Source organism: Mobula birostris, chromosome 2 (genome assembly GCF_030028105.1).
Source record: "Mobula birostris isolate sMobBir1 chromosome 2, sMobBir1.hap1, whole genome shotgun sequence".
Taxonomy (NCBI): Eukaryota; Metazoa; Chordata; class Chondrichthyes; order Myliobatiformes; family Myliobatidae; genus Mobula; species Mobula birostris.
In genome coordinates, this window is record NC_092371.1 from 199,263,481 (window position 1) to 199,407,605 (window position 144,125).

Below are 144,125 nucleotides of genomic sequence, written 5' to 3' on the forward strand. Positions count from 1 at the left end.
AATCTCCTCCCGTCTCCCTGTGACCTTTCATGCCCTGACTAATCAAGAACTTGCATTTTACTTCTCCTCATTGCACAATCTGTTCTGGTTTTGAGGCTGTTGATCACGTCAACAATGACATTTCGTCACAACCCTACACTTGTGAGAACTGAGGAAAAGCATCGAGGCCAGATTAATGGTGGGAGGACAACAGATAGAAGAGATAATGAAGAATTATTTCAAATTGCATCTACTACTTGGACACACTCTACATATGAATTAAAGGAGAGCTTCAAAGTGGGATCTGGACAAAATGAAGCACTTGTCATGTGTGGGCTGTATTCAAGGTAGGGTGCAATGGTAGCTTTGGGACTAGTTCCCCAGAGGCTGAGTTAGCTACTAAACGTAGAGGGAATGCAGTGTTTTGCTCTGTAGAGCCAGGGCCACTCTCCTGGGCAGCAGCGTTCCCAATGATCTATTAGAAGAAAAAAATGTTGGCCTGGTATCTGAACAATGTCATAATGACAACAGGGATTACAAGGGGCAAACTGAGTTTGTATGTTCTAACTGTGAGCTTCCACTGTACTATTCAGAAATTGGTTAGTAGTTGAGATGTCACGGATGAGTCCCTGAGTATGATAATATAAGCGTGCAATATTTTCAGGCAAGAAAGAATGAGCTGTACGCCCTTTGAGAATCCAACCACCCAAAGGCCTGCTCGGCAGGGGAACCTACCAGGTACAAAGAAGTGGTCAGTGCCCACAGAGGGAATACGCCAAACTCTAAACTATACCTTGTTTATGATTCAGTCCTCGATGCACTTGTCCTTGACTTCACTCCATAGCACACCTTTAGGACCAGCCTCACCAATGACCTGAGCAAGAAGGATTCTAAAAAAAGCCATATGCCAACCGAGAAACAACTCGACCTTGAACACAGACACTTCATTGTAATCCTAAAACATGACTGAGAACTTCAGTATCAAATTCATAACCTTATCTCACACATCTGGAAAGAGAAGCCCATCCCTGATAATGTGAGTTGCTCTTAACTGTGACCATCAAAATAAGAGAAACTCTGACTGGGCAGAAGTATTTAGCTGGTGTCTAACACAGGGAAAATACAGTTGAAATCCACAGTCACAGCCATGGGTAACTCAGTAAGCAACATCATTTTAGGACATTTAAAAAATGTTTTGATCCTCAAAATTGGTGGCGCTGGACTGCAGACTCAGGTCACAAGTGCAGTTTCCCTTTAAGAAAAAGGAAACGCAGAAAGTGTGCTGGGCTGCATGTAAGATTGATATAAAGATTCATGAGACCACTGCTCCCTTCTGTCGTCTTGGAAAATGTACAGTCTCTGGAAAATAAAATTGAAGACATCAAAGCAAGGTTGCAGTATCAGAGGGACATCAGGGACTGTTGTGTGCTTTGCTTTACGGAAACATGGCTCACTCATTTCAGATGCAGTGCTGTAGCTGAGGGCTTCATCATCCACCACAAAGACTGAACTGCTGAGTTTTGTAAAGATAGCAGAGGTGGAGTGTGTTTCATGATAAATCCATTGTGGTGCATAGATGTGTTTCATGTGGTGCATAGTGTGTTTCATGATAAACCCATTGTAGTGCATAAATGTGGGGGTTCTGTCTCAGTTCTGCACACCCAGTTGGGAATATCTAACGCTCAAATGTTGTCCATTTTATCTGCTGAGAGAGTTTTCTGCCATGATCCTGGTTGCAGTATACATTCTACTATCAGGCAAGCACTGGAGGAGCTGAACACCTTGATCAACAGTCAAGAAACAGCACACCCTGATGACTTCCTGATCATTGTGGGGGATTTCAACCAGGGCAGCTTGAGGAAGTCTCAGACCATTTGCTACCAATATGTCACATTTGGAACTAGAGGAGCTAACACACTTGACTACTGTTACACCACCAACAAGAACACTTACTGTGTGATCCCATGCCCACCCTTTGGTAAGTTCAATCAACTAGCTGTACTTCCACTTCCAGTGTAATGGCAGTGACTGAGGGCCCCAGTACCAATGATGAGGACCCCGAAGGTATGGTGAAGGGAGTTGGTGGACTGAACAATATTCAGGGATTCATCTTTGTATCTGAAGATGAATCCCTGAAGTTGTCACTGACTTCATCAAGACCTGTGTGGATGGGTGTGTGCCTTCAAGAACATACCAAGAGCCGTAGGTGAACCAGGAGATTCATAGTCTGCTGAGATCTAGATCTGTGGCATTCAAGATTGGTGGTCCAGAACTGTATAAGAAGTCTAGGTACAACCAATAGAAGATTATTTTAAGAGTGAAAAAGCAATTCTGATTAAAGTTGGAGATGGAATCAGATGCACATCAGCTCTGGTAGCGCTTGCTGACCATCACAAGGCAAAATGTAACATCATGAATGGCTGTGATGCTTCACTCCCAGATAATCTCAATGCCTTTTATGCGCACTTTGAAAGGGAGAGTAAAACTACACCTGCGAGAATCCCTGCTGCATCTGAGCACTCTGTGATCTCTGTCTCAGAGACGGACATCTGAACATCTTTCAAGAGGGTGAACCCTCGTAAAGCATCAGGCTCAGGTGGTGTACCTGGTCGGGCACTGAAACCCTGTGCCAACCAGCTGGTGGGAGTGCTCAGGGATACCTCTTACTGCTACAGTTGGAGGTTCCTGCCAGCTTCCGAAGGACGACAATCATACCAGTGCCCAATTAGAGCAGAGTGAGCTGCCTCCACAATATTGCCCGGTTGCACTCACATCTATTGTGATGAAGTGCTTTGAAAAATTGGTCATGGCCTATGGAGGCGGGGTGAAGTCAAGATGGCACTAAACGGTGACTATTTTGCTTGCATCTTCGGAAACAGCTCTATTTCTATCGTTGAGATTTCCTTTTTTTCCCTTTTCCGGGTATGGGGGGCAGGGGGGGGCGGGGTTCTTTTGAAGACTCTGACCTGGAGTTACACTCTGACTTTGGCTCTTTGCAGGAATGGGACCCGCTCTCAGGGCCTCACGACCGGCAGCTTTTCAATATCCCAAGGATGTGGCCCGGAAAGTGAGCGTGTCTTCAGAGTTCTGGGGTGTCATGGCTCTGGGGACATGTTGATTCTAGGCCAGTGCCCCTGATTGAAATGTCGCGGGAGAACACGGAACATCGGGAGCAGCGGGGTAGCTGCCGGGGATCGTGAGCCCGGAGAGCTGCGCCTTTTGGGAGCTCAGAAAAAGCGACACAACAGACTTTTAACATCGTAAATCAGTGAGTTGTTTGTTATGTCTCCCCTCTCGCTATGAAACGAGGACACCTCTTTTTCACTTATTAGGGAGAGAGAGAGAGAAAGCCTGTGGTATGTCAAAATATGAGGTGAATGAGTAGATTTTGGGGTACTGCGAGTCTGTGTCTTTATCGATGCTGTGCTGCATGCTTGAGTGCTCGGTGGAGGGTGCTGATTTTTTTTGCAGGTGGGAGTGGGGTCATTGCCTTGCTGCTGCTTGTGTGTGGCAGGGGGCTTTGGGGTTCTAACATCTTAACTGTCATTCATTCTTTGGGCACTCCTCTGTTTTCATGGATGTCTGCAAAGAAAAAGAATTTCAGAATGTATATTGTGTATATTTCTCTGACATTAAATGTACCTATTGAAATCTATTGAATCAACTCCTGTCTAAGCAAGGACATGGACCTACTGCAGTTTAGCTATCACCACAATGGGTCTACAACAGATTCACTCTCACTGGTTCTCTGCTCAGCTTTGGATCACCAGAACAATAGCAATACCTATGCCAGGCTTCTGCTTATTGATTACAGCTCAGCTTATGACACCATAATACCATCAGTGCAAATCAACAAGCTACAAAACCTGGGCCTCTGTACCTCCCTCTGCTACTGAATCCTTGACTTCCTCATTGGGAGGCCATAGTCAGTACGGATTGGAAATAATATCTCCTCCTCACAGACAATCACCTCAAGGATTTGTGCTTAGCCCACTGCTCAAATCTCTGAACTCATGACTATGTGGCTAGCACGGCTCAAATGCCATCTATAAGTTTCCTGATGACAGAACTATTGTTTGCAGAATTTCAGATGGTGATGAGAAAGAATACAGGAGTGAGGTAGATCAGCTGGGTGAGTGGTGTCACTGAAGTCAGTCAGACAAAGGAAATGGTCATCACAAAGGGAAGTAGAGTGAACACGTACCAATCCTCATTAAGAGATCAGCAGTGGAAAGGGTAAGCAGTTTTAAGTTCTCTGAAGATTTAGCTCGGGCCCAACACATTGATGCAATTACAAAGAAAGCATGATCGAGGCTATTTTTTTTTGAGCAGATTTGGTTTGTCACCAAAGACTCCAGCAAATTTCTACAGATGTACCCTGGAATGCATTCGAACTGGTTGCATCACCATCTGGTATGGAGGGACCATGGCATAGGATCGTAAAAAAGATGCAAACTCAGCCCAGCTCCATCATGCACACTAGATTTCCCAACATTGACAACATCTGCTAAAGATGATGCCTCAAAAAGATGGCATCCATCATTAAGGACCCATTCACTCAGTTCTCAGGACATACCCTCTTCTCATTTCTACCATCAGGGAGGAAATACAGGAGTGTGGTGACACACATTAAGCAATTTAGGAACAGTTTCTTCCTGTCACTAATTTTTTGTGTCACTTTTTGCACTATTTAAAGTATTAATTTATATATATCTTACTGAATTTATGTTTTAAAATTATGAATTGCAATGTACTGTTGCTGCAGAACAACAAATTTCACAGCATATGGCAGTGATATTAAACCAGGTACTGATTCTGAGTGTAAGTTATTGCTTATTGCTGGGCTTCCCCTCAAACATCTGCGCCAGTGGCCAAAGATCTGTTCCTCACTTTGGGACGTGGGTTCTGTCTATTCAGAAGCACAATGTGAATGATCCCCTTCCTTTCAATCCCAAAGGAAATGCAGGCTGCAGTATCAACTGCTATACATGGTTATTATAGGGGAATTTGATTTCATTATTCATGAGGACCTTAGTGAATTTAATTGCTAACAGTAATTGATCGCCATCTTATTTCTGCCTTGTGATCACATCGAAGTAGTGATCTTAATCAAAAGTTCCACCTCCACACATGGTGATGTCAAGCAAGGCAACATCATCTCTCCCACATTTTAAAATCTGTCTTAGCAGAATCCTGTACCGCAATAAATTCCTGCTAGAAAGGCATTAACACCTGTTCAACTTTCAGCAACTCCATTTCAGAATCAAAGTCATTCCAACCTTAGTATTGCTGATGATATTTGCGTATATACACATTCAAATGTCAAGCTCTAAGTCATTATTGACTCATTTACCAAAAGATACAAGCAAATGGATCTTAACTTCCACCAAAGAAAAATCCTCTGTCCCAGCTGTGAAAAGCTACCCTGTGAGAATTAAATCCTAAATAAATATATGGTGATGAAATATATCATCTCTTGCACGAGAAGAGACTTGGATCTGCTCCAATTTACCTACCAGCGCAGCAGGTCCACAGCAGATGAAATTTCGTGGCTCTTCACTCAACCCTGGAACAACTGGACAGTAAAGATGTATACATCAAGATGGTCTTTATCAACTACAGTTTGGCATTCAGTACTTTCAGCTCCTCAAAGCTAATCAATGAACTTTAAGATCTGGGTCTCAATACCTCCTTGTGCAATTGGAACTTCAATTTCCTCACTTGCAGACCCTGGTCATTTCGGATTCAGCACAAGTGTGCCACAGGGCAGTGTGTTTAGCCTCCTGCTCTACTTACTTTACATTTATGTGTGACTATGCACAGCTCCAATGGCGTACTTAAGTCTGCTGACGAAACCGTTGTCATAGGCTGAACCAAAGGTTAGATTAGATTAGATTATGAGGACAGGCATTCCTCTTTTATTGTCATTTAGTAATGGATGCATTAAGAAATGATACAATGTTCCTCCAGAATGATATCACAGAAACACAAGACAAACCAAGACTAAAATAAACTGACAAAAACCACATAATTATGGCATATAGTTACAACAGTGCAAAGCAATACCGTAATTTGATAAAAAACAGACCATGGACGCGGTAAAAAAAAGTCTCAAAGTCTCTCAAAAGTCCCATCATCTCACGCAGACGGTAGAAGGAAGAGAAACTCTCTTCCAGCCATGAACCTCCAGCGCCGCAAACTTGCCAATGCAGCACCCTGAAAGCACCCGACCACAGCCGACTCTTGAGTCCGTCCAAAAACTTCGAGCCTCCGACCAGTCCTCTGACACCGAGCACCAAGCACCATCTCTGCCGAGCACTTCAACCCCGGCCCCAGCAACAGACAATAGGCAAAGCCGAGGATTTGGGGTCTTCTCCTCCAGAGATTCTCAATTGCACAGTAGCAACGGCAGTGAAGCAGGCATTTCAGAAGATTCTCCAGGTATTCCTCTTTGCTTCTCACGTCTGTCTCCATCAAATCAGGATTGTGCATGGTACCTACTTAACAAATACGACATCATTTTGGATTGGCCATGCGCACTGCGTTGCGCTGCCATCTTCTCCTCCCCTCCCATGGTGAGGAATCAGCATTTAGGAAGGCGACTGAAAATCTGGATGAGTGGTGCCACCACAACAACCTCTTACTCAATAGCAGCAAGACAAAGGAGTGGATTATTGACTTCAGGAGGAGACCAGAGTTCCATGAGTCAGTTACAAACCAGAGAAAATCTGTAGGCCAGGCAGCAACTATGGAAAAGAGTAGAGTCAATGTTTCAGGCCGAGACCCTTTAGTGGGACTGGAGGAAACAAAGATGAGGAGTCAGAGGGAGAAACAAACGTGATAGTGAAACCAGGTGGGGGGGGGCCATTATTGAAAGTTTGAGAAATCGATGTTCACGTCATCAGGTTGGAGCTACTCAGATGGAACATAAGGTGTTGCTGCTGCAAGCTGAGTGTGGCCTCATCGCGACACAAGAGGAGGCCGTATCACCGGTATTTTTCATTATTCACAAAGTCTCACTGTACGCTGATGATCTGCTATTTATTTCTAATGTTGAGACTTCATTACCCCATGCGCTTTCTTTACTCTCCTGTTTTAGCCAGTTCTCAGGTTATAAATTAAACCTACATAAAAGTGAACTTTTCCCTTTGAATAATTTGATACCAACAAATTTTAATCCTCTTAAAATTGAAAGAAACCAATTTACCTACTTAGGTGTAACAATTACTAAAAACTATAAGCGTCTATTTAAAGAAAATTTTCTTACCCTATTGAATCACGTAAAAAGGATACTATCAAATTGGTCGCCTCTTTCGTTATCGCTGATTGGCCAAATTAACTCTATTAAAATGAATATATTACCTAAATTTATATATCTTTTTCAGGCATTGCCTGTTTTTATTCCTAAATCTTCCTTTGATTCTCTTGACTATTATATCTTCTTATGTATGGAAGAATAAGCAGATGGGGAGCAGAAGATGGCGGCGCGACGCAGCGCGTACGGCTGCTCCAAAATGATATCGTATTTGTTAAGTAGAGGCCGTGCACAATCCTGATTTGATAGAGACAGATGTGAGAAGCAAAGAGGAACATCTGGAGAAACTAATGAAATGCCCGCTTCGCTGCTGCTGCTACTGTGCGATCGAGAATCTCCGGAGGGGAAGGCCCCAAATCATTGGCTTTGCCTATTGCCTTTTGCTGGGGACCAGGGTCAAAGTGTTTGGCAGAGATGGTGCTCGGTCCTTGGTGTCAGAGGGCTGGTCAGAGGCTCGAAGTTTTCGGACGGATTCGAGAGTCAGCTGCGGTCGGGTGCTTCCAGGGTGCTGCATCAGCAAGTTTGCGGCGCTGGAGGTTCATGGCAGGGAGAGTTCTTTTTCTTCCTTCTACCGTCTGCGTGAGATGATGGGACTTTTGAGAGATTTTGAGACATTTTTTTACCGTGCCCATGGTCTGTTCTTTATCAAATTATGGTATTGCTTTGCACTGTTGTAACTATATGTTATAATTATGTGGTTTTTGTCAGTTTTTCAGTCTTGATTTGTCTTGTGTTTCTGTGATATCATTCTGAAGGAGCATTGTATCATTTCTTAATGCATGCATTAATAAATGACAGTAAAAGAGTACTGCGTGTCCTCATAATCTAATTTAATATAGATTAAATAAAATTCATCTTCAGAAAGATAAAAAGAATGGAGGATTAGCCTTACCAAAGTTTAGATTTTAATATTGGGCAGTTAATATAAGAAATCTTGCATTTTGGTTATATTACGTTAATCGTGAGGATTGCCTGATGTGGGTTTTTTTTAGAAGCTAACTCTGTTAATAAATTTTCTATTATTTCTCTTCTTGGATCCTCACTCCCTTTGTCTCTGAGTAAGTTAACTGATAATCTGGTAGTTAAGCATACTATGAGAATTTGGATACAATTCCGAAAATACTTCAGCTTATTGAGATTTTCTCTTTTGGGTCTCATTTTTTCTAATTTTTTTTTAAACCCCCTATGATTGATGTGGCTTTTAAAGAATGGGATAGATTAGGTACTAACTCCTTTCAGGACTTGTTTGTAGAGGGAAGTCTCTTTTCGTTTGAACAACTGTCCACTAAATATAGTTTACCCAAAACTCATTTTTTTCGATACCTAAAAATAAGAGATTTTTTACGGTCTCGAATAAGTACATTTCTCTAAAAGTCCTGATAAGAATCGACTAGATGTAATTTTAAATTTGAAACCTTTTTATAATGGATCTATATTTAATACTTATAATATGCTTTTGGGAATGAGAAGTGTTCCTTTAGATAAAATTAAAAATCTTTGAGAACTAGATTTACAGACTTCAATTTCTGAGGAAACTTGGAATCAAATTTTTAAATTGGTTAACACTTCATCATTATGTGCCGGCCACTCCCTCCTACAATTTAAAGTGGTCCATAGGGCCCATATGACCAAGGATAAGTTGTTTCATTTTTATATAGATATATCTCCGTATTGTGATAAATGTAATAATGGAGAAGCTTCACTCATTCATATGCTCTGGACATGCCTGAGTCTTGGAAAATATTGGAATGCAGTATTTCAAACTTTCTCGATACTTTTCAAAGTAAACTTTAAGCCTTGACCGCTTTATTTGTTATTGTTTGAGGAAAGGATATTATGTTGGAGCCATCTGATTTGCACATTTTGGCTTTTATGTCTCTTATGGTCAGAAGGACGCTCTTGCTTAAATGGAAAGATGTGGCCCCTCCTATTCACGCTCAATGGTTACGTGATGTGATGTCATGTTTAAATTTAGAGAAGATTTGATGTGCAATCTCTGAATCTAGCCAAGACTTTCAATCATTGTGGGGACCTTTTTTGAATTACTTTCAAAACCTCTGATTTTCTGTTAAAGCACAGATGATGACTCAATTTTTTTTGCCTTTTTTCTTTACTAATCAGCTTTGGTCTTGGTAGTGGGTTAGATTTTTTTTACATAATAAAATTACTGTATTTCAATGTTATGAATTAATTAATCTGTATGGATATAGAGTAAGGAGTCTTTATATGCGATTTCATATAATGTATTGATATTTTTTTTCTTGGACTCTGTATTCTTATATGTAAAACTAATAATAAAAATATTGGAAAGGAAGAGGAGGCTGTAGATTGACATTTCGGAATGGGAATGGGAAGTGGAATTAAAATGGTTGGCTGCTGGGAGATCCCGCTTTTTCTGGCAGACGAAGTGTAGATGCTCTGTGAGAAACAGCCATGAACCAAATCTCACTGGGGAATCAGAGATGGAGAGGGCCAGCAACTTTATATTCCTCAGGGTTACCATTTCAAAGAACCTGACCTGGGGCCAGAAAGTAAGTACAATTACAAAGAAAGCAAGACAGTCCCTCTAGTTCCTTACTTCTGCATGACATGTAAAACTTTGACAAACTTCTATAGGTATGTGATGGAGAGTATATTGACTGGTTGCATCACAGCCTAGTATGGAAACAACAATGCCTTTGAGTGGAAAATCCGACAAAAAGTAGCGGGAAATGGCCCAGTCCATCGCGGGTATAGCCCTCCCCAACCGTGAGCACATCTACATGGAGCGTTGGTGCATCATCAGGGACTCTCACCACCCACGACATGCTCTGTTCTCACTGCTGCCATCAGGAAAAAGGTACAGGAGCCTCAGGACCAACAATGCCAGATTCAGGAACAGCAGTCAGGCTCTTGAATGAAAGGGGATAACTTCACTCAACTTCACTTGTCCCATCACTACTCATGGACTCACTTTCAAGGACTCTTCATCTCATGTTCTCGATAATTTTCTGCTTATTTATTTATTATTATTATTATTTATTTTTACAATTGCACAGTTTATTGACTTTTGCACACTGGTTGTCCACCCTGTTGGAGCGGTCTTTCATTGATTCTATTTTGGTGATTGTATATATTGAGTATGTCTGAAAAAAAATTAATCTCAGGGTTGGATGTGGTGACATATGTATTTGGATAATAAATTTACTTTGAACTTTCAACCTCCTTTATTTCACTAGCACAGTCAAGAGCTAATTGAGAAAAAGAGTGTTTGGACATCAAGTCCTTAAATCAGGCATGTAGCTGATGGTCTACAGAACAACAGTGGTCCCTGTCCTCCTGTAAGCCTCTGAGTCATGCACTACCTGCAGCAAGAAGCTTAAAGCTTTGGTGGAGTAGGTAGGTGGGTGGGGACACCAATGCTGTTCTCCACAAAGTCCTCCAAATTCATTGAAAGGATAAATAAACCAATGTCAAATTCCACTGCCATGCCAAAATCCTCAGCACTGAAGGCTCAGTTAGTTCTGATAGACAGGACATCAGATTTAAGTGTCCAACATCAAACTGCTCATACAGGCAATTCTTACAAACCCTATTAAGACAAAATATAAGGTGGACAAAAATGTCCTCAGAGCCTTCTTGAACAAAAAGTAAAAATTTCCTTAATCCTCATCCACCTGCTCAAAACGGAGAAAGAATATTCCTAGAGACCACCCAGAAGACCAGAATAAGTGTGCATCACCTCACATACAAAACAATCCAATCAAATATCTCAGCAGATCCTCTAAATACCACACCGACCTCATCAGGCACCGTTAAGAGCCATAAAAAGTACTTTATAAAAGGTAAATAATTTTTTTTTGAATCTGGGTCAATAGCACAGATCCTCTAATGTCTCAGGAGACTCACTGCAAACTTCATAGTTAGATATTGACATTAATCATGTAGACTTTTAAAATGCAGGTTGCAAGAGAGTTCACACTGCAATTTTCAGAGACAGAAAACTACTGTTTTACATCTTACAGATCATTGTATGCATTATCACAATAGTTGCAACTGTTCTGCTGCGACTTTTCTGCTTCACCCAGATACATTTCCATGATGCACACTGTTTTTAGTAAGGGCATGTAATATACAAAAATACAACTAATAATTTGGCCTATGCTGGCCAAAATACCAGTTCTTAAGGGTTTAGCTGCTGAGGCTCAGCTTTCTGTGGAAACACTGTTCAATGAAGTCCAGGGAGGTGCATCCAGGGTTGTTTTTAAATGTATGTCTCCAAATGTAAGCTTGCTCTATATCTGACCCTCTCTTTCCCCAACACCCTACACAATATCCAGCTGTCTCTTTCACATCCACAGAATCTTTTGTCTGCACCCCTAACTTTTAAATTCCTGATTACCGCTATGCTTTTCTTCTCTCCATTTCCCTTCTGACTCAGTGCTGGATCTGATCCCTGTGATGCCTTTCCTCAATATTATCCAAGTTGAAGGGAATGGCCACTCTGAACTATCTCTCTGTTCCTTTTTTCCTCTCCTGATAGTTACGCAGCTACCTGCCTCTTGCAATATTGGGGTAACTTCCTCCCTGTAGCTCTTACCTATCACCTCCTCATGTCCTGTATTAATACAACTGTGAAGTCCGCAATATAGCTTAACCCAAAGCTCCAGTTTATCTCTGATTGATTGTGCATGATAAGTCACCTTGAATTCAAAAATGCACTGGCACAAGAATTTTGTGCATGGTAAGTTTAATTGCATTTCTCAATTAACAATTACATTTATTTAGTTGAACAGTGATACTATACAATTGTAAACAATGGGAACTGGTAGGTCAGGTAGGCCCATTGTCTTTGCATGTTGCTGCCCCACTGAACTTGTGTCCTCATACCTCGATTCCATTCCATCCCCTGTGTTTCAATCCTTTCCCACCCACATCTGAGACATTTCTCATGCTCTTGATCTCCTCACTAACTTTCAATTTCCTGGCCCTTACGCCTTATTTTCACCATGGATGTCCAGTTCCAATACAATTCTACCCCCCATTAAGAAGGCCTTATGGTTCTTCACTTCTTTCTCAATAGAAGATCCAACCAGTTCCACTCTACTGCCACTCTCCACCATCTGACAGTACGGATCCTCACGTTCAACAATTTTTCTGACGCCTCCTTTCACTTTCTCCAGACTCAAGGGGTAGCCATGGGTACCTGCATGGGCCCCAGTTATGTCTGTCTTTTCTTTGGCTATGTAGAACAGTCCATGTTCCAACCCTTCCCTCATAAAGTTCCTCAACTCTTCATGCACCTATGCTAAGCTCATCAATTTCATAAACTTTGCCTCCAATTTCCACCCTGCCCTTAATTTCACTTGGTCTATTTCTGACACATCCCTCCACTTTCACAATCTCTTTATCCCCATTTCCTGCAACAAACTGTTGACCGACATCTTTTATAAACCTACCGATTCCCATGGCTATATTGACTATACCTTTTCCCAACTCCTTCCATCCTGTCTCCTGTAAAAGTGCTATTCCCTTTTCTCAGTTCCTTTGTCTCTGCTGTATTTGTTTCCAGGATGAGGCTTTCCCTTCTAAGACATCAGAGATGACCTCCTTCTTTAAAGAACAGGGTTACCTCCCTCCATTGTTGATGCTGCCCTCATCTGCATCTCCATTTCCTATACATCTGTGTTAACCCCATCCTTCCTGCCACCTTAACCGGATAGAGTTCCTCTTATCCCTACCTACCACCCATGAGCCTCTGCACCCATCACATTATTCTCTGCAACTTCAGCTACATCTAAAGGGCTCCTAACGCCAAACACATCTTTACCCATCCCCACCCCATTCTGCTTTCCACAGGGATGGCTCCCTCCATGATTCCCTTGGCCATTAGTCCTCCTCACGAATCTCCCTCCTGGCACTTATCCCTGAAAGTGGCCAAGGTGCTACACCCACCTTTCATCTCCTCCCTCACCTCCATTCAGGGGCCCAAACAGGCCTTCCAGATGAGGCAACACGTCACCTGTGGATCTTCTGGGGTTGTCTAATACGTCTGGTGCTCCTAATGTGGCCTCCTCTACATTGGTGAGACCCATTGTAAGTTGGGGGACCGCTGTGTTGAGCACCTCCACTCCATCTGCCAAAAGCGTAACTAACCGGTGAGCAAACATTTAAATTCCCATTCCCATTCCCATTCTGACATGTCAGTCCATGGCCTCCTCTTGTGTAAGGTGAGGCCACCCTCAGGGTGGAGAAGTAGCACCTTGTGTTCCTTCTTGGTAACCTCCAACATGATGGCATGAGTATTGATTTCTCCTTCCAGTAACAAATATTTTCTCTCCCCCTCCCCTCCTCTTCTATTCTCCACTCTGGCCTTTTGTCTCTTCTCACCTGCCTATCACCCCCACTCCCCACCCCCCGGGTCCTCTCCTCCTTCCCTTTCTCCAATGGTCCTCTCTTCTCTCCTATCAGATTCCTTCTTTTCCAGCCCTTTACCTTTTCCACCCACCTGGCTTCACCTAACACCTTCTGTCTAGCCTCCTTCCCCTCCCCACACCTTTTTATTCTGGTGTCTTCCCCCTTCTTTTCCAGTCATGAGGAAGTATCTCAGCCTAAAACGTCCATTGTTTGTTCATTTCCAAAGGTGCTGCCTGACCTGCTGAGTTCCTCCAGCATTTTGTGTGTGTTGCTTTGGATTTCCAGCATCTGCAGAATTTCTCATGTTAATGCAGACTGATGATGGTTACACTACAACTTCTTTCTTTTTCACTCTTATTTTGCTCACAGGATAACATTAGCCAACAGAAGAATTTCTTGATGATTTTATACCCAGTTATCTGCCAACTCCAGTATCTGCATTATGCAAATTTAATTGCATCCTTCTCTTCCAACTTTCACCCATTCCCTGAAAATATATTCAAAATGTGTGTATTCAGAACAGCTGCCACCACTCCAAATGCTTTCTACAGCTTCCAGCATGTCATATCCTCCTCCTCTTTCTCCAGAACTGAAGTACATTATATTTAATCATCTGCCAAAAAGTAAAGGAAAAATCTTGCCCATACATAATCTTCCAGATTCCCAGTGGTACCAATTAGGATAGTTGCCAGCTTTTAGTTTTGTATTTTTACGGCATTCTAAAGGAAGTTGACTACCATATATGCTGGTGTATAAAATGATATTTAAGGCTGAATATGGGAAAATGGGATTGTCAGATGCTGAAGATTATGTCCTCTATGCCTTAGGATTGATGAAATTCACACTACAATTCTGTGAACAACACATTGAACCTGGAGGAGGCAATTAAGGAGGTCCTTTGTGAATACTTTGCTTGTTGCCGATTAAAGGGAGACTCTTATTCAGGTATGGCAACTGAATGTCTCTTTTTCTTGAAGGTGATCATGATTACACTGGTGCTTATGTCTCCTGGCATGTGAATTTGTCTGAAGTTGTTCTTTACTGCCCAGCTATACAATTGCAGCAGGTAAAGTGTTCTGTGTGTTTTTGTTGTTCTTCAGTTTCTTATCATAATACCAGAAGACATCCAAGCAGAATTAGGCTCTCTGCCCATCAAATCTGCTGTACCATTCTATCACGGCTGATTTATTGTCCTTCTCAACCCCCTTCTCCCTGCAGCCTTTGAAGCCCTTACTAATCCAGAATCTATCAAACCTGCTTTAACTATACCCAATGACTTGGCCTCCACAGCCATCAGACCCTTTGGCTAAAGAAATTCCTCCTCATCTCTGTTCTAAAGGGACATCTTTGTCTTCTGAGGCTGTGCCCTCTGGTCAAAGACTCCCCCACTGTAGAAAACATCCTCTCCATATCCACCCTATCTAGGCCTTCCAATATTTGATAGGGTTCAGTAAAATTCTCCTCATTCTTCCAAACTCCAGCGAGTACAGGTCCAGAGCCATCAAACCCTTTCATTCCTTGGATCATTCTCATGAACGTCCTCTGGACCATCTCCAATGCCTGCACGTCATTACTTAGATAAGGGGCCCAAAACTGCTCACAATACTCCAAGTGCAGCCTGACTAATACATGAAAAAGCCTCAGAATTACTAATTTTGGAGTGCAAGTAAGACCTGCTGAGCTCTTTGAACATTTTGTATGTGTTCACATAGTAGGTGAAGGAGAATCCTATGTACTTCAGATATATTAAGAGCAAAAGGATAACATGGAACAAAATTGGTCCTCTGGAAGTCAGACTGTTAACCTCTGCGTGGAGCCGAAAGAGTTGGGGAAATCCTAAACAGATTTTTACATCTATATTTACTTGAGAGGTGGACACGGAGTCTATAGAAGTGAGGCAATGCAGCAGTGGGGTCATGGACCTTATACATGTTACAGAGGAGGAGGTGTGGTGACAAGAGACCTAGGCAAGGATGGTTAGGACCCAAGTCCTGGAGTATCCAAGACTAGAATAGAGACATACTATGAGACTGAAACTAGATGTTAGACAAGAATCCAAAGTTGAACTGATGATTAAGCACCCAACTTTTAATATTAAAATCCTGGTGCAAAAATTTAGCCGCCAATTCGTGGAGTGTGCCTGAATTGTTGAAGGAGCTGTGCCAGCTATCCATATTCTGGAGAGTTTGAGCATCTAAACCCTAGAGTCTGTTGCAGTTGGGTGCATGTTGTAACAGGACCCCCTCCCCTATGGTCGATTCCTGACGCCCCCGGATGTTTGGAGAGACGATGATAGTAGCCATGGATGAGTGCTGGATCCAAGATGCCCCCTTCCGGAACCCAGCATAGCTGCTTGGGTCTGAACCCTCCCCATCCCACGAGGAACTGCCAAACACCCTGAGCAGTTTGTGAATCCAGAATTCTTTTTACGGTGAAGACTTGCTCCCCATCAACACACTGGGTGGCAGCAAGACTGATGGTGGTGGGGCTAGAGGGCTGGTATTTACAGGTTTTAATACGGGAAGGTGGAATTGATCTGGGGGGTCTTGGGGAGCTGTAAGATGTAGGCCACTGGGTTTTCTTCCTTAAGAACTTTGAAGGATCCAATGAACTTGGGCAGCACCTTCCCAGACTCTACCTGCAGAAGCAATTCCTAAGTAGACAGCCAGATCTGTTTCCCAGGCTGCAAAGCTGGTCCCCGTCTTCTCTTGTAGTTAGCTTTTATTTCAACCTTTGGGGTAGAGGCCAGCAAAATCTCCCTTGCTCTCGTCCATTTTTCCCTGTAGCATCAGATGAGATTTTTGGCCACAGGAACCCCAATCTCAGCCACCTGCTCAGGAAAGAGTGACAGAGAATACCCAAAATGGCATTTGAACAGGGAAATCCCATGTGCAGAATGCTACAAGGTGTTGTGGGTGACTTCTTCTCAAATCAAATGGTTGCACCACTCTTCTGGTTTTTATGAGGCCAGGCATCTTAATTCCATCTGTTCACCCGCTCCACCTGGTTGTTGGACTGCAGGTGCAGTGCAGAGGAAAGCTTCTCTGTTGCCCCATCAGTTTACACAATGCTCTCCAAAAATGTGACATGATTGAGGACCATGACCTGACACAATGCCCACCAGAAATCCATAGACCTTGAAGACCTGATGTAGGACAATTACAGCTGTTTCCACCACAGATAGTAGTTTGTTCAAGGCAATGAATTTGCAGGCCTTTGAAAAATGAACTACAATTACCATAATGATGGTCTTCTAGTTGGAAGGTGGAAGATCTGTGAAAAAGTCTACGCAGATGTGTTCCCCTGTCAGGAACAGGTAGAGGGTGAAGGAGCCTTTGAGGTTAGTCTCAATTGTACTGTGACGTATTAGACCTAGGGGAGAATGCTTAGGGCTCAAGGGCTGGAGTATCCGAGACTAGAAATGAAACACGATGCAAGACTGAAACGAAGGCAGGGTTCTAATCTAGACACCAGACAAGAATCCAAAGTTGAGCTGACAATTGAGCACCGAACCTCAGTTCAGGTGCTCATTAAATGATAAAATCCAGGTGCCAAAACATGGCTGCCAGTTAGCAGGGCGGGCCCGAGTCTTTAAAGGAGCCACACCAGCTGTCCATATTCCAGAGAATTAGAGTGTCTAAACCCCGGAGATTGGCGTGGTTGCGTGTGTGTCATAACAGGTGTTTGCTGTCTTGTATTATTAAATCCCTGGGCAGCGAGGACCAAGAAGGTATGGAAAAGGGAAGCACAGGAGCACCTACAGGACTGCTTTGAATTGGTGGACTGGACTGTATTCAGGGATTCATCTTCGAACCTGGATGAGTATGCTGCAGTTGTTACCAACTTCATTAAAACCTGTGTGGATGAGCGTGTGCCCACAAAGACTTACTGTACATTCCCAAATCAAAATCCGTGGATGAAGCAGGAGCTACGTCGTCTGCTGAAGGCTAGATCTGTGGCATTCAAGTCTGGCAACCCAGGCCTGTAACAGAAAACCAGGTATGATTTGCAGAAGGGTATTTCAAGGGTGAAGAGACAATTTTGAACGAGGTTGGAGGCAACATCGGATGCACAGCAACTCTGGTAGGGTCTGCAAGATATTACTTCCCACAAAGCGAAACCCAATAGCATGAATGGCAGCGATGCTTCACTACCAGATGAACTCAACGCCTTCTATGCACGCTTTGAAAGGGAGAACACAACTACAGTTGTGAAGATCCTTGCTGCACCTGATGACCCTGTGATTTCCATCTCAGAGGCCGATGTTAGACTGTCTTTAAAGAGACTGTCTTTAAAGGTGAAGTTCCCACTTGCTTCAAAAAGGCAACAATTATACCAGTGCCTAAGACTTAATGACTGCCTTAATGACTATCGCTCAGTAACACTCACATCGACAGTGATGAAATACTTTGAGAGATTGGTCATGACTAGACTGAACTCCTGCCTTAGCAAAGACATGGACCCATTGCAATTTGCCTATCGCCACAACAGGTCAATGGCAGACACAATCTCAATGGCTCTCCACATGATCTTAGACCACCTGGACAATACAAACACCTATGTCAGGATGCTGTTCATCGATTATAGCTCAGCACTTAATACCATCATTCCCACAATCCTGATTCAGAAGTTGCAGAAACTGGGTCCCTGTACCTCCCTTTGCAATTGGATCCTCGACTTCCTAACTGGAAGACCACCGTCTGTGCAGATTGGTGATAACATATCCTCCTTGCTGACGATAAACACTGGCGCACTTCAGGAGTGTGTGCTTAGCCCACTGCTCTACTCTCTATATACACATGACTGTGTGGCTAGGCATAGCTCAAATACTATCTATAAATTTGCTGACGATACAACCATTGTTGATAAAATCTCAGGTGGTGATGAGAGGGCGTACAGGAGAGAGATATGCCAACTAGTGGAATGGTACCACAGCAACAACCTGGCACTCAATGTCAGTAAAACGAAAGAGCTGATTGTGGACTTCAGGAAGGGTAAGATGAAGGAACACATACCAATCCTCATAGAGGGATCAGAGAGTGAGCAGTTTCAAGTTCCTGGGTGTCAAGATGTCTGAGGATTTAACCTGGTCCCAACATATCGATATAGTTATAAAGAAGGCAAGACAGCAGCTATACTTTATTAGAAGTTTGAAGAGATTTGGCATGTCAACAAATACATTCAAATACAGGGGGTGATTGATAAGTTCATGGCCTAAGGTAGGAAGAGTCAATTTTCGAAAACCTAGCACATTTATTTTTCAACATAGTCCCCTCCTATATTTATACAATTAATCCAACGGTCGTGGAGCATACAGATCCTTTCTTTGTAGAAGTCGGTGTCTTGGACCTCCAGAAAGTGGTCCACAGCAGGGGTAATTGATAAGATTGTGGCCTAAGGTAGAAGGAGATGAGTTATACAGCTTACATTACATGCACGTGCCATTCAACTCTTTAAATGATTATGCAGAAAGTTTGAGATTAATAACTTATCTCCTTCTACCTTAGGCTACGAACATCAATCACCCCTGCTGTGGACCACTTTCTGGAGGTCCAAGACGCCAACTTGTACAAAGAAAGGATCCATATGCTCCACGACCGTTGGATTAAGTGTGTAAATGTAGGAGGGGTCTATGCTGAAAAATAAATGTGCTCGGTTTTCTAAAATTGACTCTTTCTACCTTAGGCCACAAACTTATCAATCACCCCTTGTACTTCTAATATTGTACCATGGAGAGCATTCTGACAGGTTGCATCACTGTCTAGTATGGAGAGGCTACTGCACAGAACCAAAAGAAGCTGCAGAAGGTTGTAAATCTAGTCGGCTCCATCTTGGGTATTAGCCTAAAAAGTCGACGTCGTCAAGGCTATCCCTTGAGGTCGAGGATGATGGTTTTCATTCTGTTGATCTACTTATAGGCTCTCAAATGGCTTATGAGTCCAATCTTGGCTTTGAAAGTTCTTCTACATTCAGGACAGGTAGTTCCAGATGGCAGATCGGGCTTTGGTTGTTGCTGCCTCTCTTTCCATTTTCTTTTGTTTTCTTCTAATTTTGCACATCTGTTGGCTTCGAAAGTTGCTGTTCCTTCTCGGATGATGGCTTGCCAGAGTTTCCTGTCCTTGGCATTGGTTTCCCAATTGTTGATGTCAATGTTACATTTCTTCATGTTGGCTTTTAAGATGTCTTTGAATCTCTTCTGTTGTCTGTCTCTTTTACGTTTGCCTTCTTTAAGCTGGGAGTAGAAGATTTGTTTCAGCAGACGTTTGTCTTTCATCCGAACAACATGACCGCTCCATCTTAGTCATAGTCATAGTCATAGTCATACTTTATTGATCCTGGGGGAAATTGGTTTTCGTTACAGTTGCACCATAAATAATTAAATAATAATAAAACCATAAATAGTTAAATAGTAATATGTAAATTATGCCAGTAAATTATGAAATAAGTCCAGGACCAGCCTATTGGCTCAGGGTGTCTGACCCTTCAAGGAAGGAGTTGTAAAGTTTGATGGCCACAGGCAGGAATGACTTCCTATGACGCTCTGTGTTGCATCTCGGTGGAATGAGTCTCTGGCTGAATGTACTCCTGTGCCCAACCAGTACATTATGTAGTGGATGGGAGACATTGTCCAAGATGGCATGCAACTTGGACAGCATCCTCTTTTCAGACACCACCGTCAGAGAGTCCAGTTCCATCCCCACAACATCACTGGCCTTACGAATGAGTTTGTTGGTTCTGTTGGTGTCTGCTACCCTCAGCTTGCTGCCCCAGCACACAACAGCAAACATGATCGCACTGGCCACCACAGACTCGTAGAACATCCTCAGCATCGTCCAGCAGATGTTAAAGGACCTCAGTCTCCTCAGGAAATAGAGACGGCTCTGACCCTTCTTGTAGACAGCCTCAGTGTGCTTTGACCAGTCCAGTTTATTGTCAATTCGTATCCCCAGTTATTTGTAATCCTCCACCATGTCCACACTGACCCCCTGGATGGAAACAGGGGTCACTGGTACCTTAGCTCTCCTCAGGTCTACCAGCAGCTCCTTAGTCTTTTTCACATTAAGCGGCAGATAATTCTGCTCACACCATGTGACAAAGTTTCCTACTGTAGCCCTGTACTCAGCCTCATCTCCCTTGCTGATGCATCCAACTATGGCAGAGTCATCCAAAAACTTCTGAAGATGACAAGACTCTGTGCAGTAGTTGAAGTCCGAAGTGTAAATGGTGAAGAGAAAGGGAGACAAGACAGTCCCCTGTGGAGCCCCAGTGCTGCTGATCACTCTGTTGGACACACAGTGTTGCAAGCACACGTTGGTTCTTGATGACGTAGGCTTCAATGCTTGTTGTTTTTGCTTCATTTAGCACACTGACATTGATTCTTCTATCTTCCCAGCTTGATATTTAAGATGTTTCGAAGACAGCATTGATGGAACTTTTCAAGTGCCTTCAGATGTCATCGGTATGTTGTCCATGTTTCTGATGCATTCAAGAGCGTTGGGATTACCACTGCTTTGTACACTAACATTTTGGTGTCTGTTCAGATGTCAGGATCATGAAAGACTCTTGTTCAGAGACGTCCAAAAGCTGTTCCAGCGCATTTAAGATGATGTTGGATCTCGTCATTAAGGTCGACATTGGAGGAGAGGTGACTGCCAAGATACGGAAAGTGGTACACGTGAAGTACGGAAAGTAGTGATCCTACAAAGTACCCAGGACATCTTTAGGGAGCGGTGTCTCAGAAAGGCAGTGTCCATTATTAAGGACCCCCAGCACCCAGGGCATTCCCTTTTCTTACTGTTACCATCAAGCAGGAGGTACAGAAGCCTGAAGGCACGCACTCAGCGATTCAGGAACAGCTTCTTCCCTTCTGCCATCCGATTTGTTAATGGCCATTGAGTCTTTGGACACTACCTCACTTTTTTTTAATATACAGTATTTCTGTTTTGCATGTTTTTTAAAACCTATTCAATATACGTAGTTTATTTACTTGATTGTTCTTTATTATTTTTAAATTTTTTTTATGATTACTATTATTGCATTGAACTACTGCTGCTAAGTTAACAAATTTCACGTCACATAATAAACCTGATTCTGGCAATGTGTTCCCTCAGACCCTATGGGAGGCTAGAGTAGAAATTGCAGGGGCCCTAGCACAGAGATTTAAAACATCCTTAGCCATGGGTGAATAAAGCAGGAAATTATTGGCCAGGTGCCCGACACCGGCCCCCGAGGCCTGAGTCGACGTAGTAGTAGTAGTAACCAGGGTAGGTCTTATGTGGTGAGTGGTAAGGCACTGAGGAGTGCAGTAGAGCAGAGTGATCTGGGAATACAGATCTATAATTCCTTGAATGTGGCACCACAGGTAAGTAGGGTTGTAAAGAAAGCTTTTGGCACATTGGCCTTCATTGATCCAAGGATTGAGTACAAGAGATGGGATGTTATGTCGAAATTGTATAAGATGTTGGTGAGGCCTAATTTCATAGTCATAGTCATAGTCATACTCATAGTCATACTTTATTGATCCCGGGGGAAACTGGTTTTCGTTACATTTGCACCATAAATAATTAAATAGTAATAAAACCATAAACAATTAAATAGTAATATGTAAATTATGCCAGGAAATAAGTTCAGGACCAGCCTATTGGCTCAGGGTGTCTGACCCTCCAAGGAAGGAGTTGTAAAGTTTGATGGCCACAGGCAGGAATGACTTCCTATGATGCTCTGTGTTGTATCTCAGTGGAATGAGTCTCTGGCTGAATGTACTCCTGTGCCCAACCAGTACATTATGTAGTGGATGGGAGACATTGTCCAAAATGGCATGCAACTTGGACAGCATCCTCTTTTCAGACACCACCGTCAGAGTAAATTTGTGGTATTGTGTCCAGTTTCAGTCACCTACCTACAGGAAAGATGTAAACAAAATTGAAAGAGTGAAGAGAAAATTTACTAGGATGTTACTTGGACTTGAGGACCTAAGTTATAGGGAAAGGCTGAATGGGTTCGTACTTCATTCCCTGGAATATAGAGGATTGAGGGGAGATTTGATGGAGGTATGCAAAATTATGAGTTGTAAATGCAAGCAGGTTTTTCCCACCGAGGTTGGGTGAGGCTACAACTAGAGGTCATGGGTTAAGGATGAAAGGTGAAATGTTTAAGGAAAATAAGAGAGGGAACATCTTAACTTAGAGGGTTTTGAGATTGTGAAACTAATTGCCAGTGCAAGTGGTAGATGCAAGGTCAATTAAAACATTTAAGAGAATCTAAATAGCTACAGTATGGGAGGAGTGGGTATGGAATGTTATGGTCCAGGTGCAGGTTGATGGAACTAGATAGATTAATGGTTTGGCACAGACTTGATTGGTTGAAGTGCCTGTTTCTGTGCTGTAGTGTTGTATGACCCTAGTAGGTTTACAGCAGCTGCAAATGGCATGAGGGGAATCATCACTGGCATTTGGCTTATGAAGAATGGAAAGACTGGTAGGAACTAAAACTATTAAACTCTGTGTTGGGTCAGGAATGTTGCAAAGTGCCTAAAAATGATGTATTTCCAACATTTGGAGTATTTTGCTTCTTGATATTCTTGAATTTCTTTTGAATTTCATTTTCAATGCCAGGCAGTTCACGTAGAAGTGGGGTAAATAATTGAAATGACAACTATCATACCTACTGAATGAAGCTAGTTGTTAGGAAAGTATTCACCCAATCCATGTTGCATTTTCTCAATGTCAAGGATGCTGGTGTTTCTGTTAAATTTGTATTAAACAAGGTTGAACAGAAAGATAACGGGTTATAATAAGAAGTTAACCAATTTATTCTTTTAGATAATAAAAATAAATTTGTCTATTATCTGACTGAAATTGACTAAAATTCCTGTACTGTATTTAAATTTGACACAGCAAAACATATTGCTAGGAGCTAACTGTTCAAAGCTTTTATAATTCTGTCTTGTCCGCTCTCAATCTTTTGAAAAAAGAGAATAATCTGTGAGCCCATTATTCCTAATTCTCTCAAGTTCTGACATTTCTCCAATAGTTAAGTAGTTTTTTTGAAAAAAAACACAAATGCTTAAGGATATGGATAATGAACAACCTAGTAAAATTAGACTGGATAACTTCATTGGAAAAAATTCTCACTGTGTCAAAACATTTGGATATGGCCCAAGTGCAGAGGGAAAGAAACAGAAATGGTTCAATAGTTCACTGACTTTAATGAGAACAGTTGCAGAGTTTAAAGGAAAAGAAAAACAATAAGCACTAGACCAGCAGTGCTGTTAACTAAAACTCTAAAGCTGAAAGTCAACACCAACTCTGCGGCTGGAAGCAATGACTAATACTAAATGAATACCGCTCCTTGACAGCGTCACGCGAAACGGTAATCTTCTTTCCCAGACAAGGATGAAGACAAACAGGGAGTGTAAACATTTCTATGCTTTTGATCAAGTCTCGACAAGACTAGAACAAAAATAAGGGAATTAAATACCACCATAATGGAGCACTAATTAATTTAGACACTGCAGCAGAGTCTGCAATTGCAACACACTGCCCCTTCCTTTTTACAAATGTGTTATCTCAAATTAGTTATTCATAATTTCATGGTTAAATCCAAAGTTCTCAGAAGATCTAACACATGTAGAATAGTTTCTTGACGTGTTTCCAAGTTTCTTTCAAAAATGTGTCTTAATTTTGTTGAAATCTGGGGTTTGGGAACAGCAGGAAAACAACCTTTCAAATGCACTATGAGAATGAAATTATTTTTAGTCCTTACAAGCAATCAAGATAAACCTGGTGGAAGTAGCTGAGAGAAAAGGGATTTGCTGCATGAAGTACTAAAGTGTTTCTCCTGTGCATTGCTAAAATTGACAGTTTGGTTGTCCAAATAGAATTTCCTTTTTGGCAAAATTCATACTTAATTGGGAAATCTTGTTTTATATGGATATCTTGGTACAGAATAGGAAAACTAAGAAAATTACTCTCGTTTAACATCATTTTATTAACCTTATTATTCCACATTGTCAATTCATGCTTTTTAACAATTTGCAGTATTTCTTTCCAAAATATTTGCCATCGCAAATTTGGCCTCCAGTATGAAAAGATTTTTCCACTCCTGTTTCGTATTTAACACTTGTGAAGTGAGATTTCTGCTGAGACAGGGCAGGATAAGTCAAAAGAGTAGGTCTGGAGTTTTTGGAAAGCTGAGGCTTACACAGAATTTGAAATTCGATGGCTTAAGTATCCCCTGTGCACCAATTCTTCACCTCATTAATGCCAGGTTTCCCAACGACTGTGCAGTGTCAGGTATCTCAGCACTGGTTTTATTCATTCCCCCCTCTGTCTCAACTTACCTCCTTATACTTACATATTCAGACAGATCAATGGCCCTTAGCCTCAATCACTTCTCTGAACCTAAAACACCATCTTTTGTTGTAACCCAATCTCTCTTTGACTCCACTCAATTATGAACATTCCTACTGTTCTCTCCTCCATTCCCCTTTCCTTGCACCTTAAAACATGTTTGATTTCTAACTTTTCCTAATTTTCAATAGACAATAGACATTAGGTGCAGGAGTAGGCCATTCGGCCCTTCGAGCCAGCACCGCCATTCACTGTGATCATGGCTGATCATCCACTATCAGTATCCAGTTCCTGCCTTAGCCCCATAACCTTTGATTCCACTATCATTTTAACATTTCCTGAAATGTTAAGTCTTTTTTCCTCTATACCACTGTACATCTAGGTGTTGGACTTCCTAAACAACAGACCTCAGATAGTCAGAATGTACAACTGCTCCTCCCTCCCCATCGTCCTCAGCACGGGTGCCTCCCAGGGCTGTGTGCTGAGCCCATTGCTGTACACCCTATTCACACGTGACTGCGAGGCCAATAACCCAAAACATCATGTTGTCCTCAACCTTTTCATCAATGTCACCGAGACAAAGGAGATGGTTATCGACTTCGGGAGAACTCACACCACTCATACCCATCTTTACATCAGCAGCACAGCAGAAGAAACTACTAGTGGTTTCAAACTCTAGGGAGTGCACTTCACCTACACTGCTGACGGTGTCAAACCTCACTCTAACATTCAAGAAGCTCGCCAGTGCCTCTATTTTCTGTGGAGGCTGAAGAAATTTGGACTATGCACATCTGTCTTCAAGTCAATCTACTGAAGACCCACATCCATCTTGTTAGGATACTCTCTGCAGTACTTGCTTTTTACTTCGACCACTTTGTCATGACCACAATTTGGTACATGAATAAACCAGTCTTGCCTTTCACTTCTCCTTTTGTCAGCTCACTGCTCTCTCCCCTACCCACTCTGCCTCTCTGCTATGCCTGGTCCAACTTTCTTTGCCTTTATTCTTGCTCAAACTTTTTACATCGCAAACAATTTCAATTTCTAACAAGGACCATTGGCATGAAACATTTAATTGGTTTCTCTCTCTCCAGAGATACTGCATTTGCTGAATATTTCTAGAACTTCACTTCATATCTCATATTTTACATACTGATCTTAGAGGAGTGATGAGATAAATTGAGACTGGTAAAATTCCGGACCTTTTTACAAATAGGTTGTGGATGCTGGGTCAATTGAGATTTTCAAAGCTGAGACTAATCGATTATTGTTTGGTAAAACTATTAAGAGATTTAGAAAGGTGATAAGAAAGGAAAGTGTGGTAAACCATATATATAGGTTGTAACTGGGTTACCTGTCTGGACATGCCTGGACACGCCCCTCTGCTGACTGCTCCTGTGGCTCCTCCCACAGACCCCTGAATAAAGGCGATTGTGCCACTGCTCCTCCCTCAGTCCAGGACAGATATTCAGCAGGGACGTTGGTCCATTTACTGTTAATAAAAGCCTTTCAGTATTTACTCTACTTCCAGTCTTTTGGAGTAATTGATAGTGCATCAGAAAGAGGTTACAAAGGGATTTAGATAAGCAAGTAAGCAACAATTTGTTCGATACAGAACAATGTGAAAAATATGAAAATATCCATTTCAGGAGGGAAAACAGAAATACTGTATTTTTTAAAGTGGGAGATTGAGAAATTATCTTCAAAGGGACATAGTTAGCCTTGTATGCATCTTGTTGAAATCTAATCAGGAAATTAGGAAAATGATATGTTAACCATTATTGCAAAGTGATTTGAGTACACATGTAAACATATATTACTATCTTGGTAATACCATAACTGGAGCACTGTGTACAATTCTCATTTTCTAGTCTACAAAAATAAATGTCCTTGTTATTGAGGGAGCACAGCAAAATTTCACCAGCCTATTTCCTGGGAGTCAGTTTGTGATATGAGGAGAGATTGAGTTGACTGGACCTCTACTTTTTAGAATTTAAAAGATGCAAGGTGACCTCATTGAAACATATATAGTTCTTAAGAGGGCTTGACAGGGTAGATAGAAAGGTTGTTTACCCTGGGTAAAAGGTCTATAGCTGGAGGTCACAGTCTTAAAATAAGGGGTGGGTTGCTTAGAATTGAAATCTTTTTAGTTATGAGGAAACTTTGAATTTTTTATCCTGGACAGCTGTGGAGGCTCAGTCAGTGATTTCATTCAAAACAGAATGGTAAATTTCCTGACAATATAGAATCAGGGAAATAGTAACAGGGCAGGATATTAGATTGGGATTTTAAAAAATCAGTCACAACTTTGTTCCATGGCAGAGAAAGCTCATTGGGCCTACTCGTGAAGATTTTTATATATTTTTATTCTTATTTTTTGAATCAAGAGACTCATTTTGGAAAAAATAATATACAACACGAGAGGCATGTTAAATTAAAAAATAACTACCACTCTAATCCCAGCTTCCTGTACTTGATCAACAGCCCCTGTAGGTCATATCTTTGTGAATACACATACAGGGCTTTCTTAAAATTTCCTCTACCACCCATAGACAATGTGTTCCAGATCTTAACACCCACTTGGTTAAAAGAAAGAAATTCCCATTACCCCGCTATTAATTACTCTATTACGAAACCCTCTGGTTTTTGACATCTCAGCTATTGAAAACAGGTCCTTCCTAGTTTGTCTGTATAGAGTACTCATAATTGTGTACACCTCAAATAAGGTTCTCTTTGGTTTGCCTGGTTCCAAAGAAAATAATCATATTTTAACTGATCTTTTCTCACAGCTAATAATTTTCTATTTCTGTCAACAGCCTGGCAAATTTTCTCTGCATCTTCTCTACCTTCCCTGAATGGATTGCTGGTCAATTTCAAAACTCAGCCAGGTCTGAACCTGGGTACTTTGGTTCTAGAGTTGAAAATTGACCAGACCAGATAACGATGGTGGGCTCCATTCTCATAAAAGACTTGTGTCTTATCACAAATGGTAGCTTCACAGTCACTATCCTGAATAGTCACTTTTATTCCAATTTTTAATTAACTGTTTTTACATTTCCCTAGAGTCTTGATAGGATTTTTACTTGTATCTCTAGATTATTATTGCATATTGCTGGATTACTTGTCCTGTAAAATATCACTATAAGTTTTGTTTATCATGGCTAAGTTCTATTTACGTATGATAATTTTCTAAGGGCAGGTATAATCTGAGTTCTGAATGGAAAATATTAATCAATTATGTAAAATGTGCAAACTATTTCTCAGCTAAAATCCATAAACATATTATAGCTGGAAATACCCTTTCACCCAGGTGACCCACCAAAGTTAATACCTCAGCAAAATTGACAGATTTATATCATAAGATCCTGTTCAATGCAACCGATAAAATATAACAATTTTCTAAAAATTGGTATTCGTTGGAATTTAATGCATCCTTATTAAAAAGAGGTGAGCTGAGTTTGGCATAATATGCTTAGAATGAGTCATTTGCAACCTTTATCTGCAACATAAGATGTCAGGCAGTACCCACTCACTGAGAAACATGCATTGTAACTCCTACATAAACCATGAATTCATGATTCAGCTGAAGAGATAACAATCGCAGAATTATAACTTCATCCCATACATGAATATACCAGAACACGGCCACCATTGCCTAATCACACAACTATTGAACTGAAAGAACAAGGATAATAACCAAAATGACTTTGATTTAAATATTCAAAACCCCATTAAAAGCAAGGACATAATTTTCAACGTGCACCCTCAGCCAGAGGCATGAAATCACTTCTGATGTCCTCCCAGGTCTAACCTTATCCCACTCCTACTTCTCATCTATATGCCGCCTCTTTGCAATTTCACCTGAAGACAAACCATCAGCTTTACAGCTCCATGAGCTGTTAATTATCAGACACTTCACGTTATCAAGTATTAGATGAACAGAGATCTCTGTAGCAACATGTTACATCGTTATTTTCATCAGCACCATGCTCTCATAGCCATCCATGCTATTCCTCTCCTGGTAAACAAAGAAAACTGAGTAGAACGGCAGACCTCACAATTTAAATCTACTTCTAATATTATAACATTACCCAAATCCATCTGTCTTAGTTCCTCTGCTGCTGAAATCCTTATCAAGGCATTTGTTCCCATTAAGACATATATACAGACTGCTATTTTCAGCTTCATTTATTCATCCCCCCCAAACGATTTATTTGAAATTCTGTTGCTTGGGTCCTAATTTGGACTATTTCTCATTCACCCAACACCAACCCATGCTCTTTGATTTATCATCTTCTGTTTAAACAATATATCCATTTTAAAATTCTCTTGTTTGTTTTCATATACCTCTCTGGCCTTACCCCTTCCAGTATCTGTAAACATCTCTACACTGGAAGCCTTACAAGATATGTGCATTCCTCCAATTTTAGTTATAGGTGTCAGATTTCTAATTCTAAATGCTCTATTTGTGATTGTTGTTCCTTCAACCACAAAAAGTATATAGGACATAGAACAGTACAGCACAGTACAGGTTCTTTGGGCCATGATGCTGTGACAACCTTTTATCTTATTCCAAGACTAATCTAACCTTTCCTTCCCACTTAGTCCTGCATTTTTCTTTCATTCATCTGCCTATCTAAGAGTTTCTTAAATGTCCCGAACATATTTGCCTCTACCACCCCCTGCCCCCCCATGCACTCATGCACTTACCTTTCTCTCTGTATGAAAAAGCTAACTCTGACATTACCTCTATACTGTCCTCCAATCAGCTTAAAAGTATGTGTTCTCAGTTGAGCCACTGCCACCCTGGGAAAAAAAGCACTGTCTATCCACTGTATTTATGTCTCTTATCATCTTATACACCTCTACCAAGTTTCCTCTCATCCATCTTCATTCCAAAGAGAAAAAAAACACAGCTCACTCAACCTTTTCTTATGAAAAATGTTCTCTAATTCAGGCAACTTCCTGGTAAATCTCCTCTGCACTCACCAAAACTTCCATATCCTTCCTATAATGAGACAAACAGAATTGAACACAGTATTCCAAGTGTGGTCTAATCAGGGTTTTATAGAGCTGCAACATTACCTCATAGCTCTTGAACTCCATGTCCCGATTAATGAAGGTCAGCACACCATACAACTTCTTAACCACTCTATCAACTTGAGCGTCAACTTTGAGGGACTTGGACCTCAATATGCTTCTGTTCCTCCACATTGTTAAGAATCTTGCCATTAACTTTGTTCTCTGCCATCAAGTTCAGCCTTCCAAAATGTATCACTTCACACCTTTCTGGATCAAACTCTATTTGCCACTTCTTAGCCCAACTTGGCATCTAATCAATACTCCATTGTAACCCCCAACAACCTTCGGCACTATCGACAGCATCACCAACCTTGTGTCATCTGCAAACTTACTAGCCCACCCTTCTATTTGCTCATCCAAGTAATTTATAAAAATCACAAAGATCCGACACTGTTCCCACGAACCCTCTGTATCTTTATCTTACTCTTTTTTAGTAACGTCCTTTAAATCTACTACTTCAACTATAATTTTGGTTGTCTACCTCAATTTTCCCTTATCTCATTTAGTATTGAACTTTTTAAAATAATTCTCCTGTAAGCTACCTTAAAATTTCTTAATATATCAGGACACCATACAAAATTACCTTGTTATAAAATGTCTTAAGAAGCTGCTGTTGATTTAATAGATAACTTGTGGGGCAATTCTACAGTTTGCTGCTTCTGTCTTCTGGGTGTATTTCCATCTTGGAAATACTCAAGTCCTAAATCTGTTCTTATATTATACAACTCTATAGGTTAGATTCTGGAAGGTATTAACCGTTTTCTAATGTGAAAGCTAATAACTTGTCATCATTCATGTCTTCTATTTATAATTATAGATTAAATTTATGAAATTCATCTGCATACATTACCGTTTAAAGTTTGGATAACTTTTCAAATGTTCTCATTGCAGTAGCTGACACTAGATACTCAAAGATTGCTTCAGTTCCAGTACTGATGCCAGGAACATGATGAGTGCCAAGAACAAATTTAAAACCACAAATTGCAACAATAATTAGAGAAAATAATTTTAATGAAGAAACATTGCACATCATGCACAGGATCTGAAATTCAATTTAATCAAAATAAAAAAAAACTACACTACAAACACTCACCAGGTCAGATATGATCCATGTTCAATTCTGCTGAAAGCTCTGTATAATGATGCTGCCCAGACAATTAATCATTTCTGGCAATTCTAGTTTGAATTTGAAATTTGTCAATTTTCTGTTTTAACTACAAATTTTCAGCACCCACAATACTGTATTTTGCATTTGGTTTCATCAAGATTTAGCTGCTACCATATTTATAATTCCCCATCTATCCCAGTTATTTTTCACAGACTCGTGAGAGGCAGAGTGTAATTTTAATGCCTGTAATTATATCCAGCACCAAACCATTTCTAATAGTTACAAGGTACAAAGAATAAGGTCTCTGGACATAAAACTAGACCTTCTCTTTTAACATTTCAACACCTCTGTACATTAACTACTGCTTTGGTACCGCTTCCTGAATCAGCTGAATTCATCGATTTCATATCCTTCACCACTAACTTTCACCCTACTTTTAAATTCAAACAGCCCGTTTTTAACACTTCTTTTCCTTTTCTAGGTCTCCCTGTATCCATATTAGGAGTCAAACTATCCACTGACTTTTATTATAAACCCATTGACTTCCACAGCTATCTAGACTACATCACTTAGATCTCATCTCTTCTATGAATGAATTCCCTTTCTCCATTTTTGGTACAATTGTCTCAAGGTAAGGGCTTCAATTTTAGGACATCTGAATTGCCCACATGTTTCAATCAGCGTGGTCTCACTTCTGCTGTGACTTAAGGAGACTTCTCTTAAATTTTCTCTGTGTCTTGTAATTCTGCTGACACTCCATCTTCTTCCAGACAAAACAGAGATACAGTTCCCCCAGTCCTCACCTTTCATCCTGTCAACCTCTAAATGCAACACATTATCCTTTGTAATTTTTGAGATCTTCCCCACTCCTTTCTGCGTTCCAGCAGCATCACTCCTGCATGCCTCATTGGTCTCTTCTTCCCACCCCCTCCAACACCTCCCTGATGCTTGATACTTTCGCCTGCAACTGCAGGATGTGCAACGTTTGTCCCTACACTTTCCTTCTCACTTCCATCCAGGAAACTAAACAGCCTTTCCAGGTGAGATAAGGTTCACATGCATGTCCTCCAATATTGTCATTTTGAGTTCCTAATATTGTCCTACTCTGAATCGACAGGACGAAGTGCAGACTGATTCTCTGAACCTGTGTTCTGTCAGGGAGTGGCCATCCCAAGTTCCAAGTCGCATGCTATTTTAATTCCCTTTTCAGTTCCTACGGTATCCTGCCCATCCTTAGCCTTTAACACTTCTAGGGTTAGGTCCAATGCAAACTAAAGAATACCTCATATTCTGCCAGGGTAGTCTACAATACAGAACTTCTCAATTTTAGATAGTTTACACATCTGGTTTCATCTACCCATCTACTCTCTTTTGCTCCTTCCATTACTCCTACAATTCCCCCTATACTTGTCTTCTTTTCCATATCCATCCCACCAAATCTCCCTGCAACTATCTCCACTCCTTCCCAGTTCCATCCATCTCCTCTCTCCACATCCCCACACCCCACTCTAGGCTTGGTCTGCATCCACCTACCTTTCACCTCTTTTCTAATGGTTTCCATTTTCATCTTAATGACTAATCAGATTCCAGCAGTAATTAGTTTCTTCTTATAATCTTCAGCAGTGGTCTCAGCTTTCATCCTCCCCACTTCAACCTACCTCCTTTTTTGTCTGCCTCCTTCCATCAAGTTTGTAAACTCCAACTTCACTTCAGTTTGAGGATAAAGGGGAAGCCTTTTAGGACCGAGATTAGGAAAAACTTCTTCACACAGAGAGTGGTGAATCTGTGGAATTCTCTGCCACAGGAAACAGTTAAGGCCAGTTCATTGGCTGTATTTAAGAGGGAGTTAGATACGGCCCTTGTGGCTAAAGGGATCAGGGGGTATGGAGGGAAGGCTGGTGCAGGGTTCTGAGTTGGATGATCAGCCATGATCATACTGAATGGCGGTGCAGGCTCGAAGGGCCGAATGGCCTACTCCTGCACCTATTTTCTATGTTTTTTTTTTCTATGTTAACATCTCCTACCTCCCTCTCTCCCTCTGTCTCTCTCTCAGTGTACCAAGCACTGCTAGCCTCTGTATCATCACTTTGTTTTTCTTTATACTGTCTCTCTCCCCTCTCAGTCCTGATGCAAGAATTGGACCCAAAGCATCAATAGTTCCTTTTCCTTTCATTAAGAGTATAAGGTAAGACCATAAGGTACAGAAGCAGAGTTAGGTCATGCCCATTGAATCTGCTCCACCATTTCATCATGACTGATCCAATTTTCCTCTCAGCCCCAATCTTCTAACTTCTTCCATATCAATTCATGCCTTGACCAATCAAGAATCCGTCAATCTCTGCCTTAAATATACATAAAGGCTTGGCCTCCATGGCTGCCTGTGGCAAAGAATTTCACAGACTCTCTGGCTAAAGAAATTCCTCCTAATCTCTGTTCTAAAAGGACACCCCTCTATTCTGAGGCTGTGTACTCTGGTCTTAGACTCTCCCACCATTGGAAACATCCTCTCTGCATCCACTCCATCAAGGCCTTTCACCATTCGATAGGTTTCGATGAGGTTACCCTTCATTCTTTTGAATTCGAGTGAATCCAGGCCCAGAGTCATCAAATGCTCTTCATATGAGAAGCCACTTCAATCCTGGATTCATTTTCGTGAACCTTCTTTGAACCCACTCCAGTTCCAACACATCCTTTCTAAGATAAGGGCCCAAACCTGCTCACAATATTCCAAGTGAGACCTCACCAGTGCTTTATAAAGTTTCAACATTAAGGCATCCGTTAGTCTTGTGAGACCATGGATCTGCACCTGGAAAGTCTTCACTCTCCAGGGTGCAGGCCTGGGCAAGGTTATATGGAAGACCAGGAGTTGCCCATGCTGCAAGTCTCCCCTCTCCACGACACCAATGTTGTCCAAGGGAAGGGCATTAGGACCCATATAGCTTGCACCAGTGTCGTCGCAGAGCACTGTGTGATTAAGTGTCTTGCTCAAGGACACAACACATTGCCTTGGCTGGGGCTCGAACTCACGACCTTCAGATTGCTAGTCGAATGCCTTAACCACTTGGCCACTTGGCCACGTGCCCACATTACATCCTTGCTTTATATTCTTGTCCTCTTGAAATGAACACTAACATTGCATTTGCCTTCCTCACCACAGACTCAATCTGGAAATTAACCTTTAGGGAATCCTGCACAAGGACTCACAAGTCCCCTTGAGTCTCAGGTTTTTATATTTTCTCTCCAATTAGAAAATAGACAACCCTTTTATTTCTTCTACTGAAGTACATCACCATACACTTCCTGACATTGTATTTCATCTGCCATTTCTTTGCCCATTCTCCTAATCTATCTAAGTCCTCTAGTAGCCTCTCTACTTCCTCAAAACTAGCTGTCCCTCCAGCTAGCTTTATATCGTCTGCAAACTTTGCAACACAGCCAACAATTCCATCATCCAAATCATTGACATATAATGTAAAAAGAATCAGTTCCAATATAGACCCCTGTGGAAAACCACTCGTCACCGGTGGCCAGCCAGAAAAGGCTTCCTTTAGTCCCACTCTTTGCCTCCTGCCAATCAGCCACTGCTTTATCCATGCTAGAATCTTTCCTGGGCTTGTAGCTTGTTAAGCTGCCTCATGTGTGGCACCTTGTCAAGGGCCTTCTGAAAATCCAAGTACACAACATCAATTCATTCTCCTTTGTCTATCCTGCTTGTTAATTATTAACTTATGCTCAACTGTATAATTATTTACTAAGATTCTTAATATTACATCTTTTACTATGGATTTTAGCATTTTCTCTACTACCAATATCAGGCCTGCTGGTTAAATATTCCCTCCCTCACTAAAACAGTGGGGTCGTAATACCTTTAATTTGCAGACAGCATTCCAAAATATGTAGAATTGTGGAGCATCTGCTATCTCAGTAGGGTGCTCACCCTTCCATTGCAACTATGCTCAGCTTCTAACTTCTCCAGGTTTTGATGAAAAGTCATGAACCTGATACATTAATTCCACTTGTATCTCAACAGATGATGATTCACTTGCTGAGTATTATGAGCATTGTATATTTCGTACATTGGCAGTTTTTTTTACTCACAAGCAATTACAGAGGATGAGGGGTGACTTGATGGAGAGGTACAGAATGTTAAGAGGCACAGATAGCAAGGACAGCCAGAGACTTTTTCAGAGAGTGGAAATGGTTAATACAAGGGGCATAAATTTAAGGTGACTGGATGTCAGAGGTAATTTTTTTTAACACAGGTAGGTGAGTGGAAAACTCTGCCAGGGCGGTATTACAGGCAGATACAGTAACGGCACTTAAGAGACTCTTAGAGAAGCAGACAGGTGAAAGAAAAATGGAGGACTATATGGGAAGGAAAAGTTAGATTGATCTTAGGATAGGTTGAAAGGTTGGGGGAACATCCTGGGCCCAGGTGTAGCCCATCTAGTTGAAGATCCTTCCTCTCCAAGGGATGAGGTCTTTAGAGCTTCTATTGGTGTTCTGTTGCTCTGGGTTTTTACGGGATAGGGTTGCTTGCCCAATGTGCAACCCTCCTCCTTTTGCATCCAGGCTTGGAACTGTCCATGGAAAAGAGTACTGTCAATGATTCAGAGCCAAAACCTTTGGTGAGACTGTACTCTTTTCCATAGATGCTGCCTGGCCTGCTGAGTTCCTTTAGCATTTTGTGTGTGTTGCTTGGATTTCCAGCATCTGCAGATTTTCTTTTGTTTGTAATCGGGACCATCCGTAGTAGAGTTAAGGGGCAATGTGCAATGGCTAAATAACCTACCAGCCACACATCTCTGGGATGCAGGAGTAGAATGGAGGGCAACTGAAGGAAAGCCATGTAGTCAATTTAATTGAGCTGAAGTTGTTCAATGTGAGAATGGGTTTGTCCAGACAAATATGTATGTTATGAGAGGGTAACTGTTTGAGCTTCTTTTCAAGGAAAAAGCAGAGGGTTTTCAGACCATCCTGCCTGCCTTGAATACAAAGGTGTTCAAGCAGTACATAGAACATTACAGCTCTCTTCTCACTGCTGCCATCAGAAAGAAGATACATAAGGCCCAAACTGTTGTGTATTTAATATTTGAGCAATACTTGAGTAAAATTATAAACAGTGTTTGATTAAGCATTCTTGTTTATTTCAATAATTCACTACGGGTTATATGTAAAATACGTGAATTACATACATCATGACACTGTCATGTGATAGGCAGTGCCTTGCTTAAAGTAAACAAGAAGTTAGACTCACATTTCAGACTCCCATGTCTTTCTTTGAATTAGTTTAATATTTTGAAGTTACAGCACAGCAGTATCGAGGATTGGCATATCAAGGGTAAAATCAGGATGTCCAGCATCGTGGGGACGTGAGTGGTTGAGGCAACCGCAACTGACCATTTGCATGCCAGGTCTTTGCAATAGCCTCAACTGAAAGTGAATTAAGAATGGTACTGGATGATGCCGCAGCTGTCTCCATGCTGTACATCATGAACCATGTGCCAACAGAGGCCAAACAGGTGCTCAGTATTTTGGACCAGGGACGGACCATGCTGCTCAGAGGAAGTGTGAAAGTGACAAAAGCAGTGGTCTGACTACAACAATTTTTCTAGGCAACATATCTGAGAAAGCTTCTGATATGTTAATCATGCAGTTACTTGCAAAATGTGGCTTCATTTTAAGCTAGAAGAGAGTTCAAGGAACTTCATGAAGTTGCAAGCATTAGGCTTTTGTGAGCTTAAAGAACTAGAATCTACTCTGTGTGCATTAAGATTATCACATGAATTTCAAGTGGGAGACAAAAAGCTGCTTGCAGAAGTAGATGCAAAGACCAAAGCCCAGCTGGATGAATGGAAGGCCAAAATGAAGGGATGCAATGGAGATACGAAAACAGAGGATTTGTCAGATGATGTTGTGGATGCGGAAACCAAGAGGAGAGTGCAGGTTGTAGAGCTAGCAATAGGAAGATTAATAAGAGAGTACTCCAGTGAACTAAATACACCTTTCCAAGATCAAGATGCACAAACTAGAAGAAGAAAAAGGAAAAAGAAAGGTGTCCAGAGCTGTCAGAACAACTTTCTGCAGTCTGAGAGACAACTTCTACAACCACCATGGAGGAGGCCCCAGAACCTGAGATTGTTTCACAGCCACAAGTCTCATCTGCCAAGGGTTTGTCAGGAAAGACATTATCCACAAGAGTAAGAAATCTTCCACGGCGATTAAATCCTTAGGCCTGACTGGGTCAAATTAATATATACTGTTCTGTGGATGTCTGAATATAGTAGTTTTATTCTGTAGTATACTCTGTGTATAGTTGAGATGCATCCTATATTGAGATGGTGTTTATAGCTAAGCAGGGAGGAGTGGTGTATATTTAATATTTAAGTAATATTTGAGTAATATTGTAAATAATGTTTGATTAAATGTTCTTGTTTATTTAAATAATTCACTATGGGTTATATGTAAAAACACATGAATTCCATATGTAATGAGGCTACCAAGTAATACACGACACCTTGCTTCAAGAAAACATGATGTTAGACTCACATTTTGGACTCCTGTGTCTTCCTTTGAATTAGTTTAATATTCTGAAGTTACAAAACATAATACACAACACCAGGTTCAGGAACGGTTATGACCCCTCAACCAGCGTGCTCCTGAGCCAGAGGGGATAACTTCATCAGCTTTATTGCCCCCACCACTGAGATGTTCCCACAACCTGTGAACTCACTTTCAAGGACTCTTCATCTCTTGTTCTCGACATTTATTGTTTATTTATTATTTTTTTCTTTCGTATTTGCACAGTTTGTTGTCTTTTGCACATTAGTTGTTTGTCCAATCTGTTGGGTGCAGTCTTTCACTGATTCTATTGCGTTTCTTGACTATAATGTGTATGCCTGCAAGAAAATGAATCTCAGGGCTGTATGTGGTGACATATAGGGACTTAGTTAATTGATTTACTTTGAGCTTGCATGGATCCAAGCAATGTTTATCTTTTTGTGGGTTACATGGCACATTTGTAGTTTCAGTCCTGTTCATGATGCCCCCTCAACTTGTAAATATAAGACAGTTTCTGTGCGAATCCCCCAAACTCAAATTTTTTTATTATTTTTGCTGCTCAAACCTGCTCTCCTCACCTTCACATGATTCTTCTTTCTAATCCCTTCTCTTTCCAGATGTTTCTGTTTTACTCTCTGGAGAAAAGTTAGTGACAAACATATATGATAAGTCTACAGATTCCTCTTGTCAGGACTCCATTTAATTCTCCTTGTTTCTCCATCTCTGCAATATCTGTTCTGATGACAAGAATTGCCAAAGGTGCCTCGGTATTGACATTTTTCCTCCATCATGGCTTCCATGCCATGAAGCCCTCAACTCGGGTTCAAATATCTCCTGTGCCATTGCTCTTACCAAACCCCTCTGACCAGAATAAGGATAAAACATCCCTAGTCCTCACTTTCTCCTCCACCAGACTCCACATACAACTGTTCATCCTTTACATTTTGCAAAATTCCCCCATCAGTTATGTCATCCCCCTCTTCTCTTCTCTTGGTATTCTGAAGGGACCATTCCCTTTGTGATTCTGTGGTCTTTACTCGCATATAATTTTGTACTCCCCTTCTTGCTGCAATTCCCAATGCAACTGCTGTTAGTAAAACATCCGTTCTTTTACATCAACTCTTCCCATAGTTCAGGGACCCAACAGTTCCTCCAGCTGTTGGCTTTTACTTCTTCTTTATTGTATTGTATTAGATGCTTATGATCCAGCTCCTTTACTTTGGAAAAAAACAAATATAAATTGGGTGATGAATTACAACTGTTGCTATAATTCTCTATCCAATCTATTTCTAATTTGTCTTAAGTCTCTGCACACTTCTAACAAGACGAATCTAAATTTGAGGAACAGAACTTCATCTTAAAATTCTACTGAAAAGTTATCTACTTTGTATGTTCATTCAGTTTTACCCTCTCCATGGACAAAGCCAAATCTTCTGTAACTTTTTAAATTCTCTTTGCACTCAGTTCTTTTGAATAACTCTAACCTAGATTTTACTTTTTATATGTCCCTTTGTTTTTCTCTCCTCACAGCCCTCATTAATCAATGCATATTTCGCTTTGTAAACGGCCTATCACCGTGGCTAACCTGGCTTTAGCCTATTAAAGGTGTTCACTTTGTCCTAACCATCTGACCCTCACCCTCTGCAACTTACAGCTAAATTGTCTTCTCTCCTTTACAGTTATGACAAAGGGTCTTTAAATTTAAATACTCTTTAAAAAAGATAGTTATACAGGTGCTACTGGCCAACTGAAACACGGCAATTTTTGTTTTTTTTCTGAAAAAATACTTGGGTACAGACCATTGCTTTATCCAATTCAAAATGATTCGTATACTACGAGCGCATAGTCTTTGTTCTCGATCAATAAAAATACATGGCTTTTCATTTTCCGGCACATTGCTTGATATGCTTTTGGTGGACGGTCATTCGGGGATATGATCCCGGGTGGTTTTAGTTTGGCTGATTTTTGGGTCATTTTTAAAAAAAATTTAAAACGCTCAGACCTCCATCGAACAAGGAAATAGAAAGTATTTGACCAAAACAACGTAGGTTGATTTATTGTGAAAGTGGTGGCAATGTGTATGCTCTCCTGCCGTTTTAGCAGCAAGTATGTGTTAAATTGCTCACGTTGCAATTTCTACAGTTAACCGCATTCACTTTCCCAGACGGCCCACGACTCACGGGCAGGTTCTCAGGAATACTGCCGCCTCTCCCCAGTTCCGGCTCCGCTTGACCGGAAGTGCAGCGGTTGCCATGACGGTGTTTCCGTCGATGCTGCTTTTGTTGAGGCGAATCGACAAAAAAAAGTGAGAGGGCGAAGAGAAGGAAGAGTCAGGGCTGCCCGGATTCTTTACTATCGGACGGATCGCATTCAAATCCCGGCCACTGCTGGGGAGTAGTGAAGCTATGCCAAAGGTGAAGGAGCCTTTATCACCCCCCCCATCCCTTTCCCAAACGTTCGGCTTCCGTTCAGTGATAGTGGAAAGGAAGAAATGCTTAAGAAACTCAAGACTACTCACACCCAACACTAACAGTTCCCCAATCCACATTTCTTTCATCTACTGCTGAAAGTCTGGTTCATTCATGGGTTCCAGTCTATTCTCTTAAGAAAATGTTAGATTGATCATTTTGGGAGGCGGATGAAGATAGAGAAAATTGCAAACATCTGCAGCATAAAAGAATGTGGGACATTTTGTATACAAAATACTGAAAGCTAGGACAAGTCTAGCAAAGGGGCATTGGGAGATTGGTATTAACTTCAAAGAGTTGCAGTGTAAAAGAAAGGCATCCCGAGTGCAATTGTATGAGGCACGAAAAAGACTGAAGTAAACAGCTACAACAACAGGAATTCTGCAGATGCTGGAAATTCAAGCAACACACATCAAAGTTGCTGGTGAACGCTGCAGATGCTGGAAATCGGGTCTCGGCCTGAGACGTCGACTGTACCTCTTCCTAGAGATGCTGCCTGGCCTGCTGCCTTCACCAGCAACTTTGATGAAGTAAACAGCTTTTGTTCTTGTTTCTAAGGTTCATTTGAATGATTCTAGTTATGGGAGGGGGGGCGGATTGACCCTTAAGGAAAAGTTAAGACTGTTAGGAATGTTTCTTTTCACAAGGAAGTTCCAAAACCAGAGGGCATAGTCTCAGAATGCGGGGGTTCCCATTTAGTACTGATGTGAGGAAGGATTTCTTTGGAACTCTTTGCCTCAGAGAATTGTGGGAGTAAAATCGTTGTGTACATGTAAACGTAAGATAGATTTGCAATTATAGCGATATTGGGAAAAGGGGAAGAAAGTGGTGGATGAATCAGACTTGCCAAGGTCTTTTTCAATGATCTACTGTTCCTACACCTTGTGGTCCTGTGAGTGCAGCATTGAGGGAGTGGTGCACTGTCTGAACTAAACATTAAATAATGACTATAATTCCTCTGGGTCACGTAACTGATCCAAGTTTACCACTTAAATACTGTAATGTAGCAGAGCAGTTAAATTACTAGACCTTTAGAGATACTGTATTCTGAACCCTCACATTAGTTAACAACAGGAGAATTAAAACTGAAGTAATTAAATAAATACTGATTTAAATATCTAATGTCCATAATGGTGACTGTTTGAAATGACTGGATTGGATTGTTGTAAAAACCCATCTAGTTCACTAATACCATTCAGGCAAGGAAATCTGGCCACAAAATAATCTGCAGATGCTGGGATCAAAGCAAAACTCACAACAGGCTGGAGGAACTCAGCAGGTCGGGCAGCATCCGTTGAAACGATGAGTCGACGTTGCCCGACCTGCTGAGTTCCTCCAGCGTGTTGTGAGGAAATCTGGCCATTATGTGACTTCAGGCTTGTAAATGCGCGTTAAAATTGTCCAGCATACAGCTTAGTTCAGCGGACTTTTAGCAATGACCTGTAAATGCTGCTGATCACTAATAACATTTAATCTTGTGAATGAGAACATTAAAATGATCTCACCACTGTGTGAAGAATTGTGAGTACAAATTACTAGCTTGTAATTCCTGAAAGGAAAAGTAATATCTTCACTTTGGAATTATTGAAGCAATTAAAAATCTATAGGCTCTCAGTTTGTAAAGTATACTGGGTTAGAGCCACTAATTTTTTTAGACCAGGCATCTCAAAGGTTGGAACTGGGATTGTCTCAGTGAATTACCTTCACTTAAACTTGTCCAGTGGTGTTAATTATTGGAGTAAACAATGATTGCAACAGCTTTTTATTTAGTCTTGTTTATTTGACAAACATGTATCTGCATAATATCATCAATGCAGTAAAATATTTCAAGCACTTCAACCAGTATATAAAGTATAAAAGAGAGGTGAGAATTGATATGGGACCACTGGAAAATGATGCTGGAACTAGTAATGGAGGACATGGAAATGGCAGATGAACCAAATAAGTATTTTGCATATGTCTTCACTGTGGAAGACTTTAGCAGTAAGCTGGAAGTTTGAGAGTGTCATGGGAGCAGACGTGTGTGATGTTGCAAAGGTTCCTGGAAAACTGGAAGATCTGAAGATAGATAAGTCACCTAGACCAGATGATGTACACTCCAGGGTTCTGAAAGAGGTGGTTGAAGAGATTGTGGAGGCATTAGCAATGATCTTTCAAGTTCTGGAATGGTTCCAGAAGTCTGTAAAAATTGCAATTGTCACTCTACTCTTCAAGAAGGAAGAGAGGCAGAAGAAAGGAAATTACGGTACAGTGGTGGGGAAGATGTTGGGGTTGATTATTAACGTTGTGGTTTCGGGATACTTGGTAGCACATGATAAAATAGGCCTGAGTCAGATTGGATTCCACAAGGGAAAATCAAGCATGGATAGAGCAGTAGCTGATTGGCAGGAGGCAAAAGAGTGTGAACAAAGGGAGCCTTTTTTGTTTGGCTGCTGGTGACTAGTGGTGTTCCACAGGGACCACTGGTGTTGGGACCACTCCTTTTTATGTTATACCTCAATGACTTGGATGATGGAATTGATGGCTGTGTTGCAAAGTTTGTGGATGATATGAAGTTAGAGAGGGGGCAGGTAGTTTTGAGGAAGTAGAGAGGCTACTGAAGAACTTAGACAGATTAGGAGAATAGGCAAAGAAGTGGCTGATGGAATGCAGTGTCAGGAAGTGTATGGTCAGTGGCGAGGAAGGCATTCATGTGATGTTAGCATTCATTTCAAGAAAACTAGTCAAGTCAAGTCACTTTTTATTGTCATTTTGACCATAACTGCTGGTACAGTACACAGTAAAAACAAGACAATGTTTTTCAGGACCATGGTGCTACATGAACAATACAAAAACTACACTGAACTACATAAAACAACACAAAACTACACTAGACTACAGACCTACCCAGGACTGCATAAAGGGCACAGAACAGTGCAGGCATCACAATAAATAATAAACAAGACAATATGCACAGTAGAGGGCAGTAGTTTGGTGTCAGTCCAGTCTCTGGGTATTGAGGAGTCTGATGGCTTGGGGGAAGAAACTGTTATATAGTCTGGTCGTGCGAGCCCGAACACTTCAGTGCCTTTTGCCAGGTGGCAGGAGGGAGAAGAGTTTGTATGAGGGGTGCCTGGGGTCCTTCATAATGCTGTTTGCTTTACGGATGCAGCGTGTGGTGTAAATGTCCGTAATGGCAGGAAGAGAGACCCCGATGATCTTCTTAGCTGACCTCACTATCCGCTGCAGGGTCTTGCAATCCGAGATGGTGCAATTTCTGAACCAGGCAATGATGCAGCTGCTCAGGATGCTCTCAATACGACCTCTGTAGAATGTGGTGAGGGGAGTCTTTGGTGCTTTTAATGATCTCTACGGAGGAGTCGTCGATATTCAGCGGAGAGTGGTCATCCCATGTCTTCCTGAAGTCAACAACCATCTCTTTTGTTTTGTTCACATTCAGAGACAGGTTGTTGGCTCTACACCAGTCCGTTAGCCGCTGCACCTCCTCTCTGTGTGCTGACTCATTGTTCTTACTGATGAGACCCACCACGGTCGTGTCATCGGTGAACTTGATGATGTGGTTCGAGCTGTGTGTTGCAGCACAGTCGTGGGTCAGCAGAGTGAACAGCAGTGGACTGAGCACACAGCCCTGGGGGGCCCCATGCTCAGTGTGATGGTGTTGGAGATGCTGCTTCCAATCCGGACTGACTGGGGTCTCCAGTTGCAGAGGGAGGTGTTCAGGCCCAGTAGGCTCAGCTTTCCAATCAGTTTCTGAGGAATGATTGTGTTGAATGCTGAACTGAAGTCTATGAACAGCATTCGAATGTACGTGTCTTTTTTGGCCAGGTGGGTTAGGGCCAGGTGGAGGGTGTCGTCTGTTGAACGATTGGGACGGTACATGAACTGCAGGGAGTCCGGTGAGGGGGGCAGCAGGGCCTTGATGTGCCTCATGAAGAGCCTCTTGAAACACTTCATGATGGTGGATGTGAGTGCAACGGGACGGTAGTCCTGGGGGCAGGACACCGAAGAATATAAAACTAGAATATAAAAGCAAGAATATAATGTTGAGAGGCCTTATATAGCACTGGTGAGGCCTCACTTGGAGTATTGTGAGCAGTTTTGGGCCCCTTATAAAGGATGTGCTGACGTTGGAGGGGGTTCAAAGGAGGTTCACGAAAATGATTCTGAGATTGAAAGGCTTCTCATATGAAGAGTGTTTGATAGCACCGGGCCTGTACTCAATGGAATTCAGAAGAAAGGGGTGACATCATTGAATCTTATCAAATGTTGAAAGGCCTCGATAGAGTGGATGTGGAGAGAATGTTTCCTATGGTGTGAAAGTCTAAGACCAGAGGACACAGCCTTAGAATAGAGGGCATCCTTTCAGAACAGAGATGAGGACGAATTTCTTTAGCCAATGAGTGGTGAATCTGTAAAATTTGTTGCCACAGCCACTTCCCGGTTGGTGGCAGCTGGAAAAGTTTGTGGTTGGGGTGACTTGGGTCCCCAATGATCCTTCAGGCCCTTTTTACACACCTGAGTATAATTAGGGACTTGGTGCTAGGATTGTCAATTTGGGAGAGGCTGCTGGATTGTTTCACTTATTTGGCAGTGGATTTGGAGGATTTTATAGAGTCAGCATCAATGTGCTTTAATATCCCTGCTATAGATAGTTACAGATGCGTGCAGGAGAGCAGAGATTACTGCTGCCTGGTAGGCTGTAAGCTTTTACCTTCAAACACTCTTTTTCCTTGGACAGCCAAAAGCTGTGGTGATGCACTGAGTACACTGCTCCTTCCTCATCTCTATCAGCTTTTGTTACAAAGTGGCTTTAGTCAAGTCAAGTCAAGTCAAGTCACTTTTTATTGTCATTTCGACCATAACTGCTGGCACAATACACAGTAAAAATGAGACAATGTTTTTCAGGACTATGGTGCTACAGGAACAATACAAAAACTACACTGAACTACATAAAACAACACAAAACTACACTAGACTACAGACCTACCCAGGACTGCATAAAGTGCACAAAACAGTGCAGGCATCACAATAAATAATAAACAAGACAATATGCACAGTAGAGGGCAGTAGTTTGGTGTCAGTCCAGGCTCTGGGTATTGAGGAGTCTGATGACTTGGGGGAAGAATCTGTTACATAGTCTGGTCGTGAGAGCCTGAACACTTCAGTGCCTTTTGCCAGATGGCAGGAGGGAGAAGAGTTTGTATGAGGGGTGCGTGGGGTCCTTCATAATGCCGTCTGCTTTACAGATGCAGTGTATGGTGTAAATTTCTCTAATAGCAGGAAGAGAGACCCCGATGATCTCAGCTGACCTCATTATCCGCTGCAGGGTCTTGCAGGGTTTAGAGATATGGGAAGTAATCCATTTAGTTCAGGCTCCTGTTTGGACATTAGTTATTGAAAGATGATGTATATAATCAGGGCAGGTTTGTAGAGAACTTTTCTTTTGTGAATGTTAGCATAAGGATCCTTTTTCTCACATGTTTTAGTGAATCAATGGACGATGATTTAAAGCTTAGCCCTCGTACAATTGCATACGTACATCAGCTATGCATTGCCGCTCAAAGGTTGTTATTGGAGTGAACTTGGTTCTGGATTGGAGGCTAAATAAGATGAACAGTTTTGAAAGATACATTTTTAAAATATTCTGACATTGAGAAAGAAAGGAGAGATCTAATCACAGATCACTATGCATTAGACTTTAACAATTTGTGTTGCAACTGATGCTTAAAGCATAAAGGAATACTTAAGATTTACAGAAGCCATATAGTGGTATAGCACCTATATATGACTTAAATATAAACCATATTTCTGGTAGTACATTAAAACTTTACACTTTGTCATTAGTGAGTATCCTTTACACTGCTTAGTTGTAACTATGTTTTCACCATCTTGCCCTCTTTTAGTTTTGTTGCCAGCAGCTATGAGCCAGTTTCAGTATCATTTCATTCTTGGGATAATTTGGTTTTATCTAATTCGAGACCTGCTTTATATCTACATATGACTTCTACTACTATGAGCAAGAAAAACTATCACCACTGTAAGTTATTGATAAAGATGAGATTAAAAATGAAGAAGAAGAAGAAGAAGAAAGCCCTTAACTCTGAGTGGAGTCATTGGGATGCCATCGTGACAGCGTTCTTTTAGCAGGCTTTCTTATTTTTACGTGGCCGAGTTGCTAGCTTGATGCTCAACCCAACACAGACAGAAAGTATGCAAGGGAGCCGGCTGGATGCGAATTCAGGAGCCTTCGCTCCGAAGTCCGGCGCTGATGCCACTATGCCACCAGCCGGCTGAGATTAAAAATACATTATGGTAAATTTTCATCCTGGACTTTCATTGTAAGAAGTTGTGTCATAGAAGAGCTTATATAAAATTTAACAAAAAGTTGGGTTTAGTTTGATTTTTTTTTGCTCTTCAAAAAGCAGCTGAAAAAATACATTTCCTGTTATACTTAATGCAGCAGAAAGACCGAGCCTTTCCATTTGATTGACTTACATGGTAATTATTTGTGAGAATTTAGAATATCCATTATTTTTAACTTGGGGAAAACAATAATTTCTGAACTTCTATTGAGCTCAAGTCTCATTCTGGAATAAATGAGATACAGCAGCTTTCCTTTTTAGAATAGCTGTAGGTAAGCAACAGACTGCTGCTTAGTGAAGGTTATACCCTTCTAACTTTCACCTCTGTAAGACAAACATTTATCTGCTGTAATGCAGACATTAGCAATTTAATTTCCTTTGATTTAATCATACATATGCTGTGCTAAGGCCTTGGAGAGTAAGATTCATTGAAGAAAAACACTGGTTGGTAGTGATTTTCATTTGCTATCTTATTACCTCCAGGATTCTGAAGGTGGTCAGCATGGAGCTCAGAAAAGCAAAATTGCTGCAAACTAGAATTAATGTATTCCAACCAGATGTTCATCCAATTCATGGGATTGCCTGGACAGATGGAAAGTAAGTTGCCCTCACTGCTGTTTACCTTGTCAATGGTGAGGTAAAGTTTGGAGACAGCAATGTTATTGGATGTTTTGAACATGTGAATGGGCTTCATTGGGGTCCTGTTTGTTATACACAAACTCTAACATAACTGTATAAAAAAGCACATTAGAGTAAATTAAATTATTGGTTTCCCAAACTTGTAAACTTGGAGAGATTTTTTCAATAAACACGAGAAAATCTGCAGAAGCTAGAAATCCAAAGTAGCACACTCAAAATGCTGGTGGAACACATAGCAGGTTAGGCAGCATCTATGGAAATGAATAAACAGTTAATGTTTTGGGCCTATACCCTTATTCAGGACTGGAAAGTAAGGGGGAAGACGCCAAAATAAAAAGATGGGGAGAGGGGAAGGAAGCTAGTTATTAGGTGATAGATGAAGTCATTTGGGTGAGAAAGGCAAAGGGTTGGAGAAGAAGGAATCTGATAGGAGAGGAAAGTGGACTGTTGGAGAAAGGGAAGGAGGAAGGGATCTTGGGGGAAGTGATAGAGCAGGAAAGAAGAGGTAAAAGGCTAGAGTGGGGAATAAAGGAAACATACAGCACAATACAGGCCCTTTGGCCCACAAAGCTGTGCCGAACATGTCCCTACCTTAGAACTACCTAGGCTTTACCCGTAGCCCTCTACTTTTCTAAGCTCCATGTAGCCATCCAGGAGTCTCTGAAAGGACCCCATCGTTTCCACCGCCACCGGCAGCCCATTCCATGCACTCGCCACTCTGCGTAAAAAACTTACCTCTGTATCTACTTCCAAGCACCTTAAAACTATGCCTTCTCGTGCTAGCCAGTTCAGCCCTGGGGAAAAGCCTCTGACTATCCAAACGATCAATGCCTCTCATTATCTTGTACATCTCTATCAAGTCACCTCTCATCCTCCGTCACTCCAAGGAGAAAAGGCCGAGTTCACTCAACCTATTCTCATAAGGCATGCTCCCCAGTCCAGGCAACAGCCTTGTAAATCTCCTCTGCACCCTTTCTATGGCTTCCACATCCTTCCTGTCGTGAGGCGACCAGAGGGGTGGGAGAGGGAAAAGAATTTCTGGAATGAGAAATCAATAGTCATGATATCAGGTTTTAGGCTACCCAGAAGGAATATAAAATGTTGCTCCATTTTGAAGGTGGCCTCATCTTGGCACAAGAGGAGGCCATGGACTGGCATGTCGCAACAGGAATGGGAGTCAGGATTAAGGTGGTTGCCCACCAGGAAGTTCCGCTTTTGATGCAGAGGCATCCAAAACATGATACCTTGGAGGTGCTAACAAAAAGAGATGCCTCAGTATCGTTTGCAGTTTAAAGTTGATAATCGTAAGTAGACAGCAAAGGTGGTGGCTTGATACTTTGTGCTTCGGATAGAAATCAATTAGTGATTTCCATAGGCAGCAACCTTCATTCTTATATTTGGAGTAAAATTCAGGAGACTCTTCATGCATACAATTTTTGCCCCATTTTTGATGTTGGAGGACATATCTGTGCAGTGGAGGCATGTTTGGATTTACAAGTGGGTTGTGAAAACTGAACTGCACCTTGATAAAATCTGCAGTCTTAATGTTACACCCACATCAGAAGCTGAATCTTTAATTTGACAGCCTACGATGCTAGCTGGGGCTGAAACCCATTCCATGGATTCAAGGAGGAAATCAGTAGATTCCTCAAGATCATTAATAGGAGAACCAGTAGATCTGGTCCAGTACATTTGAAACATATTCTAGCAAATCATCAAAAGTTTGATCCTTGCCCCCTTATTCACCTATGGTGAAGGGATTGCCTTTCTGGAATTTTAATGTATAGATCTATTTCTTTTAGAGCAATGACTACCCTTAGCACTATGTATGGACTATCGTCTACGCATGATTTCGCTCTCTCTCTCTCTGCGATGTGAGTACACCAGTTAAAACCATCTCCAACATGCGTAATTTTATTTAATTGATAAGTAGTTGCAAAGACACAACAAATTGGTGATGAGTATGAACCTGCATATCAGAAAATATCACAAACTGCACTGACAGTTGCGGGACGATTATAGGATGAGACAGTGAGAAGAAGGAGTTAGACAGTATGGAGAAAGCCTTCACGGATGCTAACAAAGGAAGCATGAGTAACTGCATAGTACTCATTGAAAGACGCACAACCAGTGAAGTAAAATTGAAAATAACGTGGCAATGGCTTTAGTCAGGAAAGTTAATGAATTCGATAGTGCTAATGAAGTTGTATATTGAGCTTAACGGGTGCTAGAATGTACAGCCTCTTCCACAACCTAGTAACTCCTGAAAAGACCATAAGACCATAAGATATAGGAGCAGAAGTAGGCCATCTGGCCTATCGAGTCTGCTCCGCCATTCAATCATGGGCTGATCCAATTCTGCCAGTCATCCCCACTCCCCTGCCTTCTCCCCATACCCTTTGATGCCCGGACTAATCAAGAACCTATCTCTGCCTTAAGTGTATCCAATGACTTGGCCTGCACAGCTGTTCGTGCCAACAAATTCCACAGATTTATCACCCTCTGACTAAAGTAATTTCTATACATCTCTGTTCTAAATGGATGTCCTTCAATCCTGAAGTCGTACCCTCTTGTCCTAGACTCCCCTACCATGGGAAATAACTTTACCATATCTAATCTGTTCGGGCCTTTTAACATTCTGAATGTTTCTTTGAGATCCCCCCTCATTCTCCTGAACTCCAGGGAATACAACCCAAGAGCTGCCAGATGTTCCTCATATGGTAACCCATTCATACCTGGAATCATTCTCGTGAAGCTTCTCTGAACCCTCTCCAATGTCAGTATATCCTTTATAAAATAAGGACACCAAAACTGCACACAATACTCCAAGTATGGTCTTAAGAGTGCCTTATTGAGCCTCAACATCACATCCCTGCTCTTATATTCTATGCCTCTAGAAATGAATGCTAACATTGCATTCACCTTCTTCACCATCGACTCAAGTTGGAGGTTAACCTTTAGGGTATCCTGCACAAGGACTCCCAAGTCCCTTTGCATCTCTGCATTTTGAATTCTCTCCCAATCTAAATAGTAGTCTGCCCATTTATTTCTTCCACCAAAGTGCATGACCATACGCTTTCCAATATTGTATTTCATTTGCCACTTCTTTGCCCATTCCCCTAAACTATCTAAGTTTCTCTGCAGGCTCTCTGTTTCCTCAACACTACCCGCTCCTCCACCTATCTTTGTATCATCAGCAAATTTAGCCACAAATCCCTTAATACCATAGTCCAAATCATTGACATACATCATAAAAAGCAGTGGTCCCAACACCGGCCCCTGTGGAACTCCACTGGTAACCAACAACCAGCCAAAATAGGATCCCTCTATTCCCACTCTCTGTTTTCTGCCAATCAGCCAGTTCTTCACCCATGCTAGTAACTTCCCCGTAATTCCATGGGCTCTTATCTTGCTAAGCAGTCTCATATGTGGCACCTTGTCAAAGGCCTTCTGAAAATCCAAGTACACTACATCTACTGCATCTTCTTTGTCTACCCTGCTTGTAATTTCCTCAAAAAATTGCAGTGGGTTAGTTAGGCAGGATTTTTCTTTCAGGAAACCATGCTGGCTTTGGCCTATCTTGTCATGTGCCTTCAGGTATTCCGTAATCTCAACCCTGACAATCAATTCCAACAATTTCCCAACCACTGATATCAGATTAACAGGTCTATAGTTTCCTTTCTGCTGTCTTCCACCTTTCTTAAATAGCAGAGTAACATTTGCAATTTTCTGGTCGATCGATTCTAGGAAGATAATTGTTAATGCCTCCACAATCTCTCCAGCTACTTTCTTCAAACAAGGGTGTATTCCATCAGGCCCAGGAGATTTATCCACCCTCAGACTATTAAGCTTCCTGAGCAGTCATAATTTTCACTGCACATACTTCACTTCCCTGACACTCTTGAATGTCCAGTTTACTGCAGATGTCTTCCACTGTGAAGACTGATGCAAAATACACATTCAGTTCATCTACCATTTCTGCGTCATTTATTACAATATCTCCAGAGTCATTTTCTATTGGTCCAATATCTACTCTCAACTCTCTTTTACCCTTTATTACTTAAAAAAGCTTTTAGTATCTTCTTTGATAATAGTCACCGGCTTCCTTTCATAATTCATCTTTTCCTTCCTAATGACCTTCTTAGTTTCCTTGTTCAAGTTTTTAAAAAGTTTCCCAATCCTCTATCTTCCCACTAGCTGTGGCTTCCTTGTATGCCCTCTCTTTTGCTTTTACTTTGGCCCTGACTTCACTTGTCATCCATGATAGTGTCCCTCTTCCATCGAAAATTTCTTATTGGGAATATATCTGTCTTGCACTTCCCTCATTTTTCACAGAAACTCCAGCCATTGTTGCTCTGCTGTCCTTCCTGCTAGTGTCCCTTTCCAGTCAACCTTGGCCAGTTCCCCTCTTACGCAATGTAATTTCATTTATTCCACTGAAATACCGACACATTGGAATTTAGTTTCTCCTCAAATTTCAAAGTGAACTCGATCATATTGTGATCTCTGTTCCCTAAGGGTTCTTTAACCGTAAGCTCTCTCATCATCTCCGGATCATTGCACAACACTCAATCCAGCACAACCGATCCCGTAGTGGGTTCAACAACAAGCTGTTCTAAAAAGCTATCCCTTAGATATTCTACAAATTCTCTCTCTTGAGGTCCAGTACTGGCCTGGTTTTCCCAATCCACTTTCATGTTAAAATCCCCAACAATTATCATGACATTGCCCTTCTGACACACCCTTTTTTATCTCCTGCTGTAATTTGTAATCCACATTCCGGCTGCTGTTTGGAGGCCTGTATACAACTGCCATTAGGGTTCTTTTACCCTAATGGGTAAAAGCCAGCAAGCAAGATTACAATTACAATTTTACAATTTTTTACAATTGTTTGGTTACAATTTTACAAAATCACTCGAGCCCTGAACTGCTAGTAATAGCTGAGATACAGTATTTAGATTTTTACAAAAGGAACCAGTCAAAGGATTTTGAATACTTTGTAGAACTGCACAAATTTCCCAGTACTGTGACTTTAGAGATGGATTTTCTGATGCATTAATGGACAGGCTTGTATGCCGCATTCACAGTCAAAACACTCAAAAGAAGCTACTGTCAGAAAGAGACCTAACCTTAGAACAGGCATTCACCATTACAATATTGTTGGAGAACGCAACAAAGAATGCAGCAAAACTACAGAAAAAGAGGTTAGAATGTGAAATGCACAAAATGTCCCTGAATGGTGCAAAAAGCCAAAAATATTATCGATGTGGCTAATCCTCCCATAGTGCAAATGACTGTAGGTTCAAAGAAAAAGTTTGCAGAAAGTGTCACAGGCAATATCGCATAGAGAGATAAGACAGCCAGAAGCACAACCAAAGAGAAAAACATATCAAGTGACAAGTTACAAACACAAAACTAAGCATGAAGTAACCGAATGTGAAGTAGAATCAGACAACACAGCGTCTGACAAAGGTGAACTGTCATGCCTAGAACTGCATAGTATTACTGAAGCAGATCACAAAATCATATGGGGCACAATACATGTGTCTGGTCTAACTGAAAGTGGAGCTGGATACAGGGTCATCTTTATTGTAGTCAGCCTCTGAAATTATAGACAGACTGTTTTCTAAGCATTGAAAAGACCTCAATGATGGTAAAGACCTACACAGGTGAAAAAGTATCTCCCAAAGGCAAACTAAAAAGTGAATGTGACATATGGAGACCAAACACAGTAGTCAGAGTGTCCATAATCACTTTACTGGACAATAGTTTAACACAGGCTGAAACACACAACCCAATGGATCAATGCTCAGGGCAATCAAAAAAGTATCCAACAAAATCAATCTGGGACAATACCCCCACAATGAAACCCTGGATTACTTGGGCTACATGAGCCTAGGGAATACACAATCTGGTCCCGCCAAACCTGTGAGATTGGGACTGCTCTCTCATCCCAAACCCCGGTTTGTGTGAATGCTGTGTAATTTGCTACCCTGTACAACTCCGTGCCAAGAAATAACAGACAGCACACTGCATACAATTAAAGGAATTATGTTTATGAATGTTAACTAAAGGGTTAGTAAAGAAAAGAAAGAGAAAAACAAAAAGGGTCCATTATGATTAAACAGTCCAATATGCACAAGTTGGGGCTCAACTCTTCCAAAAGTCATATTCACCGCTCCTCAATAGATCTCCGCACATTGCTCCATCAAATCACGGTTCCCTACCGGGTTGAATCCTATGATTGGTTCTCACCAGTGTCTTCTCTCTCCATCTCCCACCAAACAAAGGCCCCAGCTCACACAAAAAAAGCCCTCTCCCCTGATTCAATGGCGCACATTCCAAAGCATCCCATTATTTCTAACCATGACCCAAATACTGCTTCTACAGAAAGACCATAACATTTACTGAAATCTTTTCCAAGGTGTTACACGTGGACTTCCAGCATCTGCATATTTTCTCATTTTTTATTTGAATATAATTTGTAAAAGGGAAATTAAATGTTTTGTACATATACAATTTTATGTTACATTAATCTAAAGGGGGAGGAAGTGTAATGTATCGATCTATTTCTTTTAGAGCAATGACGCCCCTTAGCACTACACATGGACTATTGTCTATGCATGCGTATTGATCTCTCTCTCGTTGCAATGTGAATACACCAGTTAAAGCCATCTCCCATGTGTGTGCTTTTAATTGATATGTAGTTGTAAAGACAACAGGAAGTGGTCATGATTCTTCACATCTGATTCTTGTAACTATTGAGAGAAAAGTGACAACAACTAGAAAAGTAAGCATACCTGGGATTCTGGTTCCTGATTTATTATGTTTTGACCCTCATCGATGCACTATTGCTGTATCATCCAATACGTGTAACATGATATTGCTCTACTCAGTAACACCTTCGAGTGTGCCTAATATTCAGCAAATCCATTTGCAAAAGAATGAACGGCCAAAAGATTTGTGATTTCTGACTGAAACACTACTGTTTCTTTTACAAAGTGTAGTTGGGAAGCAGAAATTGAATGATCTCGCTTTTCTCCCATCTTCTAATGCAGATACTTAATCAGACTTATGACTAAAAAGCTCTTGTTACATGATTCTTCAGACAATATTAAGACTGGGCAACTGGGTATTATATTTCTGGAAAGAACATTACAATATACTTGGTTGATGATATTTTAGAAAAATGTAGGGTTGCTCAAACCTAAACCTAAAGTCAAATTATCACATTCTCTGTATGAACCAAACATGAACTGGAGAAAATATCTGGGATATGAAGTAGCACTAACTTTGAGACAGTTAAAGATCTGCATTTATTTCCAAGCCATTGTGATACCTTTTGGCTTCAGTAGATACTCAGTTCAGTTAAAATCCAGAAGTAGTTGTGATTCTTTGCTCCTCTGCTAATATGTCACAACCTTCAGCATTCTCACTGCAAAATCCAATGAAATTACTACCTTTATTCCAGTACCAATTGAGTTTTTAAACTCTAATAATTCTACCAACGATACTGACTGCTTACATCTAGTGCCCTGCTATTGAGATTAGGTGAAATTAATGTATTGGGGAAAACAGAAAAATCCAGGTAAGAGTGATGACAGAGTATTTACATAATCATATGGAACCCATACAGGTTTTCATTTTAACTTAACAAGACAAAAAAAATCATACAGACTCCATTCTGAGCTTGTAATTGGCTTTAAAGTTTCCTCTACGCAGTATATACTACTTCAGTTCAATTCAAGTTTAATTGTCATTTAACCATACCTGAGTACAGCCAAAGGAGACACCGTTACTATGGGTTAAGGTGAAAAGACATTTTACCAACAGTCACACACAGTAAGCACGCACAAAATCACAATCATGTAATAAGAGTCCCAAAGCCCACCTCCACCACCCCTCCCACCCCGCTATGCTGCAGCTTGATGCATACAAGTCAATAAACCCATATAGGATATCAGTAAAAATACATATATACAAACCCCATTTCCAGAAAAGTTGGGATATTTTCCAAAATGCAATAAAAACAAAAATCTGTGATATGTTAATTCACGTGAACCTTTATTTAACTGACAAAAGTACAAAGAAAAGATTTTCAATAGTTTTACTGACCAACTTAATTGTATTTTGTAAACATACACAAATTTAGAATTTGATGGCTGCAACACACTCAACAAACGTTGGGACAGAGGCATGTTTACCATTGTGTTACATCACCTTTCCTTTTAATAACACTTTTTAATCGTTTTGGAACTGAGGATACTAATTGTAGTAGATTTGCAATTGGAAATTTTGTCCATTCTTGCTTGATATAAGACTTCAGCTGCTCAACAGTCCGTGGTCTCCATTGTCTGATTCTCCTCTTCATGATGTGCCATACATTTTCAATAGGAGATAGATCTGGACTGGCAGCAGGCCAGTCAAGCACACGCACTCTGTGTCTAGAAAGCCACGCTGTTGTAGCCCGTGCAGAATGTGGTCTGGCGTTGTCCTGCTGAAATAAGCATGGACGTCCCGGGAAGAGATGTTGCCTTGATGGCAACATATGTCTCTCTAAGGTCCTAATATACGCCTCAGAGTCAATGGTACCTTCACATACATGCAACTCACCAATGCCGTGGGCACTGATGCACCCCCATACCATCACAGATGCTGGCTTTTGCACCTTTCACTGATAACAATCTGGATGGTCATTTTCATCTTTGGCATGGAGAACTCGACGCCTGTTTTTTCCAAAAACTAGCTGAAATGTGGACTCATCTGACCACAGCACACGGTTCCACAGTCTTTCGGTCCATCTGAGGTGAGCTCGGGCCCAGAGAACTCACCAGCGTTTCTGAATAGAGTTGATGTATGGCTTCCTCCTTGCGTAATACAGTTTCAAGTTGCATTTCTGGATGCAGCGACGGACTGTGTTGAGTGACAATGGTTTTCCGAAGTACTCCCAAGCCCAGGTGGCTATAATTGTCACAGTAGCATGATGGTTTCTTAGGCAGTGCCGCCTGAGGGCTCGAAGATCACGCGCATTCAACAGTGGTTTCCGACCTTGCCCTTTACGCACTGAGATGTCTCTGAATTCTCTGAATCTTTTCACAATATTATGTACTGTAGATGTTGAAAGACCTAAATTCTCTGCAATCTTGCGTTGAGAAATGTTCCTTTTGAACAGACTAACAACTCTCTCACGAATCTTGGCACAAAGGGGTGAGCCACAACCCATCCTTGCTTGCAAAGACTGAGCCTTTGATGGACGCTACTTTTATACCCAGTCATGATTCCTCACCTGTTACCAATTAGCCTGCTTAATGTGGAGTCTTCCAAACCTGTGTTACTTGAATATTCTGTGCACTTTTCAATCTTATTTTAACTCTGTCCCAACTTTTGTTGAGTGTGTTGCAGCCATCAAATTCTAAATTTGTGTATATTTACAAAATACAATTAAGTTGGTCAGTTAAACTATTGAAAATCTTTTCTTTGTACTTTTGTCAGTTAAATAAAGGTTCACGTGAATTAACATATCACAGATTTTTGTTTTTATTGTATTTTGGAAAATATCCTAACTTTTCTGGAAATGTGGTTCGTATATACACACACACACACACACACACACACACTCACTCTAGACCCCCTCAGCAGCCCACCGATATCATCTGTTGACTGGCCTCCGACACCCGCTAAGTGAGACTGTAGCTTTGAGGCCCAGTCCTCACCCAGACGCTCGATTAGCGCTAGGTGAATCCATGGCTTTGAGACCCAGTCCTTGCCTTTACAAGCACATATAGATTAGTAAAAAACACAACCAGACAAATATGTATGTATATAGTTCAGATCCCTCAGTCCATTATAAACCTTCAGTCACCACAACGGCGCTCTGCCACCTCCAGTAGAGCACGATGGCTCGGACACCCATCCTCCTGTGGCTGAAAGGCAAGTGACTCCGCAGCTTGAGGCCCAAGTCCACTAAGTACTGCTAATAAATCTGCAGTTGACTACAACAGAGCTCATCTTCTGTCGAGCAAAACTCTGGGAGGGCAGTTCCGACTCCATTCTGGATACTACGCTATACCGCACCCCCCTACCCCCCGGTGAAGCACAGTAGCTTCATCCCCTCACTCAGAGTGGCTCTGAGCACTGTGGCTTCAGGCCTAGTCCTTGCTACGGCTAAGGACTAGGCCCCCTCTATCTGCCCTTGCTCACATCCAATAAATCTGCAAATCAAACATGCAGCATACGCGTACCAGATTAACAATGTCCAAAGGGATCTTGCAATCACAAGAAAAGCGACCGTGACAGCCACTTGCTATTTGTCCATAAGCCTCCATCGACTCAGGCAGCAGCACATCGTGCAGTTTTTTGTAGCTAACTATTACACACAGACATAATAATTTTCATATAGTCTTAAAACATATTCCCATAATAATTAATTTCCTGATGGGCAATACAAAAACACTTAAAATATGCTATTTATGGAATCGTGAATGTGGAGCTAGGTTGCTCTGTTTGTCTACAACCAAAAGCATACATCAAGAGCATTTAATAGTTGAAGATGATGTGATCCTGCATTTGGCCGGTGAAGAGTATTCTTCCTGGTAGCATCACCATCTGGTATGGAGACACCAATGGATCATGAGAGGCATTAGAAGGTTGTAGACTCATCCAGTTCCATCACAGACACAAGTCTCCTCACCATTGAGGCCATCTTCTAAAGGCAGTGCCTCAAGAAAGTGGCATCCATAATTAAGCACCCTCACCAGGTACATGCTCATTATTACCATCAGTAAGGAGGTGAAGGAGCCTGAAGACCATCACTAAACACCTTTAGAACAGCTTCTTCCCCCTGCTATCAGTTTTCAGAATGGTCCATAAACCTATGAACATGACCTTGCTATTCTACTTTTGCACTACTAATTTATTGTACTTTATAATGACTTGTTAGGCCTGCTCAGTACTGCTGCCACAAAACAAATTTCATGACTAATGTTAGTGGCAATAAATCTGATTTTTATGCCCTCAGGTAGTTGATAAATTGGTTAAAAAAATGAAAATTCTTAACTGGGAATTCCCTTCAAATTGTTTCTTAACATTCAAAAGCAGTAATTGAAACTCCCCCCCCCCCCTTTAAAAGACACATTTGATTACACTGTACAGTCCCAAATGATTAATACATAATGATTTAAAAATGAAGTTTTATTATTATATATTTCAAAGTGTGTTGCAAACTGGTTGAAATAGTACACAAGCAAAATATTGTAGATGCCGCAAATTCAAAATTAAATTTCAGGAAACTTTCAGCAGAAAAGAACAAACTGAAGATCCATGGCACAGTGAAGGGAAAAAGAAACTAAATAACAAAAAGTGTGATGGCATTTTGCATCCCATCACTTTTTGCTTTCTTTCCCACCTCCTTTCGTTGCAATTTCCAAGTTGTTTTATCTCTAGCTTTTGCAGTCCTGAGGAAAGATGTTGATCTGAAATGGTAAATCAGATTCTCTCTTCATGGATGCTGCCTGGCCTGCTGAGTGTTTCTAGCTTTTAAAAAAAGCATTTTAAATTTATAGTTCTTGCAATCTTTTCCTCTTCATTTTGATGTGGTCTTTGTTTCCATGCTAGTTCCTTAGGTCCGGAAGGTTGAAGCTAGATATTGCTATGGTGTCTGGAAGTATGTTTAAGCAGATTAGATCAGAGCATTTGTTGATGCAAGTCATTTTCTGCATTGCATGAAATGTCATTATCACTTGGCTTTCCATTCAACAGCCTAAATGAGAACAGACAAAACTGATTTCAACAAAAGCACAATTATGAAAATTAAATGCTAGAAAATAATATGTTGGAAATCTGAAATATAAGCAGAAAAAGAAAATGCCTGACTTTTTGACTGTGTCTGGCATTTCTGTTGTTATTATAAACATTAATGTCCAGCCCTCTCATTTAAAGTGGCCAAGTTCTTATAAACACATACGATTACTTAACCTTACAAATATTTTGTAAGATCTCTTTGCAATATGACATTTTTGTTTTGCTCTAGATGTGCCGGCATGTTTCATTTCTAAGCTTATAGCCCGAGGGGTTTTGCCAAAATTTATGACCACAAACATTAACGATAATCATTTCCCAATATAAAAAAGAAACACACAATTACCTAGACTATATTTTTAAAAGGTGAACATCACTTTTTTTTTATTTAAACAAGCAATTGAGTTTTACACAAGTTCTTACTTCAGAGTAAGACTGGTAATACAGGTCCTGTAGTTATGAATGCCTACTTACTTTAATTCCATAAAATCTTAGCAGGCCCGCTTTTAAAGTCTTTGCTATTCAAAAATTAGGTTAGACCCCAGTCAAGTTTGTCAAATAATTTGGAATTATTCAAAGTTATCTTATATTTCATGCAATTAAACATTACAGAAATCAATAAAAATTGAAAGAAGAATCTCATAAACACAGGATCTACAAATGAACAACACTGGCAGTCAAAACTAACAATTCCAAATATTGAGAGCAAAACAAACAGGATGTAAGTAGGTTGATAGGATGGGATCTTTTTAATCAATATCATAAAATTCTTCTAATAGGCTTCTTGAGCCACCGAAGATCTATTCCACAGTACTGAAACCCAGAATCCCCATGTCATCCCTTCAAAAAGAGAAAAATAAAATTACTATTTAAATTCAAGTCAATTTTTACTTATATAGCTATAAGTATATTAATGTAGTTACAAGTAATCTACCATCATAATAGCAATATTTTACTCCAATCAGAAAGCAATTTTATTAACTTTTAACAATTTTGGTAATGACCAATCATGCAGGAGGATGGAGTAGGCCATATCTTGTGTTGTGCCTGTACTGGTGAAAATGTAACACATGTACCCATTTTTTCAAAACCTGCAACTCCTAAAGCTTTCTTGGAATATGCTGACTGTTCTCTAATAAAGCCCACACTCACTTGATTTTATAGGAAAGCTGAATAGTAATCAGTTTAATCTTGCAATGATGCACAATGAAAAGTACACCAAGGAAAGAATATATTCAAGTGGAACACCAGATGAACTGCAGATGAATTTTAACTTTAGTTTTGAGTCCCACATGTACATTTTTAGCTTCACCAAATATGCTCACTATGGTTAAATGAATAAGTATATGAGGAAACTAATATGAAAGAATACTATTCATATTGGTCAACCAAAGCACAAGTACAAATTTGTTTTAATGTACTATTACCAAACTAGTTGTCATGTACCATTACAAATGTGCCAAAAAATAACATTTTTGTAATTAGAGTGGAGAGCAGCTGTGCATTTTAGTGGTGTACATTGGTGCTAGAATGTTTGTGAACCCTGTAGAATATTTTCTATTTCTACATAAATGTGACCTAAAATACGATCAAATCTTCATGCAAGTCCTAAAACTAGGTAAAAGAATCCAAGTAAATAACAAACACAAAGAACATTATACTTGTTCATTTATTTAGTGAGAAAAATGATCCAATATTACACATATTTATTGGAACATGTATGTGAACCTTTGCTTTCAGTAATGGGTATGAGCCTCTTCTACAGCAATTACAGCAACCAAACATTTCCAGTAACTGATCAGTCGTGCGCATTGGAGGAATTTTAGGCCATTTCTCTATAAAAAACTGCTTCAACTATGGGATATTGGTGGGTTTCCTTACGTGAACTGCTTGCTTTGTCCTTCCACAACATTTCAACAGGATTAAGGTCTGGATTCTGACTTGGCCATTCCAAAACACAAGCTTTCTTTTTAAATCATTCTGTTGTTGATTTACTGTTGTCTTTCGGATCATTGTCTTGTTACATTATCCAACTTCTACTAAGCTTCAGGTGACGGACTGCAACCTTGACATTCTCCTGTAAAATATCTTGATACAATTTTGAATTTATTGTGCTCAACTGACCAGGCCACGAGCAAGCAAAGCAATTCCGAATCATGATGCTCCTTCCACCATGCTTCACAGATGGGATGACGTTTTGGTGTTGGTGTGTTGGTGTGTGGTGCCCTTTTTCCTCCAAGCATCGCAATGTGCATTTCTGGCAAAAAGTTCAACTTTTGTCTCACCTGTCTACAGAACATTGTCTCAGAAAAGTTGTGGAACAACCAGGTGGTCTTTTGCAAACTTGAGACATGCAGCAATTTTTTCTGGAGAGCGGCAGTTTCCTCCGTGGTGTCATTTTGTGTTGTGTTTTTTTTTATATAGTGGACACATAAACAGATTTTAGTAAGTTCTAGAGATTTTTGCAGGTCTTTTACTGTTACCCCTGGGTATTTTTTTCACCTTCTTCAGCATCGCACATTGTGCTCTTGTGATCTTTGCAGGATGCCCCCTCCTAGGGAGCATCCAACAGTACTGAGATTCGCAAACACGAGGAAATCTGCAGATGCTGGAATTCCAAGCAACACACATAAAAATTGCTGGTGAACGCAGCAGGCCAGGCAGCATCTATAGGAAGAGGTACAGTCGACGTTTCGGGCCGAGACCCTTCGTCAGGACTCAGTACTGAGATTCCTCCATTTGTAGACAATTTATCTTACTGTGGACTGATGAACACTCAGATCGTTAGAAATGCTTTTGTAGCATTTTCCAGCTTCAGGCATCTCTACAATTCTACTTCTAAAGTCCTCTGAAAGTTGTTTTGATCGAGGCATGATGCACATAAACAGATCGTTCTTATGTAAAACAGGCTCTGTTAATAATCTGACTTTGTGTGTCTCTTTTATAGGGAAGGCACTTCCAAAACACACCTCCAATCTCATCTCATTGATTAGAACACGCGACTGCAAATAGCTTTTATAGAAGGCATTATCCCAGAGATTCACATACTTTTTCCAACAAATACAGAAGACCATAAGACATAGGCCACTGAGCCCATCAAGTCCGCTCCACTATTTCATCATGTCTGATCCCAGAACCCATTCAACCCCATACACTTGCCCTCTTACCATATCCCTTGATGCCCCGAATAATCAGGAATCTATCAACTTCCACTTTGAGTATGCCCATGGACTTGGCATCCACGGAAGCCCATGGCAGAGCATTCCACAGATTCACCACTCTGGCTTAAAATTAAAACCTTGATTACTTCTGTTCTAAAAGGTCACCTCCTTAATATTAAGGCTGTGTCCTCTAGTCCTGGATACCCCCACCAGAGGAAACATCCTCCCCAGATCCACCTTATTTAGTCCTTTCAACATTCGATAGGTTTCAATGAGATCCCCAAGTATTCTTCTAAATTCCAGTGAGTACAGGTCTAAAGCTGCCAAATGCTCATATGTTAACCCCTTTGTTCCCGGAATCATTGTCGTTAACCTCCTCTGGACTCTCTCCAATGACAATAAATCCTTTCTGAGATAAGGGGCCCAAAACTGTTGACAATAATCCAAGTGTGGCCTGACAAGTGTCCTATAAAGCTTCAGCATTGTCTCCTTATTTTTATATTCTTGTTGAAATAAATTCCAACATTGCATTTGCCTTCTTTAACACTGACTCAACCTATGAATTAACCTTCTGGGAGTCTTACATGAGGACTCCTAAGTCCCTTTTCACCTCTGATGTTTTGAATTTTTGCCCCATTTAGATAATAGCTTGGACTATTGTTCCCTTTACCAAAATACATTATCATATATTTCCCAACACTGTATTCCATCTGTCACTTTTTTGCCCATTCTTCCAATCTGTCTTAAGTTCTACAGCAATCAAATTGCTTCCTCAGTACTACCTACCCCTCCACCTATCTTTGTGTCATCTGCAAACTTTGCCACAAAGCCATCAATTCCACTATCTAACTCATTGACAAACAATGTGAAAAGTAGTGGTCCCAATATTGACCTATGAGGAACACCACTAGTCACTGGCAGACAGCCAGAAAAGGAGCAAGGAAATCATGCTGAGTCTTTACAAGACACTAGTCAGTATTGTCAACAAGCTTGGGCCCCATATCTCAGAAAAGATGTGAGAGAGTCCTGAGGGGGTTCATGAGGATGATCCTGGGAATGAAAGGGTTAACATATGAGGAGCGTTTAGCAGCTTTGGCCCTGTACTCACTGGAATTTAGAAGAACATGTAGAGATCTCATTGAAACCTACTGAATGTTGAAGGGACTAGATAGGATGGATGTGGAGAGGATGTTTCCTATGATGGGGGCATTCAGAACTATAGGCCACTGCCTCAAAATTGTGGGGCGACCTTTAGAACCGAGGCAAGGAAGAATATATAGATATATATAGATATATATTTTTTTAAAAGAGTAGTGAATCTGTGAAATGCTCTGCCACAGACTGCGTTGGAGGCCAAGTCTATGGGTATATTTAAGGCAGCAGTTGATAGTTTCCTTATCAGTCAGGGCATCAAAGGATATGGCGAGAAGCAGGTGTATGGGGTTGAGGAGAATCCAGGATCAGCCATGATGGAATGGTGTACAAGACACAATGGGCTGAATGGCCGAATTCTGCTCCTATGTCTTACGGTTTAAAAGGTCCCCTTTATTTTCACTCGGTGCTTCCTGCCTGCCAGCCATTCCTCATTCCTCATTCCATGCCAGTATATTTCCTGTAACACCATAGGATTTTATTATCTTGTTAAGCAGCCTCATGTGAGGCACCTTAACAAATGCCTTCTGGAAATCTAAGTAAATGACATCCACTGACTCTACTTTGTCCATCCTCGAAGAATTCTAATAGATTTATCAGGCAAAATTTCCCTTTACAGAAACCACAATGACTTCAACTTATTTTATCATTAGTCTCCAAGTACCCCAAAACTTCAATAATGGACTCCAACACTTTCCCAACCACTGAGGCTAGGTTAACTGGCTTATAATTTCCTCTCTTTGCTTTTTCTTTTCTTAAAGACTGGAGTCCCATTTGCAATTTTCCAGTCCTCCTTGACCATGCCAAAATCAAGTGATTCTTGAAAGATCATGAACAATGCATCTGTTATCTCTTCAGCATCCTCTTTCAGGACTCTGGGATGTAGTCCATCTGGTCCAGGTGACCATTTTTCAGTGGTCCATTATGAAGTCTCACCTCCCTTTTATTCTTTATACAACTGAAAAAAAAAGTATCCTGCTATTATCAACCAGTTTGGCCTCACATCTCATCTTTTCCTTTTTTGTAGCTTTTTTAGTTGCCTTTGTTGGATTTTAAAAGCTTTACAATCATTCAACTTTCCACTCACTTTTGCCTCCTTATATGCCATTTCCTTGGTTTTTATGCAGTCCTCAACTTCCCTTGTTAACCACGGTTACATTGCCCTGCCATTTGAGAACTACTTCTTCTGTGGGACATATCTATCCTGCGCCTTGTGAACTATTCCCAAAAACTTCAGCCATCTCTGTTCTATCTCATTCCATGCCAGTATATTTGCCGTAATACCATAGGATCTTATCTGCCGTCATCCCCGCCAGTATCTTCCTCCAACCCATCTGTGCAAGCTCCTCTCTCATGCCTCTGTAATTTCCTTTACTGTATTCCTTTGCAATACTGATACACGTGACTTATGCTTCTCCCTCTCAAATTGCAGTATGAATTCAATCATATTACGATCACTGCCTTCTAAGGGTTCCTTTACATTAAGCTGACTAATAAAATACATGTAATACTGGATCATTTTTCTTATTAAACAATGAACAAGTATATATTTTGTGTTATTTATTCAACTGGGTTCTCTTTATCTAGTTTGAGGACATACACGAAGATCTGATCATATTTTAGTTCATATTTATACAGAAATAGAGAAAGTTCTACAGGGTTCACAAACTTTCTCGCATCACTATATTATTCACATAAGAACATTATAGGGGAGATGTGGTTAAACTGGAAAGAGTGCATAGATTTACAAGGTGTTGTCAGGGCTAGTATGTCAAGTTATAGGGAGATTAGGTCTTTATTCTTGGAGTACAGGAGAATGAAGGGCGAACTTACAGAAGAGTTTAAAATTATGAGAGGCATAGATAGTATGGATGGTAACAGCCCTTTCCCCTGGGTACAGGAGTCCAAAACGAGGGAGTATAAATTTATGGCGAGAGGAACAGATTAAAAACTGAACTGAGGGCAACTTCTTCATGCAGAGGGTGGTGAGTATATGGTGTATGTTGGCAGGGCAAGTGGTTGAGCCAGGTATCATAGTATCATCTAAGCAGTACACGGAGGGGCAGGACTTAGAGGGATATGGCTAAACACAGGAAATTAGGACGACCTGGATTGGGAGTATGATCGGTCGGGACCACGTTTGGCATGGACTGATTGGGCTGTATCCATGCTCTATGACTCTAGTATGCATAAGTATAATCACTAAATTTCATATATGAAATGGAATATCGAGCCATGGAATCTTCATCCTAAATTAACCAAGCACACTAATGGTGGTGTTGATCATCATCTTGCTCTCAAAATTATCTTGGTTTGATTGAAGGTTCAGATGAAATTGTATCTCTTGGCCCCCTCATCATTCCACAGTGTCATGCCCATTATATTACCATTACAGAATCTAGACTGTCTTCCATTAATCCATTGCCCAAGCAGTTATCGATCAGCCTCTGTAAATAATTTCCAGCTCTTCATGTAAAGCTGTACTTTGAAAACAATGATCCTATTGTTTCTCAGACAAATGTTTGGACAAATGTTTAAAGTGACTTGGACATGCAGTAAGGAAGCTCTTTGAAAGTTTTAGATCAAACTCAACACCCAATTTTACATGAAAAAATCTAATACCATTAAGGTATTAACATACCTTGCAATTAAATATCAATTAAGGATTTTGTCACTCCAACTTCAGCAGTTCTACATCAAAGATAAGTGTGGCATTGGCTGGGATGACTCCAGGATGTCCTGTTTCACCATACGCCATGTCAGGGGTACAGGTCAGTTTTGCCCTTTGCCCCAAGCTCATCTGTTATTGAAACAATTTTGATTATTAGTGGAATTCTTCAGCTAACACCCTATTTTCTATGTGGTAAAATATGCATCTTCCATAGTAGAATAATGTTACTGTTTGTTGTTATCTGATGCTCTTATTTTGCCATTGGCAAACTATCTCTTCCATTTCATCATGCCTTCAGCATCCTCTTTTGAAAAGACTGAATCAAGTTCAATTTCTTTTATACTGTACTGGCCTCACAGCTCAACTCTTTGATGAGTGATTTTTCAGCCCACATAGTTAGACCAAAATACATTTGGTGTTGATGCAACTTTAGAATTACATTTGTAAATATACATATTTAAATGTTTTAATGAATAAGTAAGAGACATGTCGAGTATTTAATACCATCTTCAAAATATTTACTGCACAGGCTTTATAGTAAGATAATTCTGAAATTATGATCATCCAAAAGTACCTGTGCCATGCCTTCTTCCCAGCCTTTAATCACTTCCTGTTTGCCAATTTTGAACTTGAAAGGCTTGTTTCTGTCTCGAGAAGAGTCAAACTTCTTGCCGTTCTGGAGCATTCCTGTAAATAACACATAACCTTTTCATGACATAATCATGACAGTCATAAGTAAGTGTAAAAATCATTAAAGCCTAAATGTATTAAAATGATCAGAAAACACTGTACCATTGCTGTTGGCAAAATACTGGAAAAGTGGCATTTCTTTATCAGCATGGTGTACACGAAAGGCTTATATACCCAGGTTAATAGTACTGTTTAAGGCTATTTCATTTCATAGCCTCCTATAACTTAAGTTCTGCCGGGATTTCAAGACTTCCTTGCCCCTCTCCCCCCGCCATAAATCTAGTTTAATATCATCCTATATTCTTCCATGAAATAGGATGAGAGTTTAATCAGAAGCAAGGATATACATCACATGTACAGGGTGAGATGAAACCTCATGTCGTTCATTGGTCTTTCACTTGTGAAAATGTGTAGGGAAGGCAGGCCCACATGCTATGGTACACTAAGCTGAATGGGACAAGATGACAAATTTACTGAAAAGTAAACCAATCCACAAAATAAAATATTCAAAATATGTTAAATATTTACAACCAAAGAGACTGAATAGAGGCTGGGAGTTTTCACGTTTGAATTGATTTTTCTTTCTTTACAGAAAAGTCTCAGAAGTCAGGACAAAATAAAACTTTTGTTCTCAATGATCCAGACATTACGGCATGAGTCAAGAATATTTGAAATCTCGTTCATGATCCATGCTAGTAAGCTGCATCAAATTTTCAAATTATTTAATTAAAAATAATTCCTTCCCTCTCCCTCCTTTTTTCCAAAGTGAAAACAATTAGTTTTATGTATGCACGAATTCAAAGATCAAAGTAAATTCCAAAATTCACAGTAAATTTATTATCAAAGTACATGTCACCACATGTAACTTTGAAATTCATTTTCTTGTGGGCATACTCAATAAATCCATAATAGAATAATAACCATACAGCAATAGAAACAATGAAAGATTGCATCAGCTTGGCAGTTCAATCATGTGAAAACGACAACAAACTGTGCAAATACAAAAGGAAAGAAATAATAATAATAAATAAATAAACAATAAATATCAAGAACTCGAGATTAAGAGTCCCTGAAAGTAACTCCATAGTTTTTGTGAACATCACAATATGGGGCAAGTGGAGGTATCAAGAGCCTGATGGTTGAGGGATAATAACTCTTCCTGAACCTGATGGAGTGAGTCCTGAGGCTCTTGTACCTTCTTCCTGATGGCAGTAGCAAGAAGAGAGCATGACCTGGGTGGAGGGTCACTGATGGTGGATGTTGCTTTCCTGCTACAGTGCTTTGTGTAGGTGTGCTCAATGGTGGGGAGGGCTTTAACCATGATAGATGGGGCCACATCCACTACTTTCTGTAGGACTTTCTATTCAAGAGCATTGGTACAGTATTTCCGTACCAGGCTGTGATGCAGCCAGTCAATATACTCTCCAGTACACATCTATAGAAGTTTGTCAAAGTTTTAGATGTCACGCTGAAACTTTGCAAACTCCTAAGTAGTAGAGGCGCCTCCATCCTTCTTCATAATTGCACTTACAAACCGGGCTGAGGACAGGACCTCTGAAATTACAATACTGAGGAATTTAAAACTGCCGACCCTCTCCATCTCTGTTCAGCCAATGATGACTGGCTCAGGGATCTTTGATTTCCTCCTTCTGCAGTTAATAATCAGCTCCTTGGTCTTGCTGACGTTAAGTACGAGGTTGTTGTCATGACACCACTCAGCCAAATTTTCAATGTCCCTGCTATATGCTGATTCACCATCCTACAACAGTGGTGTTGTCAGCAAACTTAAATATGGCATTGGAGCTGTGCTTAGCCACACAGTCATAAGTGTAAAGTGAGTAGAGCAGGGGACTAAGCACTCAGCCTTGCGGTGAGCCTGTGCTGATTGAGATTGTGGGGGAGATGTTGTTGCCAATCTGAACTGACTGGGGTCTGCAAGTGAGGGAATCGAGGATCCAATTGCACAAGGAGGTGTTGAGGCCAAGGTCTTGAAGCTAATTGATTAGTTACAAGGCTGTGTACTCAGCCCCCTGCTGTACTCACTGTACACCCATGATTGTGTAGCCAAGTTTCCATCAAGCTCAATATATAAGTTTGCTGATGACACAACAATTGTAGGCCGTATCTCAGTAATGATGAGTTTGAGTACAGAGAGGAAATTAAGAACCTGGTGGCATGGTGCGAAGACAATAACCTATCCCTCAACATCAGCAAGACGAAGGAATTGGTTGTTGACTTCAGAAGGAGTTACGGACCGCACAACCCAATTTACATCGGTAGTGCGCAAGTGGAACAGGACAAAAGCTTTAAGTTCCTCGGGGCCAATATCACAAATGACCTGACTTGGTCCAACCAAGCAGAGTTCACTGCCAAGAAGGCCCACCAGTGCCTTTACTTCCTGAGAAAACTAAAGAAATTTGGTCCGTCCCCTAAAACCCTCACTAATTTTTATAGATGCACTGTAGAAAGCCTTCTTCTAGGGTGCATCACAACCTGGTATGGAAATTGTCCTGTCCAAGACCGAAAGAAGCTGCAGAAGATCGTGAACTCGGCGCAGCACATCACACAAACCAACCTTCCGTCCTTGGACTCACTGTACACTGCACGTTGTCGGAGCAGTGCTGCCAGGATAATCAAGGACATGACCCACCCAGCCAACAGACTTTTCGTCCCTCTTCCCTCCGGGAGAAGGCTCAGGAGCTTGAAGGCTCGTACGGCCAGATTTGGGAACAGCTTCTTTCCAATTGTGATAAGACTGCTGAACGGAACCTGACCCGGATCTGGGCCGTACCCTCCAAATATCTGGACCTGCCTCTCGGTTTTTTTTTGCACTACCTTACTTTCTATTTTTCTATTTTCTATTTATGATTTATAATTTAAATTTTTAATATTTAATAATTTTAACTATTTTTAATATTTGTAATCCAGGGAGCAGGAAGTGCAGAATCAAATATTGCTGTGATGATTTTGCATTCTAGTATGAATTGTTTGGCGACAGTAAAGTATAAAGTAGTTTTGAGGGGATGATAGTATTGATTGCCAAGCTGTAGTCGATAAAGAGCATCCTGATGTATGCACCTTTGCTGTCCAGATGTGCTAGGGTTGAGTGAAGGGCTAATGAAATGGTAACAGCTGTGGAACTGCTGCCCCGGGAGGCAAATTGGAGCATTTCCAAGTTACTTCTCAGGCAGGAGCTGCTATGTTTCATCTTCAACCTCTCAAAATACTATCACTGTGGATGTAAGCGCTACTGGACGATAGTCATTGAGGCAGGTTTCGACATTCTTCTTTGGCACTAATATAATTGAAACCTACTTGAAGCAGGTGGGTACATCAGCATACCGAAGTCAGGGGTTAAAGATCTCAGTGAACACTTAAGCCAGTTGATCAGCACAGGTCTTTAGTACTTAGGCATGTATCCCATCTGGGCCGGATACTTTCCTTGGGTTTACCCTCCTGAAGGCTGCTTGTACATCAGCCTCAAGGACTGAAATCACAGGACTGTTGGAGGTTGTGGGAGTTCCTGATGGTTCCTCCACATTTTGCCGGTCAAAGCGAGCACGGAAGGCATGGAGCTCATCCGGAAGCAAAGCCCTGTTGTCACCTATGTTGCTTGATTTAAAATAATTATAGATGACATTGTGAAGAGGATACACAATTTTACCAATGAAGGTAAATTCATTATTAATAACCTTGTATAGACTAAATCGTTTGGTAATAACGTTGAAAAGTTTATTTAACACATCACTGAAATGGTGACATCGAAAAAAATGACACATCTTCCACAATACAAAATATTTATGGCCCGAAATCAGTTAGTTTTACAAATTACTTTAGAAGCAGGTAACTAGTGAGTTCAATGTATGTAACCTGAGAAGGGCTGATAAAAAACCAGGGAGTACATGCTCCACCCTACTGCCCAGATAGACATAGAGGCACAGAAGGTAAGGGTAGGATTAGATCATTCAACCAACCCATCCTGCTGCTCCACTATTCAACACAACCATAGCCAATTATCAGTATAAAACTGATATTGCCAAATGTTCTGAAAAATCCTGGTGAAGATTTGTTTATTTTTGGGGAAAAAGAACCTTTATTGAAAAAAATAAAAGTAATCAAATATACACAAATTTTGCAAGGTAATTTTCAAACTGGCCCTCACCCAACCACATTCACCTGTTTCCAACACAAATGCCAAACAAATTGATGCTCCCCATCCAAATGACTCCTTATTCCAAGACAGCAGGCAAGCATTAAAGGCAGTATGCCAGAGGCTTCTAGCCTATGAATGAAGATTCTGATTATGAGCCTGAATAATGCTTGGTTAACCCAGAATCAAATCAATGTCAAAGTTGAGTTTGTTGTCATATACACAAGGACGTGTACGCACAGTGGAAATGGAAAAACTTGCAGCCACAGTGCATGTACATAGCATTAGATACACAGCATCCAGAGGGAAAAAAACAAATTAAACATCAATTATTCAAAAGTTATACAACAAAGGTGAAGATCACCACTATCTGGGCCATACCATATTATCGTAGCTAGTTTCCAGCAGGAGAACAGAAATCTGAAGCTACACAACACCAAGAATAGCTGCATCCCTTTAACCATTCAGCTCTTGCACAAACCTGCATATTCACTATGTCAGTACAGCAAAATTACGATGACTTTGCCTGTATTTGTTCTAATTGTGTGCGTTCCTGTACGATTTATTATGACTGCCAATACAAGATTTGAAGCACCATTAAAAATTTCACATTATATTAGTATTACAGTGACAATGATTTACATTTGTCTTCCACAAGATTTTATCATAAAATACATCCAAAAGTGAGAAAGTAGACTGTGTTCACTTTTGAAATGACTTCCCTTCCCTTCCCAGACCACCTTATCTGTCCTCAGCCTTCTCTGCTCCATGGTGAGGCAAAACACTAGAAGAATACAACTTATATTCCAACTCAGTAACCCACAACCCATTGGCATGATCATTTTTTTCAATTTTAAGTTATCCTATCCTAGTATTCCTTTCCTAGTGCCATTATTGCTCACAGATTCTCTCCATTTCCCACTCCCATTACCACCCCTGCCCCCACCAAGACTCATTAACACCCTCGTAACCCATGTGGTTCTCAGTGTCCATCACCCACATACCCATCTACCTTGATTTCTTTTCCCAAGGTTCATCTTCCCTTTCCCCTACCCTACATCCCTCCACTTGTCATTCTGTCTTACCCCTGTTTATATTCCAGCTGACTTCCTTTACCCTCTCATTTCTGATGCAAGGTCGTGTCTGCGAACACTGGCTGCACTTTTGCCTTCATAGATGCTGCCCAACTTGCTGAGTTAGCAGACAAAAATTAACACATTATGAATAACAGTGTACCAACCATCTTTTCAGTAGAACAAATAAACAGGACAAAAATTCCCCCAAAAATCCTTAACCAAGGATTATCAATATCCAACAACAATGGCCAGAGATAGTAGTACATACATAAACCAAATTGTTATGGAATTTCTTTCACATAAAATCCCATACTGGAGTTCTTTTACATAATATTAATATAGTAAAATTATTGAGGTCATACATAAGCTATAGAATTGAGTTTTCATGCACTCTCTAGTGTGTTATATTTTTGAAAAAGGGCACTGCAAGACACGGTAAATGTAACAAGGACTGACAGTTTTGACATCTTTCAAATTTGGCTTTTGTGGTTGCCAGAAGCAAAAAAAAACTGAGTACACATAGATAATCCAGCTTTCGTATAAACTAAAAAATGAAGAATAACAATGGGTCTGGGTCAAAGATGCATCAAACTAAATAATTCCTCAGAGGAACCTGACCATTATATAAACTCCCCAAATTACTACATAATCACACATTTAAGGTGTGCCAAATCAAACACAGAAGCATTTCATTCTCCAGGTTCTATGTGCAACTGGAGACCAATCTGTGGAGATCTGCTTATTTCTATCCATCCGCTCATGAATTTGCCTAGGAGACTTAGCAATGTCCTGTTCCAAATCATTTTCATTTCTATGGGACATTGAACTCATTTATACTATCAATTTTGTAATATTGCAAATATGCCACTCACTGCTTAATCAAGTGATGATGCAATAAAATGTAAATTAGAAATAAATTACTTACTGTATTTTAATGCATTTAGTAATGGAGAAAAAAAGCAGAAACTTCAATTCCTAATCAGGTGCTTACCTGGTTAGAAGACTTCTGAAGCTTCTACCTTCTATAAGGCAGTCATAGATGAGAGCTACAGGGAGGTAGTCACACCTAGGCTGTCAGAAGCAGGTCGGTGGGTGACAGTCAGAAGGGAGAAAGCGAAGGTGAGCAGACAGGTACTGCAGAGCACCCCTGCGGCCATTCCCCTGAATAATAAGTTTACCGTCCTGGATACTGTTGGTGGGGATGACCGACCTGGTGTGAGCCACGGTGGCAGGGCCTCCGGCACTGAGTCTGACCCAGTGGTGCAGAAGGGTGGGACGGAGAAGAAGAGAGCTGTCGTCATTGGAGACTCTATAGTCAGGGGAGCAGACAGGAGATTTTGTGGACGTGAGAAGGACACCCACATGGTTTGTTGCCTCCCGGGTGCGAGGCATCCTGGTACGAGAGGGAAAGCAGCCAGAAGCCGTGATACATATTGGTACCAATCACATAGGCAGGAAGAAGGATGAGGTCCTTTAGCGTGAGTTTGGGGAACTAGGCAGAAGGCTGAAGAACAGGACCTCAAGGGTGGCGTTCTCCGGATTGCTGCCAGTGCTACGTGACAATGATGGTAAGGATTGGAGGAGATGGCAGTTGAATGCGTGGCTGAGGAGTTGGTGCAGGGGGCAGGATTTTAGATTTTTGAATCATTGGGATCTCTTCTGGGAAAGGTGGGACCTGTACAGATTGGATGGGTTGCACCTGAACCCGAGGGGGAGCAATATCCTTGCAGATAGGTTTGCTAGCATGGTTCCGGAGGGTTTAAACTAATTTGCAAGGAGGATGGGACCCAGAGCGATAGAGCAGTGAAAGAAGTGCATGGAGTAAAGTCAGATCTAACATATAGAAAGGCCTTGAGGAAAGAGAAGCAGAATAAACAGTGAAAGGTAGTAAGGCAGAAGGGCTGAAGTGTGTGTACCTCAATGCAAGAAGCATCAGGAACAAAGGTGATGAACTGAGAGCTTGGATACATAACATGGAATTATGATGTAGTGGCCATTACAGAAACTTGGCTGGCACCAGGGCAGGAATGGATTCTCAATATTCCTGGATTTCAGTGCTTTAAAAGGGATAGAGGGGGGGAAAAGGGGAGGAGGGGTGGCATTACTGGTCAGGGATACCATTACAGCTACAGAAAGGGTGGGTAATGTAGCAGGATCCTCTCTTGAGTCAGTATGGGTGGAAGCCAGGAACAGGAATGGAGCTGTTACTCAACTGGGGATATTCTGTAGGCCTCCTGGTAGCAGCAGAGATACAGAGGAGCAGATTGGGAGGCAGAATCTGTCACATGGTGTGAGCAGAATTATCTGCAGCTTAATGTGAAAAAGACTAAGGAGCTGGTGGTAGACTTGAGGAGAGCTAAGGTACCGGTGACCCCTGTTTCCATCCAAGGGGTCAGTGTGGACATGGTGGAGGATTACAAATACCTGGGGATACGAATTGACAATAAACTGGACTGGTCTGAGAACACTGAGGCTGTCTACAAGAAGGGTCAGAGCCGTCTCTATTTCCTGAGGAGACTGAGGTCCTTTAACATCTGCTGGACGATGCTGAGGATGTTCTTCGAGCCTGTGGTGGCCAGTGCTATCATGTTTGCTGTTGTGTGCTGGGGCAGCAGGCTGAGGGTAGCAGACACCAACAGAATCAACAAACTCATTCGTAAGGCCAGTGATGTTGTAGGGATGGAACTGGACTCTCTCACAGTGGTGTCTGAAAACAGGATGCTGTCTAAGTTGCATGCCAACTTGGTCAATGTCTCCCATCCACTACATAATGTACTGGGTGGGCACAGGAGTACATTCAGCCAGAGACTCATTCCTCCGAGATGCAGCACAGAGCGTGATAGGAAGTCGTTCCTGCCTGTGGCCATCAGACTTTACAACTCCTCCCTTGGAGGGTCAGACACCCTGAGCCAATAGGCTGGTCCTGGACTTATTTCATAATTTGCTGGCATAATTTACATATTACTATTTAACTATTTATGGTTCTATTACTATTTATTATTTATGGTGCAACTGTAATGAAAACCAATTTCACCCGGGATCAATAAAGTATGACTATGAGATCTTGGAAAGGTGCAAAAATAACAGGAAAAGATTCTTAGAGATAGGATCTATGGGCATTTAGAGAATCATGGTCTGATCAGGGACAGTCAGCATGGCTTTGTGAAGGGCAGATCGTGTCTAACAAGCCTGATAGAGTTCTTTGAGGAGGTGACCAGGCATATAGATGAGGGCAGTGCAGAGGATGTGATCGACATGGATTTTAGTAAGGCATTTGACAAGGTTCCACACAGTAGGCTTATTCAGAAAGTCAGAAGGGATGGGATCCAGGGAAGTTTGGCCAGGTGGATTCAGAATTGGCTTGCCTGCAGAAGGCAGAGGGTCGTGGTGGAGGGAGTACATTCAGATTGGAGGGTTGTGACTAGTGGTGTCCCACAAGGATCGGTTCTGGACCTCTACTTTTCATGATTTTTATTAACGACCTGGATGTGAGGGTAGAGGGGTGGGTTGGCAAGTTTGCAGGTGACACAAAGGTTGGTGATGTTGTAGATAGTGTAGAGGATTGTCAAAGATTGCAGAGAGACATTGATAGGATGCAGAAGTGGGCTGAGAATTGGCAGATGGAGTTCAACCCGGAGAAGTTGAACTTGAGGTGGTACACTTTGGAAGGACAAACTTCAAGGCAGAGTACAAAGTAAATGGCAGGATACTTGGTAGTGTGGAGGAGCAGAGGGATCTGGGGGTACATGTCCACAGATCCCTGAAAGTTGCCTCACAGGTAGATAGGGTAGTTAAGAAAGCTTATGGGGTGTTAGCTTTCATAAGTCGAGGGATAGAATTTAAGAGTCATGATGTAATGATGCAGCTGTATAAAACTCTGGTTAGGCCACAATTGGAGTACTGTGTCCAGTTCTGGTCGCCTCACTATGTGGAAGCATTGGAAAGGGTACAGAGGAGATTTACCAGAATGCTGCCTGGTTTAGAGAGTATGCATTATGATCAGAGATTAAGGGAGCTAGGGGCTTTACTCTTTGGAGAGAAAGAGGATGAGAGGAGATATGATAGAGGTGTACAAGATAATAAGAGGAATAGATAGAGTGGATAGCCAGCGCCTCTTCCCCAGGGCACCATTGCTCAGTACAAGAGGACATGGCTTTAAGGTAAGGGGTGGGAAGTTCAAGGGGGATATTAGAGAAAGGTTTTTTACTCAGAGAGTGGTTGGTGCGTGGAATGCACTGCCTGAGTCAGTGGTGGAGGCAGATACACTCGTGAAGTTTAAGAGACTACTAGACAGGTATATGGAGGAATTTAAGGTGGGGGGTTATATGGGAGGCAGGGTTTGAGGGTCGGCACAACATTGTGGGCCCAAGGGCCTGTAATGTGCTGTATTGTTCTATGTTCTCAGCCCATTGGGGTAATTAACTGACTAACAAATGAAAATAAATAAGCAACAGAAAACAACCAATTAAAAGAAACATTGAATTTTGAAAATTCAAATGTTGATTGCTTGGAAAGTTTTAGTCTTCACTACAAGGATATCAGAGAAGTTTAATATAAGCAAAGATAACACAAAAAGAACTAAGGGACTTTCAGTGCCTAGAGGGAGGAATACTGGAGAGTCATATGTCATCCATCAAGCTAGCTAATATTTTGAAAGACAATGCATTTATGATTTTCCCTAGTTTAGCTCTTCTCTAGTGTGCCTGATGGGTAAACATGAAATAGAATAAGGTATACCTTTACACTTTAACTTGATTGATTTTATATTCTTTTCCTGCACAGAGCCAATGTTATTAAAATAAGTTTATTTCTTTATAAGCTGGTTCTTATAAGCTCATGAGTAAATAATATTCACTTGAAGTTGCACATTTCTACCTCAAACCTGTTAATGAATGATATCTTAAGAATTCAGATGATTGAAACCTTGTGATCTATTTTCCTTGTCTGTCAAAATATACTTACAAACCAATACTGCTCTAATTAAATTGCTTTACATTTATATCATCTGCAATACAAATCCATATGCACTGTGTGATATCTGGAAAATCTACTTCTGTGAACTTAGCCAGAATTAAATAGTTGGATAATAATAATAATAATAATTTAAAGCAGCTCTGTGGAATGGTTAACCTTATGTGGAAGATGTTTCTGATTGAAGAATGAAGAAATAGAGCTTACAAAATTGGTATCAATAATAACACTATTGTGCAGCTGGACATTGGTAGGAACACAAATTCAATCCTGAGAGGAGTTCCTGGTATCTTTTAGTTGATGTAAATATTATGCAAGTTTTGTTTTGCACTGCATGTGGTCATTGGCACATCAATGTTTATTTAAAATAAACTACTTATTACCTTCATTATATGAAAAAATCTAATATGCAAGACTTAAATTAACCTTAACTATTTAGGAAAGTGGTAGATACAGTATTTATTGGTACATTGATACAGCTAGTAGAGCTGCCTCCTCACAGCTAGTGAACTGGGCTCAATCCTGATGACCAGTGCAGTCTGCAAGTTTGTTTGCATGTCATCCTTGTTCCATTGTAAATTGTCTGTCGTATGTATATGAATCCTACCATTTTGAGATTGGGGAAAAGCAGGTGTTCATGAGATTATGGGGAAAATGGTTTAGAGTTTGATAAGTTTCAAAATGGTCGCTATTGTAAAAGCACTGAAGAGCCCATTTCCATTCTGTACCTCTCCATAACTATAATACAAAATAAAATATTTTAACTAAAAAACTGCAACAGGGCCTTCTAATATCGAAAGGAAAAAGGTTCCAGAAGAGCAAATAATGTTCATACATGTTACAGTCAGCCCTAAAGAATGGAGTAGCAAATTCAAAAATAACTTCCAAAGATAAATTGGTTAAGTACACTTATAGGACTATGAAGAAAAGGAAGGGGGACTGAGACCAATAGACAAGTTCTTGTTTGAATTGACACAGACAAATCATTTCTCTGCTATGTCATCCTATGACTTTATCCTTCAGTATGTGCATATATCAACAGTGATACGAGCAGATAACATTTTAGCCTATTGCTTCAAACTTTGGGTTCCATAATTCTGAAATTCTTAATCTCTTTCTCAGCAGGAAACCACCAGTACTTTTTTTTACTTAAACATTTTCTGCAATTTTATTCCATCGATTGTGCTGGTAATCTATTCCAGCAATTTCATGATGCTCTTCAGAAAATAGCTTTTCATCCCCTTAACTTCTTACTCATCCTTGAATTCTGACTCAAAAAAAATCAATTCAGAACAAAAACAAATTCTGATTCTTTCAAAAATGTAATTCCTTCAAGGTTGCTGAAGGGGAACTTTAATTTGAAACTGACATATATCTGGCTTTAGAATTTATCTCAGAAACACACATAATTGATCCTTGTTATTACCTTTTTAAACAATTAATAAGCTTTTAGCTATCAGAATTTTGAACAGACCATTTAAGAAAAAAGATTGTACTTTGCTCATATAACAGCAATCTGTTCTTCTGTAGCTGGTTGCTCATTCACTTAACACAGTATGTTCTTTTGCATAGAACAAGAAGCGGAAGTATTCTCAGTGAGTACTCAGTTGCCAACCTTCACTTTTCTTTCAAAAAAGACCTCTTCAGTCATTTCTCAGTTTTCTCTGTTCAAGACAGAAAGAGATCCAGTTTGCTGATGCTTTCCCAATGGTCGTAACATTGCGGTTCGCCTAAAAAGAGGAAGCCTACTATCTGCAGTCATCATCTGTTCTCCACTTCATTATGATCCTCAATTGATCCTTCCTCTGGAGAATACATGCAGGATGCAGAAATTCTAGATTATGATGTACAAAATCGTCATCCACTACAGTATATTACTCATTAAGCAACAAAAATTTGCTCTCCAACTTAATGGTGGTCTCTTAGCCAGATGTGACAGCAACAATATTTTGTAAAATATGAAGGTAGGAAGGCATCACAGGTATCAGCCTTTATTGATTTACTGCCTCCTTCTGGTTTAAGTAACAAATAAATATTTCTCAACAAATCAACATTCCTACTGTCCAGCTAAAAATCTGAAATGGGGTACAAAGAAGCAGCAGAGTGTGATTACAGGATATTGCTTGTTAAAATACCAGTATATCCTTTACACGCAAACAACAGGAATTCTGCAGATGCTGGAAATTCAAGCTACACACATCAAAGTTGCCGAGACCAAACGTCGACTGTACCTCTTCCTAGAGATGCTGCCTGGCCTGCTGCGTTCACCAGCAACTTTGATGTGTGTTGCATATCCTTTACACATCTTATTGTGCAAGAAATCAATGACGATTTATTTATTGTGTGGCACAAGGTACAGTTAAATAACTTTGTCAAATAATGACAATTTAAATAGCATTAATAGTTATTTACATGCAAGTGCTACAGAAAAATCCGATTATATATAGGAGGTAGACACGAAAAATTCTGTCCAGGTGATGACTTGCTATTAGCTAATTGTGCTGAACACTACAGTTTTTAAAGATGGGAAGTTTACATTTACGCACAGTAAATTCAACTAAAATTGAAAAAGACATCAACGAAAGTGGAATTTTAAATAATGATGAATTTTAATGGCTAACAATCAATCTTTCAAGTTCTAGAGTAAACTATTAAGAATGGAACATTTTAAAATGTCTATGTTTGAAAAAATACATAACTCAAAATTAATTTCATTTTTCTCATAGTTTGGGAGAATACTTTGCATAATTGAACTTCTTAAAGTATCTATTGGGTTTGACAATTCCTGAATTTGATGGAAGTACTAATGATTCCCAAGCAAAAACATACAAGATAAATGACACCAAAGCTCATTTGTTTTGGTTCCTATTAATTATGTGCATTTACTAAATAGGGCAAAATGACTTTCCAAAAGAATCATAAGACCATAAGATATAGTTGCAGAATTAGGCCATTTGGCCCATCGAATCTGCTCCATTTTATCATGTCTGATCCATTTTCCCTCTCAGCCCCAATCTCCTGCTTTCACCCCTGCATTCCTTCATGCCCTGACCAATTAAGAATCTATCAACCACTGCCTTAAATATGCACAAAGACTTGGACTCCACAAGTGCTTGTGGCAAAGAATTCCACAGATTCACCACTCTCTGGCTAAAGAAATTTCTCTTCATCTCTGTTCTAAAAGGTTACCCTTCTAAGTCCTCTGGTCTTAGACTCTCCCACCATCATCTCCACATCCACCCTATCAAGGCCTTTCACCAGTCGATAGGTATCAATGAGGTTACCCCTCATTCTTCTGAATTCCAGTGAATACAGGCCCAGAGCCATCAGACACTCTTCAAATGACAGCTGTTACATCCTGGAATAATTTTTGTGTACCTCCTTTGAACCCTTTCTAGTTTCAACACATCCTTTCTAAGAGAAGGGACCCAAAACTGCTCACAATACTGCAAGTGAGGCCTCACCAGTGCTTTGTAAAATCTCAACATTTCATCCTTGCTTTTATATACTAGGCCTCTTGAAATGAATGCTAACATCACATTTGCCTTCCTCACCGTAGACTCAACATGGAAATTAACCTTTAGGGAATCCTGCATAAGGACTTCCAAGTCTCTTTGCGCCTTAGATTTTTGTATTTTTACTCCATTTAGAAAATAGTCAACCTTTTTACTTCTTCAACCAAAGTGCATGACCATATACTTCCTGACACAGTATTCATCTGCCACTTCTTTGACCATTCTCCTAACTCAAGTCCTTCTGTAGCCTCTCTACTTCCTCAAAATTATCTGCCCCTCCACTTATCTTCATATTGACATAGAGTCATAGAGCAGTACAGAAACAGGCCCTTTGGCCCATCTAGTCCATGCTAAAACCATTTAAACTGCCTACTCCTGTCGACCTGCACCTGGATCACAGCCCTCCATATCCCTATTATCCATGTACCCACCTAATCTTCTCCAAAACGTTGAAATCGAGCTCACATACACCAATTGTGCTAGCAGCTCAATCCATACTCTCACAACCCTCTGAGTGAAGAGGGTTCTTCTCATGTTCCCCTTAAACTTCTCACCTTTCACCCTTAACCCATGACCTCTGATTGTAGCCCCAAACAATCTCAGTGGGAAAAGCCTACCTATATTTACCCTGTCTCTACCCCTCATAATTTTGTATACCTCTATCAAATCTCCTCTCAGCCTTCAACGTTCTAAACAATACAGTCCTAACCTATTCAATCTTTCGTTATAATGCAGGTCCTCCAGACCCGGCAACAGCCTTGTAAATTTTCTCTTCACTCTTTCAATTTTGTTTACATCTTTCCTGTAGGTAGGTGTTCAGTTTTGGTCACAATACTCCAGATTAGGCCTCACCAACGTCTCATACAATTTCAACTGTCTTCTATACTCAATACATTGATTTATGAAGGCCAATGTGCCAAGAGCTTTCTTTACGAACCTATCTGCCCGTGACACCACTTTCAATGAATTATGGACCTGTATTCCCATATCCCTTTGTTCTACAACACTCCTCAGAGCCCTGTGTAAGACCTACCCTGGCTGATCCCACTGAAGTGCAAAACCTCATACTTGTCTGTATTAAATTCCATCTGCTATTTTTCAGCCCATTTTTCCAGGTGATGCAGATCCCTCTGCAAGCCATGATCGCCTTTCTCACTGTCCACTATACCCCCAATCTTGGTGTTATCTGCAAATTTGCTGATCCAGTTAACCACATTATTATCCAGATCATTATTATCCAGAACAACAAAGGACCCAGCACCATTCCCTGCAGCACACCACTAGTCACAGGCCTCCAGTCAAACAGGCAACCCTCTACTCCCACACTTTGGCTTCTCTCACAAAGCCAGTGTCTAATCCAATTTACTACCTCATCCTGAATGCCGAGCGACTGAACCTTCTTGACCAGCCTCCCATGCAGTACCTTGTAAAATGGCTTACTAAAGTCCACGACAACATCCACTGCCTTGCCTTCATCCACTTTCAAGGTAATTTCATTGTTAGACATGACCTACCACTCATGAAACCATGCTGACTAGCCTTAATCAGTTCACGTCTATCCAAATAGTTGTATATCCGGTCCCTTAGAACACCTTCCAATAACTTTCCCACAGCTGACATCAGACCCACCAGCCTATAATTTCCTGGTTTCTGTTGAGAGCCTTTTCTAAAAAAAAAGTGGAACAACATAGGGTATCCTCCAATGCTCTGGTACATCTCCTGTCGCTATGGGTGTTTTAAATCTCTCCTCAGGCCCCGGCAATTTCATCTGCAAACTTTGCAACAAAGCTATCAATTCCATCAGCCAAAACATCGACATGTAATGCAAAAAGAATCAGTCCCTACCACTGATCACCAGCAGCCAACCAGAAAAGGCTTCCTTTATTCCTACTTTTTGCCTCCTGCCCATCATCCACTGCTTTATCCATGCTAGAATCTTCCTTGTAATACCATGGGGCTTGTAGCGTGTTGAACAGCCCTATGTGTGGCACTTTGTCAAAGACCGGCTGAAAATCCAACTACACAACATCAACATCTCCTTTGTGTGTCCTGTTTGTTATTTCTTCAACGAATTCTAACAGATTTCTCAGACAAGATTTTCTCTTGAGGAAACCATGCCGACTAAGGCCTTTTTTTAAAATCATGTGCCTCCAAGTACTCTGAAACTACATGCTTAACAATTGACTCCAACATCTTCCCAACCACTGAGGTCAGACTAACTGGCCTATAGTTTCCTTTCTTTTGATTCTCTCCCTTCTTGAAAAGTGGAGTGACATTTGCAATTTTCCAGTCTTCCAGAACCATTCTAGTGATTCTTTAAAGATCTTTACCAATGCCTCCACAGTCTCTTCAGCTATCTCTTTCAGAACCCTGAAGTGTACACCATCTGACAAAGGTGACTTTATCTACCTTCAGACTTTTCAGTTTCCCAAGAACCTTCTTCTTAGTAATGGAAACTTCACACACTTTATGAGCCATGACACTTGGAAGTTCCATCATATTGCTAGTGTCTTCCACAGTGAAGACTGATGCAAAATACTTATTCAGTTTGTCCGCTGTTTCCTTGTCCCCCATTACTACCTCTCCAGCGTCATTTTCCTGTGGTCTGATACCCAGTCACGTCTCTCTTTTGCACCTTATGTAGCTGAAGAAACATTTGGCATCTTTAATATTATTGGCTAAATTAATTTTGTATTCCATCTTTACCTTCTTAATGTCTTTTTTTTAGTTACCTTCCGTTGGTATTTAAAAGCATCCCAATCCCCTAACTTCCCACTAATTTTTGCCCTCTCTTTGGCTTTCGTGTTGGCTTTGACTTCTCTTGTAAGACCAAAGTTGGGCCCTTGAAGACAGAAACGGGTGAAATTATTATGGGGAGCAAGGAAATGGCAGACGAGTTGAACAGGTACTTTGGAGTTGTCTTCACTAGGGAAGACACAAACAATCTCTCAGATGTAATAGTGGCCAGAGGACCTAGGGTAATGGAGGAACTTAAGGAAATTCACATTAGGCAGAAAATGGTGTTGGGTAGACTGATGGGACTGAAGGCTGAAAAATCCCCAGGGCCTGATGGTCTGCATCCCAGGGTACTTAAGGAGATGGCTCTAGAAATCGTGGATGCATTGGTAATCATTTTCCAATGTTCTATAGATTCAGGATCAGTTCCGGCGGATTGGAGGGTAGCTAATGTTATCCCACTTTTTAAGAAAGGAGGGAGAGAGAAAGCAGGGAATTATAGACCAGTTAGCCTGACATCAGTGGTGGGGAAGATGCTGGAGTCAATTATAAAAAATGAAATAGCGGCACATTTAGATAGCAGTAACAGGATCGGTACGAGTCAGCATGGATTTACGAAGGGGAAATCATGCTTGACTAATCATCTGGAATTTTTTTGAGGATGTAACTATGAAAATGGACAAGGGAGAGTCAGTGGATGTAGTGTACCTGGACTTCCAGAAAGCCTTTGATAATGTTCCACATAGGAGACTAGTGGGCAAAATTAGAGCACATGGTATTGGGGGTAGGGTACTGACATGGGTAGAAAATTGGTTGGCAGACAGGAAACAAAGAATAGGGATTAATGAGTCTCTTTCAGAATGGCAGGCAGTGACTAGTGGGGTACCACAAGGCTCGGTGCTGGGACCGCAGCTATTTACAATATACATTAATGATTTAGATGAAGGGATTAAAAGTAACATTAGCAAATTTGCAGATGACACAAAGCTGGGTGGCAGTGTGAAATGTAAGGAGGATGTTATGAGAATGCAGGGTGACTTAGGTTGGGTGAGTGGGCAGATACATGGCAGATGCAGTTTAAATGTGGATAAATGTGAGGTTATCCACTTTGGTGGCAAAAACAGGAAGGCAGATTACTCTCTGAATGGTGTCAAGTTATAGGAAAAGGGGAAGTACAATGAGATTTAGGTGTCCTTGTTCATCAGTCACTGAAAGTAAGCATGCAGGTACAGCAGGCAGTGAAGAAAGCTAATGGCATGTTGGCCTTCATAACAAGGCGAGTTGAGTATAGGAGCAAAGAGGTCCTTCTGCAGGTGTACAGAGCCCTGGTGAGACCACACCTGGAGTACTGCGTGCAGTTTTGGTCTCCAAATTTGAGGAAGGACATTCTTCCTATTGAGGTTTACGAGGTTAATTCCCAGGATGGCGGGACTGTCAAATGTTGAAAGATTGGAGCGACTGGGCTTGTATACACTGGAATTTAGAAGGATGAGAGGGGATCTGATTGAAACATATAAGATTATTAAGGGATTAGACACGCTAGAGGCAGGAAACATGTTCCCAATGTTGGGGGAGTCCAGAACCAGAGGCCACAGTTTAAGGGGTAGGCCATTTAGAACGAAGTTGAGGAAAAACTTTTTCACACAGAGAGTTGTGGATCTGTGGAGTGCTCTGCCTCAGAGGGCAGTGGATGCCAATTCTCTGGATGCTTTCAAGAAAGAGTTAGATAGAGCTCTTAAAGGTAGCAGAGTCAAAGGATATGGGGAGAAGGCAGGAACGGGGTACTGATAGTGGATGATCAGCCATGATCACAGTGAATGGCAGAGCTGGCTCTAAGGGCCAAATGGCCTACTCCTGCACCTATTGTCTATTGTATTGTTACCCAATTTCCCTCGGGATCAATAAAGTATGACTATGTCTATGTAAGCCATGGTTGTGTCATCTTGCCTTTAGAATACCTCTGCCTCTTCAGGATGTGCCTTCCGAATTGCTTCCAGAAATTCCAGCCATTGCTGCTCTGCAGCATTCCCTGCCAGTGATCTTTTCTAATTAATTCTGGCCAACTCCTCTCTCTTGCCTCTGTTATTCCCTTTGTTCCAGTGTAATACTGATACATTTGACTTTGGCTTCTCCTCAAATTTCAGGGTAAATTTAATCATATTATGATCATTTTCTCCTAAGGATTCTTTTACCTCAAGCTCTCTAATCAATTGTGGTTCATTGCACAACACCCAATCCAGAACAGCTGATCCCCTAGCAGGCTCAACCATGAGCTGCTCTAAAAAGCCAACTTGTAGGCACTCTAAAAATTCCCCCTCTTGAAATCCAGCATGAACATCATTTTCCCAATCTACCTGCACATTAAAATCTATGACTATTGTAACTTTACCCTTTTGGCATACATTTTCTACCTCCCGTTATAATTTACAGAACTCATCCTTACTACTGTTTAGGAATCTGTATATAAATTTCAGCAGGATCTTTTTACCCATGCAGTTCCTTAGCTCTGTCCACAATGATTCAACACCTTTCAACCCCATGTCATCTCTTTCTAATGATTTGATTTAATCTTTTCACCTGAGCAACAACACACCTTCTGTCTTCCTGCCTGTCCTTTCAATATGTGTATCCTTAGACATTAAGCTCCCAGCTATAATTTTTCAGCCATGAATCAGTGCTGCCTACCTCATTCATGCCAAATCTGTAAATGTGTTACAAGTTCATTTACCTTATTCCATATACTATGCACATTCAAATATAACACCTTCAGTCCTGTAGTCACCCGTTTACATTTTGATTTTGTTGATTTTGTCCACCTTTTACATTTCAACTTATCTTGTTGACTGTAATTTTGCCCTATCATCAGCCTCACCTCACTAGGAATCTCACTACATATTGCTTCTACTTGTAAATGAACTACCTCATCTTTAGCAATATCACTCCAGTTCCCATCCACCTGCCAAATTAGTTTAAACTCACCCAAACAATTAGCCAACCTGCTCACAATGATATTGGACCCCCTCTGGTTCAGGTAGAACCTGTCCCTTTTGTAGAGGCAATACCTTCCCCAAAAGAGATCCCAAAGATCCACAAATCTGAACCCCTACCCCAGTTCCTCAGCCATGTGTTCGCATCCAAGTCATCCAATTCTTACCCTCACTGGCATGTGGCACAGGCAGCAATCCAGAGATTACTACCCTGAAGGTCCTGTTTCTCAGCTTTCCTAGTTCCCTGAAATCTCTCTTCAGGACCTCCTCACCTTGTCTATGTCATTGGTGCTAATATGTACCTGCTCAACCTCGGCCTTAAGAATGCCATGGGCCTGATCAGAGATATCCCTGATCCTGGCACCAGGGGGACAACATGCCATCCATTTCTCTCCATTGTGCCCACAGAACCTCATTACTGTCCCTCTAACTAAGGAATCTCTTATCAACACTGCAGTCCTCTTCACCTCTGCTCTTATGAGGCACAGCACCAGACTCAGTGCCAGAGACCCAGTCATTGTAGCTCCCCCCAGTAGGTTGTCCCCCTCAATAGTATCTAAATTTGTATACTTATTACTGAGGGGAACGGCCACAGGAGTACCCTGCACTGGCTGTGCATTTCCCCTCCTTCTCCTGACAGCCACCCAGTTACCTATCTCCTGCAACCTAGGGGTGACTACCTCCCTGTAGTTCCTGTCAATCAGCTCCTCATTCTTCCGTACAAGTCAAAGGTCATCGAGCTACCAGTCCAGTTCCTTAATATGTTCCCTCAGGAGCTGCAGCTCGGTGCACCTGGTGCAGATGTGTTTACCTTGGAGACTGGAGTTCTCCCAGACTTCCCACATCTCATACAGAGTACAAAACACTGCTCATGGAGCCATCCTCACTAAACTACTATACCCTAACAGATGAGAAATAAACAAATAAGGACAGAGAGGGAGTAACTTACAAGGCAATTTACCTCACCCATGCTTGATCTCGCCTGATGATGAGCCAAAGCCACTCTAAACACTGGCACACGGCAAAAGAATGGGCACTGCACTTGCACTCGAGTTGTCTTTATCGCCTCCTTCTGATAAATCCCTTTTACTGACTGGTTGCTCCATAACTCAGAGAAAGTGCCACAAAACTCTGCCCTTAAAATCTCGATTGCACCGTCCTGATTAAAAGTTAGCTTTTTTTTAAAATGTATCTCTGATGTGGATTGACCAACTCATCATATAGTAAGGAAATGTATGAAAGCACTCAGTGAGAAAAAAATATGGTTGAAGTACATGTTGGGTATTTATTTTTTGCTTTGTTTAATAAAGAATAAGACAACTTTATCTGGTTGAATTTGCAAACTGCAAGTTTTGTAGGCAACATAGTGCACCTGGTAGAGTAGGGATGGGTGATTAAAATAATGTCATATACAACAGATCAGAAAGTAAATAATTGGACAGTAGCCCTACAGTGCACATCTGTATGCAAGATCAGCTTTTTACTGTATCTTGGTATGTGACAGCAATAAACCAAATCCAAATCTCACCTGAAGTGCCCTGTCTTCAACTAATCTCAGATTCTTCAAATAAAATTCTTAAAATAAAATGTGCAGTTGCTACTTGAAGCAAAAAGACAAAACACTTTTGACAATTCATTAAAATTTGTTGTTATTTTAATTCTTACAAAGCCATGCAAGAATAATTCTTGCATTACAAATTGAAAAACCAAAATGACACTGCATTGAATATTACTTCACATAATTAACATATCATTACAGAATTGTTGAATGGGCTAAAGGAACTACTGTACAATACAGAAGCTGAATTCATTTTCTTCAGAAATTTTCCAGAGCAATAGTCAGTGAGCTGTAAAAATATAATAGAAACTCAGGTGGTCCAAAGAAAATAATTTCCTTCCACCTACTAATAATCTTGGTATTTATATAACATTTCCCTTCATGCTATCTTTTAACTGGCAAGGATGACATTCAAAATTTACTGAATCTGATCATCTTTTTAATCCAAAAGCTGCCACTGTTGAATTTAGTTGTTTTGGTGGCCAGCTGATAAACATATTATCCTCATGCTGAAAGGGACCTGAATGTCCAATGTTACACATTGTATCGGAAGAGTAGGAAGGTAGGCAAAGGGGTTACCTGGCTCTGCTGGTAAAGAATGGTATGAAATCATTAGAAAGATGTGACATAGGATTAGAAGGTGTTGAATCCACGTAGCTTGAGTTAAGAAAGTGGAAGAGTAAAAAGTCCCTGATGGAAGCTATATACAGGCCTCTAAACAGTAACCAGAATGTGGACTACAGATTACAATGGAAAATAGAAAAAGCGTGTCAAAAGGGCATCGTTATTAGGTTAGATTAAACTTTATTGTCATTGTGCCGAGTACAGATACAAAGCCAATGAAATGCAATTAGCATCTGACCAGAAGTGCAAAATAATGGTATTATTTACAAAATAACTGCAAATAAAAAGTGCTACAGCATACAAATATAAAAGAACTGGGACAGTCCAATATGGGTGCAATACTGCTTAGCGCTGTGATGTGAGGTTCAGCAGGGTCACAGCCTCAGGGAAGAAGCTCTTCCTGTGCCTGCTGGTGCAGAAGCAGAGGCTCCTGTTGCGCCTACTGGATGGCAGGAGAGTAAAAAGTCCATGGTTAGAGTGAGATGCATCCCTGATAATGCTTTTCGCCCTGCCCAGGCAGCGTTTATAGTAGATGTTCTCAATGGTGGGCAATTGAGTGCCGATAATCTGCTAGGCAGTTTTCACCACCCACTGGAGTGCTTTGCGGTCCGATACGGGACAATTGCCATACCACACTGAGGTGCAGTTGTTGAGTATGCTCTCAATGGTACAGCAGTAAAAGTCCGTCAGTATCCTGGGACAGAGGTGAGCTTTCTTGATGCTCCGCAGGAAGTCATGGGAGATTTTAATATGCAGGTAGATTGGGAAAATCAAGTTGGTAAGGGATCTTAAGAGAGTGAATTTGTTGAATGCCTACGAGCTAGATTTTTAAAGCAATCTGTCATTGAGTTTTCTAGGAGATCAGTATACTGGATTGGGTGCTATGTAATAAACCAGAGGCAATTAGGGAGCTTAAGGTAAAGGAACCCTTAGGAGACAGTGATCACAATATGATTGAGTTCAACTTGAAATTTGATAGGGAGAAAGTAAAGACTGACGTAGGAGTATTTCAGTGGAGTGAAGGAAATTACAGTGATATGAGAGAGGAGTTGGTCAAAGTAAATTGGAAGCAGATGCTGGCAGGATGACAGCAGAGCAACAATGGCTTCAGTTACTGGGAAAAATGAGGAAGGTGCAGGACAGATGTGTTCCAAAAACAAAAAAATACTCAAATGGCAAAATAGCACAACCATGGCTGACAAGGGAAGTTAAAGCTAATGTAAAAGCAAAAGAGAGGCAAAATTAGCGGGAAGACAGAGGATTGAGAAGCTTTTAAAAGCCTACAGAAAGCAACTAAAATAATCATTAGAAGGGAAAAGATCAAATATGAAAGCAGGCTTGCAAACAATATCCAGGTGGATAGAGAAAGCTTTTTCAAGTATATAAAAAATAAAAGAGTGATGAGAGAGGATGTAGGACTGCTAGATTGGCTGACTGGGAGGAGGTAGCAAGTGGGAATAAAAGTATCCTTTTCTGGTTGGCTGCCAGTGACTAGTGGTGTTCCACAGTGGTCATTGTTGGGACTACTTCTTTTTATGCTGTGTATCAATAATTTGGATGATGGAATGGTAGCTTTTTTGCCAAGTTTGCAGACGATACGAACATTAGTGGAAGCAAAGGTAGTGTTGAGGAAACAGGTAGGCTGCAGAAGGATGAAGACAGATTAGGAGAATGGGCAAGAGAGTGGCAAATAAAATAGTGTTGGAAAATGCAGGGTCATGCATTCTGAAGGAAGAAATAAATATGCAGAGTGTTTTCTAAATGGGGAGAAAATCCAAAAATCTGAGATGCAAAGGGATTTTGGAGTCCTTGTGCAGAATATCCTAAAGGTTAACTTGCAGGTTGAGTCAGTGAAAAGGAAAGTAAATGCAATACAGGCATTCAGTTCAAGCGGTTGAGAATATAAGAGCAGGGATGTGATGCTGAGGCTTTCGAAGGCGCTGGTGAGGCCTCCCCTTGAGTATAGTGAACAGTTTTGGGCCTTTTATCTTAGAAAAGATGTTCTAGCATTGGAGAGGGTCTAGAGGAGGTTCACAGGGATGATTCTGGGAATGAAAGGGTTATCATATGAGGAACGTTTGATGGCTGTGGGCCTGTACTCACTAGAACTTAGAAGGGTGAGGGAGGATATCATTGAAACCTTTCGGAAGTTGAAAGGCCGAGACAGAGTAGATATGGAAAGGATGTGTCCCATGGTGGGGGAGTCTATGACAAGAGGGAACAGCTTCAGGATAGAGGTGCATCTATTTAAAACAGAGGTGCAAAGGAATTTCTTTAGCCAGAGGGAGGTGAATTTGTGGAATTTGTTACTACAGGCAGCTGTGGAGGCCAGGTTATTGGGTGTATTTAAGGCGGAGATTGAAAAGTTCTTGATTAGCCACGGCATGAAAAGTTATGGGGAGAAGACCGGGGAGTGGGGCTGAGGAGGGGGCAAAAACGATCAGCCATGATTGAATGGCGGAACAGACTCGATGAGTCAAATGGACTAATTCTGTTCCTATGCCTTACGTTCTTGTATTCTTTTGAAAACTATTTCAGTCATTTCGTTCATTTGGATAAATGATAGTATGTCACACAAAAGGGACTATTTCAAATTGACCAGCATTCTATCAAGGAATATTTAAGAAGAAATTTATTTTCTACCCACACTAAATTTCAACAACTTTTGAATTCTATTAGAGCCTCAATTGTTCCCTCTCCTAATTTTCTTGTCATCTACCTTTCCTTTCAGTTCCTCAGTTTACTGTGTTTCACTATCCCTCCTAATTTTTCCCTCTGATTCCAAATGGTCAATCCATAGCAGAAATCTTAGTTTCATTTCCTTACATTACCATGTTCTGAATTCCAAGCTCCACACAATGTCATGTTCCTCAAAGAATCAAAGTACGTTTATTTTCACTGTACTGTATACAGAATACAACTCTGAGATTTGTCTTCTCACAGACAACCACGAAACAAAGAAACACTGTGGAACCTGTTCAAAGAACCAATGTGCAAAAAAAAAATAGATTGCACAAACAGCAAAAAGCAAGAGAACAACATAGATTATTAAACACCAAACTAGGAGACCAGCAGCATTCAGTTTAGTTTAGTTCAGTGCCACACCAGTAGGTCACAGAGACAGTCTTCACCGAAGTGCCCCAATCAAACTACTCACAGACAGCAAAAAGAGTAACCAGAATCTAGAAACACATGCCACATGAACCTCAAAGTCCCCCAAGATGAGTCATTGGCCACGACCCTTGCTGATCAATCCTTACAACTTGGAACCCAAGACTTTCCTCCAACAGCAGCTAGCGAGAGGGAGAAGACCAGTCAAATGCAAGCAGATGGCACTGAATAACGACCGGCACACCCTCCACTCTCAGCCTTGTCAACTTAAACCTTGCTCAACACCTCAATTGGAGAGAAGGAATGGAGCCAATCATGTACTCATGACCTACTTCCAGGCCACACACTTTACTCCCAACCTCTCCAAACTCCCTCAGAGACAGCAATGTGCCAGATCGCTCAATCAGCCCAAAAAACACACTATCAAAATGTAAAGCACAGGCTCCAATTGCATGCAGCTTTGTATTAGAATCATATTTTAAAAAGTAGCAGTAAAAGTAGTTTCATGAACTGTCTGTAAGACGTCACTGTTGTTCTCTGAAAAACATGAGGATAGGTATCTCCAGGGTTGGACCTCAGGTAACTACAGGAAGCAAGGGAGAAAATTGCTGAACCTTTGGCGATGATCTTTCTGTCCTTACTGACCACAAGAGTATTACCAGATGAATAGAGGGTGGCAAATGCTATTCCTTAGTTCGAGAAAGGGAGTAAGGATAACCCTGAGAATTATAAACCTGTGAGTCTTACTCTAGTGGTGAGCAAATTATTGGAGAAGATGCTTAGAGAAAGGAATTATGAGCATTTGAAGAAACATTGTCTAATTAGGGATAATCAGCATGGCTTTGTGACAGGCAGGTCATGCATCACAAACCTGAATTAATTCTTTGAGAATGTGACAAAGCATATTAACGAAGAGAGAGCTGTGGATATGGGGTATATAGATTTTAGTAAGGCATTTGACAAGCTTCCCCATGTTCGGCTCATCCAGAAAGTCAGGAGGCATGGGACCCAGGGAAATTTGGTTATGTGGATACAGAATTGATTTCCCCATAGAAAGTAGACGGTGGTAGTAGATGGAGTATATTCTGCCTGGAGGTCGGTGACCAGTGGTATTCTGCAGAAATCTGTTCTGGGACTCCCTGCTCTTTGTGATTTCCATAAATGACTTGGATGAGAAAGTGGAAGGGCGTGTTAGTAAGTTTGCAGATGGCACGTAGGTTGGTAAAGTGAACAGTGTGGAGAATTTTTGAAGGTTACAGTGGACATTGACAAGATGCAGAGTTGGACTGAGAAGTGGCAGATGCAGTACTCTTTCTTCTATGTGATAAGTAGTCTTCCATCCACGTCAACACACTACTTCCATGAGCTTTTATTTTATGCAGTGGATTTTTATGTGGCACCTTATAAAATGACTTCTATGAATCCAAATAAAGTGCATCTACAGCTTCCTCACTACTGACACTGCCCAATACATCCATGAAAACACAGTTTTCCTTTTATAAAACGGTGACTTGGTTTGACTGCATTAAGCTTCTCTAAATGACTAACTACTTCTTCCTTGATTATGTCTCCAGTAATTTGCCTTCAATAGCTAGTTTCCTTCTTTTCGTTGTCTTTCCTTTCTTAACAATGGTGACACATTTGTGGCTTTCCAATCTGCTGGTATCCTTCTGGAACCAAGTACATTTTGAAAACTATCAGCCAATGGTCCCACCATCTCTGAACCATTTATTTTAAAAGCCCTGGATACAGGTTATGGGGTCCTGGTGACTAGTTTGTCTTTAGACCCACTAGCTTTTCTCAACACCTTATCCTTCAAGATAGGAATTGTTACAATTTCTCCCTTGCTATTTGAAATTAGCCCATCTGCCAACTTGGATCATTTCCAGTGTCTTCCGCTGCGAAGATTGAAGGAAAATATTGGCTCAAATTACATGCCATTTCCTTATTTCCTATTATTTACTCCAGAGTCTAACCCTCCAAGGATCCCACACTTCCCTTTCTACCCTCTTCATTTTTGTGTCCAAAGAAGCTTTTGCTGTTTGTTTTTATATTACCTGCCAGTTATTTTCCATAATCAGTTTTCTCCCAAACTATAAGCTTTTTAGTCTCTTCTGGTTCCTGAAAAATTCCAAGCCCCCTGGTCTACCACCAGCTTTTGGTATTTTATAAATGGGTCAAAGTGAGGAATTATTTATACAGCTGACTATCATAATTTTTCACAGCAGAAATCTAAGATCTTACAAGAAAGAAGTTAATGCTTCAGCTGTTTTCTTCACAGCTATATTAACAGCACTATATTAACAGTGCTTTACAGTGTGTGCAACATGAATGCGAAAGTGTGAAGAATTATGAATACGAGGTTGGAGCACTTGTGACACAAAATTGTAACAAAGGCATCCTATCTACTTAAAGTATAATCAATTACTACTAATGACACATAGACTGCTTTGAATTGATTAGAACAATGTAGGAACTGAAAGTTTCCACTCCATATTCACCACTTCAACAGACCCAAAGACTAAATGATGGAAATACTCTGATATGTACAGGTCATTAACACCTCACATATTCTGTGAACGGCAAAATAAACACGGAAATGATGTTTTGACAGCTGGAAAAGCTGAACATACAATAGAGAATTGACGTATACTGAAACTTGACAAGGATGGAAGGAAATGTGGCACACGTGTCAAACAAACAGATGAATTACTGTATTTTGAGTTACAAAACCTAAGAGGCAGTGGAAAATAGATCAAGTAGGTTTTGTTGTTTCGTCACAAATTTTATCTCTTTTTCAAATCTCACCTACACCAACCCCACACACCAAAAAGCCACATTAATTCTCATCAAATATAGATACCACCCTGATAGATAGTGCTTAGAACCGAATCTACCAATCTCACATGAATTTAGAGCCTGGAATGTTTTTGCCTTATTTAAATTTGGCTACAAAGATAAGAGGAGATTTGGAGATAATAATTAAATAAAAGATCTCCTTTTTCAATACAAGTTTAATTTGGGTGGACATACAGGATCCCATGACACCGTTTCAAGCAGAGCAGGAATTTGAGGATTACTGAGTCACTGAGTCAACACACCCATAATCAAATTAACAATGTTTCTGGAATTTTAAGATCAGGTTATTAACAGTCAGAACTGAGACACTCCAGAAGTGCACAGATCTACCTCTGCAATTAAATCATCCAAAAAGCATACATTGAATTTGCAGCTTTTCCCTCCTTGAATCCCGAGTTTCCGATTCTATATTCAACCACTCCCTTTTTCTGGCACTTTTCCATGCAACTGTAGGAGTGGCCATATGCCCCGCTCCCCCGTCCCCACTATCCAGGGATCCAAACTGTCCTTCCAAGTGTAAATGCAATTCACCTGCACTTCCTCTAATCCTGGTGTTCAATACATGGTCTCCTCTATATAGTGGTACCCTTGCAGACAGGTGCTTTGCAAATCATTCATCCATTCTGTTTTTCTTTACAAAATTTCCCACCTTCTGTCACTTTAATTCTCTAACCCTGTCCCACTCTGACCTCTGTCTTCAGCCTCCTACACTGCACATCATCGGGGCAGTGCAAAGAACAGCACCATCTAAGCAAAATGCAGCCTAAATTGCAGGTAACTAGCTTTGTACTTCCTCCATATTTTAAATTTTTTCTTTCTTTCAGGTTTCTCTATCTCTAACTGCCAGTATTTAAAAACTTTGATCTCCACCCAACCACAGATAATCCACAAACACGAGAATATTGTCAGATGCTGGAAATCCAAGCAACACACACAAATTGCTGGAGGAACTCAGCAGGCCAGGCAGCATCTATGGAAAAGAGTAAACAGTCAACATTTCAGGCTGAGACCTCACATCAGGATACATCTTCTAATCTACCTTCTCTCCCTTCCCACAAATTTAACATGCATTTGCACTATCAGTTTTCCAGATTTGATGGCAAATACTTGGTCTTGAAAACTGATTTTATCTCTGTCTATAGTGGCTCTGCTGAGTGTTTCTTTTTCATATTTTTGTTTTGGTTTGCCGCACTTATGGGTTTTATTTTGCTCTGAAATACTTAAGTCCTGCAAGAGGTTACCAACAACTTTGATGACTGACTTAGTTCAAATTATGACCAGAACTAACCGGGTATGCTATCTTGGAGTAATCTCTTTGGAGATTCTTACAGCCTTAATTTCAGGTGTTTGAACTTTTTTCCTAAAATAATTTCTGCATTAATTGAAAGACAAACAAAAGCTAATAATTTGAATTATTTAGTTATTTATATCTGTGACATCAATAATTTCTTCTGTATCTGTTTAAGAAGAGCTCTTGTTTCTTGCATTAGCCGTGCACCATCTCTAGCCTGCCAGCTGTTCTGCTTCTTCTTGTAATGTTAAATAGCAAACCAACATAGTGCATTACCACATCCTATTGAGTTGGAGTGTGAGCAAAGAGACAGCAAGTATACCACTAAATTAACCATCCCAATGAAAACTCAAATAATATCAAAAAGTCTAATGCTTTGCAGAAAGTCAAATACGCACTTTTATACGTTACATTGACAGTGATATCCTAATGAACTTGCATTGTTAAGCTATGTCTGTCCCAAAAATCTCAATTCAGCAACTAGATGTTTCTTTTGCAGCTCACAGGAACTATATTCAAACAATATATGGCATTCCCATAAAATTATAGGGAGTGTACTTCACTTCACTTTGATTGCTTGGAAAGAATGTCTGCCACCTTGTTTCCTTCAACCTCAACATGGGCAGGAACTCATATGAACTGTATACACAGGCCTAGATCCTGCAGCCTCAACAGACGTTGTCCAACCTCAAGAAGAATGCCTGGCTTACAATTTTAATTACCTATTTTAATAGATGTTAAGACTGAGAATGAATCAGAGCACATAAGTACATAATCAGGGTGTACTTCTTCAATTTATTCCAAGGCTAAAATGATAACAACCATCTCAGACATGTATACTGATACTTTGTCTGATGATCTTTTCTTAATAGTTAGCTGAAACTTTAGAAAATAAGCAGAAGCACCTGTATGACTGGTCAATGGATCTTTTGAACTATCTAGGTAGATACGCAAGAATCCATAATAACTGCCTTGCATATATTGCTGAACTTCCTATACCACTGATAAATAATCTCCGAAGACCCATATCAACCACAAGCAAAGGGAAAAGCCAGTGACAAATGACATAAAGGGGGTACACTGGGACCATAATCCACATTAAACAACCCAAGATTTTGTGCCCATTTACTCAAAACTGAAGACTTTACAAATGCAATGCTCTCAACACACTACTAATGTTGCCAATATTGGATGACCAACTTTATGCCCTGTTACATTAGCCCAATAAACTAATGCTAACTATAAGCCAGCAGTTCTGAAATGGAGAACAGACTTTTGAGGAAAGTTCACTAGCAAAATAAATTGGACTAGGTAAGCCAGCAATTCTCGGAAAACAGTACCTTGCCAAATAAGACAATTGTTCAAAGCTAAATGACAAAGTGCTACCAAGAATATTAAAAATTTACTTCTAAAAAGGTGGGATGCTTCAAAAGTGCTGAAAAGATCTCATTTGTCAAATATCAAACCCAATGTCTTATTCCAAGAGACAATGTACAAGATTCCAATGTACCCTGCAGGTGCATTAAACAGTGTACTGTATGTATGTTCAGTAACACTGTAAACAAAGTGTTACTTGCAAAACCACTAGCATTGTGTCAAAATGCTTTACCAATGGTTTACTGTATAATGGATTAATAAGAAATAGTTACTTGATTCATTCATCTGGAGACATTTATTAATTACTGTTTTTCTACATTTATCAGTTTAGTAGCAGTTGAGGCTCACAGATTATGTATCTACAAATAAGAAACCCTTCCTTCTTGAATTTTTCTCCTTTTGTTTTGCACCAGCCCAAGACATGCACTATCTCCGGTCAGCAGAGTGAACTGCTTCTGGGACTTTGCCAGTATTCTGCAATCAGTACTCAAAAGCTACACAGGGGCAGCTGAAAGCAGTTCTTCCTATCATCTACTCTTCCTCCCTGGAGAAAAGGATTTGGCTATGTCTCAGCATTTTGCCATGGTGTCATGGTCAAAATAAAATAAAGACTTCCGTGTGAGAGAGGCTGCAAATTTGGGAGCAGATCCTGGCATCCTTCATTAAACTAGGTTGGAGTTCCACAAACACCACTATAGATGCCATCTTCAGAAAGCTGCAATGCCCATTACTGCCCACTGGTGACATTCTTTTTAATATCAAATTGAAGTGTATCATTCATAGAATACATTACCTATATAGTGAACAACGCATGTCTGTCCTTTTTTTGGAAATGTCCTGCCTAAAAAAAAATTATAATTAGTACATTTTTATAGTTAGTACCTGTACTTATTATGTATGAAGTTTACCAATGACTTGAAATAGATTCCACAGCAATATATTGAAATGTAAATTGCAAATGTAGGATATTCCAATATTTTAATGATATTACCTATAGAACATAGTGCTTAAACGCACCAACTTTCAGGATTAGTTCCCAAAACGTATCCTCATTTCGTAGTAAGCATAAGGTTTTAGATTCTACGCCTACTTGGCTTTGATCTTTCAAGGATTTGACTGCTGCAGTAACTAAACTTTACATACGTCTTTGAGCACACGCTCTGTTAAATCAGTACAAAAAACATGCCGGATCGTTTCCTCTTTCCTCGATACTAACTGAACAAATTGTTCAAGTGAAAATCGAAGTAGAGTGAAATCCCGCAGTCCCTCCGTTATCTGTCCCTTACAGTACAGTACTGGCCTTTAAGCAGCTGTCAGCAAATGCCATTTAAAAATCCACACACTGCATTGCTACCAAATTTGTCTAGACTGCTAAGACTGCTACAATGTTAACACAACACATAACCCAACTAACACAATAAATATCCTTTGTAAAGAAGAATTACCGTCTCCTGGCGATATTGTCTCGATTTCAACGCCCATTCTTAAACGATGATAATTTAAAAAATAGATATATGTATCTTTCCACAAGGAAATTGCCAAAATCTCCACTAAAAACGACAGCAGCCTCTCTTCTCCCTTACACCCAGCGTGGCTGGAAATACGTACCAGCCGAGCCCAGCCTGTCAATGAGCGCGTGACGTCGTCTCTGTACGTCAATCATTCGGAACCCACCCAGTTCCCACGCGGGATTGGAAGGTTGGTGGGTTCTGTGCACCAATCAGCAGCGAGGCAACGGAGACCGGCTCTTTTCACCCCTCCCCCATCTTCCCGCTGAGCAGGTTTCTGTGGTTTCCACTGCCGACGCGGGGTTAGGTTGAAGTTGCAGTCTGGCACGGCTATCGAATGGAGAATGGATTTATTTTAAACTTATGGAATATTGCTGAGAGTTTTGCAAGGCTACGGAATATTCTTCGTAATAAAGTAGAATGTGGAGCCAGATAGAGAAAGAGAAATGTAATAATTTAGTTCGCACACAGTACCGCTCCCTCTGGTTATTACGGAGATAAACTTGGATCCCTGCCACAGGCAAAGCATTCCAATCACATCACTAACAATGTGTGCTATACAGTACACAAAATACTTAGGGGCACTTCTTTGTTGTACTACTTTATTTCTGTTTTTAGAAAAGTACAGGACTAGTTCAGGTGGCATCAATACCTCTTGTCAGACATTCTCTCGGGATTGAGGATAACTTCCTCATTGTTTTGTAGGTGAGGTAGTTACAGAGGCCATTGTGTGAAAGTCCAGGTTCTCTCTGTCAGGAGGGGCAGGCGGTCGAGGAAATGTTCTAATCCTTCCACTGATTGTGCCAGTAAATTACCAGGACCTATGAAGATATTGCATTTCTACAGGAAAGCTTTGTGTATCTGTTTGCACTGCCCTGCCCCCATCTGCCTGGTTATATCCTCCCATAGCAGAAGTTGGTGCCTGTTGTCATACAAACAGCGAGAAGGATGTGACAGCATTGGAGAAAATATACAGGAGATTGATAAACAAATTGCCTGATTTGGACAATTTTAGTTAAGAGAACAAATGGGAGTTGATTTTCTCAGAAAATAAAGAAGAGTGAGGAAGGTTTATCTACAGTATAAAACAATGAGGCCTAGGTAGAGTGGATAGGAAGCATCAACTTCTGGCACAGATGTCAATAAAGAAGAAATTAATTTACCTTAAATGCTGAAAGATTGGGGAGGGCGAGTTGATTTCTTTTTGCCCATCTAAAGAAATATGGGGTCTGTAACACTGAAAGAAACAAGTCAAGTCACTTTTATTGTCATTTCGACCATGTACAGTACACAGTAAAAATGAGACAATGTTTTTAAGGACCATGGTGCTACATGAACAACACAAAAACTACACGGAACTACATTAAAAAAACGCAAAACTACACACGAGGAATTCTGCAGATGCTGGAAATTCAAGCAACACACATAAACTTCAAGCATCACCAGCAACTTTTATGTGTCTTGGTTAACACAAAACTACACTAGACTACAGACTTACCCAGGATTGCATAAAGTGCACAAAATAGTACAGGCTCTACAATAAATAATAAACAAGACAATATGCACAGTAGAGGGCAGTAGTTTGGTGTCAGTCCAGGCTCTGGGTATTGAGGAGTCTGATGACTTGGGGGAAGAATCTGTTACATAGTCTGGTCGTGAGAGCCCAAATACTTCGGTGCCTTTTGCCAGATGGCAGGAGGGAGAAGAGTAGAGGGGTGCGTGGAGTCCTTCATAATGCTGTTTGCTTTACGGATGAAGCGTTTGGTGTAAATGTCTCTAATGGCAGGAAGAGAGACCCTGATGATCTTCTCAGCTGACCTTACTATCCACTGCAGGGTCTTGCGATCCGAGGTGGTGCAATTTCCAAACCAGGCAGTGATGCAGCTGCTCAGGATGCTCTCAATACAACCTCTGTAGAATGTGGTAAGGATGAGGGGTGGGAGATGGACTTTTATGTGTGAGTGCGAGATACAGCTCTCACCACATAATTAAGAAAAACTTTGGGAAGTATCTAATTATGTCTTTGGCTATATTGTTGTAGATTAAGACCATTTTTTGGCTAAAGTGGTCTTGATGGACCCAAAGCCCTTCTTTTGTGGTGTAACTCTGTAATTCTAGACTTCCATTAATTAATTAGTTAAATTCAATTCTGTGTATATCTAATTATCCATTAATTGCTCACAGTGAACTGAAAGACCTGCTTCCAAGTATAGTACTGTACTACCATTTTGGGCAGAAACTTTATATCACGTAAAACTATGGCTCACAATAATATATATCAATAGACAGGCAATGCTGACTGGCAATGTATGAATTTTAGTAGAAGGGATTTTTTTGCATACAGGTATAAGTATATTTTGCAAACATGTACCATTTATCAGGAACTAAAGCAAAAAAGGCATTTAATGATGATCGAAATCTCATATATTCATCCTTTTTTCTTTGTACCTTATTGACAAATTTGCAATGTTAAATAATAGGCTTGTGTGAATATATCTGAAGATGTTTGTACATATTGCTACCAATGACATAGGAAGGAAAAGCAAAGAGGTCTTGAAAAGAGAATTTAGAGAGCTAGGTAGAAAGCTGAGAAGCAGGACCTCCTGGGTAGTAATTTCTGGATCACTGCCTGTGCCATGCACCAGTGAGGGTAGAAACAGGATGATTTGGCAAATTAATGCATGTCTGAGAAGCTGGTCCAAGGGGCAGGGCTTCAGGTTCTTGGATCATTGGGATCTCTTCTGGGGGAGGTATGACCTGTTCAAAAGTGACAGGTTGCACCTGAACCCAAGGGGAACCAATATTCTCAAGGGCAGGTTTGTTAGAGCTGTTGGAGAGGGTTTGAACTAATTTGGCAGGGGGGTGGGACCCAGAGTGAGGGGACTCAGGAACTCAGGATAGAACAGATGGTAAAAAAGCAAAGATAGTGTACAGTCAGACTGTCAGGATGGGCGGGCTGATGATAGGACATAATTGCAGCCAGCTGGGTGAGTATCAGTGCATTAGGGATGCAGAATCAAAAAAGGTAGCAAATGCAGCACTCGAAGTGTTATATTTCAATGCACGGAGTATAAGAAATAAGGTGGATGATCTTGTGTTGCACTTTTACAGATTGTTGGCCATGATGTGTGGCCATCACTGAATTGTAGCTGAAGGATGGTTGTGATTGGGAGCTGAATGTTCAAGGTTACGTGTTGTATTGGAAGGACGGGAAAGTAGACAGAGGAGGTGGCGTGACTCTGCTAGTAAAGAATGGCATCAAATCAGTAGAAAGATATTTGTGGGTTCAGTTAAGAAAATACAAGGGTAAAAGGACCCTGATAGCAGTTATATGCAAGCCTCCTAGCAGTAGCTGGGATGTGGACCACAGATTGCAACAGGAAATAGAAAAATGCATGTTAAAAGGACAGTGTTATGGTTGTCATGCGAGATTTCAACATGCAGGTCAATTGGGAAAAATCAGGTTGGAAATGGATCCCAAGAGAGTAAGTTTGATGAATGCCTACGTGATGGCTTTTTAGAGCAGTTTGTCATTGAACCTTCTAAGGGATCAGTTATACTAGATTGGATGTTATGTAATGAACCAGAGGTGGTAAGGGAGCTTAAGGTAAAAGATCCCTTAGAAGGCAGTGATCACAATATGATTGAGTTCAACTTGAAATTTGATAGGGAGAAAGTAAATTCTGATGTAGCAGTATTTCAGTGGAGTAAAGGAAATGACAGTGGTATGAAAGAGGAGTTGGCCAAAGTAAATTGGAAGGAGATGCTGGCAGGATGACAGCACAGCAGCAATGGCTTGAGTTTCTTGGAAAAATGAGGAAGGTGCAGGATAGATGTAATCCAAAAATGAAGAAATACTCAAATGACAAAATACTACAACCATGGCTAACAAGAGATGTTAAAACTAATGTAAAAGCAAAAGAGCATACAACAAAGCAAAAAATTAGTTGGAAGACAGAGGATTGGGAAGCTTTTAAAACCTACAGAAAGCAACTAAAATAATCATTAAGAAGGAAAAGATTAAATATGAAAGCAAATTAGCAAACAATATCAAAGTGGACAGTTAAAGCTTTTTCAAATATGTAAAAAATAAAAGAGACATGAGAGTGGATATAGGACCGCTAGAAAATGAGGCCGGGGAAATAATAGCGGGAGTCAAGGAGATGGCAGATGAACTAAATGAGTATTTTGCATCAGACTTCACTGTGAAAGACTCTAGCATTGTGCCAGATGTTGAAGGGTGTAAGGGAGGAGAAGTATGTCCAATTACTAATACCAGGGAGAAGGTGCTGAAAACACTGAAAGACCCAAGGGTACATAAGTCACCTGGACCAGATGAACTGCACCCTATGGTTCTGAATGAGATAGCAGTAGAGACTGTGGAGGCATTAGTAATGATCTTTCAAAAATCATTGGACTCTGGCATAGCGCCAGAGGATTGGAAAATTGAAAATGTCACTTCCTGCAGTAAGAAAGCAGGAAGGCAGCAGAAAGGAAATTATAAGACAGTTAGCCTGACCTCAGTGGTTGGGAAGATGTTGGAATTAATTGTTAAGTACGACGTTATGGAGCACTTGATGACACAGGACAAAATAGGGCAAAATCAGCATAGTTTCCTTAAGGGAAAATCTTGCCCCAGGAACCTGTTGGAATTCTTTGAGGAGATTACACGTAAGATAGATAAAGGGGATTCAGTGGATGTTGTATATTTGGACTTTCAGAAAGCCTTTGACAAGGTGCCACACATGAGGCTGCTTATCAAGTTGAGAGCAGCCTCGTGTGTATTACAGGAAAGTTACTGGCATGGTTAGAGCATTGGCTGATTGGTAGGCGGCAGCGAGTGGGAATAAAAGGATCCTTTTCTGATTGGCTGCCAGTGACTAGTGGTGTTCCACAGGGGTCGATGTTGGGACCTCTTCTTTTTATGCTGTATATCAATGATTTGGATGATGGAATAGATGGCTTTGTTACCAGGTTTGCAGATGATACGAAGATTGGTGGAGGGGCAGGTAGTGATGAGGAGACAGGTAGGCTGCAGGACTTAAGATTAGGAGAATGGGTAAGAGAGTGGCAAATGAAATACAATGTTGGAAAATGTATGGTCATGCACTTTGGTAGTAGAAATAAATGTGCAGATTATTTTCTAAATGGGGAGAAAATCCAAAAATCTGAGATGCAAAGGGACTTGGGAGTCTTTGTGTAGAACACCCTAAAGGTTAACTTGCAGGCTGAGATTATGGTGAAGAAGGCAAATGCAATGTTAGCATTCATTTCAACAGGTCTGGAATATAAGAGCAAGGATGTGATACTGAGGCTTTATAAGTCATCGGTGAGGCTTCACCTTGAGTATTGTGAACAGTTTTGGGCTCCTCATCTAAGAAAAGATGTGCTGGCATTGGAGAGGCTTCAGAGGAGGTTCACGAGGATGATTCCAGGAATGAAAAGGTTATCATACGAGGAACGTTTGATGGCTCTCAGTGTGTTCTCGCTGGAATTTAGAAAGGTGAGAGGGGATCTCATTGAAACCTTTCGAATGTTGAAAGGCATGAAGAGCGTAGAGGTGAAAAGGATGTGTTTCCCATGGTGGTGAAGTCAAGGACAAGAGGGCACAGCTTCAGGATACAGGAGCATCCATTTAAAACAGAGATGCAGAGAAATTTCTTTAGTGAGTGCGTGGTGAATTTGTGGAATTTATTATCCCAGGCAGCTGTGAAGGCCAGGTCATTGGGGGTATTTAAGGCAGAGCATGATAGGTTCTTGATTGGACACAACATTAAAGATTATGGGAAGAAGGCTGGGGAGTGCAGCTGAGGACGGGAAAAAAGGACCACCCATGATTAAGTAGCAGAGTAGACTCGATGGGCCAAATGGCCTAATACTGCTCCTATGTCTTATGGTTTTATGTTTTTCAGTCATGCCTTAATTTGACTCAAAAATGCAATTAGTCATATCTTAATTCTGGATGTCTAATATTTAGGCCAGCTACATCATCTGAATCAAGGTGTTATTGAATTCATTCCCTATTCTGGAAAAAGTACATAATTTAATTATTTAGCAATACAGCACGTTAACAGGCCCTTCCAGCCCATTTGGTCAGCCCCAATCAAATACAACCATGTGACCAATTAACCAACTATCCAGTACATCTTTGAAATTTAGGAGGAAACCAGAGCACCCCATACGATTGTGTGGAGAACATATAAACTCCTTACAGGCAGTAGCAGGATTGAACCCAGGTTTTTGCTATTGTACTTGCTAACTGCTAGCTGCTGTGCCAATTTTTTCATTGCAGTACTAAAGGAATAGGAAGCCCACACAATTCCCTCTTCATGTCTGTGAGGAGGTGGCTCATTCAGTCAGTGCTTCTGACCTATTTTTCATGCAGTAGGCTTAAAGTTCAGAGATGGCAAGGTCCTTTGCATGAATATTTTAAACCAATTACAAAAGGCATCGACAAAGATGGTCTACCTTGTAACTGTGTTGTGAAGCAACACAATTCTAGAAGAAATGCAAAAGTGAAATTGTAAGAATTCCATTAACCTCACTTTTAAAGTTAGATAAGGCCTCAGAAACTTTTTGGAGTTCCAGATTTACAGGAACAGGTAGTTTCTGACAACACCACACAATGCCTTATTCTAAGTTATATGTTATGGTTCCAAGCTTTAGGCTCTGCCATCAAAGGATTTAAATTTGCTTGCTTCCTGAAAATTGGTGTATGGATTGGAATGTGATATTGCAAAGCTGGATGCTAAACTACAGGCAGAAATCAAATCTGAACTGTCAGAAATTAGTAAGATCTCACAGGGTGAGCAGTGTTAACTACAGTCTTGAGTTACAATGAAGTGCAGAAATAGGGCAATGCTATGAGTTCTTAAGGACAGGTGGCAGCAACATAAAATGAAACTTTATTGTGAAATTCATTCTGATGTGAAAAACAAAACAAAAATGAATAACCGGATGAAAACAGCCCCAAATGCTTAAGGTTGGCACTGAACATTGTCAAACAAAATTTAACATAGTAGTTTCTGTCCTGCCTGTATTTAGTGGAGGAAATGTTATTTAGTACCAGATCCCAGACATACAATCATCTTAGAAATAGTGAAAGAGCAAGGAGAAATGTTGTTGAGTTATAATTTGGTGTTATCAGCATTATAGAGTCAAAGTGTTATAGAAAGGGAAAGTGTTGAGTAAAGGAAATTACAGTGGCATCAGAGAGGAAGTGGCCAAATTTGACTGGAAAGGGACACTGGCGGGAAAGACAGCAGAGCAGCAGTGGCTGGAATTTATGCGAAAAGTGAGGAAAGTGCAAGACAGGTATATTCCAAAAAAGAAGAAATTATCGAATGGAAAAAGGATGCAACCGTGGTTGACAAGAGAAGTCAAAGCCAAAGTTAAAGCAAAGGAGAGGGCATACAAGGAGGCAAAAATTAGTGGGAAGACAGAGGATTGGGAAGTTTTTAAAAGCTTACAAAAGGAAACTAAGAAGGTCATTAAGAGGGAAAAGATGAACTATGAAAGGAAGCTAGCAAATAATATCAAAGAGGATACTAAAAGCTTTTTCAAGTATATAAAGTGTAAATGACAGGTGAGAGTAGATATAGGACCGATAGAAAATGATGCTGGAGAAATTGTAATGGGAGATAAGGAGATGGCAGAGGAACTGAACGAGTATTTTGCATCAGTTTTCACTGAGGAAGACATCAGCAGTATACCGGACACTCAAGGGTGGCAGGGAAGAGAGGTGTGCGCAGTCACAATTACGACAGAGAAAGTACTCAGGAAGCTGAATAGTCTAAAGGTAGATAAATCTCCCGGACCAGATGGAATGCACCCTCGTGTCCTGAAGGAAGTAGCTGTGGAGATTGCGGAGGCATTAGCGATGATCTTTCAAAAGTCGATAGATTCTGGCATGGTTCTGGAGGACTGGAAGATTGCAAATGTCACTCCACTATTTAAAAAGCGGGCAAGGAAAAAGCAAAAAGGAAATTATAGACCTGTTAACTTGACATTAGTGGTTGGAGTCAATTGTCAAGGATGAGGTTACAGAGTACCTGGAGGCATATGACAAGATAGGCAGAACTCAGCATGGATTCCTTAAGGGAAAATCCTGCCTGACAAACCTGTTACAATTTTTTGAGGAAATTACCAGTAGGCTAGACAAGGGAGATGCAGTGGATATTGTATATTTGGATTTTCAGAAGGCCTTTGACAAGGTGCCACAAATGAGGCTACTTAACAAGGTAAGAGCCCATGGAATTATGGGAAAGTTACATATGTGGATAGAGCGTTGGCTGATTGGCAGGAAACAGAGAGTGGGAATAAAGGGATCCTACTCTGGTTGGCTGCCGGTTACCAGTGGTGTTCCACAGGGGTCCATGTTGGGGCCGCTTCTTTTTACATTGTACATCAATGATTTGGATTATGGAATAGATGGCTTTGTGGCTAATTTTGCTGACGATACGAAGATAGGTGCAGGGGCCGATAGTGCTGAGGAAACGGAGAGTCTGCAGAGAGACTTGGATAGATTGGAAGAATGGGCAAAGAAGTGGCAAATGAAATACAATGTTGGAAAGTGTATGGTTATGCACTTTGGCAGAAGAAATAAATGGGCAGACTATTATTTAAATGGGGAAAGAATTCAAAGTTCTGAGATGCAACGGGACTTGGGAGTCCTCGTACAGGATACCCTTAAGGTTAACCTCCAGGTTGAGTCGGTGGTGAAGAAGGCAAATGCAATGTTGGCATTCATTTCTAGAGGAATAGAGTATAGGAGCAGGGATGTGATGTTGAGGCTCTATAAGGCGCTGATGAGACTTCACTTGGAGTACTGTGGGCAGTTTTGGTCTCCTTATTTAAGAAAGGATGTGCTGACGTTGGAGAGGGTACAGAGAAGATTCACTAGAATGATTCTGGGAATGAGGGGGTTAACATATGAGGAACGTTTGTCCGCTCTTGGATTGTATTCTTTGGAGTTTAGAAGAATGAGGGGAGACCTCATAGAAACATTTCGAATGTTGAAAGGCATGGACAGAGTGGATGTGGCAAAGTTGTTTCCCATGATGGGGGAGTCTAGTATGAGAGGGCATGACTTAAGGATTGAAGGGCGCCCATTCAGAACGGAAATGCGACGAAATTTTTTTAGTCAGAGGGTGGTGAGTCTATGGAATTTGTTGCCACGGGCAGCAGTGGAGGCCAAGTCATTGGGTGTATTTAAGGCAGAGATTGATAGGTATCTGAGTAGCCAGGGCATCAAAGGTTATGGTGAGAAGGCGGGGGAAGTGGGACTAAATGGGAGAATGGATCAGCTCATGACAAAATGGGGGAGCAGACTCGATTGGCCGAATGGCCTACTTCTGCTCCTTTGGCTTATGGTCTTATGGTCTAAAAGTACAGCACAGAAACAGGCCACTCAGCCCATCTAGTCCATGCCAAACCATTTCAACTGTCTATACCCATCGACCTGCACCTGGACTCTAGCCCTAAATACCCTTAGAACCCATATACCTATCCAAACATCTCTTAGGTGTAGAAATCAAGCTTGCATGTACCACTTGTGCTGGCAACTCAAATGTCAATCTCATGACCCTCTGAGTGAAGAAGTTTTCCCTCATGTTCCCCTTAAACTTTTCACCTTCCACCCTTAACCCATCACCTGTGGTTTTAGTCCCAGCCAATCTCAGTGGAAAAAGCCTGCTTGCATTTACCCTGTATATATCCCTCTTAATTTTGTATAACTCTATCAAATCTCCTCTCAGTCTTTTACGTTTCAAGGAATAAAGTCCCAACCTTTTAAATCGTTCCTTATAGCTCAGGTCTTCCAGGCCTGGCAACATCCTTTTTAATTTTCTCTGTACTGGTATATTATTTATATATTTCCTGTGGGTAGGTGACCAAAACTGCACGTAGTACTCCAAATTCGGCCTCACCAATGTCTTATACAACTTCAACATAACGTCCTATCTTCTGTACTCAAAACTTGATTTATGAAGGCCAATGTGCCAAAGGCTTTTTTATGACCCTATCTACCTGTGACATCACTTTCAATGGATTATGAACCTATATTCCCTGATCCCTTTGTTCTACCATACGCCTCATTGCCCTACTGCCCACTGTGTAAGACCTACCCTGGTTGGTCCTACTGAAATGCAACACCTCATACTTGTTGACATTAAATTCCATGTGCCATTTGTTAGCCCGTTTTACCAGCTAGTCCAGATCCCACTGAAAGCCATGATAGTAGTTCTCTCTGTCCACTACACCTCTAATCTTAGTGTTATCTGCAAGTTTGATGATCCAGTTAACCACATTATCATCTAGATCGTTGATATAGATGACAAACAACAACAAACCCAGCCCAATTCCTGTGGTACTCCATTTGTCAGAGGCCTCCAGTCAGAGAGGCAGCCATCTACTACCAGTCTCTGGCTTCTCCTCAAAGCCAATATCTAATCCAATTTACTACCTCAACTGGAATGCTGAGCGACTGAACTTTCTTGACTGACCTCCCATGCTGGACCTTGCCAAATGAGCTGCTAAAGTCCATTGCCTTGCCTTCATCAACTTTCCTGGTAACTTACTTGAAAGCTCTATAAGATTGGTTAGTCATAATCTACTACGCACAAAGCCATGCTGAGTATTCTTAATCAGTGCATATCTATCCAAATACTTATATATCCGGTCCTTCAGAATACCTTCCTATAACTTTTCCACTCCTGATGTCAAGTTCATCAGCCTATAATTTCCTGGTTTATTTTTAGAGCCTTCTTTGAACAGCAAAACAACATTGGCTATCTTCCATTCCTCTAGTACCTCATCTATCGCTAAGGACAATTTAGATATCTCTGCTAGATGTCTGGCAATTTCTGTACTTACTTTCTGCAGGGCCCAAGGAAACATCTTGTCAGACCGTGGATATTTATCCACCCTAATTTGCCTCAATACGGCAAACACCTTCTCCTCTGTAATCTGTTGAGGGTCTATAACTTCATTTCTATAGATCCTGTGTCTCCAGAGTAAATACAGATGCAAAAATCCATTTAAGAACTCCACCATCTCTTTTGGTTCCACACATGGATTACCATTCTGATTTTCCAGAGAATCAAATTTTGTCTCTTGCAAACCTTTTGCTCTTAATGCATCTGTAGAATCCCTCAGGATTCTCCTTCACCGTGTCTGCTAGAGCAACTTTCAGTCTTCTTTTAGCCCTCCTGATTGTTTTCTTAAGTGTTCTCTTACATTTTTTATATTCCACAAGAACCTCCTTTGTTCCAACCTGCCTAAACCTGTTACCTTTACCTTTTATTCTGACAGGTTTTGTACTCTCAACGTTTCATTTTTGAAGGCCTCCCAATTACCAAGTACACCTTTGGCAGAAAACAGCTTGTCACAATCCACACTTGCCAGATCCTTTCTGATACCATCAAAATTGGCCTTCCTCCAATTAGAATCTCAACTCACAGACCAGACCTATCTTTTTCCATATTTACTTTGAAACAAATGGCATTATGATCACTTGATGCAAAGTGTTCCCATAAACAAACTTCTGTCACCTGCCTTATCTCATTCGCTAATCGCAGATCCAGTATTGCACACTGTCTTATTTGGGCTTTGACTAAGGTAACTTTCCTGAAAACATATGACAAACTCTATCACATCTCGTCTTTTTACAGTATGGGAGTCCCAGTCAATATGTGGAAAGTTAAGATCACCTACTATAACAACCTTGTGTTTTTTGCAACAGAATGTGATCTCTCCATAAACTTTTCTCCCTAAAAACTTGGACTGTTGGATGGTTTGTAATATAGCTCCATTAGCATAGTCGTACCTTCCTCATTCCTCATTTCCATAATGCCCCACTAGACAAGGTCTCCAGTCTGTCCTGAGTGAGCACTGCCAAGACATTTTCCCTTATTAATAATGCCATCCTGTTCTGTTGCATCTATAATAAAAGAACCCTGGAATATTGAGCTACCAGTCCTGTCCGTCTTGCAACCAAGTCTCACTTTATGCAGCTCAGAACATCAGTTGCATCATGCTCAACCTTTTGGTTCCTGACTTTATCTGAGGTTTTAGGTACATCTGTCCACTAAGTGACTCTAAATGTTCTGGCACTCTGGTTCCCATTCCCCCCCCCCCCCGCAACTTTAGTTTAAAACCCACCCTGCAGTACTAGCAAATTTTCCTGCTAGGATATTAGTTTCCTTCCTGTTCAAGTGCAAACCATCTCTTCTGTGTAGGTTTCACCTTCCCTGGAAGAGAGCCAAATGATCCAAAAATCTTATGCCCTTCCTCCTACACCGATTCCTTAGCTACATGTTAACCTGCATAATCTTCGTACTTATGGCTTCACTGGCACATGGCACAGGTAGCAATCCTGAAATCACAACCTTGGAGGTCCTGCCCTTTAACTTAGCACGTAGCTCCCTGAACTCCCTATGCAGAACCTTGTCACTCGTCCTGCCCATGTCATTGATACCTACATAGACCACAATTTCTGATTGTTCACCCTCCTACTTAAGAATGCAGAGGGCTTGATCTGAGGTATCCCAGACCCTGGCACCCGCAAGGCAGCATACCATCCCGGAATCTCGTTCTCGTTCATAGAACTCCTGTACATTCCCCTAACGAACGAATCCCCTATCTCCACAGCATACCTCTTCTCCCACCTTTCCTTCTGAATCACAGAGGCAGACACAGTGCCAGAGACCCAACCACTGTGACTTTCCTCTGTTAGGTCATTCCCCCCACCCCACCCCTGATAGTATCCAAAGTGATATACCTGTTGTTCAGAGGGTTGGCCACAGGGGTACTCTGCACTGGCTCCTTAACCTCTTTCCCCTTCCTGACTGTCATGCAGTTTCCTGTGTCCTGCATCTTGTGTGTAACTTTCCCTATATGTCCAGTCTATCACTCCCTTCAGCCTCCCAAATGATCCGCAGTTCATCCAGTTCCAGCTCCAACTCCTTAACGTAGAGTTCTTCGTGTCTTCTTGTCCATACTGTACCTACCACCGCCACTGGGCTATAAACGTGCAGGAGCAGTGTGTGGTTAAGTGCCTTGCTCAAGGACACACATGCTGCCTTGGCTGAGGCGCGAACTAACGACCTTTAGATCACCAGCCCAAAGCCTTAACCACTTGGCCACGCACCAAGTTAGAAGCTGCAGCTGGATGTACTTCTCACAGATGTAGTTGTGGGGACACTGAGGATCTCCTTGCCTTACCACATCCCACAAGAGGGGCATTCCACAATCCTGCCTGGCATCTCTACTGTTAAACTGTGAGGGTGGGGGTCTCTATTTGCGTCTTTTTTTGCCTTCTCTCACTGAAGCCTCTCCTCACTGTAGCCACAAAGAGCTAAAGCCTCAAAATCCCTACTCTAACTCTGTCCACTCCAACAATGGCTGTGCCACTTTCCCCTGCCTTACTTTAAGTTGTTCTTGCCAATCAATCCCGAATGTTGATTGGATGCTGCTCAAAGCTCCACACTGCTACAAGTAGCTGCCTTTTCTTACTCAGTCGATGAACCTGAGTTTCATATAGATGTGCTCAGTGGTTGGGAGGGCTTTAACCATCATGTACTGGGCTGAATCCACTACCTTTTGTAGCATTTTCCATTGAAAGGCGATGGTGTTTCCATGCCAGGCTGTGATGCAGCCAATCAATACACTCTCCCTGAGACATCGAGAGAAGTTTATCAAAGTTGTCAAAGACTATTGATTCAGTGCCATGAGTTTGAATCCATTTATGTCAGCTGGGGAATTTAAATATAACTAATTCAATAGATCTGAAATTGAAGACTCAATAACGGTAATCATGAGACAATCATATTATTGTCAAAATGTCTGATGTACTAGTATCCTTAAAATTACCCAGTTGGCATAAAGCCAAGGAGCCAGATGCATAGTGCATGGAGTCAGTGCCAAGTCCATTGGTGGAGTGGATGGTGTCTCTGACCTCTGTTACAGAAATCAGGATCAATTTGACACATACTTTAAAATTAACTGAGCCAGTGGTTCTCAATGGTAAATTAGTAGGATGAAACTAAAATAAACATGGAAGATAGTGTGTAAACAGTAGAGAAATAATTGCAATTTATTTTCTGGCTGTGACTGGATAGATAGAGAAGGATTAGGCAACCCCTTCAATTTAGGAGGGTGTAGTATTCTCAAGGATATTGGAGTGGAAAGGCAAGTTGGAATTGCAATGGTAGTGCAAGGACAGAGGAGACAGGTGTTGTTATGAGGAAAGGAACAGAGAACTATTAACAAATTCAACTAACATAGTAACATGGCATAACATAGTAACTTTGCTCATTGCGGCCAAAAAGTTCTATTTTAACTTCATCGATCCACAGGACTTGTTTCCAAAATGCATCAGGCTTGTTTAGATGTTCCTTTGAACCTTTTGAATAGAACTTTTTGGCCGCAATGAGCAAAGGTATGTTTGGAGAAAAAAGGGTGCAGAATTTCATGAAAAGGACACCTCTCCAACTGTTAAGCACGGGGGTGGATCGATCATGCTTTGGGCTTGTGTTGCAGCCAATGGCATGGGGAACATTTACTAGTAGAGGGATGAATGAATTCAATTAAATACCAGCAAATTCTGGAAGCAAACATCACTCCATCTGTAAAAAAGCTGAAGATGAAAAGAGGATGGCTTCTACAACAGAATAATGAACCTAAACACACCTCAAAATCCACAATGGACTACCTCAAGAGGCGCAAGTTGAAGGTTTTGCCATGGCCCTCATAGTCCCCTGACCGAAACATCATTGGGAATCTGTGGATAGACCTCAAAAGAGCAGTGCATGCAAGACGACCCAAGAATCTCGCAGAACTAGAAGCCTTTTGCAAGGAAGAATGGGCGAAAATCCCCCAAACAAGAATTGAAAGATTCTTAGCTGGCTACAAAAAGCGTTTACAAGCTGTGATACTGTACTTGCCAAAGAGGGTATTACTAAGTACTGCCATGCAGGGTGCCCAAACTTTTGCTTCAGGCCTTTTTTCCTTTTTTGTTATTTTGAAACTGTGAAAGATGGAAATAAAAAAGTTTTCTTGCTTAAAATATTAAAGAAATGTGTCATCTTTAACTTTATGCCTTTTGGAAATCAGTTCATCTTTTACTTACTTAGCTATTCACAGTAACAGAAATTTTGACCAGGGGTGCCCAAACTTTTGCATGCCACTGTACATTATGTAATGATCTGATCTGCATTTACAGTATGGAAGAAAAACTTTTCACTGCATCTCGTACATGTGACAATAATAAGCCAATTCCAATTAACTGCACTAACAATCCCATTTATTTATTTATTTTTATTTATTTTACTTTTGTATTTCTATCAATTGGGGTATATCATTCTCACCTGCTTAGCATTGCTGCTGTAAGTTTCTTGATCACATCTTAGATTATACATCCACTCTGAGCTCTTCGGCAATGACTATGCACTCACACCACTAAAGGACGAAGCAACACACATAAAAGTTGCTGGTGAACGCAGCAGGCCAGGCAGCATCTCTAGAGAGAGGTGCAGTCGACGTTTCAGGTCGAGACCCTTCGTCAGGACAAAGCACATGCTTTGAGAGGTTGGTCATGACTAGACTGAACTCCTGCTTCAGCAATGACTTGGACCCACTGCAATTTGCCTATCACCACAATAGGTAAATGGCAGATGGAATCTCAATGGCATTTTACACATCCTTAGACCATCTGGACTATAACCCCTATGTGAGGATGCTGTTCATTGACTATAGCTCAGCATTTAACACCATCATTCTCACAAGTTACAGAACTTGGGCCTCTGTACCACTCTCTGCAAATGGATCCTCAACTTCCTAACCGGAAGACCACAATCTGTTCGGATTGGTGATAAAATCTCCTCCTCGCTGTCAATCAACACTGGTGCATCTCAGGGGTGTGTACTTAGCCCACTGCTCTCTCTCTCTATACCCATGACTGCATGGCTAGGCACAGCTCAAATATCATCTATAAATTTGCTGATGATATAACCGTTATTGATAGAATCTCAGATGGTGATGAGAAGGCGTACAGGAGTGAGATACGCCAACTAGTGGAGTGGTGTCTCAGCAAATATCTGGCACTCAACGTCAGTAAGATGAAAGAGCTGATTGTGAACTTCAGGAAGGGTAAGATGAAGGAGCACGTAGCAATCCTCATAGAGGGATCAGAAGTGGAGAGTTTCAAGTTCCTGGGTGTCAAGATCTCTGAGGACCTAACCTGGTCCCAACATATCAATGCAGCTATAAATAAGGCAAGACAGCATATATATTTCATTAGGAGTTTGAAGAGATTTGGTATGTCATCAAAAACACTCAAAAACATTTATAGATGTACCATAGAGAGTATTCTGACAGGCTGCATCGCTGTCTGGTATGGTCGGGGGGGGGGGGGTTGCTACTGCAAAGGACTGAAAGAAACTGCAGAGGGTCATAAATTTAGCCAGCTCCATCTTAGGTATTAGCCTAAAACGTACCCAGGACATCTTCCAGGAGCGGTGTCTCAGAAAGGCAGCATCTATTATTAAGGACCCCCAGCACCCAGGGCATGCCTTTTTCTCACTGTTACCATCAGGCAGGAGGTACAGAAGCCTGAAGGCAAACACTCAGCGATTCCTCTGCCACATGATTCCTAAATGGACATTGATCCTGAGAACACTACCTCACTTTTTAAATATATATTACTTCTGTTTTTGCACGATTTTTAATCTATTCATTATATGTAATTGATTGACTTATTTATTCATTATTATTTTTTCTTCTTCTGTATTACGTATTGCATTGAACTGCTGCTGCTAAGCTAACAAATTTCAGGACACATGAAATAAACCTGATTCTGATTCTGAAGATCTGATGCTGCATTTCTTCGTCTTCTGTGGGAAAAGATGGGGAGATGGGCGTGTCAGCTAGCCCTAAGCCCCATGAAGAAAGTACAGTCACAAATAGTGCAGTAAACATTCCCAAGGCCAGGAGTGGGGCTGAAATCTTGGAAATTATTTACATCCTCACAGCTCATTTTTGTTTTTGCGTTTTACTTCTCATTGCACAATCTGTTCTGATTTTGAGGCTATTGATCATTTCACCCAAATACATTTCCTTGATAAACACTGTAAGGGCATGTAATATACAAAAATACAACTGATGATTTAGCCTATGCTGGCTCCAACCCTTTTATGATACCAGTTCATAAGGGTTTAGCTGCTGAGGCTCAGCTTTCTGTGGAAACACTGTTCAATGAAGTCCAGGGAGGTGCATCCAGGGTTGTTTTTAAATGTATGTCTCCAAATTTAAACGTGCTCTATATCTGACCCTCTCTTTCCCCAACACCCTACACAATATCCAGGTGTCTCTTTCACATCCACAGAATCTTCTGTCTGCTCTCCTAACTTTTAAATCCTCGATCACCACTTTGCTTTGCTTCTCTCCACTTCCCTTCTGAGCTACAGAGCCAGAGTCAGTGCCAAGAGATCAGTTTTGCTTGTGAGGTTCACCACCCCCCCCCATCCCCACCCCCACTCAATAGTAACCAAAACAAGACTATCTTCGTGTAGCTCTCTTCTGTAATTATCATTAAGTCCTATAATAATACCATAAGACCCCAAGACATAGGAGCAGTTAGGCCATTCAGCCCATCAAGTCTGCTCTGCCATTCCATCATGGTTGACCCTGGATCTCACTCAATTCCATAAACCTGCCTTTTTGCTATATCATTTACTGCCCCGATCGATCAGAAAACTATCAACTTCCGCCTTAAATATACCCATGGACTTGGCCTCCACTGCAGTCTGTGGTAGAGCATTCCACAGATCCACTGCACTCTGGTTAAAAGAAATTTCTGCTTACCTCTGTTCTAAAAGGTCACGCCTCAATTTTGAGGTTGTGCACTCTAGTTCTGGATACCCCCACCAAAGGAACCATCCACTCAACATCCACCTTATCTAGTCCTTTCAACATTCTTCTAAATTCCAGTGAGTACAGGCCCAAAGCTGCCAAACACTCCTCATTTGTTAACCCCTTCATTCCAGGAATCATCCTCGTGAACCTCCTCTGGACTCTCTCCAATGACAACACATCTTTTCTGAGATATGGGGGCCCAAAACTGTTGACTGTACTCCAAGTGTGGTCTGACTAGTGTCTTATAAAGCCTCAGCATTATCTCCTTGCTTTTGTATTCTATTCTCCTTGAAATAAATGCGAACATTGTATTTGCCTTCTTCACCACAGACCCAATCTGCAAATTAACTTTCTGGGAGTCTTGCATGAGGACTCCTAAGTCACTCTGCACCTCTGATGTTTGAACCTTCTCTCCATTTAGATAGTAGTACGCATGATTGTTCTTTTCACCAAAATTCATTATCATACATTTCCCAACACTGTATTCCATCTGCCACTTTTTTGCCCATTCTTCCAATTTGTCTAAGTCCTGCTGCAATTGCATTGCTTCCTCAGCACTACCAACCCTTCCACCTATCTTTGTATCATCTGCAAATTTTGTCACAAAGCCATCAATTCCATTATCTAAGTCACTGACAATGTGAAAAGTAGCGGTCCCAATATTCACCTCTGAGGAACATCACTGGTCACTGGCAGCCAACTAGAAAAGGCCCCCTTTATTCCCACTCGCTGCCTTCTGCTTGTCAGCCATTCCTCTATCCATGCCAGTATCTTCCATGTAACGCCATAGGATTTTATCTTGTTAAGCAGTCTCATCTGTGGCAGCTTATCAAATGCCTTCTGAAAATCCAAGTAAATGACATCCACTGCCTCTCCTTTGTCCACCCTGCTTGTTACTTCCTCAAAGAACAATTTTGTCAGGCAAGATTTCTCTTTACAGAAACCATGCTGATTTTGACTTATTTTATAATTAGTCTCCAAGTACCCTGAAACCTCATCCTTGGTAATAGACTCCAACACTTTTCCAACCACTGAGGTTAGGCTAACTGGCCTATAAATTCCTTTATTTTGCCTTCTTAAAGGGTGGAGTAATGTTTGTAATTTTCCAGTCCTCCAGGACCATGCCAGAATCAAGTGATTTTTGAAAGATGATGACCAACGCATCTTCTATCTTTTCAGCAAACTCTTCTAGGACTCTGGGATGTCCATTTGGTCCAGGTGACTTATCCACTTTAAGACCTCTAAGTTTGCCTTGCACTTTTTCCTTTGTAATAGCAAAGGCACTCACTCCCGCTCCCTGACACTCACGGACATCTCGCATACAGCTCATGTCTTCCACAGTAAAGACTGAAGCAAAGTACTTATTAAGTAAATTTGCCATTTCTTTGTCCCCCATTACTACCCCACCAGCATCATTTTCCAGAGGTCCCATGTATCAACTCTCACCTCCCTTTCACTCTTTATGTAAATGAAAAAACTTTTAGTATCCTGCTTTATATTATTGGCTAATAATTAATATTAATACAAGCGCAAAGTCAGAGAACACAAAGAACTTAACACAAAGATTCAGTGCATTTCTAGTTGGTTACTATCATAAGTCACCTTGGATTCAAAAATGGACTGGGAATATAACTAAATACATATAAGGCAGCATAAAGTCACAGGAGCTTTGAGCAAAGTAGGTTTCATTGTATTTGTCAGGGATTCAATAATTGGAATTATTCCATTGAATGGAGATACTGTACAATTGTAAACTATGAGGACTGGCAATGGTCACAGTACAATATCCTACTTTTTCACTCTTAGTTTGCTCATGGTATAATATTAGCCAACAGAAGAATCTCTTGATGATTTTATATGAAGTTATCTGCCAACTCCAGCATGCATATTATGCAATTTTAATTGCATCCTCCTCTTCTTCCAACCTTCACCCATTCTCCGAAAATATATTCAAAGTGTGTGTTTGCAGAGTAGCTGTCACAATCTAAAAGCTTTCAACAACTTCCAGCATGTCATATCCTCCTCCTCTTTCTCCTGAAATGAAAAACATTATATTTAATCATCAGCCAAAAAGTGTAGAAAAAAATTACCCATACTCAATCTACCAACATTCTGATCAGATTCCCAGTAGTACCAATTAGGATAGTTGCTAACTTTTAGTTTTGTATTTCTACGGTACTCTAAAGGAAGTTGGCTACCATATATGCTGGTGTATAAAATGATATTTCAGGCTGAATATGGGAAAGTGGGATAGTCAGATGCTGAAGATTATGTCCTCTATGCCTTAGGATTGATGAAATTCACACTACAATTCTGTGAACAACACTTTGAACACTGGAGGAGGCAATTAAGAAGGTCCTTAATGAACACTTTGCTTGTTGCAGATAAAAGGGAGACCCTTATGCAGGTATGGCAATTGAACGTCTCTTTTTCTTGAAGGTGATCATGATTACACTGGTGCTTATGTCTCCTGGCATGTGAATTTGTCTGAAGTTGTTCTTTACTACCCAGCTACACAATTGCAGCAGGTAAAGTGTTCTCTGTCTTTTTGTTGTTCTTCAGATTCTTATCTTAATACCATAAGATGTAGGAGCAGAATTAGTCTCCCTGTCCATCGTCTGCTCTACCATTCTATTAAGGCTGATTTATTGTCCTTCTCAACCCCCTTCTCCCAGCAGCCTTTGAAGCCCTTACTAATCCAGAATCTATCAAACCTGCTTTAACTATACCCAATGACTTGGACTCCACAGCCACCTGTGGCAATGAATTCCACAGATTTACCACCCTCTAGCTAAACAAAATCCTCTTTAACTCTGGACTAAAGGGATGACCTTGTGTTCTGAGGCTGTGGCCTCTCGTCTAATACTCCTCCACTAAAAAAAACATCCTCTCCACATCCACTCTATCTCCCTCTCTCTATCACTATCTCCCTAGATCTCTATGTATCTCTCTAACTCTATCTCCCTCTATCTCTCACTATCTATCATTCTATCTCCCTATCTCTCTATCTCCCTCTATCTCTCTAGCTCTCTCTCTATCTATCTGTCTCTCTATCTATCTATCATTCTATTTCCCCATCTATCTCTTTATGTAACTCTCTATCTCTCTCTCTATACTTCTCTATCTATCTCACAATTTTTCTATTTATCTCTCTATTTATCTCTCTATATATCTATCACCATCCCTCAATCTATCTCTATCTCTCTAGCTATCTCCCTATTTATCTCTGTGTCTGTCTTTATCTATCTCTCTATCTCTGTTTATCTCTCAATCACACTATCTCTCCATCTCTCTCTCTATCTCTCCCTATCCCTCTATCTCTCTAACCCTATTGCTCTACCTATATCGCAATCTCTCTATCTACCTCTCTCTGTATGTCTCCATCTCTATCGCTCTATCAATCTCTCTATCTAGATAGGATTCAGTGAGATTCCCCTCATTCTTCGAAACTCCAACAAGTACAGGCCCAAAGCCATCAAACAATCTTCATATGTTAACTCTTTAATTCCTGGGATCATTCTCTTGAATCTCCTCTCCAATACCTGCACATCATTTCTTCGATAAGGGGCCCAAAACTGCTCACAATACTCCAAGTGCAGTCTGACCAATACCTGATAAAGCCTCAGAATTACTCAGTTTGGAGTGCAAGCAAGATCTGCTGAGTTCTTTGAACATTTGGTGTGTGCTCACATAGTTGGTGAAGGATTAATGAGGTGAAGAAGATTACCAAGGGCTTCTACGGATATATCAAGAGCAAAAGGTTAGCAAGGGATAAAATTGTCCTTTGGAAGATCAGAGTGGTAATCTCTACACAGAGCCGAACGAGATGGGGGAGATTTCAAGTAGATTTTTTGCATCTGTGTTTACTTGGAGATGGACAGTGTCCATAGATGTCAAGCAATGCAGCAGCAAGGTCATGGACCATACACAGATTACAGACGAGGAAGTGTTTGCTGTCCTAAGGCAAATTAGTGTGGATAAATCCTCAGGACTTGGCAATGTGTTCCCTCAGATCCTGTGGGAGGCTAGTGCAGGAATTCCAGGAGCCCTAGCAGAGATATTTAAAACATCCTTAGCCACAGTGAAGAATCAGAAGATTAGAGGATAGCTAATGTTGTTCCATTGTTTCAGAAAGGCTCTAAGAATAATCCAGGAAATTAGAGGTCGGTGAGCTTGACATCAGTAGTAGAAAAGTTATTGTGAGGTAAGGTACCGTATTTATAAGTATTGGCAGAGACAGGCACTGATCGGGGTAGTCAATATGGATTTACATGTGGTAAGTTATGTCCAACCCATCTAACAGAGTTGTTTGAGGAAGTTACTAGGAAAGATGATGTCTACATGGAATTTAAAAAGGCTCACATGGGAAGTTGGTCAGGAAGGTTCGGTCACTTGGTATTCAAGAAGGGGTAGTAAATTGGATTAGACATTGGCTTTGTGGAAGAAATCAGAGAATGGTTGTGGATGGTTGCCTTTCTAACCGGAGATTTGTGACCAGTGGAGTGCTGCAGAGATTGATGTTGGGTCCATTGTTGTTTGTTATTTACTGTATATCAGTGATCTGAGTTATAATGTAGTAAAATGGATCAGCAAATTAGTGGATGACACCAAGTTTGGCGTGTAGTGGACACTGAGGAAGACTCTCAAAGTTCACAGCAGGATCTGGACCAGCTAGAAAAATGGGCTGGAAATGGCAGATAGAGCTTAATGCAATGTGTGAGCTGTTGCACTTTCAGAGGACCAATAAGGTTGAACTGGGATGTTGCTGGGACTTAAGGACCTGAGTTATAGGGCAAGTCTGATACTAGAAGATTGAGGGGAGATTTGATAGAGGTATACAAAATTTTGAAGAGTATAGATAGGGTAAATGCAAGCAGGTTCTTCCACTGAGGTTGAATGAATCTACAATGAGTCATGGGTTAAGGGTGAAAGGTGAAATACTTAAGGGGAACATAAGGGGAACTTCTTCACTCAGAGGGTAGTGAAAATGTGGAGTGAGCTAGCAGCGCAAGTGGTGGATGTGGGGTCAGTTTCAACATTGAAGAGAAATTTGGATAGGTACAGTATATAGATGGGAGGGGTTAGGGTGCTCTGGTCTGGATACAGGCTGCTGGAACTAGGTAGAATTTTTTAGTTCCACAGAGACTAGACGAGCCAAAGGGCCTGTTTCTGTGCTGTAATTTTAAATGGCTCTATGACTGTTGGCCAATCATTCCTAACATGTCAATCTCTCCCCTCAAATCCTGAAATTTTTCCTATAAAAATAGTCAAGGAGATGTTTGAAAAAAAACGCGTAAAGATATGGTTAATGAGTAACCTGTTAGAGTGGATAACTTCATTGGAAAACTATTCTCACTGCCCCTTCCTTTTTATAAATGAGTTATCTCAAATTCATTATTCATAATTCCGTAGTTAAATCCCTACACTTGTAGATTAGTTTTTTGACATCTTTCCAAGTTTCTTTCTAAAAATGAGTCTTCATTTGGTTGAAATCTGAAATTTGGTAACATCAGGAGAAAAATATGACAATGAAATTACATTGCCTTTATTGAAATTACTTTTAGCCTTTACAGACAATCAAGATAAACCTGGTGGAGATAGCCAATAGAAAACCATATCAATTGCCTTCCTTCTGTGTTGCTAAAATTGACATTATGGTTATCCACATAGAATTTCCTTATTGGCAAAATGCATATTTAATTTGGGAATCTTGTTTTATAAGGATCTCTTGGTACAGAATAAGAAAACTAAAAAAAAACTCTCATTTACTATCCTTTTATTAATCTTATTATTCTGCATTATCAGTTCATGCTTTTCAATAACTTGCAATATTTTTCTCCAAAATATTTGCCTTCGCAAATTTGGCTTCTTGTATGGTAAGCAGCATCTATGGAAAAGAGTAGTCGACATTTCAGGCCAAGACCCTTCAGCAGGACTGGAGAGAAAAAAAGAGATGAGGAGTCATTCTTCCATGGCTCTCCTGACCTCTCCTATTAGAGTCCCCCTTCTCCAACCCTGCATCTCTTTCACCAATCAACGTCCTAGCTCTTTACTTCACCCTTCCCCTCCAGTTTCACCTATCACTTTCTGTTTCAATCCCCCCACTCCCTTCCCACCACCCGCTAACTCTGACTCCTCATCTCTTTTTCTCCCTCCAGTTCTGCTGAAGGGTCTCTGCCCGAAATGTCGACTGTACTCTCTCCCGTAGATGCTGCCCGGCCTGCTGAGTTCCTCCAGCATTTCGTGTGTGTGTTAACTTTTAAGCTTGTGTTTACACCACTATTGTGCTCTGGGCGTGCAGCATTTGTTTATTGTCCAGTTGGTAAAATTTATTTAAAACACTTTTCCCTAAGGGTTTCTTTACCTTAAGCTCCCTAATCAAAGCTACAGCTCCAGTTCCTTTACACGTTCTGAGGAGCTGCCGCTCGGTGCACCTCATGCAGATGTGGTTATCTGGGAGTCTGGTGATCTCCTAGAATTCCCACATCTCACACAAAGAATTCAAATAGCCCTTGGAGCTATCCTCACTGCTCTATGTATTATCAGAGGAAAATGAAGAAGAAATTTACTAGATACGTACCTCACCCAAGCCTTTTCTCACCAAAGCCTGATGAACCAAAGCATCTCCACTCCAACACTGGTCCACTCAACCAGTGACCACTCCACTTGTTCCTGCCTTATTTTTATTTGTCCTTGCTAATGAATCGTGATTTGATTGGGCCACCGGAAAATGCTGAAAGCCTGTGAATGTTCCTTTTTTAAAAATCTCACTCACAGACCTGTGAGTAGCCTTCTCTCTCGTTCTCAATTTGACTGGGCTACCAGAAAAGCTCTTTTTATTTCAGATTTCAAGATTTGCAGTTTTGCTTTTAAGTTTTCACACAATCTTAATCAGTTTAATGACTATTGGGAGTAGAGGTAAGCTAGACCAACACCAATAATTCCCAACTTCCACCCGAATTCACGATCCTCAATCTTTGCACTTTCTAGGATACGTTCCATACATTAATCAAGAATCAGAATCCACTAGGTTAATTATCACCGGCTTACATGACATGACATTCGTTCTTGCAGCAGCAATACAGTGCAAAGGCATAAAAATTACTAAAAATTACAAAAATAAATATTGCACAAAACACAGCAGTGTTCATAGACCATTCAGAAATCTGAGGGTGGAGGGAAAGAAGCTGTTTATAAATCACTGAGCGTGCGTCTTCAGGCTCCTGTACCTTCTCTTCAATGGTAGTAATGAGTAGGCATGTCCCTGATGGTGAAGACTGAGATTAATCGATGCCCATCTTCTTGAGGCAATGCTTCTTGAAGATATCCACAATGGTGAGGAGGGTTGTGTCCATGATGGAGCTGCCTGGGCCTATATTTCATTGCAGCTTCTTGCAATCTTGTACATTGGAGCCTCCATACTATGCTGTAATGCAACAAGCCAGAAGGCTCTCCACCATACCATTCGCCTACCGGAGCAACAGGTCAACGGCAGATGCCATCTCTCTGGCCCTACACTCCTCCTTAGAACACCTGGAAAATAAAGACGCATACGTAAGGCTCCTTTTCATTGACTACAGCTCTGCCTTTAATACCATCATTCTAAATAAACTGATTCCTAAGCTCCGGAACCTGGGCCTTAGCACTCAGATCTGCAGCTGGATCTTCAACTTCCTCACAGACGGGACCCAGGCTGTAAAAACAGGGGACAAGCTCTCCTCTACAATCACTCTGAGCACCGGTGCCCCACAAGGCTGTGTACTCAGCCCCCTGCTGTACTCACTGTACACCCATGATTGTGTAGCCAAGTTTCCATCAAACTTAATATATAACTTTGCTGATGACACAACAATTGTAGGCCATATCTTGAGTAATGATGAGTTTGAGTACAGAGAGGAAATTAAGAACCTGGTGGCATGGTGCGAAGACAATAACCTATCCCTCAACATCAGCAAGGCGAAGGAATTGGTTGTTGACCTCAGAAGGAGTAGCGGACCACACGACCCAATTTACATTGGTGGTGCGCAAGTGGAACAGGTCAAAAGCTTTAAGTTCCTCAGGATCAATATCACAAATGACCTGACTTGGACCAACCAAGCAGGGTTCACAGCCAAGAAGGCCCACCAGCGCCTTTACTTCCTGAGAAAACTAAAGAAATTTGGCCTGTCCCCTAAAACCCTCACTAATTTTTATAGATGCACCGTAGAAAGCATTCTTCTAGGGTGCATCACAACCTGGTATGGAAGTTGTCCTGTCCAAGACCAAAAGAAGCTGCAGAAGATTGTGAACACGGCGCAGCACATCACACAAACCAATCTTCCGTCCGTGGACTCACATTACACCACACGCTGTCGGAGCAGTGCTGCCAGGATAATCAAGGACACGACCCACTCTGCCAACACACTTTACATCCCTCTTCCCTCCGGGAGAAGGCTCAGGAGCTTGAAGACTCGTACAACCAGATTTGGGGACAGCTTCTTTCCAACTGTGAGAAGATGCTGAATGGATCCTGACCCGGATCTGGGCCGTACCCTCCAAATATCCGGACCTGCCTCTTGGTTTTTTTGCACTACCTTACATTCCATTTTTCTATTTTCTATTTATGATTTATAATTTAAATTTTTAATATTTACTAATTTTTACTATTTTTAATATTTAATATTTGTAACCCAGGGAGCGGGAAGCGCGGAATCAAATATCGCTGTGATGATTGTACATTCTAGTATCAATTGTTTGGCGACAATAAAGTATATATCTCTAAAAATTTGTAAGAGTCTTTGGTGACATACCAAATCTCCTCAAACTCCGAACAAAGTAAAGCCACTGGCATGCTTTCTTCATGATTTCATCAATGTGTTGGGCCCAGGATAGGTCTACCAACATGTTGACACCCAGGAACTTAAAGCTGCTCATTCTGCAGGCACAAAACCTTTGCTTGCACATCATATACTTCATTGTTTTTTTAATATATATTTTGGAGTGAATCAATTGACTGAAGCTCAACTTCAATCTTGGATTTCTTCAGAAGGAAACCAAGATGATCCATGCACCCCGCACTTTTGGCAGAAGATGTTTGTAATCACTTCAAGCTTAATTCTTGTACTTTTGTTCTGGCATTTGACATCATTGAGGCCAGTGATATTTATGAAGTTGTCCCTTCTTCAAACTGAGAACATATTCCATCATGTTGTGCAGCAATGCCAATATTCAGAATAGACTTGGATATTTAAAGCCGTTATTACTGTTTGTTCAGCAGGAAGTGCCATTGTCAGTTAGCTGCTGCCGCTTCCAGTTCTACTGGACTCATCTCTTGCTTTTTATTTCAGCCACTTTGTCATGCACCATCACTTGGTATATCAATAAATATCATAATATTTAATATAAATTACTATAATTGCACTTTGCACATTAAGACGGAGATGTAACGTAAGGATTTTTTCTCATGTATATGAAGGATGTATGTAATAAAGTCAATTCAATTCAATAAACCAGTCCTGCCTTTCACTTCTTCTTTTGTCAGCTCACTGCCCTCTCCCCCAATCACTCCATCTCCCTGCTATGCCCGGCTCCACTTTCTTTGCCTTTGTTCTCGCTTAAAGCTTTTACATTGGAAATAATTTCACTTTCTAACAAGGGCCATTGGCATGAAACTTTTAATTGGTTTCTCTCTCTCCAGAGATACTGCATTAGCTTAATATTTCTAGCATTTCTCCTCATACCTCATATTTTACATACTGATCAAATTGACTCCCATGATACTGGTGAATAAAGAGTTATGTAATAGTGGTAAAATTCTGGATCTTTTCCTAAATAGCCTGTGGATCCTGTGACAACTGAGATTTTCAGAGATGAGGTTAATTGATTAATGTTTGGTAAAATATTAAGGAATATAGAAAAGTGATAAGAAAGCAAAGAGATTTCAAGGAGATTTCGATAAGCAGGCGACAATTTGTTAGATAGAGTACAATGTGGGAAATGTGAAAATCTGCACTTTAGTAGGAAAAAACAGAAATGTTGAATTATTCAATTTTTCAAAAAAATTTAAATAGTTGGTGATTGGGGAACGTTGTTCAAAGGGATGTAGTTGCTCTTGTACACAACTTGTTGAAAGCCAAGCAGAAAATTAGGAGGCAAATTATATGTTAGCCATTATTGTAAGGTGATTTGAGTACAAGTGTAAAGGTATATTACTATAATGACCTTGATGATATTATGCCTGGAGTGCTGTGTACAGTTTCAGTCTTCTAACTTACAAAAACCAATGTCTTTGTTGTTGGGAGAGCGCAGCAAAATTTCACCAGTCTCATTCCTGGAAATTAGACGTGATATGAGAAGAGATTGAGCAGACTGGACCTCTATTTTTTAGAATTTAGAAGGTGCAAGGTGACCTCATTGAAACATATAGAGTTCTTAAGAGGGCTTGACAGAGTGGATAGAAAGGTTGTTTTCCCTGGATAAAAGGTCTGTAGATGGAGGTCACAGTCTTAAAATAAAGGGTAGGCTACTTAGGATTGAAATTTCTTTAATAAGGGGGTGAAGAATCTTTGAATGTTCTATCCTGGACAGCTGTGGAGGCTTAGTTATTGATTTCATTCGAAACAGAATGGTAGATTTCTTGACGTTATAGAATCAAGGGAAATAGAGACAGGACAGGAAATTAGCATTGTGATTTTAAAAAAATCAGTCACAACTTTGTTCCACGACAGAGGAAACTCAATGGGCCTACTCTTGAAGAATTTTTATATTATTTTATTCTTATTTTTTTGGATTAAGAGACTGATTTTGGAAAAAAGTGTATTTACAACACAGAAGAGGTATGTTACATTATGAAATAGCTACTAATCTAACCCCACCTTCCTGCACTTGATCAGCGGTCCTTCAGGTTATATCTGTGTTAAGTAGATACACAGAGTTTTTTTAAAATTTCATCTACCACCCACAGGCAAAGTGTTCCATTACTTAACACCCTCTTGTTTTAAAAAAATCCCCATTTCCCCTCTATCACAGCATAGAATGGAAACACCAATGCTTTTGAATGGAAAATCCTACAAAATTAGTGGATATGACCCAGTCTATCATGGGTAAAGCCCTCCCCAACACTTAGCACATCTGCAGAGAGCTTTGTCCCTTCAATCTTCAGGTTCTTGAACCAAAGGGGATAACTTCACTCAGCTTGACTTGCCGATTCACTGCAATGTTCTCTCCCCTTTCCTGAGTGGATTGTTGATCCATTTCATAGCTCAACCAGATCTGAACTTGGGTACTTTGGTTCTAGAGTTGAAAATTGACCAGACCAGATAAGGATGGTGGACTTCCTTTTCAAAAAAATGACTCGTGTCTTATCACAAATGGTAGTTCCACAGTCATTATCCTGGATAGTTGCTTTTATTCCAATTTTTAATTAACTGCCTTTACACTCCCCCAGAGTCTTGATGGTACTTTAACTTGTATCTCTAGATTATCAGTGCATATTTTTGTATTCTTTGTCCTGTAAAATATTCCTATAGTATTTTAAAAATGTTTGTTTTTCATGGCTGTATTCTATGTGCGTAGGATAATTTTCTAGCAGCAGATATAATCTGTTGAAAGGCCTCGAAAAAGTAGATTTGGAGAGGATGTTTCCTATGATGGGGGACACAGCCTCAGATTAGTGGGATGTCCATTTAGAACAGAGACGAGGAGGAATTTTTTTAGCCAGAGAGTTGTGAATCTGTGCAACTTGTTGCCACGGTCAGCTATGGAGGTAAAGTCATTAAGGCAGAGGTCAATAGATACTTGATTGGTCAAGGCATGAAGGGATATGGAGAGAGGGTGGGAGATTGGGGATGAGGAAGAAATGGATCAGCCATGGTTAAATGGCAGTGCAGATACTATGAGCCAAATGGCCTAATTCTGCTCCTGTAACTTATGGTCTAATGGAGTGCCAAATGGAAAACATTAATCAATTATATAGAATGTCTGAACCATTTCTCTGTTAAATGCCACAAACATACTATAGCTGGAAATATCTTTTCATACAGCTGTCCCTCCAAAGTTTATACCTCAGCAAGTTTGACAGATTTATATCATAAAATCATGTTGAATGAACTGATAAAATACATCAATTTATGTAGAAATTGGTATTGGTTGGAAATTAGAAGTATCCTAGTTAAAAATCGAGAAGCGGAGTATGGCATAACACACTTAGAATGAGTCATTTGCAATCTTTATCTGCAACATAAGATGTCAGGCAGTACCCACTCACTGAGAAACATGCATTGTAACTCGCACATAAACCATGAATTCATGATTCAGCTGAAGAGATAACAATCGCAGAATTATAACTTCATCCCATTCATGAATATACCAGAACACGGCCACCATTGCCTAATCACACAACTATTAAGCTGAAAGAACAAGGATAATAACCAAAATGACTTTGATTTAAATATTCAAAACCCCATTAAAAGCAAGGACATGATTTTCAACGTGCATTCTCAGCCAGAGGCATGAAATCGCTTCTGATGTCCTCCCAGGTCTAACCTTATCCCACTCCTACTTCTCATCAACATGCTGCCTCTTTGCAATTTTACCTGAAGGCAAAGCATCAGCTCTACGTCTTCTGATGCTACCCAACTCAATATTACTTGACAGCTCCATGAGCTGTTAATTATTAGACACTTCACTTTATCAAGTATTAGATGAGCAGAGATCTCTGTAGCAACATGTTACATCGTTATTTTCATCAGCACCATGCTCTCATAGCCATCCATGCTATTCCTCTCCTGGTAAACAAAGAAAACTGAGTAGAACGGCAGACCTCATAATTTAAATCTACTTCTAATATTATAACATTACCCAAATCCATCTGTCTTAGTTCCTCTGCTGCTGAAATCCCTATCAAGGCATTTGTTCCCATTAAGACATATATACAGACTTCCATTTTCAGCTTCATTTATTCATCCTCCCCAAACGAGTTTATCTGAAATTCTGTTGCCTGGGTCCTGATTTGGACTATTTCTCATTCACCCGACACCAACCCATGCTCTTTGATTTATCACCTTCTCCTTAAACAATATATCCATTTTAAAATTCTCTTGTTTGTTTTCAGATCCCTCTCTGGTCTTACCCCTTATAGTATCTGTAAACTTCTCCATACTGGTAGCCCTCCAAGATATGTGCGTTCCTCCGATTTTAGTTATATGCGTCAAATGTCCAATTCTAAATGCTCTATTTGTGATTGTTGTGCCTTCAACCACACAAAAAATATATAGGACATAGAACAGTACAGCACAGTACAGGTTCTTTCGCCCATGATGCTGTGACAACCTTTTATCTTACTTCAAAATCGATCTAACCTTCACTTAGTCCTGCATTTTTCTTTCATTCATCTGCCTATCTAAGAGTTTCTTAAATGTCCCGAATGTATTTGCCTCTACCATTCTCCAGCAGTAAGTTCAATGCACTTGGCATTTTCTCTGTAAGAAAAAGCTAACTCTGACATTACCCCTATACTGTCCTCCAATCAGCTTAAAAGTATGTGTTCTCAGTTAAGCCACTGCCACCCTGGGAAAAAAGCACTGTCTATCCACTCTATTTATGTCTCTTATCATCTTATACACCTCTACCAAGTTTCCTCTCATCCACCTTCATTCCAAAGAGAAAAACTACAGCTCACTCAACCTTTCCTTATGAAAAATGTTCTCTAATCCAGGCAACTTCCTGGCAAATCTCCTCTGCACTCACCAAAACTTCCATATCCTTCCTATAATGAGACAAACAGAATTGAATACAATATTCCATGTGTGTCTAATCAGTGTTTTATAGAGCTGAAACGTTGCCTCACAGTTCTTGAACTCCATGTCCTGATTAACGAAGGTCAACTCACCTTACAACTTCTTAACCACTCTATCAACTTGAGTGTCAACTTTGAGGGATCTATGACTTGTACCCCAAGATCCTTCTGTTCCTCCACACTGTTAAGAATCCTGCCATTAACTTTGTTTTCTGCCATCAAGTTTGACCTTCCAAAGTGTATCACTCCTATCAATGCCTCATTGTAACCCCCAACAATCTTCTGTATTATCCATAAAATAACTAATCTTTGTGTCATCTCAAATTTATTAACCCTCCCTTCCACTTCCTCATCTAAGCGATTTATTGAAATCACAAAGAGCAGGCAATGCCCCCATAAACCCTCTGCATCTTTATCTCACTTTTTTTTTAAGTATGTTCCTTCAAATCCACTTCTTCAATCATACTTTTGGTTGTCTACTTTAATAGTTTTATTCTTATGACACTCAGTCATTCTCACATGGGAGGAATTCACATACTTTATAAGCAGGATCGTCAACAAAGTTCAGTTGGGTATCCTGCATGCTGGCTTCCTGGTGCGCTCTGCACTGTCCCTCAATTACAAATACAACAGGTGTCAGAAGTGGTTGATCGTCGATGAATTGGTGCTTCAGACCAAGTGAGATCCTCAACAAAAAAGAATTTATAGTAAGACTGTTCTTGTTCACATATGTCTATAAAAACAGAGATTTATCAACCAGTTGATGGAGAAGATCCTGAGAGGCAGGATTTACGAACATTTGGAGAGGTATAATATAATTACGAATAGTCAGCGTGGCTTTGTCAAGAGCAGGTTGTGCCTTACGAGCCTGATTGAATTTTTTGAGGATGTGATGAAACACACTGATGAAGGAAGAGCAGTAGATGTAGTGTATATGGATTTCAGCAAGGCATTTGATAAGGTACCCCATGCCAGGCTAATTGAGAAAGTAAGGAGGCATGGGATCCAAGGGAACATTGCTTTGTGGATCCAGAACAGGCTTGCCCACAGAAGGCAAAAAGTGGTTGTAGACGGGTCATATTCTGCATGGAGGTCGGTCACCAGTGGAGTGCCTCAGGGATCTGTTCTGAGACCCTTACTCTTCATGATTTTTATAATTGACCTGGATAAGGATGTGGAGGGATGGGTTAGTAAGTTTTCTGATGACACAAAGGTTGGAGGTGTTGTGGATAGTGTGGAGGGCTGTCAGAACTTACAGCAGGACATTGATAAGGATGCAAAACTGGGCTGAGAAGTGGCAGATGGACGTCGACCCAGATAAGTGTGAAGTAGTTCATTTTGGTAGGTCAAATATGATGGCAGAATATAGTATTAATGGTAAGACTCTTGGCAGTGTGGAGGATCAGAGGGATCATGGGGTCTGAGTCCATAGGACGTTCAAAGAAGCTGTGCAGGTTGATGCTGTGGTTAAGAAGGCATACAGTGAATTGGCCTTCATTAATGGTGGAATTGAATTTAGGAGCTGAGGGGTAATGTTGCAGCTATATAGGACCCTGGTCAGACCCCACTTGGAGTACTGTGCTCAGTTCTGGCCGCCTCACTACAGGAAGGATGTGGAAGCTATAGAAAGGGTGCAGAGGAGATTTACAAAGCTGTTGCCTTGATTGGGTAGCATGTCTTATGGAAACAGGTTGAGTGAACTCGGCCTTTTCTCCTTGGAGCGATGGAGGATGAGAGGTGACCTGATAGAGGTGTATAAGATGATGAGAGGCATTGATCGTGTGGATAGTCAGAGGCTTTTTCCCAGGGCTGAAATGGTTGCCACAAGAGGACACAGGTTTAAGGTGCTGCGGAGTAGGTACAGAGGAGATATCAGGGGAAAGTTTTTTACTCAGAGAGTGGTGAGTGCGTGGAATGGGCTGCCGGCAACGGTGGTGGAGGCAGATACGATACGGTCTTTTAAGAGACTTTTAGTTAGGTACATGGAACTTAGAAAAATAGAGGCCTATGGGGAAATCTAGTAATTTCTAAGGTAGGGACATGTTCAGCACAATTTTGTGGGCTGAAGGGCTTGCATTGTGCTGTAGGTTTTCTATGTTTTAAACTACCTATGCTAGTTTGCCAACGAGCTGAGAAAGGGTCATGGTTGCTAGGCAATGCCTTCAAGCTACACCCAAAAGTGGATACATTGTAATAATCTTGGGTCACTAGCCTGGGGAAGTGCACAGAGACACAGACATAGCAGAGAAGTCAGTCAAACTCTCAGGAAGAGAAAAGAAGACTTGTAGTCCAAATAAGTAAAATAATAAACAAATAAACAAACCAAAAAATGGAGCAAATACCTGCAATACCTACATCTACTTACCCAATAAACTGTGGGACTTTCAGAGGTGGCTGAGATGCTTTGAGAGATTTTGGGTTGTAAGCAATCTCTTCAGAAGAACATCAAATAAGCACACTGATATACTGCATGGATGACAAAGCAGATGACATCATGGGTGGATTAGGACTGACAGATGCTCTGGAAAAGGAGTACAAAACAGTGCAGGGCAATTCAAAGGATATTTCACAGGAAAGCAAATTGTGATATATAACAGGGCAAAGTTCAATTCCAGACACCGGGAGCCAGGTGAATGTGTAAATGACTTCATCACAACATTGTATGCCCTGTCAGACAACTGAACATGTGGAAATCTGAGAGATGAGCTCATTAGCGTCAGGATTGTTGTCGGGCTACTAACCAAATTATCACAGACATCAGTTGCAGGCAAATCTCACACTAGAGAAAGCTGTTACTATGGTCAAGCAGAATGAGAATGTTCATCAGCAACAGGCAGAACTCAGGCATGAAAATGATGCTGAAATAAAACTAGAAGCTGTACAAAAAGAAGTGTACAAACAAGGTGCAGTCAGAAAAACTATAGAACGAGGTGACAGTAGACCTCAGCTCAAACAAGCAGATAAGCGAAACAAAAAGCAGATAAACTGCAGGAGATGCAGCATTCCTCATCAAAGAGCTCTGTCCAGCAAAAGAAGTAAAATACCACCAATGCAATTAAGTTAGCCATTATAAAAGCCAGTGTCACTGCGCATGTGCCGGTCATGCATGCAGCCTGTTACAGCCGTTCCGACTAGTTTTCTTACTTTTTTCTTCTTACTTTTTTTTAACTTATGTTGCTTGTTGTATTTTTTTTCATGGTAGCACGTTGAAGCTGCACTCTCTCTAACGTGCTGGTGGAGAGAGTTTTATTTGGGTTTTTAGCACTGGAAATAGTTACATTTGGACACTCTCATTAGCGGGGCAGCAGTATAGTCGCATTGTTTATTCCAGGGACCAGCTGCTTGGGCTTATGCCGGCCGGTTTAGCGAGCAGAGCGGCGGACACCCCTGCTGAAATCTGGTGGAAAACACACAGAGGATGCAGAGGGAGATCATAAAGGCGAGGAAAGAGGACCGGGTCGAGACAACAGAGACTCATGGAGAAGAGGAGTTCGGTCGGTAATAAAATGGACGAGTTGAGGGCACTAGCCGGGAGTCAGAGGACATTGCGGGAGAGCAGTGTTATGTGTTTTACCGAAACGTGGCTGCATGAGGACATACCCGACCAAAACTTTTCCATGGAGGGCTTCCAGATCGTTCGGGCTGACCAGAAGTGCACTGAGAGCGGTAAGCGTAAGGGGGTTGGGGGCTTGCTGTTCTGGTTAACAACAGATGGTGCAATCCTGGTCATATTACAATTGAGGAACGTGTTTGTAGCCCGGATATTGAACTTTTTGCGGTTGGACTCTGGCCATATTCCACCGAGATACAACACTGGGCATCATGGGAGGTTGTTCCTGCCTGTGGCCATCGAACTTTGCAGCTCCTCCTGTGGAGGGTCAGACACACTGAGCCAATAAGCTGGTCCTGGACTTATTTCCATCAGGCATAGTTTACATATTGTTGTTTGATTGTTTGTGGTTTTTGTATTGCTATATTTATGCTCTATTCTTGGTTGGTGCAGCTGTAACGAAACCCAATTTCCCTTGGGATCAATAAAGTATGTCTGTCTGTCTATCTATCTGTCTAAACAGTTCTTCAGGAGGTCAAAGAAGACCATGATTCAGCCGAAGAGACAGCTTTCCCTGGGGCTCTAGATTCAAATAGACAAGTCTGGTGTACTACGGTTCAGTTGCAAAATGAGGCAGTGAAATTCAAACTGGACACTGGGACAGATGTCAGAGCATTCCCCCAAATGTCTGTTCACAAAACTGGTGAAGAAAATAGGCATTACGCTAAACCCAACAAAGAAAGTACTCATGGGGCCAGGGAAACATAAGCTCAGTGTTAAAAGAATGTTTACTCCTTCCATCCATAAAAATGAGAAATAGTTAAAAATGGATGTTGATGTTGTTCAGAATCTCTTCTCACCACCACTGCAACAACATGCCATTAAGAACCTTATTGCAAAGTTGGATTCGCTAAACAATCTTCAATGGCAGGAGAAGTACCCAGAGTTGTTCACAGGCCTGGGAGTACTGAAAGAAGAGTACCACATCCAAGTGAGGCCAGAAGTGACGACCTACACTCTGACCACAGCGAGGCATATACCTGTCCCATTGATGAACAAAGTCAAAGCTGAACTTGAGAGAATGGAAGTGCTTGACATCATAACTAGAGTGAATGTACCTACTGACTGGTGTGCAAGCATTGTTCTTGTTTCCAAGTCAGATCTGTGTTAATCTAACAAAATTGAATAATACAGTGATGTGGGAGAAGTTTATTCTGCCCTCTGTTGAGCACACATTGGGTATGCTGGGTGGAACAAAGTTCTTCAGCAAACTAGATGCAAACTCAGGATTCTGCCAGATCTGTTTAGCTCCTGAATCACAGAAGCTCAAAACCTTTATCACACCATATGGATGCTAGCGACTCCCTTTTGGCATCTCATCAGCCCCTGAGCTCTTTCAGATGAGGATGAGCCAAATGTTGGAGGCACTGGAAGGAGTACCTGTCACATGGACAATATACTTATCTTCAGAGGCTCAAGTGAGGAACATGACAAAAGACTGGAAGCTGTCTTTGATAAGCTGAAACAGACTGGAATCACCCTGAACAAAAAATAAATACAAATTTTCAAAGTTCGAGGTGAAGTTCTTAGGCCACCAACTGTCCTCAGAGATTCAGACAAACTGGCAGGAGTTCAGGACATGGAACAGCCTAGGAACGTATCAGAGTTTCACAGATTCCTTGACATGGTAAACCAGCTGGGAAAGTCATTCCAGATTTGGCAGAGAAAACAAAACCACTATGTGACCTCCTCTCTCAGAGGAATGTTTGGATCTGGAATGCACCACAGGAGAAGCAGAGCTATTTCTCTGGCAACATTGGCGTTATTTGATCTAAACAAAGCATCCAAGGTCTCAGCAGACTCTCTTCCTTTGGCCTGGGGGAGTGCTCATGCAATACTGAGTGGTATATGGAAACCAGTGGCATATGGTCTGTAGTATAGTGTAGTTTTGTGTTGTTTTACGTAGTTCAGTGTAGTTTTTGTATTGTTCATGTAGCACCATGGTCCTGAAAAACGTTGTCTCATTTTTACTGTGTACTGTACCAGCAGTTATAGTCAAAATGACAATAAAAAATGACTTGACTTGACTTGAGAGAGAATTTAAGTGTGAGGCTGCTTATGATAGGAGATAAATCGAGATGTAGTGAAGATATCTGGGTGAGAATTGAAAGCTATATGGCTAAAGGAATAACACTAGGTGTATGTTATAGACCCCCCACCCCATGCTGATAATAATTTTAATAAAGCAAAAAGCAACTTCTGAGGGTGATGTTATAGCTATGGGTGAGTTTAATTTCCCAAATATTGAATAGGAGAACCCAGTGAGTAATACCGTAGATTATAGGAAAGTGAATTCATTGGGTTATTGAATGATTGTTTTTGACCCAGTATATTAATGCACCAACAAGAGGGGAGACCTGTCTAGATCTGATATTCTGTAACAATCTGGATAGAATATGGAAGTTGTTGAGCCTTTAGGAACAAATGATTATTACATTATTAGTCTTAAAGTTTTTTCGGAGGGTAAAAACCAAAGCCATTAAATTGAATTTCAGAAAGGCAAAAATTTATGCAGATGCGGCAAAGACTTCAGAAGATAAACTGGAAGGAACCATTTGACGTTGAGTCAGTTGAGCAACAATGAGGTCAATTTAAAGAGGTAATACACACAGTGCAGAAAATATTCATACCCAAGGTTGGGAGAAGTAATAAAAACACAGATCAACTACATGGATGAATAAAGATAATCATAAAAAAAATTGAAGAAAAGACAGCTATGTAAGGCGTACAGAAAAAATAGTAATGATATTAACAATAGAGCATATGAAAATATGATAGCTATAGTCAAGAGGGAAATTTGGATTACCAAAAGGCAGATTGGGAAGGATATTGCTGAAAATGCTATAACTGACCCTAAGAGATTTTTTCAATATTTTAATAGTAAAAGAAAAATTAACGTGGAAGTTAAGTGTATTAGAACTAATGGTGGGGTGATAGATTAGGTGGAGAAGGACATAGTGGATACTCTTAACTCATATTTTGCTGAAGTATTCACCTGCGAGGATGTTAGCAATATTCCAGTAAGTGTAAAGAAAAAATAAGGTTGTTTTAAGTGACTTAGAGATCTTAGAAAGTGAGGTCCCGCTTCAGCTGTAAAGGCCAGACAACATATATCCAAGGGTATTTAAAGAGGTCTGTGATTATATATACAACCCCGAACATGCATTTTTCAAAAGTCAGTGAAGACTGGTGAAGTCCCTAATGACTGGAAATGGGCTAACGTTGTCCCAGTATACAAGAAGGGTGACTGCCCTGATGCTGGTAACTATAAACCAGTAAGCTTAACGTGTATCATAGGCAAGATAATGGAAACAATAATAAAAAATGAGTTGGAAAAGCAGATGATAAGAACAGGCACGTTAGCAGAAAGCCAGCATGGGCTCAGAAAGGGGAAATCTTTTTTTTAGTAATATGCTGAAGTTCTAAGAAGAGGAACCTAAAATTTATGAAAACAGTAGAGTGATTGATATCATTTACTTGGACTTTCAGAAGGGTTTTGACAAGATACCCCATGAGAGGTTAATAGTAAAATTACAGGAGGTAGGTATTCAGAGTAAGATGTGTGAATAGGTGCAGATCTGGCTCAAAAGCAGAAAACAATGACCTATGGTGAGAGGATCAATTTCACACCTAGCAGATGTTAAAAATGGGGATCCACAGGGATCCATTTTGGGGCTGCTGCTGTTTTTAATTTACATTAATGATTTGGATAAGCACATAACAAATAAACTAGTAAAGTTTGCTGATGACACAAAATTAGAGGGATGGGCTGAAAACATTCAGGCAGCAGAATCAATACAATTAGATCTAAACAAAATCCAGATGTAGACAGATAAATGGCAGATGAAATTTAATGTGAGTAAATGTAAAACATTACATATAGGAAGTAGAAATATTAGATATAAATATAAAGTGGGGGGAGGTTTGAGTTAGAAAGTGTACTGTATGAAAAAAATTTGGGCATCCAGGTAGACTCATCGCTATCAACATATAGACAATGCACAAAAGCGATTAGGAAGTTTAATAGAAAGTTAGGCTAAATAATGTGGTTAGAGAATTCAAGTAAGAGACGTCTTCCTTAAGTTGTATAATGTGCTTGTGAGACCATATTTAATAATGTGTACAGCTTTGGTCTCTGTATTGTGTGAGGGATGTGAAGTCACTAGTGAGAGTTCAGAGAAGGGCGACTAGACTCTTTCCAGGTCTGCAGGGTATGAGCTATGAAGAAAGGTTGAAAGAATTTTTTTAGCCTAAGTAGATGTAGTATGAGAGGAGACTTCAGGCTAGCATCAGGAAGCATTTCTTTGCACAGTGAGTTGTGGATACATGGAACAAACTACTTAGTTGTGTAGTTGAGAGTAGTACCTTAGAGACTTTCTAATCTAAACTCAATAGTTATTTCAACACACTATGTGAATAGGAATTTAGCAAGCTTTGTTGGGCCGAATAGCCTGTGCTTGTCAAAAAATTTTCTAATACGTATTCTAATGTTCTAAGATCACTGATTCCAACTGAACAGTGTTACGCCCAAATCAAAGAGGAGACACTGGCTCCCGTGTGGGCTTGTGAACACTTCAACTGCTACTTGATGGGCACTATATTCCTACTTGAAACAGACCACAAGTCACTAGTCAGCCTCCTCAGTTTGAAACACTTGGATGACGTATCTCCACATCTGCAATGGTTCAGAATGTGATACTGTTATGCATTAAACATTTCCTCGGCAAATCTTTCGCAACACAGACACTCTATCGAGATTGCTATGTAAAAGTGAATGAAAGGAAGCTGACTTCACCCTCATGGAAGATACCAACATCTACTTTGCTCAGGTACCTGAAAGGTTTCCTGCATTACAGAGTAAACTGGACAAAATTCATTGGAAAAAGACCAAATCTGCAGCAAGTTCATGCAATACTGTGAACACGATGGCCAGATATTGCAAAAGGAGCTCACGATCTCAGACCTTACTGGATTGAAAAAGACATACTTACCATTCTTAATGGTTTGCTGCTAAAAGGCTTCAGACTCATCATTCCTTCTATGCATGCCAAAATCATCAGTCAAATCCACCAAGGACATCAAGGCATCAAAAAATGATGCCTAAGAGCAAGGTAATCCGTGTAGTGGCCTGGTCTGAGCACACAGCTGGAAGATTATGTAAAGCAATGTGAAGCATACAGAAAAACTCTCAAAAATTATACTGAACCTCTTTGTCCCACAGAATGCCCTGACTTTCAGTGGCAAATTACAGGCACAGACATTTGAGTTGAAAGGAGACAAATATCTTCTCACTGTGGATTACTACTCAAGATCTATTGAGGTGTCCAAGCTGTCCTCTACGTCCTCAGCAGCAGTTATACAGCACCTGAGAGATGTACTCACTCACCATAGAACACCAGAGATACTTGTGTCAGGCAACGGTCCACAATTCAGCTGTTCAGACTTCAAAGCTGTTGCCAGGGACTATGAGTTCAAAAACCAGTCAAGCATTCCACAGTACCCACAGGCAAATGAAGAAGTGGAAAGAGCAGTGCCAACTGTTAAGAGACTCCTACTGATGGCAAAAGATTCCTACAAGGCACTGCTAGCTTATCGCTCCACACCTCTTGCGAATGGCTACAGTCCAACAGGGGTGTCAATGGGCCAGAGGCTAAGAAAAAGCCCACCCATTCTTCCTTCCCTTCTCCAACGTCGTTTACCAGTCTTAGACAAAGTGAAAAATATTAAGACAGCACAGCGTGAGAAAACAAAGAGCGTGCATGGTCTCAGACACAGAGCAAAATCTTTGTCACCACTCAGGAGTGATAAAGCTGTTTGGGTTTCAGAGCAATGGAACAGTAGTCCGGCAACATGCACCATGGTAGTTTATAATCAGAACTTCACAAGGTGAAATCAGGCGGAAAAGGTGTACACACCTGTGCCTTTAAAGTCCATGAAAGGTAGAGAAAGAAGTAGAATGACCTAATCCTTATGACAAGGGCCACTTAACTGAGGTGGACACATCTGTTCAAGGATCTCCATCTGCTCCAACACTTCTAGGAACCTATGCCAGATCAGGTTGTTTATCTGTCCCACCACAGAGGAATACTCCATAGTCTAACAGCTTCAGGCAGGAATAATCCCCTCACTTTGCTTGAGTGCTCAGGGTGTATCTCCATCTTGGCAATACCTGCTGACTAAATCTGCTCTTACATTATCCAACTCTATAGGTTAGATTCTGGAAGATACTAACACTATTTTCTAATGTGAAAACTTGTCATTATCTATATCTATTTATAATTATAGATTAAATTTATGAAATTTGCCTGCATACATTACAGGTTAAAATTTGGATAACTTTTTGAATGTTCCCATTGCAGTAGCTGACTGTGGATGCTCAAAGATTGCTTCAGTTCCAGTAATGATGCCAAGAACATGATGAGTGCCAAGAACAAATTCAAAACCACAAATTGCAACAATAATTAGAGAAAATAATTCTAATGAAGAAACATTGCACATCATGAACAGGATCTGAAATTCATTTTAATCGAAATAAAAACAAACTATGCTACAAACACTCACCAGGTCAGACGTAATCCATATTCAATTCTGCTGAAAGCTCTGTATAATGATGCTGCCTAGACAATTAATCATTTCCAGCAATTCTTGCTTGAATTTGAAATGTGTCCATTTTACTGCTTTAATTACAAATTTTCAGCAGCCCAATATTTTGCATTTTGGTTGCATCATGATTTAGCCCTACCATATTTATAGTTAACCATCAAGAATGAGCTTCTATCCCAGACACCTTTTACAGACTCCTGAGAGGCGGAGTGTAATTTTATTGCCTGTAATTATATCCACCACAAAACCATTTCTAATAGTTACAATTAATTAATTGTTGATGTACCATATGTACATTGGAATAAGGTTTCTGGGCATATAAAAAAACCTTCTCTTTACCATTCCAACTTCTGTGTAAATTAACAACTGCATTGGTAACGCTTTCTGAATCTGCTGAATTCATCAATTTTTCACCTTCACCACTAACTTTCACCTTACTCCTTAATTCAGTTGGACCATTTTTAAGCAACACGCACAAAATGCTGGAGGAACTCAGAAGGCCAAGCAGCACCTATGGGGAAGGGTAAACAGTCAATGTTTTGGGCTGACACGTTGACTGTTTACTCGTTTCCATAGATGCTGCCTGGCCTGCTGAGCTCCTCCAGCATTTTGTGTGTGTTGCTTGGATGTCCAACATCTGCAGATTTTCTCTTATTTGTGCTACTACTACACTGTGAAGTCACTTACAAGGATGCCTACACTGAAGAAGTTCAGATCTTCCCTTCAATGGGAGTTGAGTGAAACCGTATCTCACTGCTCCCCCTCTGTGATCTCTGCTGCCCTCCAACTCTTCAACCATGTGCTCACCCAAACTCGCTTCCACAGCCATGTATCCTTCCTGGGAACATGCCGTTGCCGCCATCTTATGCCACATGGCTTCCAAATCAAGCTTCTCAATTTGGACCCTCTGAGGATCCCAGGTACTCGCATTCAGTTGACTACTTCTCCCACTGATTGTCCCATCGCATTCTACACATCATGCTTTCCGCCATGAGGAGGTACCTGGGGACCTTATCCCAGTCGCTTCCACAACTCTGTGAATCTCTCTCCACTGCCTGCAATGGACCTGTCTGATACTCTATCCTCCACCGGATCCACACTTTTAATTGCATAAAGAGTCTCGGCCTGAAACATTCACTATTTACTCTTTTCCATCGATGCTGTATGGCCTGCAGAGTTCCTCCAGCATTTTGTGTGTGTTGTTTGAATTTCCAGCATCTGCAGCTTTTCTTTTGTTTGGACCATTTTTAACACTCCTTTTCCTTTTCTAGGTCTCCCTGTCTCCATATCAGGAGACAAACTTTCCACTAACATTTACTATAAACCTACTGACTTCCACAGCTATCTAGACAACATCTCTTCCACTCCATATCTTGTAAGAATGCATTCCCTTTTTCCTAATGTCTCCTGTTTTGCTGCATTTGTCTTAAGATAAGGTTTTCCATTCCAGGACATCTGAAATGCCCACGTTTCAAAGTGGCCTCACTTCCACTGTGACCAAAGGAGATCTCCCTTAATTTCTTCTATCTCTTGGAATTCTGCTGATGCCCCATCTTCCAAAGATGGGTGGAGGGGCAGGTAGTTTTGAGGAAGTAGAGAGGCTACAGAAGGAACTAGACAGATTAGGAAAATGGTCAAAGAAGTGGTAGATGGAATACAATGTTGGGAATGCATGGCCATGTACTTTGGTAGAAGAAATAAAAGGGTAGATTATTTCCTGAATGGAGAGAAGATTCAATAATCTAAACCACAAAGGGAGCTGGGAGTCCTCGTGTAGGTTGAGTCATTGGTGAGGAAAGCAAATGCAATGTTGGCATGCATTTGAAGAGGGCTAGCATATAAAAGTAAGGATGTAATGTTGAGGATTTATAAAGTACTGGTGAGTCATCTCTTGGAATATTGTGAGCAGTTTTGGGCCCCTTAGAAAGGATGTGCTGACACTGGAGAAGGTTCAGAGGTTCACGAAAATTATTCTTGGATTAAACAGCTTTCCATTTGAAGAGCATTTGATTGCTCTGGGCCTGTATTCACCGGAGTTCAGAAAAATGAGGGGTGACCTAATTGAAAACCTATTGAATGGAGAAAGGTCTTGATATAGTGGATGTGGAGAAAGCGTTTCCTATGGTGGGAGAGTCTTGGACTAGAGGACATAGCCTCAGAATAGAAGGGTGTCCTTTTAGAATGGAGGTGAAGAGGAATCTCTTTAGCTAGAGAGGGGTGAATCTGTGGAATTTGTTGCCACAGGTAGAAATGGAGGCCGCTTTTACAAATATTTAAAGCAGAGGTCGATAGATTCTTAATTGGTCAGGGCATGAAGGGATACAGGGAGAAGGCAAGAGTTTGGGGCTGAGAGGAATGATGTATCAGCTATGATGAAATGATGGATAAGACTTGATGGACCAAATAGCCTAATTCTGCTCCTGTATCTTCTGGTTTTCTTCCAGACAGAACAGAGATAGAGTTCCCCTAGTCCTCACCTTTCAACCCACCAACTTCTAAATGCAACACATTACCCCTTGTCAGTTTTGTGATTAACTGCACCTCCTTCTCCCCACCCCTTTCTCCATTCTGGCAGCAACACTCTCCCCACGTCGCATCGGTCCATTCTCCAACCCCTCCTTGAAGCCTGATACTTTCCCCTGCAACCACAGGAAGTGCAAAATCTTGTCCCTGCACCTTTCTTCCCACCACCATCCAGGGACCTAAACAACCTTTTCCTGTGAGACAAGGTTCACCTGCATCTCTTCTAATATTGTTTACTGCACTTGGAGTTCCTGATATTATCCTCCTCTACAATTGACAAGACCAAGTGCAGACCAGATAACCGATTCTCCAAGACTGTGTGGCCAGTTCCCAGTTACATGCCATTTTAATTCCCTTTTCCGTTCCTTCAGTGACCTGTCCATCCTTCAGATGAAGGGTCTCGGCCCGAAATATCCACTGTTTACTCTTTTCTATAGATGCTGCCTGGTCTGCTGAGTTCCTCCAACATTTTGTGTGTATCCCCTATACTTGTCTCCTTCCCCAAACCCATCTCACCAAGACTCCCTTCAACCATTTCCACCCCCTCCCAGTTCCATCCACCTACATTTTTCACCCACTGGCTCTTCACTCCCCTCTCCACATCCCCACACTGAGCCTGATCCTCCATCTATCTGTCTTTCATCTCTCCTCTGTTGGCTTCCATTTTCATCTTCCTGACTAATCAGACTTCTGCAATGGTAGCCTTGTGTTTTCCATTTGACCCTCAGCAACCATCTCGACTTTCATCCTCTCCACTTTCACCTACCCCCTTGCCCTTAACAGTGTACTGTCTCCTTGCATTTTCCCTACCAAAATGCAACACCTTACATTTATCTGGGTTAAACTCCATCTGCAATTTCTCTGCTCATATTGGCAACTGTTCCAGCTGCTACCATCCAGGAAACGGTACTGCAGCATAAAAGCCAGGACCAACAGGCTTGAGGACAGCGTCTTCCACCAAGCCATCAGACTGCTTAGCTCATGCTGACACAACTGTATTTCTGTTATACTGACTATCAGTTGTACATAATATTTACTATAAATTGCACATTTAGACCTTGCCAAGGACTTTTCTTGTGGACTTGCCAGAAAAAAAGGTGTTTCCAATTAACTCTGCTTAGTTCCTGCCTAATGCCCTCATAATTTGCCTCGCTCCAATTTAAGACTCTCCTACAATGACCATATCCACCCTTATCTATAGCTATCCTGAA

At 40.9% G+C, this 144,125-nt stretch overlaps 1 protein-coding gene and 1 pseudogene across 2 annotated transcripts; one reads left to right on the forward strand and one right to left on the reverse strand.

Moving 5' to 3' along the window:
• Window positions 1–48,407: 48,407 nt before the first annotated feature.
• Window positions 48,408–54,327, forward strand: LOC140211099 (WD repeat and coiled-coil-containing protein-like; annotated as a pseudogene).
• Window positions 54,328–58,453: 4,126 nt separating this feature from the next.
• LOC140194002 (peptidyl-prolyl cis-trans isomerase FKBP1B) lies at window positions 58,454–98,606 on the reverse strand. Of its 2 annotated transcripts, none has more exons than XM_072251301.1 (5): window positions 98,432–98,606; window positions 97,780–97,827; window positions 66,616–66,728; window positions 66,012–66,170; window positions 58,454–59,019 (listed from the first exon to the last, which is right to left on the reverse strand). In XM_072251301.1, the coding sequence occupies exons 1-4, from the start codon at window positions 98,466–98,468 to the stop codon at window positions 66,042–66,044; spliced, it is 327 nt and encodes a 108-aa protein (XP_072107402.1). In that variant the 5' UTR covers window positions 98,469–98,606; the 3' UTR covers window positions 58,454–59,019; window positions 66,012–66,041. The 2 variants fall into 2 exon arrangements, with proteins under 2 accessions (XP_072107402.1, XP_072107401.1); XM_072251300.1 differs by lacking the exon at window positions 58,454–59,019 and adding an exon at window positions 59,074–59,897.
• Between the last annotated feature and the right edge of the window lie 45,519 nt (window positions 98,607–144,125).

Coding starts and splice junctions, on each gene's coding strand:
- LOC140194002 (XM_072251301.1), bottom strand. CDS start 98,468: ATGGGCGTTGAAATCGAGACAATATCGCCAGGAGACG. Junction 97,828..98,431: donor GACAATATCGCCAGGAGACG/GTAATTCTTCTT, acceptor ATTTTTTTTTAG/GCAGGACATTTCCAAAAAAA. Junction 66,171..66,615: donor GGGAAGAAGGCATGGCACAG/GTACTTTTGGAT, acceptor TTTCAATAACAG/ATGAGCTTGGGGCAAAGGGC.